Source organism: Amblyomma mixtum, chromosome 8 (assembly GCF_055824585.1).
Source record: "Amblyomma mixtum isolate Tamu chromosome 8, ASM5582458v1, whole genome shotgun sequence".
Classification (NCBI taxonomy): Eukaryota; Metazoa; Arthropoda; class Arachnida; order Ixodida; family Ixodidae; genus Amblyomma; species Amblyomma mixtum.
Genome location: NC_143019.1, coordinates 128131321 through 128253605, shown reverse-complemented (window position 1 = coordinate 128253605; position 122285 = coordinate 128131321). Strand labels below are relative to the sequence as shown.

The 122285-nt window shown below is 50.4% G+C and overlaps 1 protein-coding gene, 12 non-coding genes and 5 pseudogenes across 13 annotated transcripts; 14 read left to right on the top strand and 4 right to left on the bottom strand.

Annotated features, from left to right (window-relative positions):
• The first annotated feature begins 7004 nt into the window (after window positions 1-7004).
• Window positions 7005-7076, top strand: TRNAT-UGU (transfer RNA threonine (anticodon UGU)). Its single transcript has one exon. It is a non-coding gene; the product is annotated as a tRNA-Thr (tRNA).
• A 5248-nt stretch (window positions 7077-12324) lies between these two features.
• Window positions 12325-12396, top strand: TRNAT-UGU (transfer RNA threonine (anticodon UGU)). Its single transcript has one exon. It is a non-coding gene; the product is annotated as a tRNA-Thr (tRNA).
• Window positions 12397-12464: 68 nt separating this feature from the next.
• Window positions 12465-12536, top strand: TRNAT-CGU (transfer RNA threonine (anticodon CGU)). Its single transcript has one exon. It is a non-coding gene; the product is annotated as a tRNA-Thr (tRNA).
• A 6085-nt stretch (window positions 12537-18621) lies between these two features.
• TRNAT-UGU (transfer RNA threonine (anticodon UGU)) lies at window positions 18622-18693 on the top strand. The gene has a single exon. It is a non-coding gene; the product is annotated as a tRNA-Thr (tRNA).
• A 6296-nt stretch (window positions 18694-24989) lies between these two features.
• Window positions 24990-25061, top strand: TRNAT-CGU (transfer RNA threonine (anticodon CGU)). Its single transcript has one exon. It is a non-coding gene; the product is annotated as a tRNA-Thr (tRNA).
• A 9833-nt stretch (window positions 25062-34894) lies between these two features.
• Window positions 34895-34966, top strand: TRNAT-CGU (transfer RNA threonine (anticodon CGU)). Its single transcript has one exon. It is a non-coding gene; the product is annotated as a tRNA-Thr (tRNA).
• Window positions 34967-35034: 68 nt separating this feature from the next.
• On the top strand, window positions 35035-35106 carry TRNAT-CGU (transfer RNA threonine (anticodon CGU)). The gene has a single exon. It is a non-coding gene; the product is annotated as a tRNA-Thr (tRNA).
• A 6044-nt stretch (window positions 35107-41150) lies between these two features.
• On the top strand, window positions 41151-41222 carry TRNAT-UGU (transfer RNA threonine (anticodon UGU)). The gene has a single exon. It is a non-coding gene; the product is annotated as a tRNA-Thr (tRNA).
• Window positions 41223-46428: 5206 nt separating this feature from the next.
• Window positions 46429-46500, top strand: TRNAT-UGU (transfer RNA threonine (anticodon UGU)). The gene has a single exon. It is a non-coding gene; the product is annotated as a tRNA-Thr (tRNA).
• Window positions 46501-46568: 68 nt separating this feature from the next.
• Window positions 46569-46640, top strand: TRNAT-UGU (transfer RNA threonine (anticodon UGU)). Its single transcript has one exon. It is a non-coding gene; the product is annotated as a tRNA-Thr (tRNA).
• Window positions 46641-46768: 128 nt separating this feature from the next.
• LOC149334301 (uncharacterized) lies at window positions 46769-47957 on the top strand. Its single transcript, XM_089556233.1, has one exon. The coding sequence runs from the start codon at window positions 46914-46916 to the stop codon at window positions 47955-47957; it is 1044 nt and encodes a 347-aa protein (XP_089412359.1). The 5' UTR covers window positions 46769-46913.
• A 5542-nt stretch (window positions 47958-53499) lies between these two features.
• Window positions 53500-57190, bottom strand: LOC149334300 (uncharacterized; annotated as a pseudogene).
• A 1229-nt stretch (window positions 57191-58419) lies between these two features.
• Window positions 58420-60868, top strand: LOC149334299 (uncharacterized; annotated as a pseudogene).
• A 5079-nt stretch (window positions 60869-65947) lies between these two features.
• Window positions 65948-92163, top strand: LOC149334298 (uncharacterized; annotated as a pseudogene).
• Window positions 92164-92582: 419 nt separating this feature from the next.
• Window positions 92583-96193, top strand: LOC149334297 (uncharacterized; annotated as a pseudogene).
• Window positions 96194-115286: 19093 nt separating this feature from the next.
• Window positions 115287-116204, bottom strand: LOC149334296 (uncharacterized; annotated as a pseudogene).
• Window positions 116205-116666: 462 nt separating this feature from the next.
• TRNAT-UGU (transfer RNA threonine (anticodon UGU)) lies at window positions 116667-116738 on the bottom strand. Its single transcript has one exon. It is a non-coding gene; the product is annotated as a tRNA-Thr (tRNA).
• A 1670-nt stretch (window positions 116739-118408) lies between these two features.
• Window positions 118409-118480, bottom strand: TRNAT-UGU (transfer RNA threonine (anticodon UGU)). The gene has a single exon. It is a non-coding gene; the product is annotated as a tRNA-Thr (tRNA).
• Between the last annotated feature and the right edge of the window lie 3805 nt (window positions 118481-122285).

Sequence of the window (122285 nt, the reverse complement as noted above, 5' to 3'; positions counted from 1 at the left end):
CCTACAAAGTAAATGAATTGCCCCCGTCTTATGGTAAATCCCATACAGTGCTAATTCCTAAATCCGACGAAGCAGAAAAGTTACAACAGGTCACAGCATATCGTCCTATCGCCCTCACAAACGTAGATTATAAAGTTTTCATGAAGATTTTAGCCCGTAGACTACAGTCAGTAATTCAAGATATAGTCGGTCCCCACGAGACTTGTGGGATCAAGGGACGCTCTATTGTTTCCAATATTCATAGAGCGAGGTGTGTGCTGGAATGCTGTGATAACACAAATAGCTGTGTAGCCATCCTTCAGTTAGATCTTGAGAAGGCATTTGATTGTGTTTCGCACGATATCCTGTTCTGCATACTCGACCATGTGAATGTAGGGTCCATTATTGGCGAGGGAGTGGCCTTGGCGTACCGGAGCTGCACGACAAGATTAATTGTAAATAAGAGTTTGGGGGCACCCATTAGCCTGCAGCGTTCGGTGCGCCAGGGTTGTCCCCTCAGCCCTCTTCTATTCAGCATTTACATTGAAGCGTTGTGTTTGAATATGATGGAAACTGAAAAAATTCGTGGCTTCCAGCTACAGGCGGCAGAACTTAAGCTGCTGGCTTATGCGGATGATGTCGCGGTGTTCACAGTGAACCGGGAAGGTGTAACCGAGGCTGTGGCACGCGTAAAAGAATTCACCAAGGTCACCGGTAGTAAAGTGAATTCGTCAAAGTCCCTGGGGCTTTGGCAAGGAGAATGGCCAACGAAGCCCTGCCATTTTGCAAACATGTCCTGGGTGACGACCCCAGTAAAGTACTTAGGCGTCCCACTGGACGGTTATCGAGATAGCGATTCGTACTGGAAAGCACAGACGCAAGCCACGCGTGAAAAAGTGGAGAGGTGGAGAGTGAAAAAGTGGAGAGCTTTCAATTTTCGCAAGGGCCACAGTGTGTAATCTGTTTTATGTCTAGGCTGTGGTACGTAATGCAAGTGTTGCATTGTGCAAGGATGAACGTACAGAGACTGCACCGGATCTTTCCCGTTTTTGTGTGGGCTGCGGACTGGGAACGCTGCAGCCGGACCAGTTTGTTTAGGCGGGTGAAGCACGGTGGCCTGAGTCTGGGACACTTATTTCTGCGGCAGATTGTAAACAGATTTTGTTTTGTGCGCGGTGTAAGCGATCCGTTTTTGCGCACTATGTGCCAATTAAGGCTCGGAAATGCACTGCCGGACCTTGTTGTCTCAACCGAAAGTTTCTCGGGACGTATTTTTGGTTACTTTAGAGAGGTTGTCGCGAGTGTTCGATTCCTGTCTGTTCGATTTTCGTATGAATATTTATCTTCTGTTAGCAGGAAGAAGTTGTATAAAGATTTGTGCGATGTAGTTCTTCCACAACCTATGTACAGGGCCGTATACAATGGAGGCCTGGGACGCGACGTACTTAAGCGTGTGAAGGCGATGCAGGTGCCGCCAAGTGCAGAAACCTTTTTCTTTAAATTACATACCGGAACACTACCAGTAAAGGAATTCTTGGAAAGGAAGCATTTATTTCTACCTTGGGGATCACATTGTTTAATTTGTAAACAACCAGAAACAATAGACCATGTTTTTTTGCACTGTTGGGAGGGGGAATACTTTTGGGGACATCTTACAAAGGACTTTTAAAAAGGAATTTCCGCTCGACTCTCATGTATTCGGTACTTGCCTGTAGAGAGTGAGGATGGGACACCATTCGACCTTATTATGCTAATGGGCCTCCATTGTATTTGGCGCTCCAGAATGGCAGGATATCATCGCGATCCTGATGCAAGGCCAGCACGGATCTATTTCGGGAGTGGATTCCATTTCCGGCCACCGAGCGTGACGGACGTGTGTGTCATGGGCTCCGTAGGAGCGGCTTCAGCGGCCCAGCAGGGCCGCGGTAACAGGAATATTGCTTCAGACAATGAGTACCAAGTTGTTTTGCCTAGTTTGCCAACAGGGCGTTTTGTTTTGAACACCGTTTTTTTACACTGTGATGTTAGGGCCCGCCCGTATCGGGCAGAAGATTTTCGCGATGCGCTCGCCGAGTTATCGCTCCTGCCGGAAGTGATTGCCCTCGGAGCCTACCGCATGAGCCATGTGTGGGCGGTGACTTTCAAGGACGAAGATGCGGTGAAAAAGATTGTCGGCATGGGTGAGCTGCTGGTGAAAAAGTGCCGCTGTATCGTAATTGATCCTGCCAACCAGGACGTTCGCATGAAAGTGCATTGGTTGCTGCACAGCGTGCCCGACGACGACGTACGGGTTGCCTTCGAGCCGTACGGGAAGGTCACAGACGTCGGCCGAGAGCGGTGGCGGGTGCACGGCCTAGCAGATAAGGGCTCAACTACCAGACTGGTCACCTTGAAGTTGAAGCCGGGCGTAAAGTTGGACGACCTGCCGCACCAGGTGAGCGTCGCCGGAGAGTTGGCCCTCGTGGTCGTGCCAGGCAGGGCTCCGCTCTGCCTTCGGTGCCGTGGCACGGGCCACATTCGTCGCGACTGCCGCATCCCCAAGTGCAGTGCGTGCCGACGCTTCGGTCATGAGAGCAGCCAGTGCGAGCGGACGTATGCCAGCGTAACAGGACTGACAACCACCGACGACGCCTCAAACCTGCTCATGGACGAGGCGGACATGGACGATGCAGCATCGGTGGCAAGTGCAAGAACGGAGGTTGCCGAAAATACGGTGATTCCACTGCCGCAGCAGGAGCAACCCGGAACCGAAGCGGCTACTGCAGAGCAGCGTCAACCGCCTTCGCAGGATTCTTCGACAGCTCCGAGCGCCGAGCTGAAAACCTCAGTTGATTATGAAGCGGCTCCCAGCACCTCAGAACCCGAGGTTATGGACATCCTTAGCGCTTCAGCCAGCCTGCTGGCGGGGAAACGACCACACGACAAGATCCTTAGCGTTGGGACGAAGGAGGACGGCGGGGGCGGAGACGAGCCACCCACCAAAGCCCCAGGTATGCGGAGGTCTACCTTGAAGCCGCGACCGAACATTCCGGTCGATTCGCGGCAGGCGGGTAAACCGCCCCCGTAAATTTAGTTTGTCTAGCTAAGGTGGGTTGGGAGGGGTTTCCGTAAACGCCATGGCCCTCATCATGAGCGGTTCGTTTTTCGTGTTCGGGCTTGGAAAGAGGTGCCAAGTTTACTTGGACTGTCCTTTTTTGTTGGTTAGAGTTTTATTTTTTTTTCCTGGCCTTCGACGCGCTTATCGCCACAGTATGATGACCACAGACCCTTGGGCTATTGTAATGGGCACCATTCTACCGTGTAGCCATGGCGGTTAATATCGAAAGAGCGCTACGGGTAGCGACGTTAAACGTACGGGGCCTTGGAGCAAGACGACGACAATGTCAGCTTAGTCGCCTTCTCTTAGATAATGACTTACATATAGTGGGAATCCAAGAGACAAAAATTGAGAGCCAGGAGCTCACCGACCGAATGGTGTCCAATTTTCGTGCTCATTTCGATGTGTGTATTTCTCACGCGATTGGTGGATCAGGTGGTTGCGCCATATTCATACGCAACAACTTTGGAATCTGCGTGCAGTCAGTATTTTCATGTGACAGTGGACGCCTCTTAATCGCTGATATCGTCTTTGGCGAATTGGAGTGTCGCGTCATCTGTGTATACGCGCCGAATATTGACATGGAACGGCGGGCATTCTTTGAAAGGCTTGAGGCGTACCTAAACTGTCAGAAAGTGATAATACTGCTAGGCGATTTTAACTGTGTTTGCAATGTTCATGACCGCGCAAAACATTCGCGTGTTCGTGACAAGAGTGCAGAATTTCTTAATACACTTGTGCACGAATATGACCTTGAAGACATTGGTAGCGTTTTCGCCAGCGGTACTCGTCCGCAGTTTACACACTTCCAGCAAGACAGCCATGCAAGGTTAGACAGATTATATGTCTCTGCCGAATTGATACCAATGTGTAGCGAGTACGAAGTGAAACCCATCGCATACAGCGATCACTGCTTGGTAACGGCCGCCTTTGGAAAGACGCAGAGGAAACGAATCTTTAGCTGGGACTTGTGGAAAATGAATGCGCAGCTGTTGGATGACGAAGCTTTTGTCGACGCTGTAACGAAAGAACTGAAAAATTTGACTGCAAGCGAGCCAGAATGTTACGCCATTCGTTGGGAAGATTTTAAGCAGAAAGTAAAAACAATGGCTATTGAAAGAAGTAGTGCAATTCGACGCAATCAGAAAGAAGCAGAGACAAAGCTTCGCCAGCAACTGCAGTTTTTTGTTAGTATGGAGAATGTCGAACCTGGTCTGTGTGTTAGAGGAATAAAGGAAGTGAAAACTGAACTTGAACGGATAGATTCGGAGAAGTACAAGGCGGCAGTAGTGAGATCAAGGTCCGAGAAGCTGTGGGCGGGAGAAATGCCAACCAAGCGGGCTCTCTCAGATGAAAAAAGATACGCATGTCAAAAAGAAATCCGCCAACTAGCTATAGGTGAAAACGTCACGTCTAACAGAAATGAAATTAAGCATGCGATTGCCGAGCACTTTAAAGAAATTCTAAGCCATCCACGGGACCTTAAAGATTGTTTCCAAAAAGAATTCCTTCCGTTGATGCCAAAGCTTGACGAAGAAGTAAGGACACAGCTAGAACAACCAATCACACCAAGTGAGATAGAATGCGCAATAAATGAGCTGGCAGTCGGGAAAGCACCTGGGCCGGATGGCTTAGGGGCCATTTTCTATAAAACCTTCCGGTCTGAGGTTGCCCAAGTTCTTTATCACGTTGTTAGCGAAGCGTATGACCAGAAAAGACTACCCTTGTCCTTCACAACCTCGCATATCGTGCTAATCCCGAAGAGTGATGATGCTCAGAAACGTTTGTTGCCAGGCTCATATCGCCCAATAACTCTTGCTAACGTCGACTATAAAATATTCACCAAAGTTCTAGCAAAGCGACTGCAAGGTGTTATTAAGAAGTTGGTTGGACCACACCAGACTTGTGGCATTAAAGGCCGCACTATCGCGACGAATGTGCACGTGGCTCGAAGCGTGCTCGAGTGTTGCGATGTGCTGGGCGATCACGTCGCGATGATGCAGCTTGACCTGGCAAAAGCCTTCGACCGTGTCTCGCACAAGGCATTGCTCTGCATACTTGAACACACGAATGTGGGCAGTGTGATTACGGAAGGCGTCACGATGGCGTACAAAAAATGTACAACGCGTATTATTGTTAACGGTGAGCTCACTGATAGCTTGTGCGTGCTCTCGTCGGTGAGGCAGGGATGCCCCCTTTCACCACTGCTGTTTGCCGCTTATCTTGAGCCACTCTGTCTGGCGATGGAACATAATGCGCGCATAACAGGTTACAGACTACAGGCTGCCGAAGTCAAAATTCTGGCGTACGCGGATGACATCGCGGTGTTCTGCGCCAGCAAAGATAGCATTAGAGAGGCAACTAATGTCGTCGAGAAGTTTTGTGATGCGAGTGGAGCCCAGATAAACTGGGATAAAAGTCATGGCTTCTGGCATGGCGATTGGGTGGACACACCAGAAGCCTTTTGTCGGCTCACCTGGTCAATGGTGCCAACGCAGTACCTTGGTGTGCCTCTCGGAAATTATCGCGACCCTGAACCGTACTGGAGGGATCAAGCCTTGATGGCTAAAGAAAAGGCGAACGGGTGGCAAGGCAAGCAACTGTCGATGTTTTCTAGAGCCACTGTCTGCAACCTTTTTTTGATATCAAAAATCTGGTACGTCATGAATGTGTTGTGTGCGGCGAGGATGAGCATTCAAAAAATGCATCGGGTTTTTGCTATTTTTATTTGGGCCTCGACTTGGGAGCGGTCCAGTCGAACGAATTTGTTTTTGCCTGTAAAGAAAGGAGGTCTTGGCCTGGCTCACTTGTTTCTGCGACAAATTGTGGCACGCTTTGTTTTTTTACGAGATCAGAATGATATCTTCCTGCGCACAGTTATACAAGTAAGACTGTATAGACTTCTGCCTGGATTCGTAGTCTCGTCTGTGCAAAATATGTGCGGAAGGGTGACTGGATACCTGCATGAAGTTGTTTTATCGTATAGGCTGTTGAATGTACGTTTTTCCCAGCAGTACCTGTCAACCGTTACAAAGAAAAAACTCTACAGAGACCTTGTAGATGTCATGCTCCCTGTACCTTTGTACCGTTCTCCACATCGCGGTGGCCCAGGACAGGACGTCCTAAAAAGAGTGAAGAAAATGCCTATACTACCCTCCGCCAAATCGTTCTTTTTCAAGTTACATACAAACACCCTCCCAGTTAAGACCTGGCTTCACGATAAAGGACTCTTCATTCCCTGGAACACTGACTGCTTTTTATGCAAGAAACCCGAAACAATAGAACACGTATTTCTAGACTGCTGGGACCCGATCTTTCATTGGGATGTACTCCAAAGAACCTTAAAAAAACAGTTACCCCTGGATCCGTACGGCATACGTTTCTTGCCTGTGAATCCCTCAGAGGAAATACCTTATGACCTCATTATGGTCCTGGGCCTCCACGCGGTGTGGAAAACACGAATGCAGTTTGAACACGCGGACTTGGTTGTTCGCCCGGTTCGCGAACATTTCATTGAGAGCGTTGTGCGCTTAAGAAATGTGTACAACGCACTGCCTGATCCACCACAATGGATAACTGTACTAGATGGATTAATGTCGCTCAAAAAATTTTAAAGTCGTGTCGGCCGAAGTGTGGCCGCCATGTTTTATTTCTTGTAACCTCTTGATTTGTACGTCAAAATCGGCAATAAAGAAAAAAAAAACTATTTCGGGAGTGCATGCATAGGTGTATTGAAGGTCAAAAACTTGCTCCTGAAGCTCCCGAGTGGCTCGAAAGAGTCGAGCCTTTGGTGACGCTTAAGGAGTTTTAACGTGACGAAGCCACGCACCGCCAGGCGGATAGGGTTGTTAATTATTGCTCATTGTGCTCTGTAAGTGTATCTGTGTACTGTGGTTCTTGCCGAAGTCAGGCAATAAAGAAAAAAAAAGCCGCTATAGCTCAGTGGTAGAGCGCTGGTCTTGTAAACCAGAGGTCGTGAGTTCGAACCTCACTGGCGGCTTCCCTTTTGTTTTGGCCTAGACGAAGATGCCAACTTTGTGTCACAGAATTAATCGGCCCTGAACAGTGGCCGCTATACCTCAGTGGTGGATTCCATTTCCGGACGCCGAGGCGAACGGACGTGTGTGTCAAGGGTTCCGTAGGAGCGGCTTCAGGGGCCCAGCAGGGCCGCGGTAACAGGATTTTTGGCTCTGATGACCGGGATTATCAAGTGCTTTTGCCTCAGCTACCTACAGGGCGAGTTGTTTTAAGCACTCTTTTTTTGCATGACGATGTGCGTGAAAGGCCATATCGTCTGGAAGACTTCCGTGACACACTGGCTAGCCTAGGCCTGCTGTCTGAAGTTATCTCCCTGGGGGCGTATCAGATGAGTCATGTATGGGCTGTAACTTTCAAAAACGGAGAAGGTGTGCATAAGCTTTTGGCTTTGAAGGAATTGATTGTGAAGGAAAGGCGGCGCGTTGTGCTAGACCCTAACAACCAAGCCTTGCGTATCAAGCTTCATTAGATGCTTCACAATGTACTAGACGATGACATACATGCGGCGCTCTTGCCGTACGGAAGAGTGGCGGACGTCTCCAGGGAACGGTGGCGTGCTCAAGGTGTGCCGAAAAAAGTATCCTCGACACGCTTGATGGCCTTAAATTTGAAGACGGATGTGACAGTGGACAACTTGCCACATCAGATCCGTGTTGCAGGTGAACTGGGACTTGTTGTGGTGCCCTGCAGGTCGCCGCTATGCTTGCGCTGTCGCAATGCCGGCCACATTCGACGTGACTACCGCGTGCCACGCTGCGCGCTGTGCCACCGATACGGCCTCGGAGAAGAGCAGTGCGAGAAGACGTACGCCCCTGTGACGCAGAAAGTTACGAGGGAATTAGACGTCAACGACCTGCTGATGGAGGAAGCCGTAGCTGAGTAATCTTCGAAAGGAGTGGAGAATAGCGGCGAGGACGCGAAGTCTCCAGAACAGAAGTCCGGAGTTGACCACAAGGCCGAGGGCAATGATTCTGCGTCTCCTACTACTTCTAAACCGGGGCGCAGAACAACGAACATGACTAGGGGCGCAAGCCCTCTAAGGTCGCACGGTGGAACAATTCCTGCGGATGGAGCTGAGGCAATGGACGCCAGCGAGAAAGGCACAAGCGGTGAGGTGGTGAAGAGAACTCATGATGAGTTAGCTAACTAGGATGGACCACCAAAGGAGCCGAATAACAATGAACCGCCGCCAAAGACGCCGGGTTGCATCGGGCGACGCTACGCCCGAAACCGAACATCCCGCAACGCTACGCCCGAAAGCGAACATCCCGCCGGATACAAGTTCGGTGGTAACGCCATTTAGCAGACAAACTGGGTGCCGCCGAAGGTGCCGGGCTTCTTTTGATTCGAAATGGAAGAAACAACGCAAACTTTGAGCAACACATTCGAGGTACGGTTGAAGATTTCACTGGACTTGATTATGCTGTGTCATTTTGTAAATTTTCACCTTAGAATTATTGAAACAGTGTCAGTCATGTTTGTAATGACTCCATTCGTATCTTTCTGCTTCATTTACTTGACTCAAAAAGGCGAACTTAAATTTTTCCCTATGCATAGCGACATTTAATGTCAGAGGCTTGGCTGCAAGACGACGGCAATACCAGCTTAGCAGCCTTTGCATGGAAAACGACCTAGATCTAATGGGGTACAAGAAACAAAGGTGGAAGGACAAGAGCAGACTGATCGTATGATCTCACCTTTCACAACGTGTTATAATGTCCGTGTATGCCATGCCATAGGAAGATCTGCCGGCTGTGCTGTATTGATACGCAAAAGTATGGGGATTATTGAGGAAATGATTACTGTGTCTGAAACTGGTCGCCTCATTGTCTTGGATTTTTCGTTTAAGGGGGAAAAATGGCGTCTGGTTTGTGTCTATGCCCCCAACAATGTCAGTGAGAGATGTATTTTTTTTTGAACAACTCAATCAGTATCTGCCTTGTGAAAGAAATGTTATTCTGCTGGGAGACTTTAATTGTGTTTGCTTTTCTGAGGATAGATCGAAAGTGGCCTACGTACGTGATCGAAGCGCCGACTTACTTGGTCCTTGGTGGATGACTATAACTTGGAGGATGTAGGTCACACAATAACAAGCGGCGGGCGGCCACAGTTCACTCACACCCAGCAAGGTAGTCAAGCAAGGCTTGACAGAGTTTACGTGTCCTTAGCTCCAGTCCCCCACTGCAATAGCTACAATGTTATACCTGTTTCATTTTTTGATCACAGCCTCGTGAATTTCGTCATTGGCAATAAGCAAAAGCAGCCACGATTTAACTGGTACGTGTGGAAGTTGAACGCTAAATTGCTCAGTGATGAACCCTTTGTTAAAGGAGTTGAAGGAAAACTAGGGCAGCTAGTGAATGATGCCCCACGAAATTACTCGGCTGCCTAGGAACAATTTAAAAATGAAGTGAAAATGGCAGCGATTGAAAGAGCAAGCATCAAGCGTCGAAAGGAGATGAAGAATGAGAAAGGTGTGCAGCGCCAGCTAGAATACTTGTTAAACGCTGCGAGTTTGGAGCCTGAAAAAGTGGCAGACGAAATAAAATAACCAAAAGTGAACTTGAGGTAATAGGCAATGAAAGATATAAGGCAGCTATGATTCGTGCACGAGGCGAACGATTATGGCTTGGGGAAGCACCGAATAAACGCACTCTTACTGACGAGAAAAGGTATACATCAAAAATGAAATCAAACTGATCCGCTATAAAAACGAGGTGACGGGTGAGCACAAAAGATAGAGGAGGCGTTCGTGGAATATTATCGCGAGTTGTTTCGCAACGTTACTCGTGTCAGCGACACTCTCATCACAGAATTCATGACTGGTATGCCAAAGATAGCAGATGGCGTCAGAGACAGTCTTGAGGAAGAGATAAGTGTTTCCGAAATCGAGGCCGCTATCGGCGAACTGCCGGCAGGAAAGTCCCCGGGACCAGACGGTTTAGGAGCCATATTTTGCAAGGTGTTCGCCCATCAACTAGTATATGTGTTGCATCGTGTTATCAATGAGGCGTATAAAACAAGGCGAGTGCCACCGTCCTTCAGAGCTGCTCATATCGTCTTGATTCCCAAGATGGATGATCGTGACAAGCTGCTGTGAGTAGGTTCATACAGGCCTATCAGCCTTGCGAACACTGTTTACAAAGTGTTTATGAAAGTGCTCGCGAAGCGGGTGCAAGGTGTGATCAAGCACTTGGTCGGGCCGCCACAAACATGCGGCATCAAAGGTCGATCAATCTATGCGAACAATCTACACGAACACTACGGAGCCGCCTTCTGACCCGCTTACACATATCCTACGCAACACATACAGAAGAACGGGTCCGCATCCCTGAAGCCTGGCGCTTTGCACTCCAGGTGCTACCCCTTCCGAAGAACATGACTGCAGACACCCATGATGGTCGCCGTCTCGCGTGGGCGAAGGCTATTTCTCAACAATATGGCCATGAGCCAGGTGTCTTCTATGTGGATGCAGCCGGCCCACACCATGGGGATTGGTACACGGCGGCCGTAATCCACCAAAACACTACAGTTCAGAGCCTTACTTTCCGTGCCCCAAACATTACATTTGCGGACGAGATCGCCATTGCACTGGCCGCCGCAGATCCAGAGTCTCGAGTCATTATTACGGACTCCAGGGGCGCCTGCCGCAATATTGAGCAAGGGTATATTCCAGACCGTGCTTTCAAAATTCTCCACGCATGCGAATACACAGGGTTTCCGACCCATCGTACCATCGTGTGGGCTCCGGCTCATGCGGGTCTTGAGGGGAACGAGACAGCCGACGCTGCCGCCCGCGCGCTTACTCACCGGGCGTCGCGTCATCCGCAGCCTGATCCGGAATTCAATTTCAATCCGGCCATCCCCTTTAAAGAGATCACCTCTCTTTATCAAAATTTTCACGTTCCCTATCCCCCTCCCTGTAAAGGCCTCGCCAGGGTGGAGGAGCGCTGGCTTCTCCGCCCCTATACCAATACTGTACTGTGCCCGGCAGTACTTAAGCACTTCAATTCTTCCTTCTCGGGCACGTGCCCACACTGTGAGGAGGAGTATTCGGACACCTACCACATGGCGTGGGCATGCCCTTCCAATCCTGCCTACCCACCCCACCTCCACCCCACTCGAGAGGACTGGAAAGCTGCCCTGCGCGGCTGCTCCGAACTCCATGCCCAACAGGCATTGGTAGCTAGAGCCCGGGCCGCTGCGGAAGCTACAGGGATCCCGGAAAAGGGATCCCTCCTAGTGTTTGTAAGGGGCGGGCCCTTCCGGCTCGCCCCATCGACCTCTCACTGTAAATAGGAATAAAAGTTTTCCTCCTCCTCCTCCTCCACTCACGTAGCCAGAAATGTGTTAGAATGCTGCGACGACATGGACGGCCAAGTTGCCATGTTGCAACTCGATTTGGCGAAAGCTTTCGACAGGGTGTCACACGAGGTCCTCTTCTGCATATTGAAGCATAAAAATGTAGGCAGCACAATTTTAGACGGTGTAATGATGGCCTATCGCGATTGCTGTACCTAGCTGATAATAAATTCGACACTAACGGAAAGGGTTTCAGTGCAATCTTCAGTAAGACAAGGATGTCCACTGTCTCCTCTCCTGTTTGGTATATATGTCAAACCATTTTGTTTAGGAGTAATTCATTAAAGAGCAATACGAGGTTTCAGAATGTATTCTACTGAAGTAAAACTGTTGCCGTATGCTGACGGCATAGCCGTATTCGGCCAAGATCGCGAGAGTGTGTTGGAATTGGTCAACCTCGCTCAGGCATTCTGTAAGCTAACGGGCTCAGAGATAAACTGGGAAAAAAGTGTTGGTATATGGCATGGTAACTGGAACGTCAAACCAGAAACGTTTGCTTCTACGACATGGACACGCACACCTACGACGTATCTTGGTGTGCCATTCGAGCACTATCAGGAACCCGCAAGGTACTGGAGCATTGCAACGAAGAGAATGAAGGAGAGGACGATAAACAGGCAAGGTCGCGGCCATTCATTGTTTGCGCGTGCCTCTGCTTGCAATTTGTTCTTGATAGCCAAAGTTTGGTATGTGTTGCAAGTGCTGTGTATGCCCCGGCACATGTGGTAGAGCGCTGGTCTTGTAAACCAGCGGTCGTGAGTTCGAACCTCACTGGCGGCTTCCCTTTTCTTTTGGCCTAGACGAAGATGCCAACTTTTTGTCACAGAATTAATCTGCCCTAACCAGTGGCCGCTATAGCTCAGTGGTAGAGCGCTGGTCTTGTAAACCAGCGGTCGTGAGTTCGAACCTCACTGACGGCTCCCCTTTTTTTTTGGCCTAGACGAAGATGCTAACTTCGTGTCACAGAATTAATTGTCTCTGAACAGTGGCCGCTATAGCTCAGTGGTAGAGCGCTGGTCTCGTAAACCAGCGGTCGTGACTTCGAACCTCACTGGCGGCTCCCCTTTTCTTTAGGCCTAGACGAAGATGCCAACTTCGAGTCACAGAAATATTTGGCCCTGAACAGCGGCCGCTATAGCTCATTGGGATTCTGTTTCCGGCCACGCCAGTGAACGGACGCGGGATGCAGGGCTCGGGCAGGAGCCGCTTCAGCAGCCATGTCTGGCCGCGGTAACAGGGCTGTGGAACAGGAAAACGACAATCAGATTGTACTGCCAAGTCTCCCAATAGGGCGTTTTGTTCTGAAATAGCTTTTTTTGCACGCGGATATTAGTGCCCGCCCGTACCGGGTGGAAGATTTCCGTTACGCTTTGGCTCAGCATTCACTGCTCCAAGACGTTATCGCCTTGGGGGCGTATCGCATGAGCCACGTTTGGGCGATCACATTGAAGGATGCGGACGCAGTGAAGAATATTGCAGGCGTCGTGAGCTGCTTGTGAAGAAACGCCGGTGCCTGGTGATTGAGCCGGTCAACCAAGATGTGCACCTCAAGCTTGACTGGCTGCTACACAGCGTGCCGGACGAAGACGTGCGGGTCGCGCTTGCGCCGCATGGAAAGGTGTCCGAAGTTACGCGGGAGCGCTGGCGCGTGCACGGCGCGTCACGAAAGGGCTCGATCACCAGGATCGTCACGCTGAAGTTCAAACCTGGCGTAAAACGTGACGACTTGCCGCACCAACTGAATGTCGGTGGTGAGTAGGCGCTCGTCGCGGTTCCAGGAAGGCCTCCGTTGTGTCTTCGTTGCCGAAGTACGGGGCACATTCGTCGGCAGTGTAAAGTCCCGCGGTGGGGTACCTGTCGACGTTTTGGCTACGAAGACAGTCAGTGCTCAAGTTCTTACGCGAGCATCGCCGGTCCTAGAAGCAGTGAAGATGCTTCGGATCACCTGATGGACGAGGCGGACGCGGAAGAGGCTGCCAAAACAACGGGGCAATCAGCGAGAAAAGAGGGGCTTATTTTGACGCCTCTAGTAAAGAAGACGACGTCCGCCACCGCAGCGGCTACCCCACGAGTAGAGCAGGAGCCCCAGAAAGGTGGTGGTGATAGAACGGTGGAAACGCCACCACAAACTCTCCCAGCGCCAGGCAGCGTGGAGTCGCGCAACGCCGACACCATGGAAGTCAGCGATGATGCGGCTGTCTTAACCGCTGCGAAACGGTCCCATGAGGAAAGCGTCGCCGACAAGCCGCAGGCCGGAGCTGGCAGCAACGAGACACCATCAAAAACAACGGGGACTCGACGTCCGACCTTCAAGCCGCGGCCGAACGTTGAGGCTGCGACACGGCAGGCGGAGAAACCGACACCGTATTTTTCCTGTGTTTCGATGGTGGGAGTGTTGGTTGTGCGTCGTCCGACTTAGTTTGCTCTCACCTGGAACGCTGATTTTGTGTGCGCGGAATATGGAACCTTTTGCAGGGAATGTGATTATATTGCCTCCTGACGCATCGTTGGGAGGCCGCATATGCGTGCAAACGCAGCGGAACAAGGAGAGCCACACACACGACTGAGGTGGTAGGCGCCATATGGAGTAGATGAAGTTTTTTTTTTTGCTTAATCGCATGGCTTCTAAACTAGGAGCCCCATTGCGTGTCGTAACTTTGAATGTTAGAGGGCTGGGAGCACGAAGGCGGCAATGTCAACTTAATCGCTTGATGCTTGATAATGACCTAGACTTAAGAGCTGTGCAAGAGTCAAAGATAGACTCTCAAGAACAGGCCGACCGCATGCTGTCATCTTTCCGTGCAAACTTCGATGTGTGTGTATGTCATTCTGTCGGTCCATCAGGTGGATGCCTTCTTTTTATTGGTAATACACTAGGTATAAGTGTAGAGTCTGTACTTGCACGTGAAAGTGGTCGTCTCTTGGTTGCCGATTTTTCGTTTTCAAATTTACTTTGGAGCGCAATTTGCGTTTAGGCCCCCAATGTTGAAAGTGATCGTCAGTTGTTTTTTTTTCTTCTATTGAGCCTTACATGAGTTGTGACAAGGTTTTGATCCTAATGGGAGACTTCAACTGTGTGTGTGCTGCTACTGACCGCGTAAAGTGTAGACCAGAGAAGGACAAAAGTGCGGAACTGTTGAATGCCTTGGTGCACGACAATTCCTTGGAAGACGTTGGAGATATGTTTTCTGCCGGAACCCTGCCTGAATACACGCATTTTCAGCGCGATAGTCATGCAAGATTGGATAGGTTGTATGTATCGGTTGATATCGTGCCGCTCTGCACTGGATACGACGTAAAACCAGTGTCGTTTAGTGAGCACTGCCTTGTGAGTGCGACTTTTATAATAAAAGGAAGAAAATCACGCTTTAACTGACATCTGTGGAAGTTGAACAAAAATATTTTAGATGACGAAGAATTTTTCAAGGAAATTAGAAAAGACTTGGACAGTGCGCTAGCTGCGCCCGAAGACAGCGTTTCAGTCGAATGGGACAGTTTCAAAGAATGACTGAAGATTAAAGCAATAGAAAGGAGTAGCGTAATTCAGTACCAACGGAAGGAAAGAGAAAAAGAACTTAACGAACAGCATGGAAAGTAGTAAGTCAGGTTTTTTCATTAAACAAATAAAAGAAGTCAAATGTCAGATCGAAAGAATCGATACCCACAGGTACAGAGCGGCGGTTATACGCTCAAGGAACGACAGATTATGGGCAGGCGAAGCACCTACGAAGCGAGCGCTATCAGTTGAAAAGCGCTACGCTCGCCAGAAGGAAATTAGGCAAATAAGACACGAGGGGGACATTGTCAACGAGTGTAGAGGTATTCAGCGCGCTATTACGGAGCACTTTTCTGAGCTTCTTATTAATGAGCACGAGCGCATAGAAGTCTTTGAAGAGAATTTTTTACAACTGATGCCAACTCGAGAGGACGATGTTAAAGAGCGTCTTGAGCTGCCTATTACTTTGGAAGAGATTGAGACGGCAATAAATGACCTCCCATCTGGGGAATCTCCTGGGCCAGATGGGCTGAACGCTGCCTTCTATAAATTATTTTAAAACCAAGCTTCTCAGTTTTTATTGAATGTCATAACTGAAGCTCATGAACGAAAAAAGGTCCTGTTGTCGTTCACTACTTCACACATTGTTGTTCGCAGTTCTGCTGACATAGAAAAACGAATCTTGGTGGGTTCCTACCGACCTATCAGTCACACCAACGTCGATTACAAGTTGTACATGAAGGTTCTAACCGAAGGGCTGCAGAGCGTAATCGACAACTTAGTTGGGCCACACCAAACCTGTGGCATCAGAGGTCGCAGCATAGCCACAGATATACATGTTGCAAGAACAGTACTGGAATGTGTTGACGCGCTTGGAAGGCAGGTTGCTATGATAGAGCTAGATTTGGCAAAAGCATTCTATCGCGTTTCGACGACATTCTTTTCTGCATCTTAGACCGTTCAAACCTTGGTATTGTAATCGTAGATGGTGTGAAAATGGCATCCGCAAACTGTTCGACGCGTATCATAGATAATGGTGAACTTACTGACAGCCTCATAGTCCGCTTGTCGGTGAGGCAAAGGTGCCCGCTCTCTCATCTGCTTTTTGCAATGTATCTCGAGCCGTTGTGCCTGACCATTCTCAACAGTGATTATGTCATGGATTTCACGCTGCAATCCGCGCATGTAAAACTCCTTGCATACGCGGACGACATAGCAGCCTTTTGCACGAACAGAAACAGCATTCTTGAAGTTACGAGGGTTGTAGAAAACTTCTGTGGCCAGACTGGATGTGAGGACAACTGGAAGAAAAACTCTGGAGTTTGGCACGGGGATTGGGACATTACACCGAATTTTTTGTCACGACTGCAGTGGTCTCGCTTACCAGCTCGCTACCTTGGTATGCCCCTCAACTGTTATCGCGATCACAGCTCACACAGGAGTGAAGAGACGTCAATTGCGAGAGAGAAAGCGGACGCGTGGCAAGGAGGGCAGCTGTAAATCTTGAGCTGCCTATTTCGCGCGCCTATGTCTGCTACGTGTTTCTGATCTCGAAGATATGGCATGTCATGAATGGGCTGTGTGTATCGAGAGCCGCTATTAAAAAAAAATTCACCATGTGTTTGCTGTTTTTCTTTGGTCGTCGACCTGGGAGAAAACCAGGCGAACAAACCTGTTTCTTCCAGTTAGAAACGGAGGCGTTGGATGGAGGCCTCAAGTGGTATCACGCTTTATATTCCTGCGTCACCAAATGGACATCTTTTTGAGAACTGTTATGGAAGCACTGCTGCAAAGACTGCTCCCCACAATTGTAGGGTCGTGCGGCGAAAGCATGTGTGGCGCTGTGACGGGATATTTCCGTTAGGTCGTTCTCTCTTTCAAGTTCTTAGAAGTTCGTTTCTCTGGACTACTTGTACAATGTAAGCAAAAAAAAAGCTGTACAAAGACCTGGTTGACACCATGATGCCGGTACCTTTGTATCGTGCGCCTTACCGTGGAGGCCCAGGGTAGGATATATTAAAACGTGCGAAGAAGAAGCCAGTTAGGCCGGCAGTCAAAACATTCTTTTTCAAGTTGCACAGTAATACACTGCCCGGAAAAACGTGGCTTCATGAAATAGGACTGTTTGTCCCTTGGACAACGAACTGCTTGTTATGTAAAAAGCCAGAAACTATCGAGCACGAGTTTCAGGTTGCTGGGACGCAGCATTTTATTGGGACGTCCTACAGAGAACTATTAAAAAGAACTCCCACCGGATCCCTATGACATCCGGTTTTTACCAGTGGATCACGTAGATGTACCTAATGATTTATTCATGCTCCATGGCCTCCACAGCTTGTGGAAAACACGAATGCAAGTAAGGCACGCGGATATCAATAACCACAGTGTACCGGAAAACTTCATTGAAAGTGCTTTTTGCCTACGGGAATCTTTCCGAGAACAACCTGACCCACCTCAGTGGGTAACACTTCTAGATGACTTGGTCAAGCTAAAGAAACTTTAACCTCACTTGTGTCAGCTGAAGTGGTATTTTAAATAAGCCTTTATGTTATGTCGTTTTCGGAAATAAAAAAATAGCTCTTCCGGTCGGTGAGAGAGGGAGGTGTGGGGCTAGCCCATTTGTTTTTGAGGCAGGTCGTCTCCAGATTTATATTTCTGCGGGACCAAAGTGATCCTTTCTTAAGAAGCGTCATACAAGTTAGGCTACGTGAACTCCTTCCAAATTTCGTTGTGCCGACGAGTGACGTACGAAGCACGTGTGTCCGCGGTTTCCTGTTTGAGGTGGTTGCTGCTTTCCAGATGTTGAAAGCTTGTTTTTCTTTAGAATTTTTGTGTACTGTCTCTAAGAAGCAATTGTACAAAGATATATGTGATTTAATGATGCCCGTGCCTTTGTATCGTACCATATACAGAGCAGGCCCAGGAGGAGACGTCCTAAAAAGAGTTAAAAAGATGCCAATTCGCTCTTCAGCCAAAACATTCTTCTTCCAGCTCCACAGCAATACACTGCCGGTAAAACCATGGCTTGAAGCAAAGGGAATCTTTGTTCCGTGGTCTACAAACTGTCTATTGTGCAGAAAGCCAGAGACAACAGAACACATCTTCCTCGAGTGTTGAGATGCCGTATTCTTGTGGGACATCCTTCAAAGAACCTTAAAAAAAGACCTCCCGTTGTCACCTCGCGGCATCCGGTTTCTACCTGTCCGAGATCTTGGTAGTATACCCCTAGATATGGTCCTGCCGCTGGGCCTGCACACTCTGTGGAAAGTGCGTATGGCAGTCCGGAATGCAGACATTGATACTCGCCCTGCGAGACAGTACTTTACTGAGAGCATTTTATATGTCAGAGATGCACTCAAGTCCCAAAATGACCCCCCAGAATGGATTGGTATCATGGATGAACTTGAAAACTTGAAACACTTTTAATGAACGCGCCACCAAATGTCGAAGGACGTATTTTAACATTTCATGTACAGTGATCTTGTTTTTCGCCAACCCGGCAATAAAGAAAAAAAATAGCTCAGTGGTAGAGCGCTGGACTCGTAAACCAGCGGTCGTGAGTTCGAACCGCACCGGCGGCTTCGCTTTTGTTTTGGCCCAAAGGAAGATTGTAACTTTGTGTCATAGAATGAATCAGCCCTGAACTGTGGCCGCTGTAGCTCAGTGGTAGAGCGCTGGTGTTGTAAACCAGCAGTCGTGAGTTCGAACCTCACTAGCGGCTTCGCTTTTGTTTTGGCCCAGAGGAAGATTGTAACTTTCAGTCATAGAATGAACCGGCCCTGAACTGTGGCCGCTATAGCAATACACAGAATATTTCCGACATACGTGTGGCGCTCTCAATGGGAGCCCATGAGGCGTGACAACTTGTTCCTTCCCTTAGTGGGTGGTGGAGTGGGCCTTGTTCACCTGTTCGTGCATCAACTTGTTTCCCGTTTTATCTTTTTCAAATCGGCAAGCCACCCGTTTCTGGTAGCTGTGCTTATTAGGCGGCTTAGTTTTCATTTGCCTTACTTATTCGCACCGACTGTGCAGGCTCGTGAGGGGACTTTATGGGGATTCCTTAAGGAGGTTGCTGACACTTTCAACTCCCTCACTGTGCGCTTCTCTCTAGATTACCTGTATAGCGTCTCGAGAAAACAGATGAACCAGGCTCTCTCTGAGTCATTGTTCCCTACACCATTGTATCGGCAGCCTTATCTGGGGTCTTTGGACATCAGTGCTCTAAAGCGTGTTAGGCGGATGTGCATTCAGGCAGCCGCTAAAACGCTCTTTTTCAAACTACACTCAGCGACGCTGCCTGGTTGGCACCAGGCAGCGTTACAACAAGGGCATGTTGTACCCTGGAATGTGAATTGCCGTCTGTGTAACGTGCATGAGACAATTGATCATTGCTTCATCCAGTGCCGTGATGCCATGTTCTTTTGGGACATACTACAACGAACTCTTAAGAAGGACATTGAAATTACACCAAACACTATTATATTTCTGACTGTTGGCAAAAACTCTGTTGTGCCTTATGACTTGTTTGTGTTGATGGGACTATTCAGTCTTTGGAAAAGCCGTATGATGGACAGACATGCCTAGCCACCAAGATCGTCCAAATCTGTGTTTCGTGAAGAGTGTGCTTTGGTGAGAAGTGTATATGCTGCACGCGAAGAACCTCCAAGCTGGCTACCGTGCCTAGATGCATATGTGTGCCTCCCTGAATTTTGATGTTTTGATGGGGATGCAGTGTTGAGTTAGGGCTATGGCGGGCTCCTATTAAGCAGCCCGGTAACATGAGACGCGAACCAGTCTGATTGAAGTTTTCCTCCTTTATACGGAACTTCTTCCATGCAATAACGAAAAAAAAGTGGCTGCTATAGCTCAGTGGCATTCTACTTCCGGCCACCGAGCGTGACGGACGCAGGATCATGAGCTCCAGCGGAGCGGCGATAGCGGCCCTTTCCAGCCGCGGAAACAGGCTCGAGGACAATGAAGATAGCGACTATCAGATTATTCTGCCAACTTTGCCCACCGGACGCGTTGTTTTTAACACGCTTTTTTTGCACGGCGATGTGCGGGTTAGGCCATACAGGGTCGAGGATTTCCGCGACGCCCTTGCCAACGTTGGTGCGCTCCCCGACGTGTTGGCGTTGGGGGCGTATCAGATCAACCATGTGTGGGCTGTCACCTTAACCAGCACAGAAGCAACAAAGAAGCTGGCGGCGTTCAAGGAACTGGAAGTTAAAGGTCGCCGCTGCCTCATCATCGATCCCGAAGACCAACAAGTGAAGCTGCGACTCCACTGGATGTTGCACGGCGTGGCAGATGATGACATCCGGACGGCCTTTGCGGCTTTTGGGAACGTGACCGAAGTGACCCGGGAGAGGTGGCGAGTTCAAGGCGTAAAGGAGAAGGGGTCCACCACGAGGGCGGTGCTCCTGAAATTGAAGCCGGGCATCAAGGTAGATGACTTACCGCACCAGCTGCGAGTCGCCGGGGAATTAGCCCTTGTCGTTGTGCCTGGGCGGGCGATGCAGTGCTTACGCTGTCGAGGCACGGGACACGTCCGCCGCGAATGTAAGGTGCCCCGATGTTCGAAATGTAGGCGCTACGGACATGAGGAGGCTGACTGTGTGCTCACGTACGCTTCGGCCGCGGGACCTGGAACGAGGGAGCGGTCGGCAGAGCTCACTATGGACGTAGTCGAGGCAGAGGAGGCGGCAAAGGGAACCGGAGAAGAGCGTACGCAGGCACAGGAGACAGACTCGTCGGGAGACTCCCCTCGAGACATCAATGCTGCCAGCGGTGCGGGGAGGAGTGACGCTACACCTGACCTCCCTAGGTCAGAGGAAGAGACGTCACCTCAGCCGGCAGACGACATGGAGCAGGATAACGGTGAGGAGCACCCGGACACCAGCGGTACTCGTTCGCCAAGCGTCACAGCCCCAGCCAAGCGACCCCACACACAGACCGATCTCGAAGGTGACAAGGCAACAGTCCCCGGTGTCGACGAGCCGCCAGCAAAAACAGTCCAACCCCGGCGGTCCACACTACGTCCGCGGCCAAACCTTTCTTCGGAGAGGCGTGCAGCGGACAAAGCGCCCCCGCTGCCAGTTCAGCCGCTCGCACCAGACGGAGGCGGTTCCAACGACGGCGTCTAGCCGCGCGCTAGACGAGGAAGGTAAGCACCATGCTCTCGGTCTTTTCACCCTTTATGAAAATGGCGCCTGAAACCCCTTTGAGTGTAGCCACGTTAAATGTCAGGGGACTGGCAGCCAAAAAGAAGCAGAACCAAGTACACCGCCTGCTAAGTGACCATGATATCGACGTGCTTGCCGTACAAGAAACAAAGGTTGATGGGGAGGAAGAGACCGGGAGCATGGTGCAGCGTTTCACGGCTAGATTTTACGCCATTGTGAGCCACGCGGTAGGGACATCGGCTGGGTGTGTATTGTTTGTTAAAAAGCTGCCCGGACTGATTGTACAGGCTCACTACTCATGTCTGTCAGGACGGTGTGTTGTAGCCGATTTTGCATATTCCAATGCTGAGTGGCGCATTATTTGTGTGTATGCCCCTAACATTGTTGAGGAAAGAGCAGTGTTTTTCGAGAATGTTATGCAGCAGTTAAGTACGGAGAGGCAGGTTCTAATGCTGGGCGATTTCAACTGTGTACTGAATGCTCGGGACAAAACCAGCACACGCGGCTTCAGAGACAAGAGTACTGATGTGTTGTGCCAGTTAACAAGCGAGTGGAATATGGAAGATGTGGCTGAGTACCTGGGGGGAGCGCGCGCCGTACAGTACACGCACTTCCAAGGTGCGAGCCACGCGCGCCTTGACAGAATTTATGTGTCGCTGGATTTGATTCCAGTATGTAATGAATACCAAGTTGTGCCCATGACATTCACGGATCACTGCTTAGTGAAATGCGTATTCGGCACCAGAAAACGAAGGAATGCATTTAGCTGGGAGTTATGGAAATTTAACAACAAATTGCTCAGTGATGAAGCCTTTAGACAGGTTGTACTAAATGAACTCATTAAAGTAAGGCCGGGCACATTGTACGAAATCTGGAAGCAATGGGAGATGTGCAAAGAACAGATTAAAATAAAGGCCATTGATAGGTCCAGTTGCCTGCGGTATCAGGAGAAAATTAAAGAAACCCAGCTGAAGGCTTTGCTGGAAAAACTACATGAGCAAGAATGTAAGGCACCCGGCAAATGGATAGAAGATATTAGGAAAATAAAAGAACAGCTTGCGTTGATGGAAGAAGACAGATACCAAGGAGCGTTAGTGAGGGCAAGGGCGGAAAGCTGGAGCATGGGCGAGACGCCCTCGAAAAGAGCACTGGCATTAGAAAAGGCTCATGCAGAGAAAAATCATATTGATAAGATTGCATGGGGTGGCATGCTATCGTCAGAAGACGAACATATCAGACAAGGCTTCTTCCAATATTATCAGCAGCTTTTTAACAAACAGGACGTCGACATAAACTTGTTCAAAGAAAAGTTTCTTAAGGCTATGCCACGACTAGACGAGGACACGAAGAAAAGATTAGAGATGCCAATCACAGAACTCGAGGTCGAAAAAGCAATCGATAGTTTAAATATGGGAAAGTCGCCTGGGCCAGACGGCTTAAGTGCAGCTTTCTATAAGGGGTTTAAGAACGAAATAGCGCCAATATTGACTGCGTTGTTCCAAGAAGCCTACGAAATAAACAGATTGCCGCTGTCATACGGGTTATCTCACACTATTCTAATTCCCAAGACAAATAACGAGGAAAAGCTCCAGCAGGTCACAGCTTACAGGCCAATTTCCTTGACTAATGTCGATTATAAAATTTTAATGAAAGTGCTAGCAAGGAGGCTGCAGTCAGTAATTCAGGATATTGTCGGCCCTCATCAAACGTGCGGGATAAAGGGGAGATCAATTATGACTAACATACACACGGCAAGATCGGTTCTGGAGTGTTGTGATCTGACTAATGAATGTGTGGCCATCCTCCAACTAGACCTCGAAAAAGCATTTGACTGTGTCGCCCACGAAATTTTGCTCAGTATTCTGGACCACGCGAATGTAGGTTCCGTAATTCGAGAGGGCGTGGCCATGGCGTACCGCAGCTGCACTACGAGATTAATTATAAACAAGAGTCTGGGGGCCCCCATTCGGGTGCAACGTTCGGTACGCCAGGGCTGCCCCCTCAGTCCACTTTTGTTTGCCATTTACATAGAGACACTATGTTTGAACATTATTAAGAACGAGGCTGTTCAAGGTTTTAGGTTGCAGGCAGCTGAAGTCAAGTTGCTTGCGTACGCGGATGACCTAGCGGTGTTTGCTGTGAATCAGCAGAGCATACGGGAGGCTGTTGTGTCAGTTGACAGTTTCAGGAAGGCAACCGGAAGTAAAGTGAACTGGGCAAAGTGCCAGGGACTTTGGCATGGGGGTTGGCCATCAACCCCAGATCTTTTTGCAAATGTGACCTGGGTAACTATCCCACCAAAATACCTAGGAGTGCCACTAAATTGCTACCGGGACAGTGATGCATATTGGAAAGAACAAGCGAACGAACTACGGGAAAAATCAGATAGATGGAAGGGGGCACATTTATCAATCTTTGCGAGAGTGACGGTGTGTAACTTGTTCTTTTTAAGCAAACTGTGGTACGTCATGCAAGTGTTGCACTGTTCCCGGGCAAATGTACAGAAGATACATCGCATTTTAGCTGTTTTTGTTTGGTCCTCGACCTGGGAACGGTGCAGACGGACGAATTTGTTTAGACGTGTGAAAGATGGTGGCCTTGGGCTAGGACATCTGTTTCTGCGCCAGCTTGTAAACAGGTTTTTCTTTTTTCGAGATGTGCGTGACCCTTTTTTGAGAACTATGTGTCAACTGAGGTTGACCCGTGTTTTGCCTGATTTTGTTGTGGGAACAAATTATTTTTCCGGAAGAACTTTAGGTTACTTCAGAGAAGTTGCTGATAGCGTTAAATTTCTTGTTGTGCGTTTTTCGAGAGAATATTTAAGTGACGTGAAGCGGAAAAAGCTATACGCAGATCTGTGTGATGTTGTTTTTCCAGTGCCCATGTACAGAGCTTTGTACGATGGAGGCCACGGAGGGGATGTTCTGAAAAGAGTAAAAAGAATGCAAGTACAGCCAGGAACCAAAACTTTCTTCTTCAAGTTGCATACCGAGACACTATCAGTTAAAGGGTTTTTGGAGGGAAGAGGTTTATTCCTACCGTGGGGTTCGCATTGCCTAATATGCAAGTGCCCCGAAACAATAGACCATGTGTTTCTTCACTGTTGGGAGGGTGTGTTTTTTTGGGACGTTTTGCAACGAACACTTAAAAGAGAACTGCCGCTTCATCCCCACGGTATCAGATATTTGGCAATTGAAAACCTGGACGGGTTCCCGTTTGATCAGGTAATGCTCTGGGGCCTCCATAGTATATGGCGCTCCAGAATGGCGGGGTATTACTGCGACTCTGACGCTAGACCAGCCCGCATGTATTTTCGGGAAAACGTACGTAGATTTGTGGAAGTGATGAAACTGCAAGCATGTGTACCCGATTGGCTACCCAGGATGGAAAATTTGACTCTGTTGAGAGAATTTTAAACTTGACATGGCCAGCCAGGAAGATCTTGCAGGTTGCTGGTTTTCAAAGTTTGGTGTCTGTATTTTTGTGTTGTTTTCTTGAAGGCAATAAAGAAAAAAAAAAAAAAGCTATAGCTCAGTGGTAGAGCGCTGGTCTTGTAAACCAGCGGTCGTGAGTTCGAACCTCACTGGCGGCTTCGCTTTTGTTTTCGCCCAGAGGAAGATTATAACTTTGTCCACAGAATGAATCAGCCGTGAACTGTGGCCGCTATAGCTCTGTGGTCCAATAAAGAAAAAAAAAGCTATAGCTCTGTGGTAGAGCGCTGGTGTTGTAAACCAGCGGTCGTGAGTTCAAACCTCACTGGCGGCTTCGCTTTTGTTTGGCCCAGAGGAAGATTATAACTTTGTGTCATAGAATGAATCGGCCCTGAACTGTGGCCGCTGTAGCTCAGTGGTAGAGCGCTGGTCTCGTAAACCAGCGGTCGTGAGTTCGAACCTCACTGGCGGCTTCCCGTTTCTTTTGGCCTAGACGATGATGCCAACTTCGTGTCACAGAATTAATCGCCCTCAACAGTGGCCGCTATAGCTCAGTGGTATTCTGCTTCCGGCAGCCGAGCTGAACGGATCGCAGGGTCATGGGCTCCAGCGGAGCGGCGATAGCGGCCTTTGACGGCCGCGGAAACAGGATCGATGACTGCGATGATAAGGATTACCAGATTATTTTGCCGGCACTGCCAACAGGACGTGTTGTTTTCAACACCGTTTTTCTTCATGGCGACGTGCGAGCGAGGCCGTTCCGGGTGGAGGACTTCCGTGACGCCCTGGCCGAGACCGGTACGGTCCCCGACGTGGTCGCGTTGGGGGCGTACCAAATCAACCACGTGTGGACGGTTACCCTGCCGAACACGGAGGCAGCAAAGAAGTTGCTCGCCTTCAACGAGCTGCAAGTTAAGAGACGCCGCTGCCTCATTATCGACCCGGAAGACCAGCAGGTGAAGCTGTGGCTACACTGGATGCTTCACGGCGTGGCCGACGACGACATCCGGAAGGCATTCGCGGCGTTTGGCAAAGTTACCGACGTTACGCGTGAGCGGTGGCGGATACAAGGCGTCAATGACAAGAGCTCAACGACAAGAACGGTCCTACTGAAGTTGAAGCCCGGCTTGAGAGTGGAAGACCTGCCACACCAGGTACGTGTCGCCGGAGAGCTGGCTTTTGTCGTGGCGCCTGGGCGTCCAATGCAGTGCTTGCGCCGCCATGGTACAGGCCAAGTGCGGCGTGAATGCAAGGTTCCCCGCTGTACAAAATGCCGTCGGTACGGCCACGCGGATAGCGAGTGTGTCCGCACTTACGCGGTGGCTACGGGCGGGGCGTCGAAAGACGACTGCAGAACTCCTGATGGATGTGGTCGAGGTCGAAAAATCTGCGAAAGGCATAGAGGAACCCGAAAAGCAAGCAGGATCGACGGGCTCTTCGGGACCCTCCAGCAGCGATGCCGGACGCAAACCTGAAGGGGCAGAACCTTCTAGAAAGGAGACGGAGGCGTCGAGTGGTGAAGTAAGCGTGCCAGCGCTCCAAGAAACCGAGCCAGCGACTCTGACCGAGGAGAACCTTGACCAGAGCGGCGCTCGCACGACCGGCGTCCCTGCCCCAGCGAAGCGGCCACACGCCCACACCGGAACCGAGGGAGACAACGCGGAAGCCCCCAGCGTCAAGGAGCCGCCGGCAAAAACGACCCAAGGACGGCGGTCGTCCATCCGGCCACGACCAAATGTGTCGACGGAGAGGAGAGCCCTTGACAAGCCGCTACCGCAGCCAGTGCTGTTACCAGCACCGGGTGGCTCCGCTGTCAGTGATGTCGTCTAGCCAAGCGCTAGACGTGAAGGGTAAGCACCATGTTCCCGGCCTCTTTCTTCTCAATTAAAATCGCTCATGCGTTACCCATGAAAGTCGGTACACTTAATGTCAGGGGACTGGCAAGTAAGAAGAAGCAGAGCCAGGTGTACCGCCTTTTAACTGAGCATGACATTGACGTCCTGGCAGTGCAGAAAACGAAAATTGACAGGGAAGAAGAGACCGGGAGCATGGTGCGACGTTTCACGTCTAGGTTTTTTGCAGTTGTCGCCCACGCTGTAGGAACATCTGCGGGTTGTGTCATCTTTGTAAAGAATGTACCGGAACTTGAGGTTCAGGCATATACGGCGTTTCCTTCGGGTCGATTTGATTTGGTTGACTTCCTGTACGATAAAACATATTGGCGCATCATTCGTGTGTACGCCCCAAATGCGGTAGATGAGAGGAGAGTTTTTTTTTTTTTTCAAAGCGTACAAAAGTACTTCAGTTGTGAGAAATCCCTGATCGTCATGGGTGACTTCAATTGCGTCCTGAGAGGCTGTGACAAAACCAGTGCAAGGGCATTTAGGGACAGAAGCACTGAAGTACTCTCAGAAATTATAGACACGTGCAACCTGGATGATGTGGCCAAATGTTTAGAAAGCGAGCGATGTGCGAGACTCACACATTTTCAACGGTCAAGCCATGCACGGCTAGATCGCATTTATGTGTCACCGAACGTTATTTCAGAATGCAGTAACTACAATGTAGTACTGGTATCATTTTCGCATCATTGTTTAGTGCAGTGTGGGATAGGGACAAAGAAACGAGGAAATCAGTTTTCTTGGGAGATGTGGAAATTAAATAATAAGCTCATTACAGACGACATCTTTAGCAGGAAAGTAAACGAAGAAATCAGTAAATTAAAGCCGAGCGGGGAACTGAAAGTATGGCAGCAGTGGGAACTTTGCAAACAACAAATAAAAATAGCAGCAATCGAAAGGTCAAGCTGCATACGACAAGAGGAGAAGCGTGAGGAGGACAATTTAAGATCTTTACTAGCTAGACTTCTCGAAAGAGAAAGCGTAGAGCCTGGCAAATGGATGGACGACATTAGAAAAATAAAACATAATATTGAACTCTTTGAAGAAGAACGCTATCGTGGCGCCCTTGTGCGGGCTAGGGCGCAAGATATAGCTGTTGAGGAGACACCTTCAAAACGAGCGCTAGGAATAGAAAAAACGCATGCTCAACGAAACCACATTGAGAAGATTGAATGGGGCGGGGCGTTATCTGGAGAACGCGGGCATATCCAGCAGGCATTTCTTGAATATTATCAGGCGCTGTTTGCAAAGAAAGAAGTGGATGTGAGCGCATTCAAGGAAAAGTTTATTGGTGCTTTGCCGCGATTTGATGACGAACAGAAAGAAAGACTGGAGCTGTCGATAACTGCGTCGGAGGTCGAGCAAGCGGTAGAAAATTTGAACCTGGGAAAATCTCCTGAACCTGATGGGTTAAACGCCGCTTTTTACAAAGCATATAAACACGAAATAGTGCCAGTACTGACAGCAGTTTTTAATGAAGCCTACGAAGAAAATGAATTGCCCCCGTCTTATGGTAAATCCCATACAGTGCTGATCCCTAAATCCGATGACGCAGAAAAGTTACAACAGGTCACAGCATATCGTCCTATCGCCCTCACAAACGTAGATTATAAAGTTTTCATGAAGATTTTAGCCCGTAGACTACAGTCAGTAATTCAAGACATAGTCGGTCCCCACCAGACATGCGGGATCAAGGGACGCTCTATTGTTTCCAATATTCATAGAGCGAGGTGTGTGCTGGAATGCTGCGATAACACAAATAACTGTGTAGCCATCCTTCAGCTAGATCTTGAGAAGGCATTTGATTGTGTTTCGCACGATATCCTGTTCTGCATACTCGACCATGTAAATGTAGGGTCCATTATTTGCGAGGGAGTGGCCTTGGCGTACCGGTGCTGCACGACAAGATTAATTGTAAATAAGAGTTTGGGGGCCCCCATTAGCCTGCAGCGTTCGGTGCGCCAGGGTTGTCCCCTCAGCCCTCTTCTATTCTGCATTCACATGGAAGCGTTATGTTTGAATATCATGGAAAGTGAAAAAATTCGAGGCTTCCAGCTACAGGCGGCAGAAGTTAAGTTCCTGGCTTATGCGGATGATGTCGCGGTGTTCACAGTGAACCGGGAAGGTTTAACCGAGGCCGTAGCATGCGTAAAAGAATTCACCAAGGTCACCGGTAGTAAAGTGAATTGGTCAAAGTCCCTGGGCTTTGGCACGGAGAATGGCCAACGAGGCCCGGCAATTTTGCAAACGTGTCCTGGGTGACGACCCCAGTAAAGTACTTGGGCGTCCCGCTGGATGGTTATCGCGATAGCGATTCGTACAGGACAGTCCAGACGTAAGCCAGGCGTGAAAAGGCGGAGAGGTGGAAAGGGCGACATCTTTCAATTTTCGCAAGGGCCACAGTGTGTAATCTGTTTTTCATGTCTAGGCTGTGGTACGTGATGCAAGTGTTGCATTGTGCAAGGATGAACGTACAGAGACTGCACCGTATCTTTGCCGGTTTTGTGTGGGCTGCTGACTGGGAACGCTGCACCCGGACCAATTTGTTTAGGCGGGTGAAGGACGGTGGCCTGAGTCTGGGACACTTATTTCTGCGGCAGATTGTAAGCAGATTCTGTGTTGTGCGCGATGTAAGCGATCCGTTTTTGCGTACTGTGTGCCAATTAAGGCTCGGAAATGCACTGCCGGACATTGTTGTCTCAACCGAAAGTTTCTCGGGACGTATTTTTGGTTACTTTAGAGAGGTTGTCGCGAGTGTTCGATTCCTGTCTGCTCGTTTTTCGTATGAATATTTATCGTCTGTTAGCAGGAAGAAATTGTATAAAGATTTGTGCGATGTAGTTCTTCCACAACCTATGTACAGGGCCCTATACAATGGAGGCCTGGGACGCGACGTATTTAAGCGTGTGAAGGCGATGCAGGTGCCGCCAAGTGCAAAAACATTTTTCTTTAAATTACATACCGGAACACTACCAGTAAAGGAATTCTTGGAAAGGACGCATTTATTTCTACCTTGGGGATCACATTGTTTAATTTGTAAACAACCAGAAGCAATAGACCATGTTTTTTTTGCACTGTTGGGAGGGGGTGTACTTTTGTGACATCTTACAAAGGACTTTAAAAAAGGAATTTCCGCTCGACTCGCATGGTATTCGGTACTTGCCTTTAGAGAGTGAGGATGGGACACCATTCGACCTTATTATGCTAATGGGCCTCTATTGTATTTGGCGCTCAAGAATGGCAGGATATCATCGCGATCCTGATGCACGGCCACCACGGATCTATTTTCGGGAGTGCATGCATAAGTATATTGAAGTTCAGAAACTTGCTCCTGAAGCTCCCGAGTGCCTCGAAAGAGTTGAGCCTTTGGTGACGCTTAAGGAGTTTTAACGTGACGAAGCCACGCACCGCCAGGCGGATAGTGTTGTTAATTATTGCTCATTGAGCTATGTAAGTGTGTTTGTGTACTGTGGTTCTTGCCGAAGTCAGGCAATAAAGAAAAAAAAAGAACTGTGGCCGCTATACCTAGATTCGACTTCCGGCCACCGAGCGTGACGGACGTGTGTATCATGGGCTCCCAAGGAGCGGATTCAGCGGCCCAGCTGGGCCGCGGTATCAGGAGTACGATCAAACCGAACGAGGACTACCAGCTGATTTTGCCGCATTTGCCAACAGGTTCGAGTGTTTTGCATACCGTTTTTTTTTGCATGGCGACGTCCAAGCCAGGCCATACCGTGTTGAAAACTTTCGTGACGCTCTTGAGCGTCTGTCATTGCTGCTGGAAGTGGTTGCCCTCGGGGCATATCAGATGAATCATGTTTGGGCCGTGACATTCTGCAATGAAGAAGGAAAAAACAAAATGCTACAGGCGGAGGTGTTCAACGTCAAGGACCACCGCTACGTGGTCACTGACCCACGCAACCAGGGCGTCAGGCTGAAACTGTTCTGGCTGCTACACGGCGTGCAAGATGACGACGTGAAGGCAGCTCTGGCGGCTTTTGGAAAAGTGACCGACATAACTCGGGACAAGTGGACAGTCAAAGGCTGCGTCGACAAGTCGTCTACTACGCGCTCAGTGACACTGAAGCTGAAGGTGGGCTTTACCATCGAGGACTTACCGCACCAGCTACGTGTTGGAGAGGACGTCGCACTCGTCCACGTTCCTGGCAGAGCTCCGCTCTGCCTCCGGTGCCGCGGCACCGGACACATACGTCGGGAGTGCCGTGTGCCACGTTGCGGGCTCTGTCGTCGCTTCGGCCACGACGAAGCCCACTGCGTGCGAACATATGCTACCGTAGCTGGTCCTGGTCGTAGGGATACTACTGAGGAGCATATTATGGACGAAGTCGACGCGGTAGAGGCGACCCGTGAGAGTCGGGAAGACGCAGTACCGAAAAGCATAGCTTCAGAAAATGCAACGCTTCCCACGGAACATGAGGCTGCCAACTCAGAAGAACCACCTGTCCCTGACACCAGAACTGAGGCGGACGCTGGAAAAGCAGATGATGCTGCGGTAGGTGCACCTGAGACGGTTTTGTAATCGACCGACGAGAAGGACATTGACACGGAGATGCCCGCGGCGTCAACTTTGCCAGCGAAGAGGACGCACGACGAAGCTGATGACAAGGCGAGGAGCTACGACGGGACGGACCATGAGGAACCTCTTCCCAAAGCGCCTCCTGTTCGACGTGCGGCCTACAAGCCCAAGCCGAACATCCCTCCTGATCGTAGGACTTCGTCGGGTGTCCCTCCGCCTTAGCGGAGGTGCCTTGCAGGGTCTTCGTGTTGGTAACCCGGTCTTCGATCGGGTTCAGTGCTGACACCGCCGTACTTTGCAAACTGAAAGGAGTTTTGATGAGGTGAGCTGCAAACCGATGTCACTTCGAGAGCGGCGAATCCCAACCATTTAGATGGCGTCTCAAATAACATCTTGCTTGCGTATTGCCACACTGAACGTGAGAGGTCTTTCTGCGCGAAGGAGGCAAAATCAGCTTAAGCGTCTCTTGTTCGAAAACGAAATCGATCTGCTGGCTGTGCAAGAGGCAAAAATTGAAAGCGAAGAGTTGACAGATGCGATGGCAGAAATTTCCCGTGCACAGTTCAGTGTTTGCGTGTGCCATGCAGAGGGAAAGTCGGGAGGGTGTCTGATTTTAACTCGAAACGGCAAAGTCGCCGTGGAAACTGTATTTTCCTGTGAAAGTGGCCGGATTGTAGCATGCGATTTTTACTTTTCTGGTGTAGAGTGGAGAGCTGTGTGTGTGTATGCACCTAATAGAATTCCCGAACGAGATGCCTTTTTTCGCCGTGTTCAACCTTTCCTGCTGACAGAAAAGCGTGTACTATTGCTTGGAGATTTTAACTGCGTGTGTAGACCTGAAGATAGAACAAGCAACAAGACCCTGCAGGACACGAGTGCCGAGCTGCTGTCTGAGATGATTAATGAAGCAGAATTGGAAGACATTGGCATTATAATGCAAGCTTCAGAACAAGCACAGTACACGCATTTCCAAGGCGTTAGACACGCAAGGCTGGACAGAATTTACGTTCCTTCTGAGGTTGTGCCCTTGTGTTCCCAGTACCAGACTGTGCACGTCAGCTTCAGTGATCATTCTTTAGTCGTGATCACACTTGGGGAGAGCAAAAGAACTGTCAAGTTTAGTTGGGAATTATGGAAATTTAATGACTCATTGTTGGAGGATGAGGAGTTTAGCAAGAAATTAAAAGACTCATTCAAAAGCTTGTTAGAAAAAGAGACAGATTTTATACAAACATGGGAACAATTTAAATGCGACGTGAAAGTGGCCGCTATAGAAAGAGCATGTGTTTTAAAGCGTAAAGAAAAACAGCAAGAAAAGGAACTTCGTACCGAGCTTGATTTCATGCTCAGCATGGAAGGCGTCAAGCCGGGGTTGTACAGACAAGAAATAAAAGAGACCAAAACTAAGCTTGAACTCATAGATGAAACGAAATATCGAGGTGCTGTGATAAGGGCGCGCAGCGAAAGATTTTGGCTTGGGGAGACGCCCACAAAAAGGTCGCTCAGCGACGAAAAACAGTAAGCAGTTTCGAAAGAGATAAAGGAAATTTGTTATAGCAATGACGTAACTTCCGAATCTGAGGTGATTGAAAGGGCGTTTCTGGAATATTACCAAAACTTGTTCAGCCTTAAAACGCCTGATGTTGAACATTACAAAACTGCATTCCTGTCGCTAATGCCAAGAGTCGAGGAGGACCTGGCGCAGGTACTTGAGGAGCCCATAATGGCAGCAGAAATCGAAGCTGCAATACAGCAGCTGAGCTTAAACAAGTCACCTGGGCCGGACGGCCTCGGTGCCGCACTTTACAAGGCTTTGAAAACAGAAATGGCAATAACATTGCAGCGCGTAATAAGTGAGTGTTACGAAAGAAAGTTAACTCCGCCGTCTTTTCGAACTTCCCACGTGGTCTTGATCCCAAAATCGGACGACCCTAGTAGGTTGCAGTCAGTTGAGTGTTACCGCCCAATAAGCTTAACTAACGTAGACTACAAAATTTATATGAAAGTGCTAGCCGGACGACTCCAAACAGTAATTAAAACCCTTGTTGGCCCACACCAGACCTGCGGCATAAAAGACAGATCCCTTTTTACTAACATACACGTAGCTGGGAGTGTCCTTGAATGCTGTGATGCAACGGAGGGTCGTGTCGCCATGATGCAACTGGACCTACATAAGGCGTTTGATAAAGTTGTGCATTAAATTTTGTTCGTGCTTTTGGAACATGTGAATGTGGGATGTATCATCACTGATGGCGTGAAAATGGTTTATGATGGCTGTACATCAAGGTTCATTATTAATAACCGCCTGAGTAATAGTATTCCTGTCTTGTCGTCAGTGAGGCAGGGTTGCCCTCTTTCTCCACTGCTTTTTGCACTTTACCTGGAGCCCTTTTGTTTAAAGCTGTTAACTACGCAAAACATTCGAGGTTACGCCTTTTGTCATACTGAAGTGAAGGTATTCGCATATGCAGATGATATAGCAGTGTTCTGCAGAGACCAGGAAAGCGTGCAAGAAGTGGTGAGAGAAGCCGTAAATTTTTGTGATGCAAGTGGCTGTGCGATAAGCTGGCAGAAATGTTTTGGTTTTTGGCATGGAAAGTGGCAGGCCACGCCAGAAGTATTCTGTCGAATGAAGTGGGTAGACACGCCAGGAAAGTACCTCGGCGTGCCGCTAACCAACTACAGAGAAAGCAAAGATATATTGGGCCCATGAAACCGAACGAGTCAAGGCTCAGACAAGCAAATGGGGCGGTCACAACTTTTCCATGTTTGCAAGAGCTACGGTGTGCAACATGTTTTTAATAGCGAGGATTTTTTACGTTCTGCAAGCGTTAACTTTGGCAAGGACTTCAGTGCAAAGGTTGCACAGAGTGTTTGCAACATTTATTTGGGCGTCAACATGGGAACGTACCAGCCGATGCAATCTGTTCCACAAGGTGCGGAACGGGGGGCTAGGGTTATCAAATTTATTTCTGAGACAGATGGTCACTAGATTCTTTTTCTTACGTCAATATAATGATTTTCTGCGAACTGTTATACAAATGCGATTGTCAGAATCACTGCCTGATTATGTTGTGTCATCCATGTCTGCAGGGCGGAGTGGGTTAAGTGCTTTTTTGCAAGAAGTTGTTGCAGCAGTCCGTATTCTTCGGTCAAAATTTTCCGATGAATATCTAACCATTGTAACAAGGAAAAAGATGTACAAGGACCTGCTTGATGTGTTTCTGCCAGTGCCTGTTTATCGCAGTGCATATCTTCTGGGTCCCGAAAGGGATGTGCTAAAAAGAGTCAAAATAATGCCGGTGAAGCCTTCAGTGCGTTCTTTCTTTTTTCAATTGCATACTGGAACCCTCCCAGTGAAGCCATGGTTGCAAAGCAAAGGCCTTTTTGTACCTTGGTCAGTAGAGTGTCTTATTTGCAAGAAAGTGGAAACTATAGAACATATCTTTCTCGACTGTCATGACGCTGTTTTTCTTTGGGATGTGTTGAAGCGCACACTGAAAAAAGATTTCCCCCTGACTCCTTTTGGAATACGCTTCCTACCATGTGCAGAACCAGGTGAAGTGCCTTGCGACCTGCTAATGTTGCTCTGCATGCACAGCCTATGGCGTACGCGAATGGACGTCAGGCATGAACATGTTGTTGTGAATCCGGCTCATCAGTATTTCATTGAGAGCATCATGTATACTCAGGAAGTTTTCGGACAGCAAGCTCCTCAGCCTGAGTGGCTGCCTGTCCTCGACCAACTAAAATCATTTAACCCGTTTTACCATCGTGCACTAGCCAGAAACTGACCTGTGCTTTTATTGTCATGTCATTGTATTTTTGTTTTGTTGCCCGGCCAAGTCGGTAATAAAGGAAAAAAAAAGCCGCTATAGCTAAGTGGTAGAGCGCTGGTCTCGTAAACCAGCGGTCGTGAGTTCGAACCTCACTGGCGGCTTCGCTTTTGTTTTGGCCCAGAGGAAGATTGTAACTTTGTGTCATAGAATCAATCAGCACTGAACTGTGGCCGCTGTAGCTCAGTGGTAGAGCGCTGGTCTCGTAAACCAGCGGTCGTGAGTTCGAACCTCACTGGCGGCTTCGCTTTTGTTTTCCCCAGAGGAACATTATAATTTTGTGTCTCAGAATGAATCAGCCGTGAACTGTGGCCGCTATAGCTCAGTCAAAAGGGCATTTTTGTGCCATGGACGGTTAACTGTATGCTCTGCAAAAAGCCTGAGACTGTCGAGCGTGTGTTTATAGAATGTTGGGATCCGGTATTCCATTGAGACTTTCTACAAAAAACAATAAAGAAAGACGTGCCAATCACGCCGTATGGAATCCGGTTCTTAGCGGTAGAAGATGACCAAGATGTTCCTTATGACCTCATTATGCTACTGGGCCTCCACAGCATATGGAAAACCAGGATGTCAGTGAGAAATGCCGATGTGAACATTCGACCTGTCAGAGAAAATTTCATTGAAAGTGTTGTGCGTGTGCGGGAATTTTACCGAGCCCAATCGGAGCTACCCGAATGGCTTGCCGTGCTGGATGAACTTGCAGCCCTCAAGAAGTTTTAAACAACCACGTTGACCGTAGGCCGGTTCACGTATCTTAGTGGTTTGTTTGTGTGTTTGGTTTTTATCGTTGTCAAAACAGGCAATCAAGAAAAATTACCGACGATTACGTTACTTCCTAATGCGAAATTTGAGCGCAGCAAATAAGCTGTTTCACCTTTTCGATAGATTGAGGCAAAGAAATCGAGCAACACATGTATGCGCTATCACAGAATTTTTTTTTTATTTTTCACACGTATTCGCAATTTCGGCTCGGGCGGTGCACATATACAGGTCCGCCGCCACCGATCTGGCTCTCTGATTGCCACCGCACAGGGGTTGCATTGGAGGAGGAGCATAGAAAGGAATTAAGTTCGAGCCGGCGCTTTGACAACCGGAGACTCGCAGGAATAGGGGGGAGGGGGGCGGCGTGTACACCCAGCGGCAAACGATGGGGGCAGAAGCGCGCGCAGCAAGCGGACAACACGATAAAGGGAGGAGGGAAGAGATAGCAGCGACTGACTGATGCCGCTGACGCCGATAGCGCTGGGGGGATGAAAGGGGGGCGGAGCTGGTTACGAGGCCGACGCCGACGACGACGCGAAACCCAGGAACGGACGCCCCAAAGAGCTGCGCTCTAAAAAAAGCCGCTATAGCAGGATTCCATTTCCGGCCACCGAGCGTGACGGACGTGTGTGTCATGGGCTCCGTAGGAGCGGCTTCAGCGGCCCAGCAGGGCCGCGGTAACAGGAATAACAGGAACGCCTAGTTTGCCAACAGGGCGTTTTGTTTTGAACACCGTTTTTCTACACTGTGATGTTAGGGCCCGCCCGTATCGAGCAGAAGATTTTCGCGATGCGCTCGCCGAGTTATCGCTCCTGCCGTAAGTGATTGCCCTCGGAGCCTACTGCATGAGCCATGTGTGGGCGGTGACTTTCAAGGACGAAGATGCGGTGAAAAAGATTGTCGGCATGGGTGAGCTGCTGGTGAAAAAGTGCCGCTGTATCGTAATTGATCCTGCCAACCAGGACGTTCTCATGAAAGTGCATTGGTTGCTGCACAGCGTGCCCGACGACGACGTACGGTTTGCCTTCGAGCCGTACGGGAAGGTCACAGACGTCGGCCGAGAGCGGTAGCGCGTGCATGGCCTAGCAGATAAGGGCTCAACTACCAGACTGGTCACCTTGAAGTTGAAGCCGGGCGTAAAGCTGGACGACCTGCCGCACCAGGTGAGCGTCGCCGGAGAGTTGGCCCTCGTGGTCGTGCCAGGCAGGGCTCCGCTCTGCCTTCGGTGCCGTGGCACGGGCCACATTCGTCGCGACTGTCGCATCCCTAAGTGCAGTGCGTGCCGACGCTTTGGTCATGAGAGCAGCCAGTGCGAGCGGACGTATGCCAGCGTAACAGGACTGACAACCACCGACGACGCCTCAAACCTGCTCATGGACGAGGCGGACATGGAGGATGCAGCATCGGTGGCAAGTGCAAGAACGGAGGTAGCCGAAAATACGGTGATTCCACTGCCGCAGCAGGAGCAACCCGGAACCGAAGCGGTTACTGCAGAGCAGCAACAACCGCCTTCGCAGGATTCTTCGACAGCTCCGAGCGCCGAGCTGAAAACCTCAGTTGATTATGAAGCGGCTCCCAGCACCTCAGCACCCGAGGTTATGGACATCCTTAGTGCTTCAGCCATCCTGCTGGCGGGGAAACGACCACACGACAAGACCCTTAGCGTTGGGACGAAGGAGGACGGCGGGGGCGGAGACGAGCCACCCACCAAAGCCCCAGGTATGCGGAGGTCTACCTTGAAGCCGCGACCGAACATTCCGGTCGATTCGCGGCAGGCGGGTAAACCGCCCCCGTAAATTTAGTTTGTCTAGCTAAGGTGGGTTGGGAGGGGTTTTCGTAAACGCCATGGCCCTCATCCTGAGCGGTTCGTTTTTCGTGTTCGGGCTTGGAAAGAGGTGCCAAGTTTACTTGGACTGTCCTTTTTTGTTGGTTAGAGTTTTATTTTTTTTTCCTGGCCTTCGACGCGCTTATCGCCACAGTATCATGAGCACAGACCCTTGGGCTATTGTAATGGGCACCATTCTACCGTGTAGCCATGGCGGTTAATATCGAAAGAGCGCTACGGGTAGCGACGTTAAACGTACGGGGCCTTGGAGCAAGACGACGACAATGTCAGCTTAGTCGCCTTCTCTTAGATAATGACTTACATATAGTGGGAATCCAAGAGACAAAAATTGAGAGCCAGGAGCTCACCGACCGAATGGTGTCCAATTTTCGTGCTCATTTCGATGTGTGTATTTCTCACGCGATTGGTGGATCAGGTGGTTGCGCCATATTCATACGCAACAACTTTGGAATCTTCGTGCAGTCAGTATTTTCATGTGACAGTGGACGCCTCTTAATTGCTGATATCGTCTTTGGGGAATTGGAGTGTCGCGTCATCTGTGTATACGCGCCGAATATTGACATGGAGCGGCGGGCATTCTTTGAAAGGCTTGAGATGTACCTAAACTGTCAGAAAGTGATAATACTGCTAGGCGATTTTAACTGTGTTTGCAATGTTGATGACCGCGCAAAACATTCGCGTGTTCGTCACAAGAGTGCAGAATCTCTTAATACACTTGTGCACGAATATGACCTTGAAGACATTGGTAGCGTTTTCGCCAGCGGTACTTGTCCGCAGTTTACACACTTCCAGCAAGACAGCCATGCAAGGTTAGACAGATTATATGTCTCTGCCGAATTGATACCCATGTGTAGCGAGTACGAAGTGAAACCCATCGCATACAGCGATCACTGCTTGGTAACGGCCGCCTTTGGAAAGACGCAGAGGAAACGAATCTTTAGCTGGGACTTGTGGAAAATGAATGCGCAGCTGTTGCATGACGAAGCTTTTGTCGACGCTGTAACGAAAGAACTGAAAAATTTGACTGCAAGCCAGCCAGAAAGTTACGCCATTCGTTGGGAAGATTTTAAGCAGAAAGTAAAAATAATGGCTATTGAAAGAAGTAGTGTCATTCGACGCAATCAGAAAGAAGCAGAGACAAAGCTTCGCCAGCAACTGAAGTTTTTTGTTAGTATGGAGAATGTCGATACTGGTCTGTGTGTTAGAGGAATAAAGGAAGTGAAAACTGAACTTGAACGGATAGATTCGGAGAAGTACAAGGCGGCAGTAGTGAGATCAAGGTCCGAGAAGCTGTGGGCGGGAGAAATGCCAACCAAGCGGGCTCTCTCAGATGAAAAAAGATACGCATGTCAAAAAGAAATCCGCCAACTAGCTATAGGTGAAAACGTCACGTCTAACAGAAATGAAATTAAGCAAGCGATTGCCGAGCACTTTAAAGAAATTCTAAGCCATCCACGGGACCTTAAAGATTGTTTCCAAAAAGAATTCCTTCCGTTGATGCCAAAGCTTGACGAAGAAGTAAGGACACAGCTAGAACAACCAATCACACCAAGTGAGATAGAATGCGCAATAAATGAGCTGGCAGTCGGGAAAGCACCTGGGCCGGATGGCTTAGGGGCCATTTTCTATAAAACCTTCCGGTCTGAGGTTGCCCAAGTTCTTTATCACGTTGTTAGCGAAGCGTATGACCAGAAAAGACTACCCTTGTCCTTCACAACCTCGCATATCGTGCTAATCCCGAAGAGTGATGATGCTCAGAAACGTTTGTTGCCAGGCTCATATCGCCCAATAACTCTTGCTAACGTCGACTATAAAATATTCACCAAAGTTCTAGCAAAGCGACTGCAAGGCGTTATTAAGAAGTTGGTTGGACCACACCAGACTTGTGGCATTAAAGGCCGCACTATCGCGACGAATGTGCACGTGGCTCGAAGCGTGCTCGAGTGTTGCGATGCGCTGGGCGATCACGTCGCGATGATGCAGCTTGACCTGGCAAAAGCCTTCGACCGTGTCTCGCACAAGGCATTGCTCTGCATACTTGAACACACGAATGTGGGCAGTGTGATTACGGAAGGCGTCACGATGGCGTACAAAAAATGTACAACGCGTATTATTGTTAACGGTGAGCTCACTGATAGCTTGTGCGTGCTGTCGTCGGTGAGGCAGGGATGCCCCCTTTCACCACTGCTGTTTGCCGCTTATCTTGAGCCACTCTGTCTGGCGATGGAACATAATGCGCGCATAACAGGTTACAGACTACAGGCTGCCGAAGTCAAAATTCTGGCGTACGCGGATGACATCGCGGTGTTCTGCGCCAGCAAAGATAGCATTAGAGAGGCAACTAATGTCGTCGAAAAGTTTTGTGATGCGACTGGAGCCCAGATAAACTGGGATAAAAGTCATGGCTTCTGGCATGGCGATTGGGTGGACACACCAGAAGCCTTTTGTCGGCTCACCTGGTCAATGGTGCCAACGCAGTACCTTGGTCTGCCTCTCGGAAATTATCGCGACCCTGAACCGTACTGGAGGGATCAAGCCTTGATGGCTAAAGAAAAGGCGAACGGGTGGCAAGGCAAGCAACTGTCGATGTTTTCTAGAGCCACTGTCTGCAACCTTTTTTTGATATCAAAAATCTGGTACGTCATGAATGTGTTGTGTGCGGCGAGGATGAGCATTCAAAAAATGCACCGGGTTTTTGCTATTTTTATTTGGGCCTCGACTTGGGAGCGGTCCAGTCGAACGAATTTGTTTTTGCCTGTAAAGAAAGGAGGTCTTGGCCTGGCTCACTTGTTTCTGCGACAAATTGTGGCACGCTTTGTTTTTTTACGGGATCAGAATGATATCTTCCTGCGCACAGTTATACAAGTAAGACTGTATAGACTTCTGCCTGGATTCGTAGTCTCGTCTGTTCAAAATATGTGCGGAAGGGTGACTGGATACCTGCATGAAGTTGTTTTATCGTATAGGCTGTTGAATGTACGTTTTTCCCTGCAGTATCTGTCAACCGTTACAAAGAAAAAACTCTACAGAGACCTTGTAGAGGTCATGCTCCCTGTACCTTTGTACCGTTCTCCACATCGCGGTGGCCCAGGACAGGACGTCCTAAAAAGAGTGAAGAAAATGCCTATACTACCCTCCGCCAAATCGTTCTTTTTCAAGTTACATACAAACACCCTCCCAGTTAAGACCTGGCTTCACGATAAAGGACTCTTCATTCCCTGGAACACTGACTGCTTTTTATGCAAGAAACCCGAAACAATAGAACATGTATTTCTAGACTGCTGGGACCCGATCTTTCATTGGGATGTACTCCAAAGAACTTTAAAAAAACAGTTACCCCTGGATCCGTACGGCATACGTTTCTTGCCTGTGAATCCCTCAGAGGAAATACCTTATGACCTCATTATGGTCCTGGGCCTCCACGCGGTGTGGAAAACACGAATGCAGTTTGAACACGCGGACTTGGTTGTTCGCCCGGTTCGCGAACATTTCATTGAGAGCGTTGTGCGCTTAAGAAATGTGTACAACGAACTGCCTGATCCACCACAATGGATAACTGTACTAGATGGATTAATGTCGCTCAAAAAATTTTAAAGTCGTGTCGGCCGAAGTGTGGCCGCCATGTTTTATTTCTTGTAACCTCTTGATTTGTACGTCAAAATCGGCAATAAAAAAAAGCCGCTATAGCTCAGTGGTAGAGCGCTGGTCTTGTAAACCAGCGGTCGTGAGTTCGAACCTCACTGGCGGCTTCGCTTTTGTTTTGGCCCAGAGGAAGATTATAACTTTGTGTCATAGAAGGAATCGGCCCTGAACTGTGGCCGCTGTAGCTCAGTGGGATTCTGCTTCCGGCCACGCCAGTGAACGGACGCAGGATGCAGGGCTCCGATGGAGCGGCTTCAGCGGCCGTGTCAGGCCGCGGTGACAAGGCCAGTCAACAGGAAAATACTTACCAGGTTGTTTTGCCAGCACTGCCTACAGGTCGGTTCGTTTTGAATACGGTTTTTTTGCACGCCGATATCAGGGCCCGCCCGTACCGGGTGGAAGATTTCCGCGACGCTTTAGCAGAGCAGTCGCTGCTCCCCGATGTTATCGCAATGGGGGCGTATCGTATGAGCCACGTCTGGGCCGTCACTTTCAAGGATGCTGAAGCGGTGACCAAGATTATTAGTGTCGGTGAGCTGGTAGTGAAAAAAGGCCGCTGCTTGGTGATTGACCCGGCCAACCAAGACGTGCGACTGAAACTTCACTGGCTGCTAACAACGTGCCCGACGAGGATGTTCGGGCTGCCTTTGCGCCGTACGGAAAAGTGACGGAAGTTGCCCGCGAGCGCTGGCGCGTGAGTGGTATGTCAGAAAAAGGCTCGTCTACTAGACTCGTCACGTTGAAGTTGAGAGCTGGCGTGAGGCTGGACGACCTGCCGCACCAGCTGAACGTTAGCGGTGAGCTGGCGCTCGTTGTTGTACCGGGCAGACCACCGTTGTGCCTACGCTGTCGGAGTACGGGACACATCCGTAAGGAATGCCGAGTCCCGCGTTGCGGAGCCTGTCGACGGTTCGGCCACGAAGACGGACAGTGTGCCCGCACTTACGCGAGCATTACCGGCCCCGGTGCAGGAGTAGACTCGTCTGAGTTGCTGATGGACGAGGCTGATGCGGAAGATGCAGCCCGTGCAGACGGGCAACCAGCAGCGAGGGAAGGGCCGTCGCTTACGGTTTTGACGAAGCAGAAGGCGACGTCAAGTGAGGTACCGGCGAGTGTAGTACAAGTTTAGAGTGCCTTTCAACAGGATGGCGATGGCGCGCCGAAGGGCGCGACAGAAGCCGCGGCGGAAGCCGCGGCGGAAGCTCCGGACAGCGCTGAACCTGCCAAAACCGAAGGCATGGACTTCAGTGAGGAGGCTGGCACTCTAACGGCTGGAAAACGCTCCCGCGAGGAAAGCGCCAGCGAAAAGACGCATCTTGATGGTGGCAGCGACGAACCGCCGTCGAAGACCCCGGGAATCCGGCGTCCAATGTTCAAGCCGCGGCCGAACGTCATGGCCGAGACAAGGCAGGCGGGGAAACCGCCTCCGTAGTTCTGCAATGTGCATTTGTGGTGTTTTTTCTTGCTTTTCTTTCTTTCCTTGTTTTTTTTGTGAGGAGTGGTACCCATCAGACTGTGTGCGCGGATCTGGAACTGCTGGCGAAGGAATTACCCATGGGTTCCCGACGCCTGCACGCGGATATCTGGAAAGGCGACACCGTACATGCACAGTGAGTTTAAGAACACTGCTCGGCTGACTAAGAGGGGTACTGTGGGACTCAAGTCTCCTTTTCATAGGGCATGGCGATGAAACTAGAAACAGCTTTACATGTAGCAACTTTGAATGTGAGAGGCCTTGGTGCACGACGGCGTCAGTGCCAGCTTAACCGCCTGCTTGCTGAAAACGCGCTTGACATAGTTGCAGTCCAAGAGACTAAGATCGAAAGTGAGGAATCCACTGATCGCATGGTGTCCACCTTTCGTGCAGCCTTTAACGTTTGTGTTTGCCATTCCGTTGGCACCTCGGGTGTGTGCGTATTATTTGTCCGAAATAATTTAGGCATCACTGTCGAGTCGGTTTTTTCTTGCCCTAGTGGACGGCTTATTGTTGTAGATTTTTCTTTTTCCAATTTATGTTGGCGCATTATATGTGTGTATGCTCCAAATGTTGAATCTGAGCGTTTTGATCTCTCTACCCGTTTGGAGCCCTACCTTGTTTGCGACCGAGTGTTGTTGCTGTTGGGAGATTTTAATTGTGTGTGTGCCGCTAATGATCGAGTGAAGGGTACACCTGTGCATGATAAGAGTGCTCAATTGCTTCAATCTCTGGCTTATGATAATAGCTTAGAGTATATTGGCAGTATATTTACCGAAGGGAATCGACCTCAGTTCACTCATTTTCTACGTAATAGTCAGGCCAGGTTGGACAGAATTTATGCATCCATAGATCTCGTGTTTCTTTGCACGAGTTGCAAAGTTATACCTGTAGCTTTTAGTGATCATTGCCTAGTGATCGCAAGTTTCGGCATAAAGCAAAGAAAGACAAGATTTAACTGGAATCTCTGGAAATTTAATGTAAAGCTCTTAGAGGACGAGGAATTCGTAACTGATATTGCGGATGGAATGCAGAAGCTGCTTGAGGAGCGACCCAGCGTTGTTGCGGTTCAATGGGAAGATTTCAAGGAGTGGATAAAAAGAAGGGCCATTGAAAAAAGTTGCTTGAAGCGATACGAAGAAAAACAGGAAGAAAAAGCAGCTCGCGAACAACTGCAATTTTTAATAGGCATGGAAAGCTCCGAGCCTGGGAAGTATTCCAAGGACCTAAGGGAGGTGAAAAGCCTGCTCGAACGCTTAGACACTGAAAGGTATAAAGCTGCCGTTATACGCGCAAGGACACAGAAACTGTGGGCTGGTGAAACGCCGACGAAGCGAGCTTTGTGTGACGAAAAGCGTTATGCTTGCCAAAACGAAATCAGGCAGATAAGGAACGGAGATGAAGTCACGAGTGATGCTTTTACAATCAAGCAGCTATTTGAAGAGCAGTACATTGAGCTTCTTGGACATACGCGTGACATGAATGAGGCCTTCCTGGTTGACTTTTTGCCTCTCCTGCCGAGACTTCAGGACGAAGTAAAGGAGCGTCTTGAGCAGCCCATAACTGCAAAGGAAATAGAGACTGCAATCGAAGACCTGCAAGCGGGAAAAGCTCCAGGACCTGATGGAATAGGGGCCGAATTTTACAAAGCATTTAAGTCCACAGTCGCTCAGTTACTGCTAAGAGTTCTAGATGAAGCTTATGAAAGAAAACAAGTGCCACTCTCATTCACCACGTCGTACATAGTATTGATTCCGAAATCAGATGTCCCAGAAAAGAGGTTGTTGGTGGGGAACTATCGCCCGATAAGCCTCACCAACGTGGACTATAAATTGTACATGAAGGTTTTAGCAAAGAGATTGCAGAGCATCATTACGAAATTGGTTGGGCCGCACCAGACTTGCGGAATCAAAGGTAGGAGTATTGCCACAAATGTGCACGTCGCACGGACCGTGCTGGAATGTTGCGATGTGCTCGGGGACCGCATCGCTATGATGCAACTAGATCTGGCACAAGCCTTCGATCGCGTTTCCCATGATGTCATTTTCAGCATTTTAAAGCACGCTAATGTAGGCCGTATTATTGCAGAAGGTGTCAAGATGGCATATGCAAACTGCACCACGCGCATTATTGTTAATGGTGACCTCACAGACAGGATAGCAGTTCATTCGTCGGTAAGGCAGGGATGCCCGCTATCGCCTCTGCTGTTTGCGGCCTACTTGGAGCCACTGTGCTTAGCTATCATCAAAAGTGAGAGCATCACGGGCTTTCGATTGCAGTCGACTCACGTCAAAATCCTTGCTTATGCGGACGATATTGCGGTATTCTGTTCAGACACAGGCAGCATTACCGAGGTGATCAGCTCGGTGGATAAATTTTGCAAACAAATGTGGGTGTCTCATAAACTGGGACAAAAGCTCTGGCTTTTGGCATGGCGACTGGGAAGCGATGCCTGAACACTTTTCCAGGATGCGATGGTCGTCTTTGCCGACGCAATATCTCGGCGTCCCCTTAGTGCATTATCGCGATGCAAGTGAACACTGGAATGAGGATATGTCAAGGGCGACGGAGAAAGCAGATGCCTGGAAAGGGAGGCAGTTATCAATGTTTGCGCGAGCCTCCGTCTGCAATCTTTTCCTTGTATCCAAAATATGGTATTTGATGAATGTGCTGTGCGCATCTCGGGCCAGTATTCAAACGATGCATCGAGTATTTGCTGTTTTCATTTGGTCGTCAAACTGGGAGAGAACCAGTCGTACCAATCTGTTTCTTTCAGTGAAAAAAGGAGGCCTCGGCCTTGTGCATTTATTTCTGCGTCAAGTTGTTTCGCGTTTTTTCTTTCTTCGAAATCAAAGGGATAATTTTCTTATGACTGTTATCCAAGTGCGGTTGCAGAGACTTCTTCCTGAATTTGTCGTCTCATCTTGTGCGAATATGTATGGCACTGTCAATGGTTACATGCGAGAGGTTGTACTCTCTTTTAGGCTGCTCCATGTGCGATTTTCCCTTGAGTACTTATCTAAAGTGTCAAAGCAAAAGCTGTATAAGGATCTGGTGGACACCATGTTACCGACCCCAATCTACCGGTTACCTTATCGTGGAGGCCCAGGGCACGATGTATTAAAGAGAGTTAAAAATATGCCTGTGAACCCATGTACGAAATCCTTTTTCTTTAAATTGCACTCGAATACACTTCCTGTTAAAACGTGGCTGCACGAAAAGGGGATTTTTGTCCCATGGACCACAAACTGTCTATTATGCAAAAAACCCGAGACAGTAGAACATGTATTTCTGGGCTGTTGGGACCCTATTTTCTATTGGGATGTCCTCCAACGAACAGTCAAAAAAGGTTTTCCCCTGGACCCCTACGGCATCAGATTCTTGCCAATTCAGAATGAAGCAGGAGTACCGTATGATTTAATCATGCTTCTGGGCCTCCACAGCCTCTGGAGGACACGGATTCAAGTGCGACACGCGGATGTTAACGTTCGCTCGGTGCGCGAAAACTTTATTGAAAGAGTTGCGAGCTTGAGAGAAATGTACCGAGCACAAGCTGACCCACCTGAATGGATTACTGTATTTGATCAACTGGTCGCATTGAGAAAATTTTAAGCCCTGATACGTCAGCCAAGTTAGACTGATGTTTTTATCATTTGCACCTTTTTTGTTTTGATGTCACAGACGGCAATAAAGAAAAAAAAAGCTGTAGCTCAGTGGTAGAGCGCTGGTCTTGTAAACCAGCGGTCGTGAGTTCGCACCTCACTGGCGCCTTCGCTTTTGTTTTGGCCCAGAGGAAGATTATAACTTTGTGTCATAGAATGAATCGGCCCTGAACTGTGGCCGCTGTAGCTCAGTGGTAGAGCGCTGGTGTTGTAAATCAGCGGTCGTGAGTTCGAACCTCACTGGCGGCTTCGCTTTTGTTTTGGCCCAGAGGAAGATTATAACTTTGTGCCATAGAATGAATCGGCCCTGAACTGTGGCCGCTATAGCTCAGTGGTAGAGCGCTGGTCTTGTAAACCAGCGGTCATGAGTTCGAACCTCACTGGCGGCTTCGCTTTTGTTTTGGCCCAGAGGAAGATTATAACTTTGTGTGACAGAACGAACCGGCCTGAACTGCGGCTGCTATAGCTCAATGGTGAATTCGACTTCCGGTTACCGAGCGTGACAGACGTGTGTATCATGGGCTCCCAAGGAGCGGATTAAACAACCCAGCCGGGCCGCGCTATCAGGAGTACGGTCAAACCGAACGAGGACTACCAGCTGATTTTTCCGCATTTGCCAAAAGGTTCGAGTGTTCTGCATACTCTTTTTTTTGCATGGCGACATGCGAGCCAGGCCATACCGTGTTGAAAACTTCCGTGACGCTCTTGAGCGTCTGTCATTGCTGCCGGAAGTGGTTGCCCTCGGGGCATATCAGATGAATCATGTTTGGGCCATAACATTCTGCAATGAAGAAGGAAAAAACAAAATGCTACAGGCGGTGGCGTTCAACGTCAAGGACCACCGCTGTGTGCTCATTGGCCCATGCAGCCAGGGCGTCACGCTGAAGCTGTTCTGGCTGCTGTTCGGCGTGAAAGATGACAACGTGAAGGCAGCTCTGTCGGCTTTTGGAAAAGTGACCGACATAACCTGGTACATGCGGAAAGTCAAAGGCTGCGTCGACAAGTCGTCTACTACGCGCTCAGTGACATTGAAGCTGAAGGTGGGCCTCACGATCGAGGACTTACCGCACCAGCTGCGTGTTGGAGAGGACGTGGAGCTCGTCCACGTTGCTGGCAGAGCTCCACTCTGCCTCCGGGGCCGCGGCACCGGACACATACGTCGGGGGTGCCGTGTGCCACGTTGCGGGCTCTGTCGTCGCTTCGGCCACGACGACGCCCAGTGCGTGCGAACATATGCTACCGTAGCTGGTCCTGGTCGTAGCGATACTGCTGAGGAGCATATTATGGACGAAGTCTATGCGGTAGAGGCGACCCGTGAGAGTTGGGAAGACACAGTACCGAAAAGCATAGCCTCAGAAAAAGCAACGTTTCCCACCAAACATGGGGCTTCCAACTCAGCAGAACTATCTCTGTCTGGCACCAGAACTGAGGCGGGAGTGGGAAAAGCAGATGTTGTTAGGGTTGTAGCACCTGAGACGGCTTTGAAGCCGACTGGCGAAAAGGACATTGACACGGAGGTGCCCGCGGCGTCAACTTTGCCAGCGAAGAGGACGCACGACGAAGCTGATGACAATGCGACGAGCTACGAAGGAACGGACCATGAGGAAGCTCTCCCCAAGGCGCCTCCTGTTCGACGCGCGGCCTACAAGCCCAGGCCGAACGTCCCTCCTGATCGTAGGACTTCGTCGGCTGTTCCTCCGCCTTAGCTGAGGTGCCTTGCTGGGTCTTCGTCTTGGTAACCCGGTCTTCGTTCGTATTGAGTGCTGACACCACCGCACTTTGTAAACTGCAATGATTTCTGATGAGGTCAGCTGCAAACCGATGTGAGTTGGAGAACGGCGAATCCCAACCATTTAGACGGCGTCTGAAATAGCATCTAGCTTCCGTATTGCCACACTGAACGTGAGAGGTCTTTCTGCGCTAAGCAGGCAAAATCAGCTTAAGCGTCTCCTGTTCGAAAACGAAATCGATCTGTTGGCTGTTCAAGAGACAAAAATTGAAAGTGAAGACTTGACAGATGCGATGGTTTAAATTTACCGCGCACAGTTCAGTGTTCGCGTGGGCTATGCAACCGAAAAGTCGGGGGGGGGGGGGGGGGGGGGTGTCTGGTTTTAACTCGAAACTGCAAAGTCGTCGTGGAAACTGTTTTTTCCTGTGAAAGTGGCCGGATGGTAGCATGCGATTTTTACTTTTCTGGTATAGAGTGGAGAGCTCTGTGTGTATATGCAGCATTATAGAATTCCCGGACGAGGTGTCTTTTTTCGCCGTGTTCAACCTTTCCTGCTGACAGAAAAGCGTGTCTTTGAGATCTTAACTGTGTGTTTAGACCTGAAGATAGAACAACGAACAAAACCCTGCGGGACACGAGTGCCGAGTGGCTATTCGAGATGATTAACCAGGCAGAACTGGAAGATATTGGCATTGTTATGCACGGTGGAGAACAAGCACAGTACACGCATTTCCAAGGCGATAGTCATGCAAGGCTGGACAGAATTTATGTTCCTTCGGAGGTTGCGCCCTTGTGTTCCCAGTACCAGACTGTGCACGTCATCTTCAGTGATCATTCTTTACTCGTGGTCACACTTGGGTGAGGAAAAGGACTGTCAAGTTTAGTAGGGAATTATGAAAATTTAATGACACATTGTTGCAGGATGAGAAGTTTAGCAAGAAACTAAAAGACTCAGCTTGTAAGAAAAAGAGTCAGACTTTATACAAACATGGGAACAATTTAAATGCGATGCGAAAGTGGCTGCTATAGAAAGAGCATGTGTTTTAAAGCTTAAAGAAAAACAGCACGAAAAGCAACTTCGTACCGAGCTTGATTTCATGCTCAGCATGGAAGGCCTCACGCAGGGGTTGTACAGAGAAGAAATAAAAGAGACCAAAACTAAGCTTGAACTAATAGATGAAACTGAATATCGAGGTGCTGTGATAAGGGCGCGCAGCGAAAGATTTTAGCTTGGGGAGACGCCCACAAAAAGGGTGCTTAGCGACGAAAAACAGTACGCAGTTTCGAAAGAGATGAAGGAAATTTGTTATCGCAATGACCTAACTTACGATTCTGAGATGATTGAAAGGGCGTTTCTGGAATATTACCAAAACTTGTTAAGCCTTAAAACGCCTGATGTTGAACATTACAAAACTGCATTCCTGTCGCTGATGCCAAGAGTCGAGGATGACCTGGCGCAGGTGCTTGAGGAGCCTATAAAGGCAGCAGAAATCGAGGCTGCAATACAGTAGCTGAGCTTAAACAAGTCGCCTGGCCCGGACGGCCTCGGTGCCGCACTTTACAAGGCTTTCAAAACAAAAATGGCAATAGCATTACAAAGCGTATTAAGCGAGTGTTATAAAAGAACGTTAACTCCGCCGTCATTTCGAACATCCCACGTGGTGTTCATCCCAAAATCGGATGACCCGAGTAGGTTGCATTCAGTTGAGTTTTACCGCCCAATAACTAACTAACCTAGACTACAGAATGTATATGAAAGTGCCAGCCGGACGACTCCAAACAGTAATTAAAATCCTTGTTGGCCCACACCAGACCTGTGGCATAAAAGACAGAACCATTTATACTAATGTACACGTAGCTAGGAGTGTCCTTGAAAGTTGTGATGCCACGGAGGGTCATGTCGCCATGATGCAACTAGACCTGCATAAGGCGTTCGATAAATTGTGCATGAAATTTTGTTCGCGCTTTTGGAGCATGTGAATGTTGGATGTATCATCACTGATGGCGTGAAAATGGTGTATAATGGCTGTGCATCAAGGTTTATAATTAAGCGCTTGAGTAATAGTATTCCTGTCTTGTCCCCAGTGAGGCAGGGTTGCCCTCTTTCTCCACTGCCTATTGCACTTTACCTGGAGCCCTTTTGTTTAAGGCTGTTAAGTAGGCAAAACATTCGAGGTTACGCCTTTTGTCATAATGAAGTGAAGGTATTGGCGCATGCACATCATATAGCAGTGTTCTGCAGAGACCAGGAAAGCGTGCAAGAAGTGGTGAGAGAAGCGGTAAATTTTTGTGATGCAAGTGGCTGTGCGATAAGCTGGCAGAAATGTTTTGGTTTTTCGCATAGAAACTGGTAGGCCACGCCAGAAATATTCTGTCGAATGAAGTGGGTAGACACGCCAGGAAAGTACCTTGGCGTGCCGCTAACCAACTACAGAGAAAGCAAGGAATATTGGGTCCATGAAGCCGAACGAGTCAAAGCTCAGACAAGCAAATGGGGCAGTCACAACATTTACATGTTTCGAAGAGCTACGGTGTGCAACATGTTTTTAATAGCGAGGATTTTTTATGTTCTGCAAGCGTTAACTTTGCCAAGGACTTCAGTGCAAAGGTTGCACAGAGTGTTTGCAACGTTTCTTTGGTCGTCAACATGGGAACGTAGCAGCCGATGCAATTTGTTCGACAAGGTGCGGAACGGTAGGCAAGGGATATCAAATTATCTCTGAGACAGATAGTGACTAGATTCTTTTTCTTGCGTCAAGATAGATTTTCTGCGAACTGTTATACAAGTGCGATTGTCAGAATCACTGCCTGATTATGGTGTGTCGTCCATGTCTGCAGGTCGTAGTGGGTTATGTGCTTTCTTGGAAGAAGTTTGAGCAGTCGGTATTCTGAGGTCAAAATTTTCCGATGAGCATCTAGCCATTGTAAAAAGGAAAAGTATGTATAAGGACCTGCTCGATGTGTTTCTGCCAGTGCCTGTTTATCGCAGTGCATATCTTTTGGGTCCTGAACGAGAGGAGCTAAAAAGATTCGAAGGAATTCTGATGAAGCCTTCAGTGCGTTCTTTCTTTTTTTTCGGTTGCATACTGGAACCCTCCCAGTGAAGCCATGGTTGCAGAGTAAAGGCCTTTGTGTACCTTAGTCAGTAGAATGCTTTATTTGCAAAAAAGTGGAAACTATAGAACATATCTGTCTTGACTGTCATGAAGCTGTTTTTCTTTGGAATGTCTTGAAACGCTCCCTGAAAAAAGAGTTACCCTTGACGCCTTTTGGAATACGCTTCCTACCATGTACAGAACCAGGTGAAGTGCCTTGCGACCTGCTAATGTTGCTCTGCAGCCTATGGCGCACGCGAATGGATGGCAGGCATGAACATGTTGTTGTGCATCCTGCTTATCAGTATTTCATTGAAAGCACCATCTATAAACTGGAAGTTTTCGGACAGCAAGATCCTCAACCTGATTGGCTGCCTGTCCTCGACCAACTAAAATCATTTAACCCATTTATTATCGTGCACTAGCTAGAAACTGACCAGTGCTTTTATTGTCATGTAATTGTATTTCTGTGTTTTGTTTGTCCGGCCGAGTCGGTAATAAAGAAAAAAAAAGCCATAGCCCAGTGGTAGAGCGCTGGTCTCGTAAACCAGCGGTAGTGAGTTCTAACCTCATTAAAGGCCTGCCTGCTTTTGGTTTAACGGTGAGGAAGAGATTTATGCCATTTCTCTTGATAGGATGATGCTCATTAGAGCGGCCGCGATAGCTCAGTGGTGATTCGGCTTCGGGCCACGCCCGTGAACGGACGCAGGATGCAGGGCTCCGTAGGAGCGGTATCAGTGGCCCAGAAGGGCCGCGGAAACAGGATTTTAGATACTTCAGAGCACACAACACAGTCCAAAACCTCGCACAGTGGAGGCGCTAGTCGAAACCAACCACTCAACTTAGCGCCACTCCTCAAGCAGTGCCAGAAATTAACCCGAAATCCGCCAGGCTTCTATGCAATAAAAATAGGTAGTATGCATAAAATTGAACCGAAAATTCTCGAGTTCACAGCAATAGTCGTGGCTATAAAGCGAGTCTACACGCAACCTCAAAACCGCCAAAGTCAAATCGCCACGTAGCACGATTAAGGCGTTGTCTCTCAAAGCTTTGTCCTACAAATCAAACTTCATAGAAAAACGAAAAGCTATGTCACACCAATACCCTCTGTCAGCTAAAGGAGTTTGTCTCACATCGAAATTTTCATCACCTTGCCCTTAAACGATAATTCCGAGGAAACATTGCTGAGAAGCTTGCCATCTCGAAGTTGAGACTGCTTTGAAACTAGAAGATAATAACTCTGTGTCCTGTTATTCAAGCCGCGTGCCAGTACACTATGCGCTGACGGCTCCTTTCCGTGAGAGTCTGTGAACGCAATCGGCTAACAGCTGTAAAAAAAAGCCCCGTGCAAAATCGCACCCCAAGTTCCCTCAACAGACGCAATGAATACTGTCAAATACCGGGAATTGGAAAACACCACATTTTGTCGTAACGTGACAGCGCACTACACATGTGAGACTGATTTAAGTGCTTGGCAAAAAAGAAAATTTACATTTCACTGTTGTCTTCCTTTCTTCCTAAGGGAAAATTATAAACATAACAACTAAAAAGAAAGTTCTTGGTCCTAACAATTTACAATACAGGACCCAGCAGAAACTTCCACTGAGCCGTAGCTTGTCATCTTGTGTTCAAAGAACGCAACTAACGCATTCAAACCGCTCACAAAAAGGAAAACTGCAAGCACAAGTTCTTTTTCGTGTGCTCAGGGATGCATAGTTCAGCCGTGCCCATCGGGTTCGTATCCGTCTGACTTTCGCTCCAGCCGCGGAAGCGCGACGAATGAAGTCACCCCTCGCATTGGACATTCCTTGATCACTGTCTTTGTCTCTGTGCCCTGTCCAGACACTGCGAAAGCCTCGATAGCGCGTGTAGTCCTAGTCCCTACTATACAACAGTGGTCTGCTAGCCAGGGGAATAATTCCCCTCCCCCCCCCCCCTTCACAATTTGATCCAGCTGCACGTCCCCCTTGTGACCCTTCTGCTGACACAGCAGACGCAAGTGAGTTTCTCGTGCCCTTGAGTGTAGTTGACACCACAAACTTGCCGTGGTGGTTTACGCCAGCACAGACTCCGCACCGAATGACTCTTCCATCGTTGGCTCACACAGTTCTCCCTTTCCTTACGGCGCAGTTCAGGTGTCCACCAAGATCTGAAACAATTAGTGCCCCATTTTCTTTCCTCTATAACCAATAACGATAACGCAGCAAGCCGGAAGCTTCGCGGCGAACGCGCCTTTGATGCTCGCTGCGTTGTTCGCCGCTCCCACCGTGATTCCTGCGTCCCCGCACGGCCCCCACTGCGCCTGAACGAGACGAGCGGGACTGACAGACTGACTGAAAAAAATTATATATAACAATATTTACAGGGAGTGAGGGGATCGGTCCTTAAGGGTCCGTCCCTAACAAACGCTAGGTGGGCTGCTCATTACAGGAGCCCATTGGCTGTAGCTGCTGCTTGGGCGCGCCCGACCAGGGCCTTTTCAGGTCAGGTCAGGTCAGAGCAGCCGACCAGATCAGAGCAGCCGAGCAGGGCCGCCTCCCAGTCCTCCTCCCGGGTAGGGTTGGGGATAGGGGGGAAGGTGCGGGGTTGATTGGCATGCCCACACCATGTGGTAAAGGTCCGAGGACTTTTCCCTACAGTGCGGCCACTCCCCTGTGCACGCAGGGTCGAAATGTTTGATGACTGCCGGGCACAGCAGTGTTTTAGTATAAAGGCGAAGGAGTAAGCGTTCCTCCGCCTTCCTGAGGCTCTTGCAGGGCTTATGAAAGATTGCATGACCGAATTGTTAATATTGGATGATTTACTTGAGGGTAAAAGCTGGATTGGGGTCGGAGTCCGCATCGGGGGGAGGCGAGGGTGATGCCCGGAGAGTGAGCGCGCGGGCAGCGGCGTCGGCCGCTTCGTTGCCCTCGAGACCCATGTGCGCGGGAGTATGGACTAGTATAGTATGGACTCCCTCGTTGGCGGGAGTCCATACTATGGTGCGGGACGCGGGAGCCCCGAGACAATTGCTGTTCTGAAGTATTCGGTATGCCAAATAAGGAATAAAGCCCGTTTCGATGTTCCTGCAGGCCCCTCGCGAGTCGGTAATGATGACCCGCGAGTCCTGATCGGCGGCGGCGAGCGCGATTGCCACCTCTTCCGCATGAGTAATGTCTTGTGCTTTGAACGTAACGCTGTTCACTGCGGTGTTTTGGTGGACGATTGCGGCCGTGTGCCAACCCCCATTGTGTGGGCCGGTGGCGTCCGCGTAAAATACTCCGCGTTTGTTTCCATAGTAGCGTGCCAAGGCTCCCGCCCGCGCGAGGCGCCGGCCACTATGGTCTTCTCGTGTCATGTTGGCCGGAAGAGGGCGTACGTGCAGGGCGTATCACCAGATTTCGGGAATGCACACGAGCTCCTCCGTCAGTGTTGCGTGTTGGATGTGAAGTCCGGCAAGCAGGCGGCGATCCGAAGGCCTCTTTGAGAGTCTTCTGTAGTGGTTTGTCAAGTGTGCTTCTCGGAGCTCCACGGAGGTGTTGACCATACCCACACCCAGGAAGCGCTGGTTGGACGTGGTGACCGGGAGGTCGAGGGCACGCTTGTAAATCTTACGGAGAACCACCTCAAGGGCTTTCTCGTCACATTTGCGACGGTGGAGGTAAGGAGTCGAGTACAAGACTCGACTGGTTACGAATGCGTGCGCCAGCCGCAAGGAATCTTTGCACCATAACCCCCCGCGATTATGGGAAACCCAGCGGATTATGCGGCCCACCTGGTCCCCCACCTTGCGCAATTTGGCCAGTGTTGTGTCGACACGGCGGTGTTTATTCATAAAGAGACTCAGTACTCTGATCTCAGCGTGTTCTGGGAAGGGTCCGCTCGCTAAGGACAGTTCGATTTCGGTAGTGCACTTCGGCCAGGGCCGAAGGTGCACAAATTCCGATTTGGCCGGGGAGCATTCAAGGCCGCAGTGGCGGGCGTAGGCGTCCACAATATCCACCGCTTGCTGCAGGTTGGCTTCAATGTCTCCAACCGATCCTTGCTTAGCCCAGATGGTGATGTCGTCAGCATAGAGCGCGTGCTGTATGCCTTCGACACTTTCCAGTTGAGCTGGAAGTTTCATCATTGCCAAATTGAATAGTAGGGGTGAGAAGACCGCGCCCAGCGGGGTTCCTCTCGTACCTAATTGGTAGGGGCTGTGTTGTTTACCTTGTATCCGGATATACGATTGCCCGGCCGAGAGAAATTGTCTAATGTTCTGAAACGTGTTGTGTCCACAGTTGGTTTGCGAGAGTTGCTTTAAAATGATCTCGTGTGTTACATTGTCGAAAGCCCCTTCAAATCGAGGGCGAGTACTACGTTGTCATTAAGGGGGTATTCGACGGGATTCACAATTTCACGGTCTAATTGAAGCAGGACATTCTGCGGGGACCGGTGCGGGCTCAACCCGAACATGGTGTCTGCGAATGCATTTAGGTTTTCCAAAAACTCAGACAGCCTGTCTCGCACCATAGTCTCCATCAGCTTTCCCGCACAAGACGTGAAGGAGATGGGGCGGAGGTTGCCCGTGTTTGTGGCTTTCCCGGCTTTAGGAATGAAAATGACCAGGGCGGCCTTCCATTCGATTGGGAGGGGTGCCTCACCTAGCCAGATCGAGTTCATGTATGCGAGGAGCGCCTCATAGGCCGGGTCGGGAAGGTTCGCAAGTAATTTCACAGTTATTTTGTCCCTTCCCGGCGCCGTTCCTCGTTTCATTTTACTCAAGGCCGCCTTCAGGTCGTGGAGCCGGAACGGTCGATCCAGTTCCGCGTTCTCAGAACCTGCATACGAGTACGCTGTCCCTCGGGGGGCCTGTTGGATGCAGAGGTAGTGATCGCGTAATTTGCATGCTAATTTTGAGGTATCTCCGCTAAAGCTATGGATAGCCCGTTGGAGATGTTTTTGTGCCTAGGCTCTAGTTTTAGTCGGATCGATCAAAGCGCGAAAGAGAAGCCAAGTGCTCCGGCTAGACATCTGCCTAGCAGCGGTCCACCCAATTCGAGTTGGCGAGCTGGGCCGCATACTCAGCCGTTCGCTGGGTGAACTCGGCTATGCGAATTTTGAGTTTGCGATTATGTTTTTGGCGCCGCCATCTGCGGACGAGGCTGTGCCGCGCCTCCCAGAGGTGCAGGAGGTGGTTGTCTACCTCCGGCGTGGCCTATGATAGTTGAACTTGAGTTTCTACCAAACGAAGATGTGTAACCTATTCTTGTGACCACGCGTGGTAGCCTTGTTCGTAAATAGGGGCCGAATTAGTGTAGGTGTGCCGGAACTTTCTCCAGTCAGGCAGGCGGGCTTGGGCGTGGGATCTTGCGAGTGGTTTGGTTCTGACGATGGTGTTGAGTATACAGTGGTCACTGCCGAGGGTTTCCTCGGTGTTGCTCCATTCTGCGTGTCTTATGTTTTTGGTGAAGGTAAAGTCCGGACACGTGTCCCGAGTCACGGATTTACCCACCCGCGTTGGATGTGCAGGGTCGGTGTGAACGGTCAGGCCCAGCGTGGACGCAAGTTCCGCTAGCTTGCGTCCGCGCTTCTCTTCACGCACGTACCTCCAGAGTGTGATATGAGCGTTGAAGTCACCCACGATCACCAGGGCGTCCCTGCCCGCAGCCTTCAGGGCGCGACTGAGGAGGGCTGCGAAAGTAACATTTTTTTTATCTTGGGCGAAGAATAGATGTTAAGTATATGTAGGGGTACGTTTTTTTCCTAAGCGGAAGAAGAGTGACCATCACATAGGATTATGCAGTATTGAGGTCCAAATCAACCAAGTTGGCTGTGTAATTTTTGTGCACGCAGATGCAGGTAGAGGGGTCCTGCTGGAGCGTAACATAATTTGTAAGAGTTGCGCCGCTCCCTAGCTCCTGGAGGGCAACCACCGCAGGAAGTGAATCGAATGTTGACAGGAGAGCCGTAGGTTCGCCAGCTTGGCGCGGGAACGGAATCCCCGGCAGTTCCACTGGGTAATTTGGATGGGGGTGTCCGAATTGGTATCAGGAGAGCGCCTTATTTGAGGCCTGTCCGCCATGGTCAGTTAAATTAGAGGGCGACTGTAGGGACGCTTCTCCGGAGCCCGTACTCGCGGTGAGGGGGCCATCCTCTATTCCGGAGAGCGAGGAGCTGTCATCGTCTTCTGCTAAAGTTTACATGGCACGACGCGAGGTTTTGGGATAGCGGCCAGACACGTCGTTGATTAGACCGCTGCCTCGTCGGACGCCTCGCGAAGATTGTGCGATGTGCTGTGCGACGATTGTGGGTACAATTTCGGTAATTTGTGCGATCGAGGATGTGATTACTGCGGAAATTTGACTTTCTAGGGCATTGAAACGGGCCTTCATGCGGGCCTCTAGACGGACCTCAAGTGCAGCTTCCGAGTTCAGTGCTGCGTTCGATGCCGCGGGCTCACTCTCCATTGCCTCGGTAGCCGGTTGCGAGGGGGAGTGATAAGGCTGTTTTTATTGCGATTCTAGGAGCGCAATTTTCTGGAGCAGCATCTCAATTTTGCCCTGAAGAGCTGCTATTTTGGTTTGCCCGGCACTGCACGCCGCAGGGAGGCAGGAGGGAGGGGAGGAGGAGGCAGCCCTGTCCGTACCGCTCATCTGCGTTCCATATTTCACGGCGTTGACCCAGGCGCCGGGCTTGTTGTGTGGTGGCGCTGTCGGCTGCATTACAGTAAAGCCCCTGGAAATTTTTAAAGTAGCGACAACCTTTGCAGAACGCCGCCTCTCCCTCTCCTGCGCCCGTCGCCTCTTCCCATTGGTCGATGGTTTCGCGCGCAAAAGTCCTTTAAACCCGCGCTTTTCGCGGCCGCGGACGCCATATTGTCCGCTCCAACCGCGCACTGTAGGTTCGGCAGGTGTCATTGCGGACACTGCGCTTTTGCTTGCTGTGAAGAACAGCGGCTTTTGTTTTGCTCGGAACGTGTGTCAGTCACCTAACTTCAAGCCGTCTATCTGTGCGGCATGACGGGCTGCTGCGCCTTCGGGTGCAAGAACCGTCACGACGGTGGAAAGCGGTTCTTCGCGATCCCATCATCGAAAACCGACGCGGGCCGGAGGAAGGTTTGGTTACACAGAATTGGCCGGGCGAAATTTAACGCAACGCCATCGATCAGACGGGTCAGTGACGTGCTTTCAATAGCTGCTGAGTTTTCCTTTTTTTTTTTTCAAGCTACGCTGTGCTGTGGTTCGCAATCGAGCGTATGGCCGCAGTAAGCTCGACATAAGGGCGCTTGCGTTGAGCGCATCGTGATTGCACGCACGCAAACGTGTAACTGACGCGAGGCACACGTCTAACTGTAGAGTGACGTTCCTTAAATTTGAGCGCATGCCGCAGTTAGACATACGTGCGTACTATAAGCGGAGATCAAACGCTGCCGCACAAGGTTCTTCACCAGACGTGAGAAGCGGCCTTCCCTTAAACACGCAAGAGTATCCTCCAGCAGATTCATCGTCAGACGGAGTGATAAATGAGACATTGGTGGGTACAGAAAACAGCAATGCTAGTCAACAACTTACTCCGGCCGCCACGGATGTACGGCCTCAAGAAACTGCAGTGGTTCGTGCGACCCAACCCTTTGATTCTGAGGCAGCAGAGCTTAGGAAGAAGATAGCAGATCTCACAGCAGCCAATAATAAGCTGAAACATTACCATACAGAGTCTAAGAACACTGTCAAAAAACTAGAGAAGCAGAATCGCAAGCTGCAGAAAGAGGCAGCTAATTTCTCACGAAATACGAAGTTTTTAAATGAAGACCAAATTCGTGTCCTTTCTCGGTACAAGAATCGTGGCAATTCATGGTCAGCGCAAACAGTAAAGCAAGGCCTAAAAATTAAATTTGCTTGTGGAACCACTGGGTATGAAACGCTCAGAAAGATTGGCTACCCTCTTCCATCAAGCAGAACGTTAGCAAGAAGAATTCAGAGCCTAAAGTCTCTGCCAGGTATCCTGCGCGAAGTGATCGACGTGATGAGGTCGAAAGCAGAGGGAATGGAGGACGTGGAAAAAGACTGTGTTCTCTTTCTAGATGAAATGGAGATAGCACCCGGATTTGAGCTCGACCGTGTAGAAGACGTGATTTTGGGAGGAACGACCTTGCCCTCGAAGCCTGAAGAAGCAGCCAACCATGCTCTGGTGTTTATGCTAGGTGGGGTAAACCAAAGATGGAAGCAAGTCATAGCCTATGAATTTACTGGTAGGCACGTGGACGGCTCTGTACTCAAAACGTATGTCCTGGAAATAGTCCAGATATGCAGCCAGATTTCTCTAAGAGTACGGGTAGTCACCTGTGACATGGGTGCAGCAAATCGCGCATGTGGAGAGAATTTGGCTTTTCGAGTCACCGCCATTCGACAACTTCGTGCTCAATACCCCACCCAACCTTAGACGGGAAGGAACTTTTTTTCATCTCTGACCCAGCACATGTCCTTAAGAATCTGAAAGGACAGCTTCTAAACTGTAAAGTGTTCACACTCAGTGATGATACAGTAAGCAAGAACGGACTGACTTCCTCGAAGGTGAAACTAGAGCATATACAGGCCGTCTTCGACTATGACGCTGCCAATGAACTTAAGGTAGCACCAAATTTATCAGAAATCCACATTAGTGGCGGACACTTCACAAAGATGAAAGTTGGAGTCGCTGTCCAGCTTTTCCGCGAAGCCCCGCCAGTTATTCGGTTCCTAATAAAAGAAGGAGTGATTGAGCCAGAGGCCGAAACAACAGCGTGGTTTATGGACCTCGTTTCTAGGTGGTACGCCCTTATGTCATCGCGTCATTCCACCATGGCGCTAAGCCGCAGGAATATGACTAAATATCATGCCGCCTTGGACACACTGCGTATGGCAATAGACACGATCAGAGAACTGAAAATGGGCACTGGATCTCAGTGGAAGCCATCGCAAGCAGGGGTCCTAATTTCGACAACGGCGGTCCTTCGCCTTCAAGAAGTGCTTCTTGGCAGTGAAAGGTATGAATTCGTTCTGACTAGCAGACTGTTGCAAGACTGCCTAGAAAACCTTTTTTCTGTGGTGCGGCTCATGAAGCCAGTGCCCACTGCGTACGACTTGAAGTGTGCACTTCGACTCATCAGCGTCAGCCACTTTCTTCACACTCCCAGGTCGACAAGTTACGAACTTGACGATCGTGACTGCCTTGTCGATCTGCTTGCACACGCCAAGAAGGAAGGTACAGAAAACGAAGTCGACGAAATCAATGATTCGGAAATCCTGTTCATTGAAGAGCTCACGTCAACCGAGTGCCGTATCCTGTTTTTCCTTGGATGTTTTATTTTGAAAGGAATCCTAAAATTCATAACCTGTGCGTAGTGCAAGGCTGCTCTCCTTGGCAACCCTGACGATGAGTATGCTTCCCTCACTGCACTCAAGGAATACGTCAGGGATGGACGAAACCTCATATATCCCAGCAGAGATGTAATGAAAACACTGAAAAACTATGAAGAGCACTTTACCGCCGTCAATTCATGGTGTACCGACACATTTTTCACCATGAAGTCGCCACTTCGTTCTTTGATAGCATATCTTGAAGAGATAGACAAGCCCTCTGTGAAGACTTGCATGGCTCACAAAGAGCGAATAAGAAAAATGCTGACTGCTGCGTATGCCAGAGTGAGGATCCAAATTCATCTTCGCCAAAATCCGAGCCCTCATTTTAGTGGCCACGGAAGCAAAACTTGTGCTGGAGTCAGCCTTGCGTAACCAAGCCGGAATATGAAGTTCTGCGAAAGTTTTGCTTCGAAGCCTGAACTCTGCATCTCTCAACCTAATCAAAGTTAACAGCTCTAAGATTTCTTTTTAGACATTTGGAGCAATAAATTATTAATATTATTATGTATATATGCAATCACAACTGTTTTGTCAATTACAGTAATCTATTTTACACAGATGTCTTCTTTGAAAAAAGCCAATAATGTTCACGTTCCCATTAACAGAAATATTTGTAACTTTATTGTGTTTTCATAGCCACTCAATAAATGATTCCATGTTTGCTTGGGTGATAGTTTGTGTTCATATAGGTAGACCCAGACGAACAGGTGAGTGCTTATATTTTATTACCGTTGCTGATAATCTTTGTTTCTTCAAAACGTGCGAAACCAAGACGCTGTGTCATTGACCGCGTCTGCTCAGTTTTCTTAACATCCATTGCACTCACTTGTATTGGGGCATTTATAGCTCAAGACTTAAAAAAGAACGCCAAACAAGCTTAGATAGAAATCACCCGTTGCGTTTCAGCAATTCTGTTAAACTTGGTAGTTTGAAATTAACTACAAAAGAAGTGAACAGATTTATATACTTTCAGTTGAGGGAGGTGTGCTATATATTAAATTTTCAAGCTGCTCCTCCACGCAGTGGTTTGCGGAATTTTCAAGAGTTTTGTTCGTCCGGAGATTAAACATGCGTAGGAAGGACAGCTCCAATGGGTCTCCCAGAACCCGCGGTGGTATGCAGAATATGCCTTGACATAACCGTCATCGAGATTTAACTCATGTTAAAAGCGGCTCAAAACTTTTTATTGCATGCTCCTCTGCTTAGTAATGGTTCCCTTCATCGTAATCTATCGCAAAACTTGGTGAATAAATGCTTTCAGGGTTTCTTTCTCTCTGCTTCTCTGGGAGGAAGGTCGCTTGACGCGAGTAAGCTAGCTGACGACGCAAATTTATGTTGGGGTTGAGTGCTGTTTCTACACACCAATGGGCGCAGTGCATAAGAGATAGGTTTTGAACTATAGCGATAGATTCTAGAGAAGCTTCACTGACATAATTGGCGCATGTCTTGCATACTGTGAGGATCTGTGAGATTGCAGGTCTTATTTTGAATAAACACAAAAGTACAAACAATAAACGAGGCGGATTTTATCAAAAAGGAAACCAATTTCAATATGAGCGAGAAAAAAAGGAAAGGAACATGAGAACAACGCAACAACACACGGGAAAAACACACGGGGAAACAGAACAAGGTGCTTACGAAAAATGCAGAAAAAAGAGTCAAAGAGGAAAGTCACACTACTTGTCTTATTCGAGCAACGAGCGGAGAGGACTGGCTGGGTGTCGGGTAGTCAAGGAGTCTCTTGGCGTTCCAACGTCGATGCAAGGCTACCGCAGCGTCAGCGTTCGTGGGCTCCCGGCACGGTTTCCAGGTCTGGTATCCCGGAAAAAGGTCACGTAGGCGCCAGAGGCGGCCTGTGTGGAGCAGCTGACGGATGGACAGAGAAGAGTAGCGCCTGAGCCTGGTGGTTGAGGCTCTCGACGATGGAAGTCCAGGTCTGGTGGCCCGGACGTCTGCGGCTAAGGCCCAAGCCCGGAACTCGGGGAGCCAGCAGAACTCGTCCACGTCCGTCGCCCACCGCGCTCTTCTCTTCTCTGCCACGTCTGTTCGACCTGTCCCGGCGTACCCCTCAGCACGCGCTCCTCGTGCTTTGTCTTCTTCTCCTCACGAACGCCGCTGGGTGGCGCTATCTCCTTACAGAAGGCCCCCTCTTCGGAAGTTTTTTCCAAGGGAAAGAACTCGACTTCAGGAGAGCGACACCAGACGCGTTCGACGATCGCAACACAGAACACCGCACCACAGCGCTCACACTACACACCACACACAATACGACGGTCGTCAATGTTCGAAGCGTTCACCGACCTTCGCACACACAGCACAGAGAGCACATGGAAAGTCAACGTAAAGCGTCCATAGAGGGCGAAGAAACACGGAAAGCATAAAAAGTAGATAGCCGACACTCAAAAACAAGCATGAACGAACAAAAACAATTCCAACAACAGGTGTGGGCTACATTCTTCCGTATTCCATTGTTCACATCAAACCACTTCACCGTCGCGAGAACTTTTTCGGCTAGTACTTCCGTTTTCCTTTGTGAAACCGTTTTCTCCAAACCGACCTCGGTTTCCACCCTGATTTTACATGTTCCCGTCCTACGATGTTATTCACTCTGTTCTCCCTTGCCTTCGACACAGTCTGCTGACACATATCACACGATCTGACATAACTCTTAATGTCAGCCTGTACACCGGGCCAGTAAAACTCACTGAGCACCCTAGCTATTGTTTGCCGTATTCCATGATGGCCGGATAATGCACTCTTATGTGCCAACTTAAGAACTTGCGTGCGTAAGCCCTTCGGTACCACCGCTTGCTCAACGACTCGGCCAGGACACACTTGGTACGTTCGGAAAAGAACACCGTCAGCTGTGTCAAAAGAGTGGGTGGTCTGTCCCTTGCCATGAAATATTTGCCCCAACTTCCTGCGACACACCTCTAAGGTCGGGTCTTCTTCCTGTTTGAGGCGAAACTCCGGCCGTGACAAGTGGAGAGTGTTCAGAGTGGGGCTTTTACTACTCTCTGAAACCTTTGCTGTCACCATAAGGGAAGGAACATCGACCGCACCCGTCATGGCAAGGGAAACTGCCTGATCAGTGAGAACTGGCGGGTCAACCAAGAATGGAGGTTTAGCCCCGGGGACATTGCCTATTATAATGTCGTATAAGGGTGTAGACAAGCAGCGCGCGATGGCCTTACCCGAGAAGTATGGAGAAGAAATCACCACCTCCGCTTCCGGAACTTCTACACGAGTCCCATTGGCCAAGAATAATGTAGCCTGTTTCCCTGTAAGCGCCGCTGCTGGTACAAGGGACTCACGCACAACAATGCCGGTGCTGCCCGTATCCCGTAACACCGAACCAGGCTGGCCGAACACCTCGCCGTGCCCCACTGGCATAGCAACTTCCACCGGGTTGGAAGGACAGACCATCTCCCCCAACTGGCCCTCTACGCGCGTTACCACTGCAGTGCTATCGGGATGTGAATATCGAGGTGTCATGTAACAGGCGGACTCCTCACGGTCTCCTGGCCTCTTAGCTTTGCATGACTGGGCATCATGTCCTACCTCGCGGCACCAGGTGCAATACGATTGCTTCGGCTTCGTCCGACAATCCGCCGCCTTGTGCCCAGTCTTCTCGCAAAGAAAACACCGCAGGCGAGATTGTGAACCTGAAACCTCGTCCTTGGCTTTATTCATCGTATGCTCCCCCTGTTCTTTGAAGAACAACAAGTTATTTTGCCGCTGTGCTTCGAGAAAATGATCGGCAGCCTCCGCCAGCTTGGAAACTGTCTTGCCCTCCCGCTCACGTAAGAAAAGGGCTAAACGAGAATGACAGTTGTTCAGAAATTGTTCGCTCACGACCATCTCGCGAACCACCTCAAAAGTGCGGCCTGCTCCCCGCATCTCGACCCAACGGTCAAAGAAGCTAAACAACCTGGCAGCATATTGCGAGGCCGTTTCTCCATCCTGGGGCTTGCTCTGGCGAAACTTCTCTCGGTACCCTTCCGCGGTGAACCTAAACCTCTGAAGCAAGGCAAGCTTCGCTTTATCATAATCCACGGAATCCTCAGGCGAGAGCCGACCGAAGACCCTAAGTGCTTCGCCGCCAAGGCACAAGCTCAACGCCGTTGCCCACTTTTCTTTTGGCCAACCCTGCCCCGTGGCCACATGCTCAAACCTCTTTAAGTAGGCATCGAGGTCATCCCGCGCTTCATTGAACTCTGGTATGAGGCTGTGCGGGTTAATGGAGCTGGTCGATGAGACGCTACGCTCTCCACGGTCACTCGGAGGATTTGCGCCACCCTCCATGAGCCTTATTTGTAGCTGCAAGTTCCGCGCCTCTAACTCCAAGCGTTCCTTCGCAGCCTCTCGCTCAGCCTCTAAATTCCGTGCCTCTAATTCCAATTTCTGCTTCGCAGCTTCACGCTCAGCGGCTCTCTCTTCCCGTGCCTTACGAAGCTCGTCCTCCACCCACGCTCGTAACTCCGCGCCGCACAAGCCCATGCGCTCGCCTAAAGTAACCAAATCTGAAGCGCTCATATTGTTCCTAAATTAACACGAAAGGCAAATAAATAAAAACCGACCTCGTCCTGTCGTAGTAGACGCCAAATTTGTGAGGATCTGTGAGATTGCAGGTCTTATTTTGAATAAACACAAAAGTACAAACAATAAACGAGGCGGATTTTATCAAAAAGGAAACCAATTTCAATATGAGCGAGAAAAAAAGGAAAGGAACATGAGAACAACGCAACAACACACGGGAAAAACACACGGGGAAACAGAACAAGGTGCTTACGAAAAATGCAGAAAAAAGAGTCAAAGAGGAAAGTCACACTACTTGTCTTATTCGAGCAACGAGCGGAGAGGACTGGCTGGGTGTCGGGTAGTCAAGGAGTCTCTTGGCGTTCCAACGTCAATGCAAGGCTACCGCAGCGTCAGCGTTCGTGGGCTCCCGGCACGGTTTCCAGGTCTGGTATCCCGGAAAAAGGTCACGTAGGCGCCAGAGGCGGCCTGTGTGGAGCAGCTGACGGATGGACAGAGAAGAGTAGCGCCTGAGCCTGGTGGTTGAGGCTCTCGACGATGGAAGTCCAGGTCTGGTGGCCCGGACGTCTGCGGCTAAGGCCCAAGCCCGGAACTCGGGGAGCCAGCAGAACTCGTCCACGTCCGTCGCCCACCGCGCTCTTCTCTTCTCTGCCACGTCTGTTCGACCTGTCCCGGCGTACCCCTCAGCACGCGCTCCTCGTGCTTTGTCTTCTTCTCCTCACGAACGCCGCTGGGTGGCGCTATCTCCTTACACATACCCACTTTCCTTGTTACCGTCGACACCATGTTGTTGGCTGCTTGGCCCGTTTTTAAAAGCAGAAGGCTCTCCAACAAATATTTAGTATTTTATTCTCATGTAAAACAAAAGTGCACAAGACTCCTTATTTTTCTTATTTTGAGCGCCCGCGGCAAGTGAGAAGCGAGCAGCCCTTCCACTACGATAACGAAACCTGCATGCCGCTGGAACGAGAATGGCGGCCGCCGTAGCAGACGACGCAGATGTCCTCACCCTGAGCGGGGGCGTGCGCATCGAGGCACCCTACATTACAGCGTCGCCGTGTGGTGTCGTCTGCGTAGACGGGCGCTTGCCGGCTCCTCCGTTGGGTTATAGTGTACTAGAATTACTAATTCTAGTACACTATAGTTGGGTGTCGCCGGCTTTTCTATGTTGTTGTCCCGGCTTCATGGAGGAAGGAAAAAGAGAGGAGAGGCCCTTTCCACACAACACCCTGGGAGAAAAGTGTGGAGGAAATCACGTGGTTTTTTCGCGATCGGGAGGCCATCTAGTCCGGGCAGCTTAGCAACGGCGTCGTAGTTGCTGCTTGCAAACCGGGCGGTAGCAGACGGTAGCGGCGTAGCATTTGCGGTGCGGCGTAGGCGTACTTTTCTCAACTGCTCGAGTTTGTTTTTGATCGTGCTCACAGGCTGACGTTGGCGCCGTTCACTCATATCTCAGTTGGAATTCGCTGCAAAACTCTCGTTGTTGCGTGCATTGATTTCAACGTGCTCGGCGACCACGATCGCACGGGCATTTCGTCTACTGCGTCACTGCTCGGAGCCATCGGGAGACTACCGCTGCTCACTGAGGAGCACTCGCACTGTTCGTTCACCAGTGATTCAATACGCCGTGCGCTAGAGAGGTCGTCGGCGTATTGTGCGGACGTTTCACGTCCTGTGCGTGCAGTGTGCGTGTACCATTCGCGCTCCCGTTTCCATCGGCAGTGAATCCTCGTTGCTATGAGGCGTGGTCTTGCAACACTCCAGTGATCGTCACTGGTGTTAGTGTAACTGTCATTTTCGTTTTTCGCGATTGCGCTTCTGCGAGCGGCGGGGGCCATGACATGGGCGGAGGATTTTAAAGGAAGCATGCAGCTGCGCTCACTTTGCAGAAACTTTATTACCCGCCCGTTTCAAGCGTGTAACGTCTGAAGCGTCTAGAGAGCTCTAGCTTCTGGGACGTGCCGGGCTCAAGTGTATTCGTTCATATCGTGGCCAAGTCTGTGTTTCTGGTCGCGCGCTATGCTTAGACCGGTTTCCTGTTGCAGGTTTGCAATTGCTTTTCTATCATGATGTCATAGTCAAGAAGTGCGAAAAAGACGAAGCTCTATACTGAATTAGGAGGCCTTTTCTCACGTGTTAATTGTGCCCATGTCCTGTGATTGTACGTGTTTTTTGGGGTAAAAAGTACTTAGTGGACCCACATGTGCGCTGAATTTCATTGATGTCTGTGGTTATGTTGAAGAAAAATAATTTGATGCATTCGATCATTACGTACAATAGATCAACTTTCATTTTATGTGTTGTCATCACGAGTAAAGTGTGCTACTATGCAGTGATCAGCTAGTATTTCATCAAGTAGCGAAAAGCGGTGCGTACAGCTGCAGCTCTGCACATTAAACATGAAACACGGCATTGAAATGATGTACAACACAGTGAAACTTATACTGCAGCCACTGGGTACTCCTAAACTTCTAGAAGTCTGAAAAGCTACAGTAATATATATTGTCACCGACAAACGGGTGAAGAAATAGCCCAGGTCTAATTAGTCGAGGTGGGCGTGCCAGCCAGCAGGCAGCTCGAGCGAGGAAGACGACGATCTTCGATCACCTCGAATGCCCAAGGCTTGGCAAGTCCCTGCTTAAACAGTCCGGCCGCGGTACGGCGCCACTGATTGGTCGGACGGTGGCATTGCTCCCCCTCTCTGAAGGGCACCGACTCGGTGCCGCAGCAATGGGCAGCACGAAGAGAAGGGACGCTGCATGTGTCCGGCGGCAGGTGTAGACATGCCTGTAGCGCTAGCGGGCGTGGTATGGCTTCATCCGTGCGACATGGACAACTTCGGAGGTCGGCCGTCTGGAGGAGCGAACTGTTCCTTGGGGAAGGACCTCATAGTTCACCTCACTTACTTGGCGGAGTACTTCGTAGGGGCCGAAATATCGGCGCAGAAGCTTTTCGGAGCGTCCACGCATGCGGATTGGGCTCCAAACCCAGACTTGTTCGCCGGGCTGGTAACTAACAGCTCTGTGGCGGAGGTTATAGCGGCGAGCGTCGTGGGCTTGCTGGTGCCGGATGCGCTGTCGAGCGAGTTGGCGGGCGGCCTCGGCGTGACGAACGAAGTGGTCAGCACCCACAACAGTTGAGGTAGTACTAGTTGGAAGCAGCATTGCATCCAGCATGGTGGTGGCTTCGCGACCATGCACTAAACGAAACGGAGTGAAACGCGTCGTTTCCTGTAGTGCAGTGTTATAGGCGAAAGTGACGTAAGGGAGTATGGCATCCCAGTTCCGGTGGTCTGCGTCAACATACATGGAGATCATGTCGGCGATCGTCTTGTTGAGCCGTTCGGTGAGTCCGTTCGTTTGAGGGTGGTAAGCGGTTGTTTTTCGGTGACTCGTGCCGCTAAGGCGCATAACCTCCTGTGTGAGGGCCGAGGTGAACGCCGTTCCCGTGTCAGTTATAACGACGAGGGGGGCATCATGACGAAGCACAATGTTTTGAACGAAAAAGTTCGCAATTTCGTCAGCGGTACCACGGGGAAGAGCTTTAGTTTCACAGTACCGGCTGAGGTAGTCGGTGGCCACCACAATGTAGCGGTTACCCAGCGGGGACTGCGGAAAGGGGCCGAGTAAGTCCATGCTGACTTGGTGGAAGGGGACTTGTGGCGGATCAATGGGCTGTAGTAGTGCGGCAGGCTTAGTCGGTGGCGTCTTGCGACGTTGGCACTCGCGGCAAGTTCGGACGTAACGCTGTACAACTGCCGCAACCCTGCGCCAGTAGTACTTTTGGCGTATCCGCGCCAAAGTGCGAGAAAAACCCAGGTGGCCAGAAGATGGGTCATCATGGCACGCCTGCAGGACTTCTTCGCGCAAAGCCGCAGGTACGACGAGCAGATAGACAGCTTCCGTCGGGCGGTAGTTTTTCTTATACAGAACGCCATCGCGCAAACAGAATGACGACAGACCACGTGAGAAGAGTCGCGGGGGCGACTCTGCGCTTCCTTCAAGATACTCAATGAGAGGCCGGAGTTCACTGTCGTCTCTTTGGTGTTGAGTGAGGACGGACGTGGAGATGGCGCCGAGAAATACAGAATCGTCGTCGGGATCAGCTCGGTTGTCCTCGACAGGGGCACGAGACAGACAGTCGGCATCACTGTGCTTCCTACCGGACTTATAAACGATGGTGACATCGAACTCTTGAAGACGGAGGCTCCAGCGTGCAAGCCGCCCCGAGGGATCTTTCAGGTTCGCTAGCCAACACAGCGAATGGTGATCACTGACAACTCGAAACGGGCGGCCGTATGAATATGGACGAAATTTGGTCACTGCCCACACAAATGCCGGGCATTCTTTTTCAGTAGTGGAATAGTTCGCCTCCGAGCGTGACAAGGTGCGGCTTGCGTATGCGATTACGCGTTCGAGACCATCCTGCCACTGCACAAGGACCGCACCGAGGCCGATGTTGCTGGCGTCTGTGTGCAGTTCAGTGTCGGCTGACTCGTCGAAGTGGCCAAGGATGGGCGTACTTTGCAGACGACTGCGGAGGTCTTGAAGGCCTGTTGTTGCTCCTGGCCCCAGAAGAACGGTTCGGCATCTTTTGTGAGGCGGATGAGGGGCTCAGCAATATGGGAGAAGTTCCGCACAAAACGCCGATAATAGGCGCAGAGGCCCAGAAAGCGGCGCACACTTCGCTTATCGGTTGGCATGGGAAAAGCAGCGACGGCGGCTGTCTTATCGGGATCAGGGCTTACCCCCTTAGCGCTCACGATGTGGCCCAGAAACTTCAACTCCTGGAAAGCGAAGTGACACTTTTCGGGCTTGAGGGAAAGACCGGCAGAACAAATGGCGGCGAACACGATGCGCAGGCGCCTCAGGTGCTCTTCGAACGTAGCGGAGAAGATGACAACGTCATCCAGGTAGACGAGGCAGGACTGCCATTTTAGGTCGGCAAGCACGGTGTCCATCATTCTCTGGAAGGTGGCAGGAGCCGAGCACAGTCCGAAAGGGAGCACCCGGAATTCGTACAGACCATCCGGTGTAATAAAGGCGGTCTTTTCCCGGTCGCGCTCGTCCACCTCGATCTGCCAATAGCCACTACGTAAATCTAGTGACGAGAAATACGTGGCGTGGCGTAGCCTGTCCAGAGAGTCATCAATCCGCGGCAGAGGATAAACGTCCTTTTTGTTGACTTTGTTGAGACACCTTTAATCAACACAGAACCGTAGGGTGCCATCCTTTTTCGCCAGAAGAACAACAGGCGATGCCCACGGGCTCGTCGACGGCTGTATCACGTCGTCCTGGAGCATTTCTTGAACTTGTCGGCGAATAGCGTCACGTTCCTTCGAAGAGACCCGATAAGGCGGCTGGTATAACGGTCGCTGGTTTGCGTCAACAATAATGCGATGCTTTGTGAGCGGAGTCTGCCTAACTTTAGAGGTCGAGGCAAAACAGTCGCGGAAAGAGTCGATAATGCTCTCCAGGCAGCGTTTCTGATGAGACGGGAGGTTCGGGTTGACGTCGGTCTTTATGGGAGAGGTCGGTGCCTTCACTGATGCCGGGATTTCGGACAACGCGTGCTGTCCCGCGAATTCACAAAGTTCTTCGAAATACGCAATAGCTGTTCTGCCAGGCAAACACTGAGGTTCAGAACCAAAATTGGTCACCAGAAGTTCGGTTCGCCCACTGTTCAATTCAATAATTCCGCGAGCAACACAGACTTGCCGACCAAGGAGGAGCGAGATGTTGGTTTCAGCGATGCCACGAGTGCTGGGGCTGTTATCGCACTCTACGGTAACAAACATGCTGGCTCTTGACGGGATTACTACCTGGTCGGCACAGACGCATAGCTTAGCCCTGCGTGGCTCGGTATCGTCGTCGACAGGGCCTTGGGTGGAAAACGACACGATGAGCTCCTGTAGATTGATAACGGCACCGTACTCTTGAAGAAAATCCAAACCGAGTATGAGGTCCTTGGAGCAATCGGGTAACACAGCAAAGCAACCAGGGAAAGTAACTCCGCGGATCTGGATGCGCGAAGTGCAGACACCGATCGGAGTTACGACGTGGCCACCAGCTGTCCGGATCTGCGGCCCAGACCAAGGGGTCAGTACCTTCCTCAGGGCCGTGGCTAACCGACTGCTCATTACAGAAAAATCGGCGCCGGTATCCACCAGTGCAGTAACGTCGTGGTTGTCAGCGGCTACCGGAATTTCGGCAGAAACCAGTCGGTCGCAGCGCGTCGTTGAGGTCGTCGGGTCAGGTCGTCGTCGGTCGTAGCGTCGCGGCGAATCTTCGAATGGAGGCTCTTGACACGGTCCAGTAGCGGCGGCCCTACCCCCGGAGGACGCCGTCTTCAGTTTTCCCGACGAGGGGACGCACCTCTGAACTGGCCAGAGGTCGATGGGCGGCCGGGCGAAGAGAACCGCCTTGGGGATGGCGATCTGGACTGGCGCCGCTGCGGGGTCGAGGACTGCACGTTATCAGCCAGGTACAGCTCGATATCCCGTGGCCTTTCACCGTAGCGCGGTCGAGGTGCGTCAGGTGAAAACCCTCTTAAACCCATTCTGCGGTAGGGGCAGTGGCGGAGGATGTGCCCGGGCTCCCCGCAGTGGTAACAGAGCGGCCGATTGTTTGGCGTACGCCACACGTGCGCTTTGCTCATGCGGGGCCTGTACTCCTGCGGCACAGATGGTACTGCTGCGCTCGGGTACTGCATAGATGGCACTGGCATTGGAACGACGGGGGAAAAGGCTTGCATCGCAGGCCCAGGACTTCGTAGTGCCTCGCTGTACGTCATAACAGAGGGCGCCGGGTGTGGAGGTGGGGGCGGCTGCACATCTCGTCGGATTTCGTCACGGACTACGTCCGTTACGGCAGCGACACTGGCCTGTGGAGCTTCCAAGCGAAGTTTCGCCAATTCCTCGCGCACAACGCTTCTTACAAGCTCCCGAAGCTCCTCGGCGGGCAGCGACGTAGGCGTGTACTGGGAAGCGGCTGCTACCGTAGCCTCACGTCCGTAGTGCGCGCCCCGTTCCTGCAGAGAGCGCTCAATACTCGTTTGCCTCCCTTGTGAAGTCGGCCACTGTTCTTGGCGGGTCACGGACAAGTCCGGCAAATAGCTGTTCTTTTACGCCGCGCATTAAGTGGCGCACCTTCTTCGCCTCTGGCATAGCAGGGTCGGCCCGATTGAATAGACGCGTCATGTCCTCGACGAACATCGCGACGCTCTCGTTGGACTGCTGGGACCTCGAGTGCAGAGCGCGTTCAGCCTTTTCTTTTCGTTCGCTGGTGGTAAACGTCGCTAGGAGTTCTCGACGAAACACTTCCCAGGTGGTAAAGGAGGCTTCGTGATTTTCATACCATGTTTTGGCTGAGTCCTGCAGCGCAAAGTAGACATTGCGCAATTTGCGCTCGCCGTCCCATTCGTTGAAGCCCGCCACTCGGTCAAAGCTGGCCAACCAGTCTTCTACGTCCTCGAACCTGTCCCCGTGGAACGGCGGCGGCGTCCGAGGTGCGTGAAGGACGAATGGCGGGGCATTCCCGGAATGCTGAGTCGTCTGGCTAGCCACGGTTGAGGTCATTGCTCTTACCGCCCTTACCGGCGCGGTCAGTTGGCTGAACTCCGGATGTAGGCCTCGCAGACGGCGGCTCGCTTTGTGGACGGGTGTTGTGTCCACGCGTGGAGAACAGGTGTCGAGAGTGTCCTCGCAATCCGAGTACATGGGACGTTACCCAGCACCTCCACCAAATATGTCACCGACAAACGGGTGAAGAAATAGCCCAGGTTCTAATTAGACGAGGTGGGCGTGCCAGCCAGCAGGCAGCTCGAGCGAGGAAGACGACGATCTTCGATCACCTCGAATGCCCAAGGCTTGGCAAGTCCCTGCTTAAACAGTCCGGCCGCGGTACGGCGCCACTGATTGGTCGGACGGCGGCAATATTATGCACAATACTAGATCTGTGGATATGTGAAACATGCTATGTTGCCATGCTACAAAGGATGGATTTATGGAGAGGGGCAGTCACATTTTAAGCATTTATTTCTTGGACTTTTTTCATTGAGAAAAAGATGTTCAGAATAGTTATCCTGTGTAAAATTTCAGATAAACCCTCCCCTGCTGTCTACTATATGCACTTTGGCCCTCTCCGTTTCTGTCACCTGCGTGAGTGGCTCTTGGAGTTGTGAATCAAAAGTCATTGCTGCACGGCCACCAATATAACACGTTATGATATTACAATTTGCGTTCAGGGTCAAGAACTCAAACTTTTTAGTATACTTGCCCATCCTCACTGCTGTATACGAGAAAGCATTCCTTGCATCACCAGCCGCACGAAAACATGCTATGAAGATAAGTATAGTACTTATGGCCAATAACAAAGTACTGCAGAATTTTTCCTACCCTCACTGCTGCAGCACAAGGCAACGTTGACATAGCCAGCTTCCCAAACATATGCAATGGAAGCAGGCGGCAACATTCAGCAGCAAGAGCTGCATTAAAAGGCAGGTTGAACACTAAGGTGGGGTGTGACCATGCATGGCAGCATATTGTTCACGACTCAGCCGAAAGCAGACAAGTGCACACTCATTCAGCATAAAACTGAGAGGTTTGTGCTATCCTCCAGAGAGCGCGATTAAAGTGCGGTCAGTAGCGGCACACTTTTATGCGAGCATAGCATGCAAACAACCCAATATCAATAACCTTGCTCAGGGATCTCATGCATGAACCTCTAAACTCATTCTAGCAAAGAAGGATTTTTTTTACAACCTCATGAGCACATTTCACAGCTGTCCACTGAAAAATCACTATGCTCTCAAATACAAAGTGTTGCAGAGTACCATTCAAATATAAGTCTCGTGCAAGCAAGCTGTACATGAAAGGCTTCCAGGGTAGCCATATTCTAAAACATTTCAGGAAGCTTAAGTTTAAAGGGAGTACTTTACACTGCATTAAGGTGGGATAGTTTGTTCGGAAGCTTCATGAAATACACTGTGAGATCCAAGACACAGCATTACAAAGAGAAAGAAAAAAGAAAGGAAGAAGAAAAAAGAAAGTGCTTTCAGGCAATCCGTATGTGAAATCTCTTAATTTTAGAACGTTCCCCAAAACTCTTATAAAATTTGACAAAATATTTTTGCAGAAATGACTCAAAAAACCTGAGCTACTGGTGACTATTGCATGCCATACTCAGTAAAGAATGCAGGGGCTCGTTCGGTTGAATGTGAAATTATCCGTTGATTTTATATGCGACAATTGTTGCGTATACCTTTATGCACTCGCTGTAGTTTCTACCGGCATCTTGCTTACGCCTGCGATTAATTCGATCCCGACTTTACGTATTCATTGATCACACGCGCCCTTAGGTTATTCTAAACTGAACGTAGACACGTGCGCCGAAGCAGATGAGTAAAATTCTTTCACAATACAGCCACTACCAGTGGCGTAGGCAGAAGTATTTTTCGGGGAGTGTTATACGCCGCTGGTAAAAAGAAAGAGACCCTGCGCTTAAACAATACCTTTGAGATTTTTCTTCTTTAATAAAGGCGAAGGGTTAGTTTTGTTCACTGCACTATCTATATAAAGATACGTATGCACACAGGATCTCGAGAACTTCATTCATAAAAAACATTTATTTTCTCGCAAAAAACAGCTCATACGGAAAAACGTGGCTATTTACAATATCTTCACATCATATACAACAACACAAAAGCTTCTGCTCTACAACAAAGTCATGAACTGCAAACAAATGGCATTTGTCAAAACTTCTACCCCGTACATGCAAACCTGCGGGGGCCTGTGCCCATGCAGTAGCACGCTCCTTCGTTGGCTTTGAAACGCGCGCGGAATCGGCGCGGCGGCGAAACGTCAGCATGACGTCAGCCCGGACAAGATGGCGCCGAGCTTGTTTCCGGCTTCACAACATGTCACGTGACGGCCTCTCCTCTAATTTTCCTTCCTCCAAGCCCGGCTTGGTAACTCACCGGGGCGGCCAAGATGGCGGCTCTTCTTCTTGGCCGCTACTTTCTTCTTTTCGCCCCCTTTCGGGGCTGCTATATTGTGCTTGCGGAATTTCGCCGCACACTCCCGCGAGTTTGTGGCGTGTGCACCGCCACTAACCGAGCACCGCGGCACACACTCGTGAGAGGCCCGCACCCCCTCCTGAAGCGGAGCTTGTTGCCCACAGAGACAGCACGTGTTCGGCTGCGTGTTCGGACAAGCGTCCACTCGGTGGCCAACGGCCCCACACAGACCGCAGGCCGGGATCGTCCGGTAGTACTTTTGAACAGGGATGAGCATGTTCTCATAGTGAACAAAGCGCGGTTTCTCCCTCCAGGCGAAGGTGACCCGAGCATTGTTAGAGGTGCCGAATTTCCGAACATCGGCGATGGTGCCTGCCCTCCACTGCACGTGCTGCCGAAGCGATGCAGTAGTGTCCGAGTTGCTGACAGTGATGACGCCGAGGCAGACATCGCCTCCGTCTTGTCGAAGGTGTCCGTGCAGTGGAATCTCCCCATGCTCGGTGTTAATAGAGATGTTCCCTTGGAGCCGGTCAGCCGCCGCCGGGTTCGGGGTGTAAGAGTTGCCCGGAGAGCGAGGAGTTGTCATCGTCTTCTGCTAAGACCCGACCCTGACGACTTCGTGGTCGTGCTCAAGCCACGCAAACATATGTCGCTGCAACAAGCCAATACGGCCTACCTCGGGCCCGAGGTAGCAAGGTCTGTTACGGTTCTCCCATCCCGTGAACAAAACGAGCGGGAGGTGCTGCCGTCGCGCAATACCTGTTGGGGCAGCGCCGTACATTGCAAGGAGCAGGAAGAGGAGGAGGAGGAGGAGGAACGAGTTGTATTATAGTGGGCGCCGGCCGATAGCGCTACTCGCGCACCAAGCGAAGAGGAAATATAGTGGAAAAGTAATTTGCTACTCGCTTAACTGCTACTTCTGCGATTTCCATGCTCATAATTACTTATATACACTACAGTACATGTCTCTAAAGCACCCTTCTGAAACAACACCTTATTCACTAGACGCGCCTTTGCCATCGAGCTCGCGTGGTTGAGTGGTTAGCGCGCTCTTCTGGCACTAAGGAGGCCCAGGTTCGATTCCTCAACTCAACCAATTTCTTGCTCAGTTTTATTTATTGATGTTTCAGGATTTTTCGCTCACGGCCAACGCCGCCGACGACAGCACCGGCTTTTCTGTGACACGCGGCACTTCACACAATCCCGTTAAAACGCAAAGATTACCAATACAGACGACCGGGGAACAACCTCTACTAGCGTTCGGTGCTCGTGCTCATGGTTCGGTGCTGACGAAGCGTTGCATATATCTAGTCAAAGGCATCCAGGTAGCCAGCGTCGAGGTGGTGTTCGAAGTGCTCAGGCTGGCATCGCTGGCGGGGTCGTAGAAGCTCCCGGTCCAAGTGTACCTGGGGGCGATGTTGGCGTTATGGGCACCACACGTTTGGGTGACAATAGCGCTGGAGGCACCCCTCGCCCTAGCAGGTTGTTGTGTCAGCCGTTGACTCTCCGGAATGGGCTCAGGAACGGCACGAAGCTTACAGTGCGACGCCGTAGAACTCTAGATCACCGGTGCAGTAGTCGGCGTTGCTTTTTTAAAGCCGACGTGTTCCAGACCTGCCAGAACCTCCGCTTCTCTGTTCTTCCCTCCGCCCTCCCAACCCCCGTGCCACGGTATTCCTGGCGCGTTTACATTGTTGTTGTTGTTGCCTTGGTGGCATGGCACATACCCGCGACGGGGGATAGGCCAGAGTTCAGTAAGGAAAGCCAAAAGAAGGTAAACTGGGGCCAAGCTAATGGTTTAATTTATGGCTCTTGGGCGGGCTGCTTTAAAAATTCCCCCCAACGTCTCCGACGTGATATTCCTCTCAGATTGCCGCTCTGTTTTGTTAGCGCTGGAGTACAAATGGGACGATCTAACTCTTTCATTCCTGGATGGGTGAAAAAGGTGCGCTTGGTTTGGATCCCAGGTCACTGAGGTATTTTTCAAAACGATACAGCAGGCTTCTTAGCAAAATCAACTGTCAATGCGCCGGTGGCCTGCAGCGTCCCTAATCTCATCCTTTGCGGAATGTCTCGCTTTCAGCGCTTTCAGTATATTCCCACCCTGAGCAAAGATACCTTGCTCTTTACCGTTGACTACGAACATCTCATGTACCCATGGAAGGTGAAGTAGCGATGACTCTCATGCGGTGCTTCTCCACCAATCACCTCTTTCCACCTCGCCGAATACTTCATCGTCTTTATTCTTCGGTTAATACACATCATGCTTATCGCAATCCTCGTCGTCTTATTCAGATGCGGATTCAGTCCCTCAAACCTTTGCACTACTTGTGGAGGCGTGGAAACATTGGAGCGTTTCCTACTCTATAGCCGGAGGTTTGCACATCAGAAAAGGACGCATATAGAAATTCCAATTAGTCGAATGGGACTCACTTTGTCGGTTCCGCTTCTTCTCTCTTTCGGTGCTAAAAATCTTTCACCAATTTTTTCTTGTATCCTATTGCCTAATCTTTTCGCCCGTGTATTTTTCCCGATTATTTTTATCTGTATTCATTTTATTTTTTTTTATGATTCAGTCTTTAACTCTTCTGAATTTTTACCCAAACATACATGATTAGTTTGGCGCTTTTATAACCTTGACATTGGAACACGTCTTCCGAGTCGTCGACGTCAACGTCTTCTTTTCTCCACCAATCATCTCTTTCCACCTCACCGAATACTTCATCTTCTTTATTCTTTGGTTAATACACGTCATGCTTATCGCAATCCTCGTCGTCTTCTCCAAACTTCTTTAGTTCATACTTGAGAGAGAGAGAGAAAGGAAGTTTATTAAGAGGAAAAGGAGATAGCGGAGGGCGGTAACATGGCCCTGGCCTGCTACTGAAGACTGGGGAAAGGGAAGGGTAGGAAAGGTATAGTGCGAATGAAGGTTGATGATGGCTTAATATAGAGTTTCATGGGTGATGTCAGCACACACACACACTGCGCTAGCTCCCCAAGGGCTAACAAAAACATAAATTTTAGAGAAACCTGGGAAGCCCTGCTGCGGAGCGAGGCCCCTGCTTCACACCAACAAGCCATCCGCCTGGCGGAAGAAGCCGCGAGGAATCAAGACCTCTTCACCTGCTTCTAATCGCGGAGGTCCTGGCCCCCGTCATCAAGGCCTGCGTGCCGGGGAAGGGAAGTAGGGGGCTTCCTTATCTGGCGGAAAATAAAGTTATCATCATCATCATCACCTCTGGCTGCCAGTCGCATCGCGGTGAGCAGACATACCTGAAGTTCGTGTCTTGACCAGAAACACAGCCACATGTCATTAACAAATACTGGAGTAGGGGCTCCATGACAACACAAATGCAAAACCGTGTTAACTGTGTAAACCATGTAGGTAGTGCACAGGCGGTCACAGACGGGTATCCAGGCCTGTTTAACATAAAAGCTTGAGCATGGCCTTTGTCACACACCACCAATCAGATCGTTTCCTCCCGGCGCCTAGAAGAGATTCTTCAGATCTTCAGAAAGGGGACGAGAGTCCAGTTGTCTTACGGTCGCTTTATATGTTCTGCTCTCATCAGTGTAGTTCAGGCACTTGCAAAGAAGGTGTTAAATAGTGTCTGGGGTGCGGCACTGTACGCAATTTGGATTAGTTTCTATTCCATTCTTGTGAAGGTAGTGTTTGTTGTAGGCAACACCAAACCGTAAACGGTGGATTAATGTGCCATGACCTCGCATTACCCTGCCGGCGTAAAAGTTTAGAGACGCGGTCCTGTTGATGGCTCGAATCATTCCAGTGGAACTACATTGCGGCTTGCATTAAATGCGCCACAAAGGCTGCGGTATCACATCTGGAGAAGGCTATATTAGTGAAGGTACCATGACTGCCAGCCGAGCCACGGCTTCAGCACGCTCGTTTCCCGCTATGGCGCAATGGCTCGGTATCCATTTAAGCCTTATGATATGGCCGCAGTGAAAAGCCTTGGATAACAAAAGCACAATCTGTTGAACCAGCTGCTCCCCAGTTCAGGGTTTAACATAAGCTTATATGACCTGCAATGCCGATCTTGAGTAGCAGAATACATTCCATTGGTGCGCTGACTGCTCACCAATAAAACGGACGGCCTATCTTATGGCTGCCAATTCGGTTGCTATAGATGACGTTTTAAGCATGAAATGCTTTTAGCTCCCGTTGTCGGCAGTGTGGTGACGTAACGCCGAGACCGAGAGCCAACATCCGGGCACTGAAACGAGAACATCCGGGCACCGTACGAGATTTAACAAGACAAGACGAGAGCAAGAGGGCAGCTCCAGGGCGAGAAGGGCTTTTGGCTGAAAAACTGCTTCCGTGCCATCCCCAAGGATGGCGCTGCGGTCCCACACTCACGCATGTAAAATACCGGCCGCTTGGATTCCTGCGTCTCAACGTGTCTGCGTCCGCTTCGGCATCGTCCTGCATTCCAATACCACCACCGTCCCAGCTGCTTGCTTAAGCCGAGCAATGGAGCCTGATGAAAGGAGAGGTAGGAAACGTCTTGCGAATGCGATCGCTTTGGGCGTGATACGCCACAGCAGAAGACTGCTCGCCCCCGCCGACAAGTACATGATTATGCGGCCGCTCCCGAAAGCGACAAGGCCGCCACTGTTCGCGGCTGCCTACCTAAGCCCGCTCTATTGCAGGCGATCGCTTCGACGCAACAAGTAGAGTGTGGTGTGGTGTGTTGAACACTAGACCCACTTCAAGATTTTGACTAGTACCTACAACCAATGTGTTATGCCCGTAAACATTTCATGCTTACTCTTCTCTCGGTTACGGGAGAGGCAGATTTTTTTGCATGGGCCTCAAACGGTTACGTAAGGCATTTCCTGGCACTACCACCACTGCAGGTGGTGGTGAGAACATTTATTAAGAAGGGACAGCAGGTATGTTTGGATCAGCCCGTAAGGGAACGATCCTTACAAGCTCTAGATGGAGTGTGGGACCCTAGTGGCGGTGGCCGCCGCCCGGGCGCGCCCCACTAAGGCTTGTTGGGCCTGTAAGTCGTGGCAGCCGAGCAGGGTCGCCTCCCAGTCCTCCCGGGTTGGGTTGAGGATGGGGGGAATAGCCGGGTTGGAGGGGCAGGCCCACACCATCTGATAGGTGTCAGAAGACACCGCACTATAGTGCGGGCAGCTGCCGTTAAAGGAGGGGTCAAAATGTTTTAGAGCTGCCGGGCACAGAAATGTATTGGTGAGAAGGCGGAGAAGAAGCCGCTCATCCGCCTTCTTCAGACCTTTACATGGGCGAGGGTAAAGGCGATGACTGTCTTGATAATAGGTTGTGATATCTTTGAATATATAGACTGGATTAAAATGGGGGTCCTGATCGGGTGGGGAGGAGAAAACAGCCCGGTGAGAGAGCGCGCGTGCAGCTCCGTCTGCTGCCTCGTTTCCTGCCAACCCCTGATGAGCAGGGGCCCATATAAGGCAACGGTGTGCGGGGTCCGTATCGCGTATGCAATTTTGGTAGATTCGATAGGCTAGGAAGGGAGTGTGGCCTTGTTCGACGTTCCGACCGGCCCCTCGCGAGTCGGTGATTATGTATTTTGAATCGAAATGTGAGGCCTCGAGAGCGATCAGGACCTCTTCTGCTTGTGTTGCACTGCTGGCTCTGATGGTGAAGCCGTTAACTGTGTTGCTGTTGTGAACCACCGCGACCGTGTACCATCCCCCGTTGAAAGGACCGGAGGCGTCCACGTAGTAAACACCTGTTTTGTTGCCATAATGTCGGGCTAGCGCTTCCGCTCGTGCCAGGCGCCGACCATTAGGAGCTGAGTAAGGCGGAGGAGCGAACTCTGCGGCGCCTGCAGACAGGAACTCTTCTCTGTCCTGCCATAGCAAAACACTTCGATCCGAACACAGATGGGCGCTGCCCGCACTGTGGAGAGATCTGCGATATCTTTCACATGGTGTGGGCATGTACTCAGAATCCTCACCTTCCCCCTTCCCCCACCCCCACCCGAGAGGCATGGGAGACTGCCCTCCTCAACTGCTCCACACTGGAGTCTCAAAGGGCTCTAGTAAAGCGGGCGCGAGACGGAGCCTCGTCGTGCTGTGTCCCGGACTAAGGATACCGACCATGTAGCAGGGTTTTTTGACCCTCACACTCTCTTTGCAAATTAAAGTTTTTCACCACCATTACGGTGTTCGTGTGGCATGTTTGCTGGAAGAGGCCGCACGTGTCGGGCACGTCTGCACAGTTCTATGATGCAAAACCTGTCTTCCATTGGAGGGGTGTGTTGGATATGGAGTGGAGCAAGAAGGCGGCGACCCGACTCCGTTAGCGACAAGCGCGTGTACTGGTTTGTAAGGTGCGCCTCCCGGAGCTCCCGGAAAGTATTCACCACCCCAAGAGCCATAAGCCGGCTGTTTGAAGTAGTGATTGGGAGGTCAAGGGCACGCTTAATAATTTTTCGAAGCAAAACCTGGTCGTCGCAGGGACCCGAGAGCCGCACGTCGCGGACAAGCTTCTGCGGGATTTTGAACTAACATCACCGAAAGGCATGCTCTCCATGTACGGCCAGTTGAAACTCACTGTTGACGCGTGCCGCGGCGTCATCACCGTGGCCAAGCACGAGACCAGTGAGTCCCTCCAAAACAAGATCCAGTGGCGTGCTGGCGAGCTTGCCGATATCCGCAAGCTTGGAAAATCAGACGTCGCGGCGCTTACCATCGTAGGAAAAGTGGTGCCGCGATATGTGCCTTATAACTCCGAGGTGACCCTTGTGCGTGCGTACACCAAAACCATCCGGGCTTGCGTGCAGTGCGGCACTGTGGGCCACCGGGCAGGCACCTGCCCCTGCCCGGATGAAAAGTGTGGCCTGTGTGGCCAAACGGTGCCGACCGTCGACTGGGTCAAGACGCCGCATGAGTGTACTTTGTCCTGTGCAGTCTGCGGGCAAGCCCACGCTACCAACTGCCGCGGCTGCACAGGAAAATTCCAGCAGCTCAAGATATCTGGCCCCAAGGCTAAACGCCCAGAGCTGCCAAAAAACCAGCGACCTGGCAAGCAGCCAAGTCATCCGAAATCGGGTGCCGGTGGGAGAGCGCCGCGTGGTGCTCGCGGCACAGACCTGAAAAAAAACGTCACCTGCCTCACCGCCGGTGAAGTCAGCGTCCAGGAAGAAGACGGCGCCCCCACCGCCCAGCGGCAGAGACACTGGCCACTTCCCGGCCTTCAAGACAATTGGCGCTGCCGACGCCCGGGCATCAGCACCTCAACACGACGAAAAGGCGAGAAACTGGGTTGAGATCACCTCCTCTTCCTCCCATCTTCCACCCTCCCCCGTAACCGTCTCCGCATTCGACGCGGAAAACAAAAAACAGATAGACGTGCTCCAGGCACAGAATGAGCTTTTGCTCAACAAAATTCAAAATTTAGAGTCAAAACTGGCGTCCGCCGCACTGATCGCGCAGAGCTCGGACGCAATGGAGAGCGACGCTGAGATCTCGCCTGCCCTCGTGACAGCCATCTCTGCGATGAAGGAGAGCTTGACCTCTAAATTGCGATCTATGATCGAACCGCCATGGACCAGATCTTGACAAAGGTCAAATCTGCCGTCCCCGCGGTGGTCTCAAAACACATACCGTCGGACGGGGCTCATTAGGGACGTATCCCGTCGTTCAAAATTCAACCGTCTGATTATTAATTCGGACAATGAGGACAGCTGCCCCGCTCCTTCTGTCATCACCCCCTTGATGACGCAAGTAGCTGGCGCTCGGGCAGCCAATCCCTCCTCCTCCACCTAAAGAATTTTAAATCATGATGAGACACCTTAATCAAAGGAGTTCCGCCATTTCCAATTCGGCCATGTAAACCTAAATAACGCAGTGGAACTGTAGAGGCTTTAAGGACCGCACTAAGCCGGCCAATTTCCGCCTCTACCTTGAAGCTTTCGAGTCCCTACCAGCCGTCGTTGCCCTCCAGGAGCCAGGCCTGGCCGCCACAGTTTCAATTTACACGACGTTCCAACAGGATCCCGCGTCTTGTCTTGTCGTTCCCAAAGACTACACAGCAAACTTAGTGGATCTCGACCTCCAACTCGAGTATTATTATGTAATGGTGACCCTCCTACCAGTCCGCCGCAGGGACCCACCGTTGCATATACTCAACGTGTACTGCTCTCCCAAACTAAAGCGAGTGACTTTTGGGGACCTCTTTAACCGCGCGCTAAGAGTAGCGGGTCGCGATCCCCTACTGATTGTGGGCGACTTTAACGCTCCCACTCAGTTGTGGGGGTATCGCAAGGAGGAGTCGCGTGGGCGTAAGCTGGCGGAGCTTGCGTCCACGTTGGGCCTCTCCCTCCACACGGACCCTGTCCACCCAACCCGGCTAGGAAATTCCGTCACACGAGATACGTGTCCGGACTTAACCTTGACTCGCAACATACGACACGCAGACTGGCTCAACACCGAGGAGACCCTCGGTAGCGACCACTGCATCCTTAACACTACACTAAGCACACGCGCCCTCAAGCGTCCCAGAACACGAGCCTGTATCCCAGATTGGGCGAAATTCAGGCAAACTTTTCACGCCCATTTCCGAGCAAGGCTACCCAGCATGGTCCCAACAGCTGCTGACGCACCTTTTCTCGCATGAAACTGAGATCCAGCTTTCAGAGGCGGTCTCTACACCTCTGGGAAGCCCGTCGCAGCCTCGTCCGCCGTTGGTGACGCCAGAAACACAATAGAAAGCTTAAAGCTCGAATTGTCGAGCTTACCCAGAAAGCGGTAGAGTAAGCGGCCCAACTCGCCGACTCCAACTGGATGGATAGATGTAACACGGCCGCGCGACAAATGTCCAGCCATAACACGTGGCGTCTTTTTCAAGCCCTAATCGACCCAACCCAAAACACGAACCGAAACACAAAACATTTGCAGCGCAGCGAGCCATGCACGCTTTCCCTGGCAGCATCACTCAACTGGCAAAGAAACTTCGGGACCAGTATCTGTATACAGCCCAAGATCACCGTGGATCTGCGTACTCTTATGCAGGCAGAGAGAACACGGAGCTGGATCAACCTTTCAAGCTCCATGATCTGCGGGCGGCTCTTGCCAAAATGAAATGGGGCGCTGCGCCTGGAAGGGATAAGGTGACCGTCAAGCTTTTGACGAACCTGCCCGACTTGGCATACCAGTCCCTCCTCGACTACATCAATGCAATTTGGCGCGGGGACACCCCCCTGCCAATTGATTGGAAGATGGCTCTGGTCACATTTATTCCAAAAGTAGGCAAACCAATTGACATAGATTACCCTCGCCCCATCTCTCTCACCTCTTGTGTGGGCAAACTAATGGAGACGATGGTGCGGGATCAGTTATCTGCATATCTTGAACACAAACATGTCTCTGCGAGCACCATGTTCCGATTCCGCCCACACAGATCCGCACATGATGACCTCCTGCAACTTAATCGGGAAATCCTTGACCCCCTCGAATGACTCCATAATAACCGGGTAGCACAAGCCTTGGATCTTAAAGGGGCATTTTACAATGTAACACACGAGATTATACTGCCACGTATCATTGTAGTGTCAGTTCGTTCGCGCAAGGCCGCAGGAAAGGGGTGTTATCATTTCTGCTCGTGACGCGAGAAGCGACCGGACTAATCTCGATTGATCACAGCCATGCCGAGCTGCATCTACGTGTTTCCAGATTACTCTAGATCTTCTCGACCTGTTATCTCGAAGTTTCCTTGCCGGCTTTAAATTGAACGATGCCGCGAGCAGCGACCATTCATAGTTCGACGACTGACGAGCACGTTTGTTGCTTACGCCGCCGCCGAGTGATTCAGTTCTTTTGCGGGCGCAAGTCAGCCCAAATAAAGAGCTTCGTTTGCAAGCCTTGTTGCTGTGTTTCTGACCGCTGGACTGCCGTCACTACAACGTGGCATCTGGTGGAGGTGCGGGGTGCCCTTTCATTTTCCGGACACCCCCTACAAGTCCTGACGCCAGCCCTCTGAGTCATTTACCGCAGGACCTGAATCCAGACCACCGCGCAAGCCGACGTCTGCTAGGAGACGCAGCAGAGTTCGGGATTCTGCCGGACCCTACCCGGAAGCGAAAGCCAGTAGCAACGTCCACCATGAGCTTGCCCCAGACGACGACTCCAATCATTCTTCACCAGCCCCGGGTGCCACCAACCTTCGACGCTTCGCCTGGCGCCGACCCCGAAGAATGGCTGGAACAGTTCGACTGAGTGGCTGTCTTCAGCAACTGGGATGATGCTACGAAACTTAGGTATGTCTTCTTCGCCTTGGAGGGGCCAGCAAGAATCTGGTTTGAGAATGAGGAAGCTAGCCTCACGAACTGGGAAACCTTCAAGGAGCAGCTTCTGAAGATCTTCACGAACGTCGTGCGAAAGGAGAGAGCCCAGCAGCTGCTACAGTCTCGCATAAAACATCCAAACGAGACCGTTGCAATGTACACTGAGGAGATGAAGCGTCTCTTCCGGCGTGCCGACGTAGACATGAAAGAAAAAGAAAAAGTAAAGCTTATTATGCGAGGAGTCAAAGAGCAAATCTTTGCGGGCCTCGTACGGAACCCACCCAAACCGTCGCAAAAATCGTCGAAGAGGCATCCACAATGGAAAAAACCCTTGACGCCCGAGCCCGCCAGTATGACCGCCAGCAGCGCGTCTTTTCAGCAAACTGCCTGGACACCGTTAACAACGATAACCTTTACTAGAGCCCTTTGAGACTCCAGTGTGTGCAGTTGAGGAGGGCAGTCTCCCATGCCTCTCGGGTGGGGGTGGGGGAAGGGGGAAGGTGAGGATTCTGAGTACATGCCCACACCATGTGAAAGATATCGCAGATCTCTCCACAGTGCGGGCAGCGCCCATCTGTGTTCGGATCGAAGTGTTTTGCTATGGCAGGACAGAGAAGAGTTCCTGTCTGCAGGCGCCGCAGAGTTCGCTCCTCCGCCTTACTCAGCCCCTAATGGTCGGCGCCTGGCACAAGCCGAAGCGCTAGCCCGACATTATGGCAACAAAACAGGTGTCTACTACATGGACGCCTCCGGTCCTCACAACGGGGGATGGTACACGGTCGCGGTGGTTCACAACAGCAACACAGTTAAAGGCTTCACCGTCAGAGCCAGCAGTGCAACACAAGCAGAAGAGGTCGTGATCGCTCTCACGGCCTCACATTTCGATTCAAAATACATAATCACCGACTCGCGAGGGGCCGGTTGGAACGTCGAACAAGGCCACACTCCCTTCCTAGCCTATCGAATCTACCAAAATTGCATACGCGATACGGACCCCACACACCGTTGCCTTATATGGGCCCCTGCTCATCAGGGGTTGGCAGGAAACGAGGCAGCAGACGCAGCCGCACGCACGCTCTCTCACCGGGCTGTTTTCTCCTCCCCACCCGATCAGGACCCCGATTTTAATGCAGTCTATACATTCTAAGATATCACAACCTATTATGAAGACAGTCATCGCCTTTACCCTCACCCATGTAAAGGTCTGAAGAAGGCGGATGAGCGGCTCCTACTCCGCCTTCTCACCAATACATTTCTGTGCCCGGCAGCTCTAAAACATTTTGACCCCTCCTTTAACGGCAGCTGCCCGCACTGTAGTGCGGTGTCTTCTGACACCTATCAGATGGTGTGGGCCTGCCCCTCCAACCCGGCTATTCCCCCCATCCCCAACCCAACCCGGGAGGACTGGGAGGCGACCCTGCTCGGCTGCCACGACTTACAGGCCCAACAAGCCTTAGTGGGGCGCGACCGGGCGGCGGCCACCGCCACTGGGGTCCCATACTCCATCAAGTGCTTGTAAGGATCGTTCCCTTACGGGCCGATTCAAACATACCTCCTGTCCCTTCTTAATAAATGTTTTAACCACCACCTGCAGTGGTGGTAGTGCCAGGAAATGCCTTATGTCACGGTTTCAGGCCCATGCAAAAAAATCTGCCTCTCCCGTAACCGAGAGAAGAGTAAGCATGAAATGTTTACGGACATAACACATTGGTTGTAGGTACTAGTCAAAATCTTGAAGTGGGTCTAGTGTTCAACACACCACACCACACTCTACTTGTTGCGTCGAAGCGATCGCCTGCAATAGAGCGGGCTTAGGTAGGCAGCCGCGAACCGTGGCGGCCTTGTCGCTTTCGGGAGCGGCCGCATAATCATGGCGTTGTCGGCGGGGGCGAGCAGTCTTCTGCTGTGGCGTATCACTCCCAATGCGATCGCTTTCGCAAGACGTTTCCTACGTCTCCTTTCATCAGGCTCCATTGCTCGGCTTAAGCAAGCAGCTGTGACGGTGGTGGTATTGGAATGCAGGACGATGCCGAAGCGGACGCAGACACGTTGAGACGTAGGAATCTAAGCCGCCGGTCTTTTACATGCGTGAGTGTGGGACCGCAGCGCCATCCTTGGGGATGGCACGGAAGCAGTTTTCCACCCAAAAGCCCTTCTCGCCCTGGAGCTGCTCTCTTGCTCTCGTCTTGTGTTGTTAAATCTCGTACGGTGCCCGGATGTTCTCGTTTCAGTGCCCGGATGTTGGCTCTCGGTCTCGGCGTGACGTCACCACACTGCCGACAACGGGAGCTAAAAGCATTTCATGCTTAAAACGTCATCTATAGCAACCGAATTGGCAGCCATAAGAGAGGCCGTCCGTTTTATTGGTGAGCAATAAGCGCACCAATGGAATGTATTTTGCGACTCAAGATCGGCATTGCAGGTCATATAAACTTATGTTAAACCCTGAACTGGGGAGCAGCCGGTTCAGCAGATTGTCCTTTTGTTATCCGAGGCTTTTCACTGCGGCCATATCATAAGGCTTCAATGGATACCGAGCCATTGCGCCATAGCGGGAAACGAGCGTGCTGAAGCCGTGGCTCGGCTGGCAGTCATGGTACCTTCACTAAAATAGCCTTCTCCAGATGTGATACCGCAGCCTTTGTGGCGCATTTAATGCAAGCCGCAATATAGTTCCACTGGAATGTTTCGAGCCATCAACAGGACCGTGTCTGTAAACTTTTACGCCGGCTCACAATTTCATCTGCCATCTAGGGTAATGCGAGGTCATGGCACATTAATCCACCGTTTACGGTTTGGTGTCGCCTACAACAAACACTACCTTCACAAGAATGGAATAGAAACTAACACAAATTGCGTACAGTGCCGCACCCCAGATACTATTGGACACCTTCTTTGCAAGTGCCTGAACTACACTGATGAGAGCAGAACATAGGAAGCGACCGTAAGACAACTGGACTCTCGTCCTCTTTCTGAAGATCTGTAGAATCTCTTCTAGGCGCCGGGAGGAAACGATCTGATTGGTGGTGTGTGACAAAGGCCATGCTCAAGCTTTTATGTTAAACAGGCCTGGATACCCGTCTGTGATCGCCTGTGCACTACCTACATGGTTTACACAGTTAACACGGTTTTACATTTGTGTTGTCATGGAGCCCCTACTCCAGTATTTGTTAATGACATGTGGCGGTGTTTCTGGTCAAGACATGAACTTCAGGTGCGTCTGCTCACCGCGATGCGACTGGCAGCCAGAGGTGATGATGATGATGATAACTTTATTTTCCGCCAGATAAGGAAGCCTCCTACGCCCCGCCCCCGGCACGCAGGCTTTGGTGACGGGGGCCAGGACCTCCGCGATTAGAAGCAGGTGAAGAGGTCTTGATTCCTCGCGGCTTCTTCCGCCAGGCGGATGGCTTGTTGGTGTGAAGCAGGGGCCTCGCTCCGCAGCAGGGCTTCCCAGGTTTCTCTACAATTTATGTTTTTGTTAGCCCTTGGGGAGCTAGCGCAGTGTGTGTGTGTGGTGACATCACCCATGAAACTCTATATTAAGCCATCATCAACCTTCATTCGCACTTTACCTTTCCTACCCTTCCCTTTCCCCAGTCTTCAGTAGCAGGCCAGGGCCATGTTACCGCCCTCTGCTATCTCCTTTTCCTCTCATTAAACTTCCTTTCTCTCTCTCTCTCAAGTATGAACTGAAGACGTTTGGAGAAGACGACGAGGATTGCGATAAGCATGACGTGTATTAACCAAAGAATAAAGAAGATGAAGTATTCGGTGAGGTGGAAAGAGATGATTGGTGGAGAAAAGAAGACGCTGACGTCGACGACAAGGATGACGTGTACTAATGTCAAGGTTATAAAAGCGCCAAGCTAATCATGTATGTTTGGGTAAAATTTCAGAAGAGTTAAAGATTGAATCATAAATTAAAGAAAAATAAAATGAACACAGATAAAAATAATCGGGAAAAATACACGGGCGAAAAGATTAGGCAATAGGATACAAGAAAAAATTGCTGAAAGATTTTTAGCACCGAAAGAGAGAAGAAGCGGAACCGACAAAGTGAGTCGCATTCGACTAATTGAAATTTCTATATACGACCTTTTCCGATGTGCAAACCTCCGGCTATAGAGTAGGAAACGCTCCAATGTTTCCACGCCTCCACAAGTAGTGCAAAGGTTTGAGGGACTGTATCCGCATCTGAATAAGACGACGAGGATTGCGATAAGCATGATGTGTATTAACCGAAGAATAAAGAAGATAAAGTGTTCGGTGAGGTGGAAAGAGGTGATTGATGGAGAAGCACCGCATGAGAGTCATCGCTACTTCACCTTCCATTGGTACATGAGATGTTCGTAGTCAACGAACACAGGGTGGGAATATACTGAAAGCGCTGAAAGCGAGACATTCCGCAAAGCATGAGATTAGGGACACTGCAAGCCACCGGCGCATTGACAGTTGATTTTGCTAAGAAGTCTGCTGTATCGTTTTGAAAAATACCGCAGTGACCTGGGATCCAAACCAAGCGCACCTTTTTCACCCATCCAGGAATGAAGGAGTTAGTCAGCGGCTCAAGAGATCGTCTCGTTTGGACTCCAGCGCTAACAAAACAGAGCGGCAATCTGAGAGGAATAGCACCTGGGAGACATTGGGGGGAATTTTTAAAGCAGCCCGCCCAAGAGACATAAATTAAACCATTCGCTTGGCCCCAGTTTACCTTCTTTTGGCTTTCCTCACTGAACTTTGGCCTATCCCCCCGTCGGGGGTATGTGCCATGCCACCAAGGTGACAACAACAACGATGTAAAAGCGCCAGGAATACCGTGGCACGGGGGTTGGGAGGGCGGAGGGAAGAACAAAGAAGCGGAGGTTCTGGCAGGTCTGGAACACCTCGGTCGGAGCACCTCGGCTAAAAAAGCAACGCCGACTACTGCACCGGTGATCTAGAGTTCTACGGCGTCGCACTGTAAGCTTCGTGCCGTTCCTGAGCCCATTCCGGAGAGTCAACGGCTGACACAACAACCTGCTAGGGCGAGGGGTGCCTCCAGCGCTATTGTCACCCAAACGTGTGGTGCCCATAACGCCAACATCGCCCCCAGGTACACTTGGACCGGGAGCTCCTACGACCCCGCCAGCGATGCCAGCCTGAGCACTTCGAACACCACCTCGACGCTGGCTACCTGGATGCCTTTGACTAGATATATGCAACGCTTCGTCAGCACTGAACCATGAGCACGAGCACCGAACGCTAGTAGAGGTTGTTCCCCGGTCGTCTGTATTGGTAATCTTTGCGTTTTAACGCGATTGTGTGAAGTGCCGCGTGTCACAGAAAAGCCGGTGCTGTCGTCGGCGGCGTTGGCCATGAGCGAAAAATCCTGAAACATCAATAAATAAAACTGAGCAAGAAATTGGTTGAGTTGAGGAATCGAACCTGGGCCTCCTTAGTGCCAGAAGAGCGCGCTAACCACTCAACCACGCGAGCTCGATGGCAAAGGCGCGTCTAGTGAATAAGGTGTTGTTTCAGAAGGGTGCTTTAGAGACATGTACTGTAGTGTATATAAGTAATTCTGAGCATGGAAATCGCAGAAGTGGCAGTTAAGCGAGTAGCAAAGTACTTTTCCACTACATTTCCTCTTCGCTTGGTGCGCGAGTAGCGCTATCGGCCGGCGCCCACTAATACAACTCGTTCCTCCTCCTCTTCCTCCTCTTCCTGCTCCTTGCAATGTACGGCGCTGCCCCAACAGGTATTGCGCGACGGCAGCACCTCCCGCTCGTTTTGTTCACGGGATGGGAGAACCGTAACAGACCTTGCTACCTCGGGCCCGAGGTAGGCCGGATTGACGGCGCCGTAGCGATTCTCGGAAAGGGCTTCTTGCAGCGACATATGTTTGCGTGGCTTGAGCACTACCACGAAGTCGTCAGGGCTCGGTCTTAGCAGAAGACGATGGTCTCGCTCTCCGGGCAACTCTTACACCCCAAATCCAGCGGCGGCTGACCGACTCCTCGGGGACATCTCTATTAACACCGAGCATGGGGAGATTCCACTGCACGGACACCTTCGACAAGACGGAGGCGATGTCTGCCTCGGCGTCATCACCGTCAGCAACTCGGACACTACTGCATTGCTTCGGCAGCAGGTGCAGTGGAGGGCAGGCACCATCGCCGAGGTTCGGAAATTCGGCACCTCTAACAAAGCTCGGGTCACCTTGGCCGGGAGGGAGAAACCGCGCTTTGTTCACTATGAGAACATGCTCATCCCTGTTCAAAAGTACTACCGGACGATCCCGGCCTGCGGCCTATGTGGGGCCGTTGGCCACCGAGTGGACGCTTGTCCGAACACGCAGCCGAACACGTGCGGTCTCTGTGGGCAACAAGCCCCACTTAAGGACGGGCTGCGGGCCCCTCACGACTGTGTGCCGCGGTGCTCGGTTTGTGGCGGTGCACACGCCAAAAACTCACGGGAGTGTGCGGCGAAATTCCGCAAGGACAAAATGGCCGCCCCGAAGGGGGGCGAAAAGAAGAAAGTAGCGGCCAAGAAGAAGAGCCGCCATCTTGGCCGCCCCGGTGAGTTACCAAGCCGGGACAACAACATTCAAAAAGCCGGCGACACCCAACGGAGGAGCCGGCAAGCGCCCGTCGACGCAGACGCCACCACATGGCGACGCTGTAATGCAGCCGACAGCGCCACCACAGAACAAGCCCGGCGCCTGGGTCATCGCCGTGAAATATGGAACGCAGGTGAGCGGTACGGACAGGGCTGCCTCCTCCTCCCCACCCTACTGCCCCCCTGCGGCGTGCAGTGCCGAGCAAACCAAAATAGCAGCTCTTCAGGGCAAAATTGAGATGCTGCTCCAGGAAATTGCGCTCCTAGAATCGCAATAAAAACAGCCTATCACTCCCCTCGCAACCCGCTACCGAGGCAATGGAGAGTGAGCCCGCGGCATCGACCGCAGCACTGAACGCGGAAGCTGCACTTGCCGTCCGTCTAGAGGCCCGCATGAAGGCCAGTTTGAATGCCCTAGAAAGTAAAATTTCCGCAGCAATCACCTCCACGATCGCAAAAATTACCGAAATTGTACCCACAATTGTCGCACAGCACATCGCACAATCTTCGCGAGGCGTCCCACGAGGCAGCGGTCTAATCAAAGACGTGTCTGGCCGCTATCCCAAAACCTCGCGTCGCGCCATGGAAACTTTAGCAGAAGACGATGACAGCTCCTCGCTCTCCGGAATAGAGGATGGCCCCCTCACCGCGAGTACGGGCTCCGTAGCAGCGTCCCTACAGTCGCCCTCTCATTTAACTGACCATGGCAGACAGGCCTCAAATTAGGCGCTCTCCTCATACCAATTCGGACACCTCCATCCAAATTAACCAGTGGAACTGCCGGGGATTCCGTTCCCGCGCCAAGCTGGCGAACCTCCGGCTCTTCCTGTCAACATTCGATTCACTTCCTGCGGTGGTTGCCCTCCAGGAGCCAGGGAGCGGCGCAACTCTTACAAATTATGTTAAGTTCCAGCAGGACCCCTCTACCTGCATCTGCTTGCACAAAAATTACACAGCCAACTTGGTTGATTTGGACCTCAATACTGCATACTCCTATGTGATGGTCACTCTTCTTCCGCTTAAGAAAAAAACGTACCCCTACATATACTTAACATCTATTCTTCTCCCAAGATAAAAAATGTTACTTTCGCAGCCCTCTCCAGTCGCACCCTGAAGGCTGCGGGCAGGGACGCCCTGGTGATCGTCGGTGACTTCAACGCTCATAGCACACTCTGGAGGTACGTGCGTGAAGAGAAGCGCGGACGCAAGCTAGCGGAACTTGCGTACACGCTGGGCCTGACCGTTCACACCGACGCTGCACATCCAACGCGGGTGGGTAAGTCCGTGACTCGGGACACGTGTCCGGACCTTACCTTCACCAAAAACATAAGACATGCAGAATGGAGCAACACCGAGGAAACCCTCGGCAGTGACCACTGTATACTCAACACAATCGTCAGAACCAAACCACTCGCAAGATCCCACGCCCAAGCCCGCCTGCCTGACTGGAGAAAGTTCCGGCACACCTACACTAATTCGGTCCCTATTCACGAAGAAGGCTACCACGCGTGGTCACAAGAATTGGTTATACATCTTCGTTCGGTAGAAACTCAAATTCAACTATCATAGGCCACGCCGGAGGTGGACAACCCCCGCCTGCACCTCTGGGAGGCGCGGCACAGCCTCGTCCGCAGATGGCGCCGCCAAAAACATAATCGCAAACTCAAAATTCGCACCGCCGAGCTCACCCAGGGAGCGGCTGAGTATGCGGCCCAGCTCGCCGACTCGAAATGGGTGGACGCTGCAATACGGCCGCTAGACAGATGTCTAGCCGGAGCACTTGGCGTCTCTTTCGCGCTTGACCGATCCGAATAAAACTAGAGCCTAGACGCAAAAACATCTCCAACGGGCTATCCATAGCTTCAGCGGAGATACCTCAAAATTAGCATGCAAATTACGCGATCAATACCTCTGCATCCAACAGGGCCCCCAAGAGACAGCGTACTCGTACGCAGGTTCCGAGAACGCGAAACTGGATCAACCGTTCCGGCTCCACGACCTGAAGGCGGCCTTGAGTAAAATGAAACGAGGAACGGCGCCGGGAAGGGACAAAATAACTGTTAAATTACTTGCGAACCTTCCCGACCCGGCCTATGAGGCGCTCCTCGCATACATAAACTGCATCTGGCTAGGTGAGGCACCCTTTCCAATCGAATGGAAGGCCGCCCTGGTCATTTTCATTCCTTAAAGCCGGCAAAGCCATAAACACGGACAACCTCCGCCCCATCTCCTTCACGTCTTGTGCGGGAAAGCTGATGGAGTCTATGGTGCGAGACAGGCTGACTGAGTATTTGGAAAACCTAAATGTATTCGCAGACACCATGTTCGGGTTCCGCCCGTACCGGTCCTCGCAGGATGTCCTGCTTCAATTAGACCGTGAAATTGTGAATCGCGTCGAATACCCCCTTAATTACAAGGTAGTACTCGCCCTCGATTTGAAGGCGGCTTTCGACAATGTACACACGAGATCATTTTAAAGCACCTCTCGCAAACCAACTGTGGACACAACACGTTTCAGTACATTAGACAATTTCTCTCCGCCCTGCAATCGTATATCCGGATACAAGATAAAGAACACAGCCCCTACATATTAGGTACGAGAAGAACCCCGCAGGGTGCGGTCCTCTCACCCCTACTATTCAATTTGGCAATGATGAAACTTCCAGCTGAACTGGAAAGTGTCGAAGGCATACAGCACGCGATCTATGCTGACGACATCACTATCTCGGCTAAGCACGGATCGGTTGGAGACATTGAAACCAACCTGCAGCAAGCGGCGGATATTGTGGACGCCTACGCCCGCCACTGCGGCCTTGAATGCTCCCCGGCCAAATCGGAATTTGTGCACCTTCGGCCCTCGCCGAAGTGCACTACCAAAATCGAACTGTCCTTAGCGAGCGGACCCATCCCAGAACACGCTGAGATCAGAGTACTGAGTCTCTTTATCAATAAACACCGCCGTGTCGACACAACACTGGCCAAATTGCGCAAGGTGGGGGACCAGGCGGGCCGCATAATCAGCCGGGTTTCGAATAACCGCGGGGTGATATGGTGCAAAGATGCCTTGCGGCTGGCGCACGCTTCGTAACCAGTCGAGTCTTGTACTCGACACGTTACCTCCACCTTCGCAAATGTGACGAGAAAGCCCTTGAGGTGGTTCGCCGTAAGATTTACAAGCGTGCCCTCGACCACCCGGTCACCACGTCCAACCAGCGCCTCCTGGGTCTGGGTATGGTCAACACCTTCGTGGAGCTCAGAGAAGCACACTTCACAAACCACTACACAAGGCTCTCAAAGACGCCGTCGGATCGCCGCCTTCTTGCCCGACTTCACATCCAACACCCAACACTGACGGATGAGGCCGTGTGCATTCCCGAAATCTGGAGATACGCCCTGCATGTACGCCCTCTTCCGGACAACATGACACGAGACGCCCATAGTGGCCGGCGCCTCGCGCGGGCGGGAGCCTTGGCACGCAACTATGGAAACAAACGCGGAGTATTTTACGCGGACTCCACCGGCCCACACCATGGGGGTTGGTACACGGCCGCAGTCGTCCACCAAAACACCGCAGTGAACAGCCTTACGTTCAAAGCACAAGACATTACTCATGCGGAAGAGGTGGCAATCGCGCTCGCCGCCGCCGATCAGGACTAGCGGGTCATCATTACCGACTCGCGAGGGGCCTGCAGGAACATCGAAAGGGGCTTTCTTCTTTATTTGGCATACCGAATACTTCAGAACAGCAATTGTCTCGGGGCTCCCGCGTCCCGCACCATAGTATGGACTCCCGCCAACGAGGGAGTCTATACTATACTAGTCCATACTCCCGCGCACATGGGTCTCGAGGGCAACGAAGCGGCCGACGCCGCTGCCCGCGCGCTCACTCTCCGGGCATCACCCTCGCCTCCCCCCGATGCGGACTCCGACCCCAATCCAGCTTTTACCCTCAAGTAAATCATCCAATATTAACAATTCGGTCATGCAATCTTTCATAAGCCCTGCAAGAGCCTCAGGAAGGCGGAGGAACGCTTACTCCTTCGCCTTTATACTAAAACACTGCTGTGCCCGGCAGTCATCAAACATTTCGACCCTGCGTGCACAGGGGAGTGGCCGCACTGTAGGGAAAAGTCTTCGGACCTTTACCACATGGTGTGGGCATGCCAATCAACCCCGCACCTTCCACCTATCCCCAACCCTACCCGGGAGGACTGGGAGGCGGCCCTGCTCGGCTGCTCTGACCTGGTGAGCCAAACGGCCCTGGTACGGCGCGCCCAAGCAGCAGCTACAGCCAATGGGCTCCTGTAATGAGCAGCCCACCTAGCGTTTGTTAGGGACGGACCCTTAAGGACCGATCCCCTCACTCCCTGTAAATATTGTTACGTGGCAGGAGGTGTTCACAGCCCGCAGAACACTGGTGCACTCACACTGAACAGAACACAAGCACAGGGCGCACCGGACGTCAAGACACAGGCCACTGCACAGGATTCAGAGCCCGAGCACGCGCCAAGCGCCCTCTCACTTCGTCTGCCTCATCGTCTCTGAGTCGACCCGTAGCATGACCCCCGGGCGTGAAAGCACCGTCGCGGTGCGGCTCAGCGAGTGTCAGAAGAGGGTAGATGGTAGGGCTTAAGGCGCGACACGTGCACAATATCGGAGGGTGGAGTACGGGAATTGCACTCGGGGAAGGCAGGCTCAATCTCGTATGTGACGGCTGTGACTTGGCGCAGCACGCGATACGGGCCCACATATCGAGAAAGAAGCTTTTCCGAGAGCCCTACACGGCGAGAAGGCACCCAGAGCAATACAAGGGGACCCAGGCAAGAAGGCACTGTCCAGGTGGCGGCGGTTATAGTGCTCTTGCTGAGAAGCTTGGGAGGCTTGCAAGCGGGAACGGGCGACTTGGCGAGCATGGTCGGCATGGGCAATGGCTTCACGGGCGTATTCAGAATGTGCGGGAGGAGACGTTCGATACAATGTATCAAGCGGCAGTTGAGGCTCACGGCCGTACAAGAGGTAAAACGGAGAGTATCCGGCAGTGTCGTGGCGGGAGGAGTTATATGCAAATGTAACGTATGGGAGTGCGACGTCCCAGTCTCGGTGATCAGAGGAGACGTACATGGCGAGCATGTCGGTGAGCGTCCGATTGAGTCGCTCAGTGAGGCCATTAGTTTGGGGGTGGTAAGCGGTCGTCAACTTGTGCTTAGTTGAGCACGCGCGAAGAATGTCGTTTACCACTGCGGAAAGGAAGGTGCGGCCACGGTCAGTGAGCAGTTGGTGGGGTGCTCCATGATGAAGAATGACGTCCTGAAGAAGAAAGTCGGCGACATCAGCGGCAGTACTCGTGGGGAGCGCACGCGTTATCGCGTACCGGGTGGCATAATCTGTGGCGACTGCAACCCATCTGTTCCCAGAAGTGGACTCAGGAAATGGGCCGAGAAGGTCCAAGCCGACACGGTAGAACGGCTCCGGAGGGATGTCAATGGGCTGAAGAAAGCCAGCGGGAGCAGACGCAGGGCACTTGCGACGCTGACACTCATCGCAAGCACCAACGTAACGGCGCACTGAGCGGTAGAGGCCAGGCCAGACGAACCGACGGCGGATGCGGTCGTACGTGCGAGTAACGCCTAGATGGCCAGCAGTTGGGAGGTCATGAAGTTCGTGGAGAACGACTGTTCGTAAGTGCTTCGGGACGACGAGGAGAAGGTCAGGACCAGTTGGTTGAAGATTCGGGCGGTATAAAATACCATCAACGAGAGCAAAGCGGTTCAGTGAAGGGTCGGTTGGGGCGGACGTTAGGCGATCGATGATGGAGAGAAGCTCCGCATCCCGACGCTGTTCTTCGCCGATAGTTGTAAACGGAGTTACAGAGAACAGGTCAATGGTGCTTGCGCTCGTCACAGTATTAGAGTGGGCAACAGGGTAACGAGAGAGACAGTCGGCATCTTTGTGCAACCGGCCAGACTTGTAGATCACAGCGTAGTCATATTCTTGGAGTCGTAGCGCCTAACGACCGAGGCGACCGATAGGATCCTTCAGAGAAGAAAGCCAGCACAGTGCGTGATGATCTGTCACAACTGTGAATGGCCTGCCATATAGGTAGGGACGAAATTTACCAACAGCCCAGACGAGGGCCAAGCACTCTCTTTCGGTAATGGAGTAGTTCTTCTCGGAAGGGGATAGGAGACGGCTAGCATAGGCAATTACACGATGTGTGCCGCATTGACGCTGAGAAAGGATTGCACCGATGCCATGGCCACTAGCATCAATACGGACTTCCGTAGGAGCGGACACATCGAAATGTGCCAAGACCGGTGCAGTGGTAAGCTTTCTTATAAGGTGGGCAAATGCTTGGTCTTGGGAGGACCCCCAAGAAAAACTAACATCCTTTTTAAGAAGATCGGTGAGCGGCTGAGCAATGTCGGCAAAATCTTGAATAAATCTACGAAAGTAAGAACAAAGGCCCAAAAAACTTCGGACGTCATTGCTCGAACGGGGTACTGGGAAGTCTTTTACTGCTCGGATCTTGTCTGGATCGGGACGAACCCCCGTAGCATCGACGACATGGCCTAATATATTGAGCTGGCGACGCGCGAAACGGCATTTTGAAGAGTTGAGCTGCAGCCCGGCATGGCGAAAGAGGGAAAGAACTTGTGAAAGGTGGCCCATGTGGGACGAAAACGAGGGCGAAAACACAATTACATCGTCTAAATAGCACAGGCAAGTGGACCACTTAAATCCTTGCAGCAAGGAGTCCATCATGCGCTCGAAAGTAGCTGGGGCGTTACATAAGCCGAAAGGCATAACCTTAAACTGATATAAGCCATCAGGAGTAACAAACGCAGTCTTCTCCCGGTCCTGGTCATCCACAGCAATTTGCCAATAGCCAGATCGGAGGTCTATGGAGGAGAAGAATTTGGCTCCGTAGAGGCAGTCTAAGGCATCGTCGATTCGAGGAAGCGGATAGACATCTTTTTTAGTGATCTTATTCAAGTGACGGTAATCCACACAAAAGCGCCACGAGCCATCTTTCTTCTTGACCAAGACGACGGGCGAAGCCCAAGGACTGTGAGAGGGCTCAATGATGTTCTTCTCCAGCATTTTTGTCACTTCCGCCTGGATTACCTGTCGTTCGGCATGGGAGACCCGGTATGGTCGGCGGCGGATAGGAGGAGCATCGCCGGTGTCGATGCGGTGCGTAACGGTAAGAGCTTGGCCGAGGGCGCTGTTATGGAGGTCGAAGATGTCGGAATAGGACTCGAGAAGCGCACGCAGCTGAGAAGATTGGGCAGGGAGCAAATCGGAAGGCATCATTGCCGTGATCGCGTCAGTCGAAGTGGGATCGTGAGCAGGGTCTGCAGGAGCTGATGCATGGGCAGTGTCCAATGGGGCAACTTGGCAGGAGCCAATAGGTGCGAACGTTGCCACGCATATGCCAGGTGGAAGGACTTGGGCTGAATAGCTGAAATTGATTAACGGAAGTGACACACTGTTTCCCCTGATTGTAGCGACAGTATGGGGCAGTGCAACGTTGCGGTGCAGCAAGACGTCTGAAATAGGGGCGACTAAGTAGTCACCATCGGCGACTGATGAGGTAGGACGTAGGGTAACGAATAAGGCGGCTAGGGAGGGCAGAGAAACTTGGTCGGGCGAATACAGTCTGGGAGAAGGCAAGGGTTCAGGATCGATGGCTGGGAGATCGAGGTGTAGGATGCCGTGCGAGCAGTCTATCAGGGCGGAGTGTTCTGATAGGAAATCGAGGCCGAGGATGAGGTCATGAGCACAAGGGGTCAAAACATTGAACTGCACCGGAAGGTCATGGCCAGCAACACTAACGCGTGCAGTGCAGAGTCCGTCAACACTAACTGTTCCGCCGGCCGCGACACGCACTCGAGACCGAGCTGGCGTGAGAACTTTACGTAAACGACGACGAAGTTGTGCACTCATGACAGAGATATGCGCTCCAGTGTCGACAAGCGCACGCACGGGAACACCATCAACACAAACGTCTAGTTGGTTCAAGTGGGAGGTCTGTAGAGGATTTGTGGGCCTGGTCGTGGATGCAGCGTCACCTCCGGGAGCTGCATCAGCTAGTTTTCCAAGTCAGAGCGGTTGTATGAGGCTGCAGCCGAGGATCGAAGGGACTGCGGGGATCGGAAACGACGGCCTCGTGGAGATGGAGAGCGGGAAGAACGACGTGGTCGGGAGCTGGTGAGATCGTTGGCCGAATCTGATTGGTCAAGAGGTGGTCGGGGCGGAAAACGGCGGGGAATATCTGAAGGGTTGTCGTAGGAGAGCTCGGTGCGAGGAGTCGGAAACCATCTATTGCGGCAGTGCCGGGAAATGTGGCCGACACAGGAACAATTGAAACATATGGGGCGATCATCAGGCGTGCGCCACTCTGCTGGATTTCGGTAGCGACGAAAGTTCGGAGCCCTGGGACGGTAAGCATTCCTGGTTGGAGGCCGGACGCTAGAGTTCCCGATGGAACAGATGGCAGGTGAGAGATTCAAATTGGCGAGTTCCTCTCGTACGACGGCTTGAATAAGGGACACATCGGGCAAGGGGTGACTGGGGGTGGTAGGTTGGAGGGCCGCAGGTGCACAGGCCTCCATTTCGCGGCGAACGATCCGGGTGACTGTGTCGTTGATGTTGAGAGGCGAAGTGGGAGGTGGGCTAGTTGGCGGCTGCTGCAAAACACACGAAGATGTGGCGGCCGTATGGGGAAGTCTTTGAAATTGTGGAAATATGCGCCGGCTCTTTACTTGCTCGAAGAGACGGCACTCCTTAATAAGGGCATCCACGGTATCACTGCCTTTGCAGAGAAGTAAATGAAAAGCGTCGTCCGCGATCCCCTTTAGGATGTGGCCCACCTTTTTCGATTCCGACATGGAGTTGTCAACCTGGTGACATAAGGCAAGGACGTCTTGAATATACGTGATGTAACTTTCACAGGTGGACTGAGTACGCGAGTCAAGATGTTTTTGGGCTGCGAGCTTCGAAGCATCTGGAGGTCCGAAGAGAGCGCGAAGCTTTTCTTTAAAGGTGTCCCAACTCGTTAATTCGTCCTCATGGGTTTCGTACCATTGCCTCGCTGTGCCAGACAAATAGAAAATGACGTTGGCCAGCATGACGGTGGGGTCCCACCTGTTATGGACGCTGACGCGATCATACATCAAGATCCATCTGTCGACGTTTTCAGTTGAGGCACCGGCGAAGATGTCGGGGTCACGGGAATGAGCCATGACCATGAATGTAGTGGCAGTGGGACTTGGCGAGTCGCCGGGCTGCGTCATTGTAGCGGTCCCGGTGTAGCGACCGCTGCGAAGCTCCGTGATGGAATAGGCCAGAACGAGAGGAAGGGGAAAGTCCTCACCTCCACCAAGATGTTACGTGGCAGGAGGCGTTCACAGCCCGCAGAACACTGGTGCACTCACACTGAACAGAACACAAGCACAGGGCGCACCGGACGTCAAGACACAGGCCACTGCACAGGATTCAGAGCCCGAGCACGCGCCAAGCGCCCTCTCACTTCGTCTGCCTCATCGTCTCTGAGTCGACCCGTAGCAATATTTTATATATAAATTTTTTTAGTTAGTCTGTCAGTCCCGCTCGTCTCGTTCAGGCGCAGTGGGGGCCGTGCGGGGACGCAGGAATCACGGTGGGCGCGGCGAACAACGCAGCGAACATCAAAGGCGCGTTCGCCGCGAAGCTTCCGGCTTGCTGCGTTATCGTTATTGGTTATTGAGGAAAGGAAATGGGGCACTAATTGTTTCACATCTTGGTGGACACCTGAACCGCGCCGTAAGGGAAGGGAGAACTGTGTGAGTCAACGATGCAACAGTCATTCGGCGCTCAAGCTGTGCTGGCGTAAACCACCACGGCAAATTTGTGGTGTCAACTAAAGTCAAGGGCACGAGAAACTCACTTGCGTCTGCTTTGTCAGCAGAAGGGTCACAAGGGGGACGTGCAGCTGGGTCAAATTGTGAAGGGGGGGGGGGGGAGGGAATTATTCCCCTGGCTAGCAGACCACTGTTGTATAGTAGGGACTAGCACTACACGCGCTATCGAGGCTTTCACAGTGTCTGGACAGGGCACAGAGACAAAGACAGTGATCAAGGAATGTCCAATGCGAGGAGTGACTTCTTTCGTCGCGCTTCCGCGGCTGGAGCGAAGGTTAGACGGATGCGAACCAGATGGGCACGGCTGAACTATGCATCCCTGAGCACACGAAAAAGAACTTGTGCTTGTAGTTTTCCTTTTTGTGAGCGGTTTTAATGAGTTAGTTGCGTTCTTTGAACACAAGATGACAAGCTACAGCTCAGAAGTTTCTGCTGGGTCCTGGAGTGTAAATTGTTTGGACCAAAAACTTTCTTTTTAGTTGTTATGTTTATAATTTTTCCTTAGGAACAAAGGAAGACAACAGTGATATGTAAATTTCATTTTTTGCCAAGCGCTTAGATCACTCTCACATGTGTAGTGCGCTGTCATGTTAAGACAAAATGTGATGTTTTCCAATTCCCGGTATTTGACAGTATTCATTGCGTCTGTTGAGGGAACTTGAGGTGCAATTTTGGACAGGGCTTTTTTTTACATTTGTTAGCCAATTGCGTTCCCAGACTCTCACGGAAAGGAGCCGTCAGCGCATAGTGTACTGGCACAAGGCTTGAATAACAGGACACAGAGTTATTGTCGTCTAGTTTCAAAGCAGTCTCAACTTCGAGATGGCAAGCTTCTCAGCAATGTTTCCTCGGAATTATCGTTTAAGGGCAAGGTGATGAAAATTTCGATGTGAGACAAACTCCTTTAGCTGACAGAGGGTATTGGTGTGACATAGCTTTTCGTTTTTAAGGCGGAAGTCTTTAATGCCTCATAGTTGTAAGCAGGAGCTGTCGACAGAAATGTCACGCTTTTCAATTGGTCGAACCGGCCGTGACGTCATAGTGCTCGAATTTCAAACGGGGTCAATTGTACTTTGGCCACTAGCCATGCAACCAATTAAAGGGATCGTATAGTGATGCTCCAAGTAAGTTTGAGTTTAGTTAATTGCGTACAACCAATTAGTCTAATTAACCTTTCTAGTCAGACCAGATAAATAAATAAAACCGAGTAGAAAATTAGCCGAGCTTCGGATGGATGGATGGAAACAACTTTATTACACACACAAAAAAAATCTTCCAGGGTGGTCCACTACTGGGCCAGGAGTCCACGGGCTAGTGCTTCACGTAAAGCCCGATCCACTAGCCATTTCTGGCCGGCGGGCTGAGCGGTCCGTAAAGCAGCCTCCCAGGAGGAATGAGTGGGATTGGGGATGGGGGTTACTGCCTTTGGGGAAGGACATTCCCAAAGGTAATGGAAAAGTGTGGATTTGGGCACGCCGCAGGTGTTACAATCAGGAGGAAAGGTGGAATGAAAGCATGAGAGGCGGTGGGGTGAAATAAAGCAGCCTGTCTGTAATTGCCGCCATGTGGCGCTGGGTAAGGGCGACAAGGTACTGTGGGGTGGTGGCAGTGTCAAGCGGCTGAATTTGTAAAATTTGGTAATTTTGTGATATGTAGAGAGGACCGAAGGGGCTTCTTGCGCAGGGTTGGGTGCCTGATCCTCCGGGGTCGTCCGGGAGGAGAGTTCTCGGGCCAGCGCATGAACGCGCTCATTACCGGGGATCGAGGCATGCCCAGGGACCCACGACAGAGTAACCGTTCGGTCGAGAGAGGTGGCCGTGGTAAGAATACGGTGTGTTGCCGGAGTCGCCACGCCCTTTAGGTAGTGGCGGTACGCGGCCTGTGAATCTGTGCAAATTTCGGTTATGTTTTTGTCAATGATGGAGTGGGCCAGAGCAAGTGCGATGGCGGCTTCCGCCTCTGCAGGCGAATTAGTTCGAATAGTGGCGGCGGCCCCCACTGTGCCGTCTTCATAGGCTGCGACTGCCGTGAAATATCCTGGTTTAGAATTTTGTGCCGCGTCGACATAAAGGATATCGGAGCGGTTGCTGTATGGTTTCGTGCAATAGCTCGCTCGTGCCTGCCGCCTACCGTGATGGAGACTAGCACTCATATTGCGCGGTAGGGGTTTCTGATATATGTTATCCTGCGTGCGCAGAGAAATCATGTAAGGTGTAGGACTTGCTGGGGTGGGAATTGGTGGATTGAGACGTAGCTGTCGCAGTAGGCATTGGCCTGTTTCCGTGCGACTCAGGCGGACTAATTGGTTGGTGCGTTGAGCCTCTATTAATTCGATCACTGTATTGTGGGTACCAGTGGCCAGGAGACGTTTCGTGCTAACCGTCCGTGGAAGACGTAAGGCAGAGGTGACAGCCGTGCGTATTAGGATGTCTGCCTGTTGTCTTTGCCGCTGAGTGAGTATGTGGTATGGCTAATGATTAGTGCATTTGTCATATTGAGGGTCTCGCGTTCAGATAGCCCATGATTGCGTGCTGCCACCCGCCTGATAAGTGCAGCGACCTGTTTGGTCTGTCTCTGCAAGAGCGGAAGGGTGGCGGTTGCATCGAGTGTGTTGTTAATTAGAAGGCCGAGAATCTTCACCTGAGGCACAATGGGCACTGGATTCCCGTACATGTGCAGTTCAATCGGGGGGTCACTGGGGAGGGGTTTCAGCTGCAGGAGTTCCGATTTATTTGGAGAGCAACGGAGGCCTGTGTTTGCTAAATGAGTGGTGGTGATGTCTATGGCAGATTGCAGGATATCCTGGGCGGTTCGAAGGGATCCTCCTGTTGTCCAGAGGATTATATCGTCTGCGTATATGGCTGTGTGGAGCCCTGGGACAGCAGCAAGGGCCTTTGCCAGTGGCGCTAGGGCAATGTTAAAGAGTAAAGGTGATAGAACCGCCCCTTGTGGGGTTCCCCGGTTAGGCAGGGGGAAATGCTGGGAGGCAATATCCCCAAGGTGGAGGTCTGCCGTGCGCCCCTGAGGGAAGGCCCGAACATATTGCCATATGAGGGTGCCACACCCCGTGGTGGCTAATGTCGTGAGGATATGGTCATGGCTTATTGTGTCGAAAGCCTTATGGATATCCAGGGCCAGTATGGCTCGCGTAGAGGCTGTACGACGCTTAGTGCAAAAGAGGGACTCTTGAAGCGCGAGAAGTACGTCTTGCGCCGAGATGTTTGGGCGGAAGCCGAATTGAACGTTTGAGAGAAAGCCTGTTGTTTCTAGGAATGGTTGCAGGCGATTGAGAATGACATGCTCGAAGAGCTTGCCGACACAGCTCGTTAAGGAGATGGGGCGCAAATTTTGAAGAGTGAGGGCTTTGCCCGGTTTGGGTATAAATCGCATGCTGGCATGGGTCCACGCTGATGGGAGCGTCCCAGCTTGCCAGTGGTTATTAAAGAGCTCCGTGAGTTCCTTGAGGGAGACATCGTCCAGATTGAGTACTGCCTTGTACGTTATGCCATCTGGCCCCGGCGCCGTAGAGCGGCGAATACTAAAGAGTGCTCGGCGGACTTCGTTTAAGGTGATGTCGGCATCAAGTTCTGGGTTAGGTGGAGGTAGATTGGGTGGATCTGCCGACTGAAGAGATGTGGGTATATAAGTGTCCCGTAGTTGGCCAATTACGTCGGTGCCCTTTTGGAGCTCTAGTTGTATTAGATGTTGTGTGTTTACTTGTGTCTGAGATTTAGTGGCTGTTGGATGCAAGAGAGCGCGTAGGAAGGACCACGTGCGTTTAGTGCTTAATGTACCCTTGAGGTCGTTACAAAAGGTTGCCCAGTTTGCGCGGGCTAGCGTGTTCGCGTATTCTTCTGCCTCGCGAGTGAGAGCGGCTATGCGGAGTCTCAAGTGGCGATTGTGTCGCTGGTGACGCCAGCGCTTGAGAAGTCCCTATCGGGCCTCCCATAGATGAGCCAGATGCGGATCAACCTGCGGTGCCTTAGGGGTATTTTTAATCCTTTTGCTGTTCGCCTGGATGGACTTCACCAGACGGTCTGTCCAGTCAGTGACAGTACAGGGTTCTGTCGAATTAGTTGCTAAATATGAGCGCAATTCATCCCAGTCAGTTAGAAGCTGCGAACGAGGGTTGAAAATCTTGGAATCATAAGATATAATAGTGGAGACTGGAAAGTGGTCACTTCCAAGGCTATCCTGGAGCACTGTGTGAGATTTAACGATTATGTTTGGTGTAGCCCATGTGAGATCGGGTGTGGTGTCGCGGGGGACGCTTGTGCCAATGCGATTGGGTACGGTGGGGTTTGTGATCAGGCTAAGGTTGTAATCAGCCATTGCGGTAGAAATCAGGTTACCTTTGGGGGTATCCGAGTTGTATCCCCAGTGTGTGTGACGTGCATTAAAATCACCCACCACAAGAAGGTTTGAGGAACGGAAGGAGCCCAGGATACCCAGAATAACTCTGCCTTTATCTTTAGGATTGCTGAATATGTTAATAATAGTGAGGCCATATATGTGTCCTGGTGAGCTTAGCTCTATCGCGGTATATTGAGTGCCCTTGCTGTCGGGCGTGTTTGTCGGTGTGCGGTCTAGTACCGGCATTGATGCGAGTGTCAGGATTGCCGTACGTGGTGTAAGGGCTGCCGTGTGATAACCGCGGATATGAATGCGATTTGTTTCCGTCTCTTGCAGAGCGATGACATGGGGGGGATTAGGGGAGTTTGCTATATTTGCGGCTAGTTGGGCTTGTTTTCGGCGTATGCTGCGACAGTTCCATTGCCATATAATTGTTTCTGCTGGTGTGTTGGACTGGTGTCGCCGCCGACGTTTTCGCGTGTTATTGTTCTGCGCCATGTTGCTGGTCTGGATAGAGTGGATGAGGACAGGCAGCGGGTTCAACTGCGCGCTGCTTGCGAGGCAATTCCTGATGCGGTACAAGTTCGAAAAGCTTGTTGATGCCGGCTTCATGGTTTTCCAAGCGTGTGTTAATCGTAGCTTCTATCCTGTCAGCCATGGCCTGTATCAACTGTGCCTGGGCTAGTATGAGCTGTTGCTGCATCGCGCCGAGTTGTTCAGCAACTATAGTATTTATTATGGTAGCCGAGCTTGGGAATCGAACCCCGGTCTCCAGAGTGCGAGTCGAGCACGCTCCGCCATGCCAGCTCAATGGTTTGGAATGAACAAAGGTGCGTCTAGTGAATACGGTGTCTTCGTTCACTCCCATCTTCCTCCCTTCCCGTTACGGCGAGGTTTAGGTGTCCACCGAGATACGAGAGACATTTGCTTTCCTCAAAAACCAATTTACCGACGAGCAAGGCGTATTTGTCCGTGTTTCAGATTCGTCCAAATTGTCGTGACGTCACCGCGCGCGAATTTTGACGGGTGTCCACCGAAATATGGTTTGGTTTGGTTTATGGGGTTTAACGTCCCAAAGCGACTAAGGCTATGAGAGACGCCGTAGTGGAGGGCTCCGGAAGTTTCGACCACCTGGGGTTCTTTAACGTGCACTGACATCGCACAGTACACGGGCCTCTAGAATTTCTCCTCCAAAGAAATTCTAGCCGCCGCGGCCGGGATCGAACCCGCGTCTTTTGGGTCAGCAGCCGAGCACCATAACCGCTGAGCCACCGCGGCGGCCCGAAATATGTGAGGCAATTACTGCGCAACTTCCTTTCCTCAAATACAATTTTCGACTAGTGTCTACTTAGATAAGTGAGACAGTTACTGCGTAATTTCCTTTCCTCAATTTTCATTTTCTACATTCTGGCCCCTCTTTCTTCTTTCACTCACACTTCCTCCCTTCCTGTACCGTGCGGCTCAGGTGTCCACCGAGATGATACAGAATTACAGCCCCATTTCCTTTCCTGAAAAAACGTTGCGTTCAAAGGGCAACGCATCGCGCCGAACTGGCAGTAGCGTTCCTTCGACTCCGTGGCAGCGCTACAACACGCTGTCTCGTTCCACTCCTAAAGGCGACGCTTAAGCGTCATTAATTGGTAGTTAATTAATGCACCAACAAAATACGCAGTGAACTATCGCGTAGCAGAATGCAGCACTCAGGCTTTCGCCTTTCACCACTTTAGCCGCTTAAGTTCCTCGTAATTTTTTCTATGAAGTTTGATTTGTAGGAGAAAGCTTTGTGAGACAATGCCTTAATCATGCTACGTGGCGATTTGAATTTGGCGGTTTTGAGGTTGCGTGTAGACTCGCTTTATAGCCACGACTATTGGTGTGAACTCGAAAATTTGGGGTTAAATTTTATGCATACTACCTATTTTTATTGAGTAGAAGCCTGGCGGATTTCGAGTTAATTTCTGGCACTGCTTGAGGAGTGGCGCTAAGTTGAGTGGTTGGTTTCGACTAGCGCGAAATGACCAGCGCGTCTCTCCGAGGTTGCACAGCTGCTGAGTCCGAGGAAGTAGCCGTTGCTCTAGCGTTGGCGGAGGGCTATAGAATCGGGCGGTCACTAACAATACTTACGGACTCTCAAACACCCTGCCGAAATTACATGAATGGCAGGATAGGTCGTCACGCGCTCGGTATACTCCTCGCAGCGAGTGACAGAATTAAAAACCGGGAAGAACAAAACGACAAGATCCGACACAAAATTGTGTGGGTACCGGGGCACACGGGGGTGGCAGGGAACCGAGAGGCCGACAGGATAGCTCGAGGATACATTACTTTCCGAGCTTCCGACGAGACCGCGCAACTCGCGCCAGCACCCAGGGAATACTCGGCCATACTACAAAACTATAGAGGCAGAAGAATGCGATATCCCCCACCGCACAAATCTCTCAGCAGAGAGGAAGCTGTCACTTGGAGACAATTACAAACAGGCTCTTTCCCAAACCTACATATACTAAACAAAATGCACCCTACGATATACACGAACAAATGTCCCTGGTGCGACGAAAAACCTACACTATACCACATCACATGGGCCTGCCAAAACATAGACGTGGTCCCCAAAATACAAAACCCGAGTGCGGAGCAGTGGGAGACTCTGCTGTCCAGCGACCGCTGCGAAGACCAACAAGGTCTGGTACAGCGAGCTCAACGGGCGGCAGTGGCCAGCGGAGCCCTGGACTGAGGGCAACCGACCACTGATTAGAGGCGGACGACTTCGACAGAGAAGGCTCCTGGGGGTAGAACCAAGACGTCTCTGAAGATGCCCCCAAACCGCAGGAAAAACCATTAGTGTAAATAAAGTTTTCCCTTCCTTCCTTCCACTGGGCGAGGTTTTGGACTGTGTTTTGTGCTCTTAAGTATCTAAAATCCTGTTTCCGCGGCCCTCCTGGGCCGCTTATGCCGCTCCTACGGAGCCCTGCATCCTGCGTCCGTTCACGGGCATGGCCGGAAGCAGAATCACCACTGAGCTATATTGGCCGCTGTAATGAGCATCATCCTTTCAAGAGAAATGGCATGAATTTGTTCCTCACCGCTAAAACAAAAGCAGGCAGGCCTTCAATGAGGTTCGAACTCACGACCGCTGGTTTACGAGACCAGCGCTCTACCACTGAGCTATAGCGGCTTTTTTTTTCTTTATTACCGACTTGGCCGGAAAAACGAAACACAAAAATACAATGACATGACAATAAAAGCACTGGTCAGTTTCTAGCTAGTGCACGATGATAAAATGGGTTAAATGATTTTAGTTGGTCGAGGACAAGCAGCCACTCAGGTTGAGGAGCTTGCTGTGCATGCAAAGCAACATTAGCAGGTCGCAAGGCACTTCACCTGCTTCTGCACATTATAGGAAGCGTATTCCAAAAGGCGTCAAAGGTAACTCTTTTTTCTGGGAGCGTTTCAAGACATTCCAAAGAAAAACAGCTTCATGACAGTCAACACAGATATGTTCTATAGTTCCCACTTTTTTGCAAAGAAGACATTCTACTGACTAAGGTACAAAAAGGCCTTTACTCTGCAACCATGGCTTCACTGGGAGGGTTCCAGTATGCAACTGAAAAAAAAAGAAGGAACGCACTACAGGCTTCACCGGCATTCCTTTGAATCTTTTAAGCACCTCTCGTTCAGGACCCAAAAGATATGCACTGCGAAAACCAGGCACTGGCAGAAACAAATCAAGCAGGTCCTTGTACATACTTTTCCTTTTTACAATGGCTAGATGCTCATCGGAAAATTCTGACCTCTGAATACCGACTGCTCAAACTTCTTCCAAGAAAGCACTTAACCCACTACGACTTGCAGACATGGACGACACACCATAATCAGGCAGTGATTCTGACAATCGCACTTGTATAACAGTTCACAGAAAATCATTATCTTGACGCAAGAAAAAGAATCTAGTCACTATCTGTCTCAGAGATAATTTGATATCCCTAGCCTACCGTTCCGCACCTTGTGGAACAGATTGCATCGGCTGGTACGTTCCCATGTTCACGAGCAAAGAAACGTTGCAAACACTCTGTGCAACCTTTGCACTGAAGTCCTTGGCAAAGTTAACGCTTGCAGAACATAAAAAATCCTCGCTATTAAAAACATGTTGCACACCGTAGCTCTTCCAAGCATGTAAATGTTGTGACCGCCCCATTTGGTTGTCTGAGCTTTGACTCGTTCGGTTTCGTGGACCCAATATTCCTTGCTTTCTCTGTAGTTGGTTAGCGGCACGCCAAGGTACGTTCCTGGCGTGTCTACCCACTTCATTCGACAGAATACCTCTGGCATGGCCTGCCAGTTTCTATGCGAAAAACCAAAACATTTCTGCCAGCTTATCGCACAGCCACTTGCATCAGAAAAATTTACGGCTTCTCTCACCACTTCATGCACGCTTTCCTAGTCTCTGCAGAACAGTGCTATATCATCTGCATATCCAATACCTTCACTTCGTTATCACAAAACGTGTAACCTCGAATGTTTTGCCTAGTTAACAGCCTTAAACAAAAGGGCTCCAGGTAAAGTGAAAAAAGCAGTGGAGAAAGAGGGCAACCCTGCCTCACTGGCGACAAGACAGGAATACTATTACTCAGGCGCTTATTAAATATCAACCTTGATGTACAGCCATTATACACCATTTTCACGCCATCAGTGATGATAGATCCAACATTCACATGTTCCAAAAGCGTGAACAAAATTTCATGCACAATTTATCAAACGCCTTATGCAGGTCTAGTTGCATCATGGCGACATGACCCTCCGTGGCATCACAACTTTCAAGGACACTCCTAGCTACGTGCACATTAGTAAAAATGGTTCTGTATTTTATGCCACAGGTCTGATGTGGGACAACTAGAGTTTTAATTACTGTTTGGAGTCGTCCGGCTGGCACTTTCATATACATTCTGTAGTCTACGTTAGTTACTTATTGGGCGGTAACGCTCAACTGACTGCAACCTAATCGGGTATTCGATTTTGGGATGAACACCACGTGGGAGGATCAAAATGACGGCGGAGTTAACGTTCTTTCGTAACACTCGCTTAATACGCGTTGCAATGCTATTGCCATTTCTACGTTCAAAGCCTTGTAAAGTGCGGCACCGAGGCCGTCCGGGCCAGGCGACTTGTTTAAGCTCAGCTACTGTATTGGAGCTTCGATTTCTGCTGCCGTTATAGGCTCCTCAAGCACCTGCGCAACGTCATCCTCGACTCTTGGCATTAGCGACAGGAATGCAGTTTTGTAATGTTCAACATCAGGCGTTCTAAGGCTTAACAAGTTTCGGTAATATTCCAGAAATGCCCTTTCAATCATCTCAGATTCGGAAGTTACGTCATTGCGATAACAAATTTCCTTCATCTCTTTCGAAACTGCATGCTGTTTTTCGTCGCTAAGCACCCTTTTTGTGGGCGTCTCCCCAAGCCAAAATCTTTCGCTGCGCGCCCTTATCACAGCACCTCGATATTACGTTTCATCTACAAGTTCAAACTTCGTTTTGGTCTCTTTTATTTATTCTCTGTACAACCCCTGCGTGACGCCTTCCATGCTGAGCATGAAATCAAGCTCGGTACGAAGTTCCTTTTCGTGCTGTTTTTCTTTACGCTTTAAAACACATGCTGTTTCTATAGCAGCCACTTTCACGTCGCATTTAAATTGTTCCCATGTTTGTATAAAGTCTGACTCTTTTTCTAACAACCTGAGTATTTTAGTTTCTTGCTAAACTCCTCATCCTGCAACACTGCACACAACAGTGCACACTCTCGCGGAAGTAAATTCGTGCAGGCCTCGCATCCGGTTCACAGTGGTATCCACCCATTCGTGAGCGACAAATAGCGTGGAGGCCCAACAGCAGTATTGCATCATAAGGCACTCCCTCTTCATTCTGTAGAGGGAGATACCGTATTCCATACGTGTCTAGAGGCAAGTCTTCAGCGTTCTTTGCAAGACGTCCCAGAAGTAGATGCCTTCCCAGCAGTGCAAGAATACATGATCGATTGTCTCTGGCTTCTTACATATCAGACAATCTGAACCCCAAGGAAGAAACATTCCCTTTTTCTCCATAAATGCTTTCACGGCCTGTGTTTCTGTGTGTAATCTGAAAAAGAAGCTTTTGGCTGCTGCTGGTACCTGCATTTTCTTCACCCTCTTCAACACATTACCGCCCTGGCCTCCACGGTATGTGGCCCTGTACAATGGTTAAGGCAGAACAACATCTCGTAAATCCCGATAGAGTGTTTTCTTTTTTACAGTAGAGAGGTACTGCTGCGAAAAACGAGCAGCTAAAAATCTAACACTCATAATCACTTCTCTGGTGTAGCCAAATATACGACCTTGAATGTTATCTGTTCCAACAATCCATTCCGGTATTGCATGGCCCAGCCTTACTTGACAGATTGTGCGCAAGAACGGGTCACTCGCGTCTCGAAAGAATAAAATTCTGCTGACGATTTGGCGCAAAAACAGATGGCCCAGCCCTAGTCCTCCGTCTTTTACACTTCTGAACAAATTTGTCCGGCTGCATCGTTCCCAGCTCGAGGCCCAGACAAACACTGCAAAGATGCGGGGCAGTTTCTGCACGTTAACTCGCGAACAGTGCAGTACCTGCATCACGTACCACAACTTGCTGATGAAGAATAAGTTGCACACTGTAGCTCTGGCAAATGCAGATAACATAGCCCTTTCCACTTGTCAGTTTTTGCACGGGTGTCTCTGCCTTTTCCAATGCGGTTCGCTATCTCGATAACATTCCAGTGGGACACCTAAATACTTCACTGAGGTCGTCACCCAGGACACATTCGCAAAGTTAACAGGAGTGGTTGGCCACTCACCATGCCAGAAGCCAATACATTTGGCCCAGTTTACTCGACTTCCTGTTGATTGACTAAATTGCCGAACATAATCAATGGCCTTCCTTATGCTCTCATAATCAGCAGTGAAAACAGCTACGTCATCCGCATAAGGCAGCAACTTAATTTCTGTCGCTTGTAACTTAAAACCTTGAATACCGTCATTCTGTATTATGCTCAAACACAGGGATTCTATGTATACACCAAACAAAAGAGGGCTAAGGGGGCAGCCTTGGCGCACCGAACGCTTCACGCTTATGGGACCCCCAAACTCTTGTTTACTATTAGTCTCGTTTTGCAGTTTCGGCACGCCATGGCCACTCCCTTCCTTATGACTGACCCGACATTCACGTGATTCAAAATTAAAACCAAAATTAAAACCAAATGTGTCACGCAATCAAACGCTTTTTCCAGGTCTAACTGAAGGATAGCAACAGGACTGTTCGTAATATGACAACACTCAAGAACACATCTTGCTTTATGAATATTAGACACAATAGAACGACCTTTGATGCCGCACGTCTGATGAGAACCAACTATCACATTCATTACTCTTTGTAACCGCCTTGCTAGCACCTTCATGAATATTTTGTAGTCCACGTTCGTAAGTGAAATCGGCCTGTAGGCTGTAACATGCTTTAACTTTTCACTATCTTCCGTTTTCGGAATTAGGACAGTGTAAGATACGCCAAAGGAAGGAGGTAGTGCTTTTAATTCATATGCGTCATTAAAGAGTACCGTTAACAAATGGGAAATGTCCTCCTTAAAGGCTTTATAGAAAGCCGCACTTAAACCCTCTGGTCCAGGCGACTTACCCGAGTTTAAATTTTCTATTGCTGTTTGCACTTCAGATTCAGTAATTGGTGCCTCTAATCTCTGTTTCTGTTCGTCATCTAATCTTGGCATCGCTCCTAGAAACCTTCCCTTGAATGTGTCGATGTCTACGTCGTGTTTTGCGAAAAGCGCCTGATAGAATTCAGCAAAAGCTTGCTTTATATGCGTTTCGTCATCTGCTACGACACCTCCCCATTCAATTTTATCAATCCTATCGCGCTCAGCCCGTGCTTTTTCCATGCTCAATGCTCGTTTTGTTGGTGTTTCACCGAAAACCGCCTCTTCGGCTCTCGCACGCACCAGCGCACCGCGATAACGCTCTTGTTCCATAACTTCAAGCTTTTGTTTAATTTTCTTTACGTCATCAATCCACTTACCAGGAGCTTTACTCTCCTGCTCAATTAGTTTCCGCAGCAGTTCTCTTAAATCCTTTTCCTTTATTTTTTCCTCTTTTTTCAAGCAGCTAGCCTTTTCAATTGCGCATATTTTATTTGCTGCTTACATAGTTCCCACTGCTCCCATAACTTTTGTCTTGAATTTGGCTCTACTTTGCCAATTTCTTCTTTTATATTGTCACAAAAACGTTCACACTTTAACAGCTTATCACTAAATTTCCACAAGTCCCAATTAAAAGCATTGTCCCGTTTTGCTGTTCCTATCCTACAGTGTACCAAACAGTGGTCCGAGGACACAGGTTCAACCTTGTAATTGTTGCATTTTGGCAGCAGGTCTACCGCCATATAAATACGGTCTAGACGTGCGTGACTCGTCCGCTGAAAGTGCTTGAATTGCACATCCCGCTCACCCTCTAAACAGTCAGCCACATCTTCAATATTCCATTTTTCCACTAACTCGGACAGTCTTTCGGTACTTACGTCTCTGAATATTCTATCACTTGTTTTGTCACGCGCAGCCAAGACACAGTTGAAATCACCTATGACGATCATTTGCCTTTCGACAGTGAAGTACTCCTCAACTTTTCCAAAAAAGGCTGCCCTCTCGTCAACTTTGTTAGGTGCGTAAAGGCAGATTATTGTCCACTCCACATTCATGTAAGCATAATCAAGCACAATAAATCGTCCATGAGAACATGTTCCATAAGCCTGAACAACCAGGCCCGGCAGCTTTTTGACGAAGAGCACACACCCAGCCGACTTTCCAACTGCATGAGCCACTACTGCGTAATACCTACACGTGAAACGCTGTACCATGCTCCCGGTCTCTTCCTCCCCGTCTACTTTAGTTTCTTGTACCGCCAACAGGTCAATGTCATAGTCTGTTGTAAGTCGATATACTTGACTCTGTTTTCTTTTCCCCGCCAACCCCCTTGCATTAAGTGTGGCTATTTTCAAACAACATAGCGGAGCCATTTCGACAAAAAGGTGTAGAGACCGAGAGCATGGCGCTTACCTCTCACGTCCAGCGTATCGCTAGACGCTTTGTGTGACGCTAGGGTCCTCAGGTCGGTCGCCGTGGCCTTGCCGCAAAGGTGAACTTGCGGCGACTCGTCTTTCAGATGAAACGTTGGGGCGCGGCTTGAATGCAGGCCTCCGGGCCTGCGCAGCTTTCGTTGGAGGCTCCTCTGCAGTGGTGGTAGTATCGTTGGTCCCTTCGTTGAGAGTCAGATTGTGAGGGCGCTTGACGGGAACTCTAACGGTCGCCATGCGGCTGTCGCCGTCATCCCTGCCCTCGTCGCTGCACATAGGTTCGGGCACCTCGGTTTTTGAAGCACCTGATTATCCGCCGTCCCCTGCCGTTTCGGTCGCCGCGGCGCCTGGAAGTTCAGGCTCCTTCCCTTGGTCGCTGGGCGTCTCGGTGTCCTCCGCGGAAGCAGGTGAGGAGACGGTGGCTGCTGCTACCTTCTCCGCTCCCCCTGCCCCCTTAGCCGCCTCCTCAGCTTCAGCGGCATCCATTTGCAGTTCCGCCTTTTCGTCCTCCAACGCAGCTCCCGTGGCCGATGCGTAGGTGCGAATGCAATCAGCCTCACCATGACCGAATCGCTTACATTTCTGACAGCGAGGAATTTTGCATTCCCGCCGTACGTGTCCAGTGCCGCGACAGCGCAGACATTGCATTGGCCTACCAGGCACAACCACAAGCGCAAGCTCTCCAGCCACCCTCAGCTGATGAGGAATGTCTTCGACTGTTACGCCTGGCTTCATCTTCAATAAAACAGTCCTTGTAGTAGAGGCCTTTTCAGTCATTCCTTGAACTCGCCACCGTTCGCGGGTAACTGCGGTGATCTTTCCGAACGCTGCATATGCCGTTCTGATGTCCTCATCATCGACGCCGGGCAGCATCCAATGCAGCCGTAGTTTGACGTGCTGGTCCTCAGGGTCTATCATCATGCACCGGCCCCCTTTCACTTGCATTTCCTTCACGGCGAGCAGCCGCTTGGTTGCCTCGGGAGTGCTGAGGATCACCGCCCATACGTGGTTAACCTGGTACGCCCCCACCGCTTTCACGTCAGGGAGAGTTCCGTTCTTGACCAGGGCATCGCGGAAGTCTTCGGCTTTGAAAGGCCGCCGTCGCACATCGCCATGAAGAAAAACAGAGTTTAACACCACCCGTCCGGTAGGCAAAGTTGGCAAAAGAACCTGATACTCGTTATCAGCAGTTTCAGCAATCCTGTTTCCGCGGCCGGCACGGGCCGCAATCGCTGCTCCAGTGGAGCTCATTCTACAAGCGTCCGTCACGCTCGGTGGCCGGAAGTAGAATGCGCTCTACCACTGAGCTATAGCGGCCACAGTTCAGGGCCGATCCATTCTATGACAAAGTTATAATCTTCCTCTGGGCCAAAACAAAAGCGAAACCGCCAGTGAGGTTCGAACTCACGACCACTGGTTTACAAGACCGGCGCTCTACCACTGAGCTATAGCGGCTTTTTTTTTCTTTATTGCCGGGCTTCGACATTACAAAACAGAACATAATAATATGTACATACAGTATACACAGTTAGTCAGGATTCCAAAGAGTGGGCCTGACTTAGGCTAAAATTCTCTTAAAGTTACGAGGGGTTCCAGCCTTGGTAACCACTCAGGAACCTCCACTATTAGCTTTTGTTCTTCCAGAAACTTGTGCATACTTTCTCTAAAATACATACGGGCTGGCCGTGCGTCAGGGTCACAATGATACCCTGCCATGCGGGAGCGCCATATACTGTGGAGGCCCACCAGCATGACTAAGTCTAACGGTACCCCATCCTCGTTCTTGGTTGGCAAAAACCTTATTCCGTATGAGTGGATTGGAAGCTGTTTCTTTAAAGTCCTCTGCAGCACGTCCCAGAAATAGACCCCTTCCCAACAGTGCAAAAAGACGTGAGCAATTGTCTCCGGCTGTTTGCATATGAGACAGTGCGACCCCCAAGGAAGCAATATCTGTTTTGCCTCAAGAAAAGTTTTCACAGGTAAAGTTCCAGAGTGCAACTTAAAGAAGAAACTCTTGACTCCCGGTGGTACCTTCATTTTCTTTACTCTTTTTAATACGTTGTAGCCCGGCCCTCCACAGTACATGGCCCTGTACAAGGGCACCGGAAAGAGGATGTCACACAAATCCTTGTACAAATCTTTCCGGCTCACATCACTCAAATATTGTTTTGAAAATCTAGCATTAAAAAATCGGACGCTGGCGACTATCTCCTTGAAAAACCCAAACATGCCACCCGTCATACACTCAGTTGAAATCACAGTCTGGCAAAGCCCTACCGAGCCTTGCTTGGCACACTGTGCGCAGAAAAGGATCATTAACATCGCGCAAAAACAAGAATCTATTGACCAATTGCTTCGCAAATAAATGTCCAAGCCCGAGTCCTCCATCCCTCACTCTTCTGAACAAATTGGTTCGCGTACACCTCTCCCATTTCGAGGCCCACACAAAAACAGCAAAAATACGATGAAACTTTTGTACATTAATTCGCGAACAATGCATCACTTGCATCACATACCACAGTTTGCTGATGAAAAACAGATTGCACACTGTGGCTCTCGCAAATATAGATAAATAGGACGCTTTCCACTTTTCAGCCTTATCGCGTGTTTCTTGCACCTGCCGTGTCCAATACGGTTCGCTGTCGCGGTAATTTTCCAGCGGGACACCCAAGTATTTCACAGGGGTCGTGTGCCAGGTCACGTTAGCGAAATTCTTTGGGGTCACTGGCCACTTTCCATGCCAGAACCCCACACACTTCCCCCAGTTAACCCTGCTCCCCGTCACAGTGCTGAAACGCTTGACCCCGTCGACCGCGTTACGAATGCTATCGTGACTCACGCCAAAAACAGCAACATCATCTGCATATGCTAGGATCTTGACTTCAGCCGTCTGTAGTCGAAATCCTTGAACAGCATTCACTGAGCTATAGCGGCTACAGTTCACGGCTGATTCATTCTGAGATAGAAAGTTATAATCTTCCTCTGGCCGAAAACAAAAGTGAAGCCGCCAATGAGGTTCGAACTCACGACCGCTGGTTTACGAGACCAGCGCTCTACCACAGTTCAGGGCCGATTCATTCTGTGGCACAAACTTATAATCTTCCTCTGGGCGAAAACAAAAGTGTAGCCGCCAGTGAGGTTCGAACTCACGACCGTTGGTTTACATGACCAGCGCTCTACCACTGAGCTATAGCGGCCACAGTTCACCGCTGATTCATTCTATGACAGAAAGTTATAATCTTCATTTGGGCCAAAACGAAAGCGAAGCCGCCAGTGAGGTTCGAACTCACGACCGCTGGTTTACGAGACCAGCGCTCTACCACTGAGCTATTCTTTTTTTTTCTTTATTTCCTGGCTTTGGAAAACAACTCTTCACGAAAAAAACAACAGACAAATCACAAAAGCAATAGTACAAGACAATGAACACACTGAAAGTCATACTCAGCCAGCGTCAGGCTGGCTTCGTCACATTAAAACTTCCGCAAAGACAACAAAGGCGGCTCTACCCTTGAGAGCCAGTCGGGAGGTTCCGCAACCGCTTTTTGTATAGCGACAAACCAATCCATAGACTCTCGGAAATAAATTCAGGCAGGGCGTGCTTCCCTGTCACAGTGATAGCCTGCCATTCTGGAGCGCCAGATACAGTGGAGACCCAGGAGCATAATTAAATCAAATGGAACCCTGTCGTCATTATCAATGCTTAAATATCGAATGCCATGCGAATCTAGGGGGAAGTCTTTCTTCATAGTCCGTTGCAAAACATCCCAAAAATAAACCCCTTCCCAAGAATGTAAAAAAACATGGTCAATTGTTTCCGGCTGCTTACAGATTGAACAATGCGAACCCCAAGGTAAAAATAAATCCTTTCCCTCAAAAAAATGTCTTTACTGGCAACGTTCCGGTGTGTAATTTAAAGAAAAAGGTCTTAGCTCCTGGCGGCACCTGCATTTGCTTTACTCTCTTTAAGACGTCTGAGCCTGGGCCTCCACTGTATAAGGCTCTATACAAAGGTTGTGGCAAAACAGAGTCACATAAATCGTGGTACAGCTTTTTCCGTTTTACACTGGACAAATATTCATTAGAAAAACGCACTGAAAGAATTCTAACACTTGCGACGACCTCTCTGTAATAGCCGAAAATACCACACGTAACTTCTTCGGTGGAGACAACAAACTCCAGCAGTAGGCGCCGCAGCCTAACTTGGCAGACAGTGCGCAATAAAGGGTCAGAAACGTTGTGAAAAAACAAAAACCCGTTGACCACTTGCCGCAGAAAGAGGTGTCCAAGTCCCAAGCCGCCGTCTTTTACCCGACGGAATAAATTTGTTCTGCTGCAGCATTCCTATTCTGCAGCCCAAACAAAGACAGCGAAAATCCTGTGGAGCTTCTGTATGTTTACACGCGAACAATGCAAAACTTGCATAACAAACCAAAGTTTACTGATATAAAAAAGGTTACATACAGTACCCCTGGCGAAAATCGATAAGTTGGCACCTTTCCACTTCTCCGCTTTCTCCCGTAGCGCTTTCGTCTGCTCTTGCCAATATTGCTCGCTTTGGCGGTAACCATCAAGCTCGACGCCTAAGTACTTGGTTGGGGTTTTCGCCCACGTCACATTTGCAAAGTGGTCAGGCTTCGATGGCCACCGTCCATGCCAGAACCCAAGGCACTTGGCCCAGTTCACCCCGCTTCCGGTAACCTTAGAGAACTCACGGACACATTTGACAGCCTCGGTTATACTCTCATGATCAACCGTACAGACTGCAACATCGTCCGCGTACGCCAGCAGCTTCACCTCGGCTGGTTGTAACTTAAACCCATTTACGTTATCATTGTTCAGTATTTTAATACACAATGTCTCAATATATATACAAAACAAAAGAGGGCTGAGAGGGCAGCCCTGTCGCACCGAACGCTGCACGCTAATGGGGGCCCCCAGACTCTTATTTACGATCAATCTCGTCGTGCAGTTTCGGTACGCCAGGGCCACGCCCTTGCGGATAACTGACCCAACATTCGCATGGTCCAAAATAGAAAACAAAATTTCGTGATCAAAGCAGTCAAAAGCTTTCTCAAGGTCGACCTGGAGAATGGCCACCCGACCATTCGAGTCATCGCAACACTCAAGAACATTGTGTTCAGGAAAGAAAAAACAGCGCTAAATTCTACAAAAACCACACAGAAAGACGGACAGGACGGGCGCTACTCCAACTAAGTTCATTGAAAGCCGCATGTAGCATATATATAGCCCGAAGAAGGTGAACGCATGCGCATTTCCCACATGGCAACAACACCCACACACACACGGACGATAACTTCTCATAATCGCGTATTTTTTAACAATCTGTGCTCACTTCCTCGTAGGGAGATAGAAGTGGTGCTGACGCACATGCCACCCCTCTCTTTGATAAAAAAGGCTTCTGCCAGTTCACGAGCTAATCTATCTTTACTTCTGGTTAGAATTTTAATCTATTCAAGTCGTGGTGCACAGTGCTTTTTATTTGAGGCAAGCAACACTATCGCATTTCAAAATAACGCAGGGGTTAGTGTTGATAATTTTGTGTCTCTTTTAGAGTTTTATATTAAGTCCACCTTCATCCAGTTTGACAACCGGCGGTTCCTACAACGCCAGGGCATTTGCATCGGTTCATGTGTCGCGCCAGTTTTATGTAACATTTTTCTCGCATCCATTGACAACATTTTGGCATCACTAACTGACGACGGAACTGTCCTAAAGATTTTTAGATATGTTGATGATTTTTTAGTGATCTTAAAGAGACATGACACAGGCCGCTATGAGGAGACTGCCATGAAAATTTTAGAAATGTTCGGACAACATGGGAAGGGGCTCTCTTTCACATTTGAGCTTCCTGAACAGGACCGCCTCCAGTTTTTGGACCTTAATATTAAGCTAGGGGACGGAAGTGTTTGCTGGCGCTACCTGCCCAGGGCCAAGAAAGATTTTTTACTGTATGATTCGGCTCAGTCTAAAACTGTCAAGAGGGCTATCGCCACCCTTTCTATGGAATCAGCACTCCTCAAGTCGTGCTCTGACATGATGCGGGAGAGCTTCGAGGGCGAGGTGAACAGACTGCGTAAAGCAGGGTTCCCTGACCACGTCTTGGCTGCCGTAACCGAGGCATTGCTGCAGAAACTTAAGGGCAAGCCAAAGAGGCAACGGAGGAGAGAACCTTTCGGTGAAGTCAACCCAGTGGTGATACCGTATATGCACAAGGTGTCCCACAATTTAAAACGAGTTGGCAATAAGTACTGAGTCCCCATGGTCTTCTCCGCCCCCTGCAAATTGGCAAAGATGTGCCCCAAGATTAGCAGCGGTGCGAAAGCCACATTTGGGTGTGGGAAGAAGCACTCAAAGCCCTACGTAAGGTGTGCCACGGGAGTGGTCTACGAGATCCCCCTTACATGTGGCAAAGTGTACGTCGGTCAGACCGGACGCTGCGTCAACGAGCGTGCCGGGGAACACAGAAGGTCCTTAGGGAACGCAACGGTTTCGTTCGAAAACCTTCCCGCCCATTGCCGCTCTTGCATTGATGAAAATAAAAAGCAGTGTGCACCACGACTTGAAGAGATTAAAATTCTAACCAGAAGTAAAGATAGATTAGCTCGCGAACTGGCAGAAGCCTTTTTTATCAAAGAAAGGGGTGGCATGTGCGTCAGCACCACTTCTATCTCCCTACGAGGAAGTGAGCACAGATTGTTACAAAATACGCGATTATGAGAAGTTATCGTCCGTGTGTGTGTGGGTGTTGTTGCCATGTGGGAAATGCGCATGCGTTCACCTTCTTCGGGCTATATATATGCTACATGTGACTTTCAATAAACTTAGTTGGAGTAGCGCCCGTCCTGTCTGTCTTTCTGTGTGGTTTGTGTAGAATTTAGCGCTGTTTTTTCTTTCCTGAACACAATGTCACACCAACTAGCCCAGCAAAACGTACTGTTATACTCAAGCACACTTCGCATCTTATGAATATTGGACATTATT

What these genes read in the sequence shown, in the direction of transcription:
- LOC149334301 (XM_089556233.1), top strand. Translation starts at nt 46,914, where the DNA reads ATGCGAGCCAGGCCATACCGTGTTGAAAACTTCCGTGACGCTCTTGAG.